The 144,179-nt window shown below is 44.0% G+C and overlaps 2 long non-coding RNA genes across 2 annotated transcripts; one reads left to right on the plus strand and one right to left on the minus strand.

Moving 5' to 3' along the window:
• The first annotated feature begins 56,173 nt into the window (after nucleotides 1-56,173).
• On the plus strand, nucleotides 56,174-117,998 carry LOC142892600 (uncharacterized). The gene is made up of 2 exons (XR_012927469.1): nucleotides 56,174-56,469; nucleotides 116,709-117,998. It is a non-coding gene; the product is annotated as an uncharacterized LOC142892600 (long non-coding RNA).
• On the minus strand, nucleotides 89,542-90,533 carry LOC142892599 (uncharacterized). The gene is made up of 2 exons (XR_012927468.1): nucleotides 90,373-90,533; nucleotides 89,542-89,984 (listed from the first exon to the last, which is right to left on the minus strand). It is a non-coding gene; the product is annotated as an uncharacterized LOC142892599 (long non-coding RNA).
• Nucleotides 117,999-144,179: the final 26,181 nt, after the last annotated feature.

Raw genomic sequence — 144,179 nt, forward strand, 5'->3', positions numbered from 1 at the left:
GCTGGCCAAACCCGGAGTGTGGTTTTCATAGCATCAAGCTCACCATTGGTTGGTTGGATGTTCAAATCAGTAAAAACCCTGCGTTAAAAACTGAAGATTTGATGTGAAATTTCAATACTTAAATTTATACGCGGTGTCTTTGCCAGTAGATGGCGCTAATTTCAGCTGACTTCCCAGGATCCCAGGATGCTTTGCAGCAGCAGCACGCAAAGCATCCTGGGATACAGAAGTAGGGGGAAGGATAGTAGTGGTGTAGCCTTGGTGCTAACAGTAGGGAGCATTTGGAGCGTCGTTCTGACTATTGGGAATTGGGAGGAGCCTTCAGCGCAGTGCGGTGACGCAACTTCCTTTCAAATTGCAGCCTTCCAAGGATGCAGCGCCTGAACTGAGACACAGCCATGGATTGCTGGTGACGTACGGGGTCACGTGACCCGTTCACTGACCAGTGAACATGGCGCGGGGATGTGTGTGAAAAGTACACAATTATTCTTTGGGTTTTGAACTCAACGGTTTGTTGTGTTGTGTAAACCTTGTCAGCAGTGAGTTGTATCAACTATTATCAACTACTACAAATAGATCAATAAATACACACATTTTATGGACTGAAATGTGTTTTTCTGATGTGGGCTGTTTGTCCTGGTGTGTTTCCAGAGGAAGTCCTGGATCCTTGTGGCTGTAGGGGGAGTAGGAGGCTCAACGTTGGCCTTGACAAAGGACAGTAGTGACCTTGTCACTGCTGAGCTCCACTCAGTTTGTTCAAACACTGGGTTTGTTTTTACCTAACCCTGATGGAGCCTTGCTATGAGTGGAACTGTGACACACGAGAAGGCTTTACTAGACAGAGGGGGTGGGGGGTAGCGGAGCAGCAGCAGATGGATGCAGTGTTTTGGTGAGCCACCTCATAGGAGGAGACAATGTATCCTGGGATATCATGGAGAAAACGTGTTGCTGTAATGTCAATGGAACCAAGTCAGTGTCTGTGAAGCCCCACCAGGGTGTTGAGCTACGAGAACAGGGGTGACATGACAGACCTGCATCGAGTCGGCGGGCCACCGAAGTTATGTTGACGGGCGGGGGCAACTCCATTGGGACAGACCTCTACATCGCGGTCGAACGTGATATATGGATAGATGGCGGTCAAAACGCTATTTCGCCGGTGATAGATAGTGTGTGTTGAATACATACATTCGTCACTGTATTTTGATTTACCTTGTATGTATATCTATACTGTTGGAATCATATATTTAGTTTAGATGTTAGTGTTGAATAATATAATTAGTTTAGATGTTTGTTTATAATAACATGATTATTAATATAAAGCTGTTTAATCATTTGGCTGACCTACTCATAGAGAAAAGGCATTGTTGCAGGAGTCACACAAAGAGCTCAAGAAGGAACAAAGGGAAGAACATCCCTCACTAACTGGTGACCCTGGGGGAGCAGAGGGTGACCCTGGAGACCAGAAGGTGACCCTGGGGGACCAGTGGGTGACCAGAGGGTGACCCTGGGGGACCGGATCACCCTGGGGGAGCAGAGGGTGACCATGGGGGACCAGAGGATGGACAGAGAGCTAACTGACTTTGCGACCACCATAAGACTTTATAACCCGGTCATTTACAGGGGGGAGAACTCATGATCCATCGGAGGCACGGGGGGGAGGAGCCTGTGACCTCAGGCATGTTGTGCACTGTATTATTTCAACAGGTCACGCTGGAACCAATGATGGATCATTTGGCTCCCTGCCAAATAAGGACTTGTTTCCTGTTGCACTCAGTAATCAGAGACTTGGATCAAAGGCTGCCCCAACATCCAATGAGGCTTGGGTCTGGAGACCGGGCAGCCAGTCAGAAGAGGACAACACCTGGGAGTGTTTGCATGTTTTCTTTCTGTATAAAAGGACTGGGTCAAGGGACAGAGAGCAGTCAGACTTCATGCCCTGACAATACTTTGGTGTTGCTAGGGTTCTGAACTGGGCCCAGAGCTCTGTATAGTTGTACCCTCAATTGATTTCTTTACTAAAGACATATTTAAATTGGCATTCTTCTCCTGTGACTCTTCATTCAACCAACACGCGGATCAGCAGCACGGCACAAGGAAATCTGATCCAACAATACATAGAGAGAGAGAGAGAGAGAGAGAGAGAATTTTGTGTATACAACATTAATACAAACAAAGTACCGTAAATACACCAGGGATTGACAGAAAAAAAAAAGATAACCTTAATCAACCGATGTAGTTTGGCCTAATAGAGTTGCCGTATGTGATGTCATTGGCAGTCGCCCACCGGACAGAGGCCACTGCCAATGACGTCACATACGGCAACTCTATTAGGACGGGGTTTGCCCATGTCTGTACTAGAACCATCCAGAACCACCAGAGTGTTTAGCTCTTAGAACACCCTAGAAGCTCCTAGAACCATCCAGAACCACCCAGAACCACCAGGGTGTTTAGCTCTTAGAACCCCCTAGAACAATCCAGAACCACCAGGGTGTTTAGCTCTTAGAACCCCCGAGAACAATCTAGAACCACCAGGGTGTTGAGCACTTTATTGCAATGACTCTGCAAACACTGAGACACCTGAGTCAAATGATACAAGTGTTGGTGAAGATGCCACATTTCACAGCACATTGAAGCTACTAACATAGATCTACATACACATTAATCTACCTGAACATGCAAACACAAGCAGGTGGAGATTTAAAGATACTGCTCAAGAAAAAAGGTGCATTAAACATTGATGGACTTATATGGGTACGCATACAAATATATATTTATTAGTGCTGGGACTCCATTAAAGAAAATAATCTAATTAATTATGGTCTTTGTAATTGGTCAAACCTCTGACCTTTGACCTCTATCAGTCATGGTTGACCTCCAGTGCTCACGCAGTGCTTCACTGGAAGGCCAAGAACAATCCAAGAGTCCATATGTGGCACTGCAAGGTCCACCAGTGGCTTCTGGGACGTCTCTCCCAGTAACCACAGCAATGTGTAGGGAGAAGCAGTCTGCCAGCCACCAGGCTCCACTGGGGTCAAAGGTTGTGACACGCAGTTCTGTCAGCCACCACTAGATGGAGCTCTCCTCTTCACTCTCCTCCTCATCCTCCCTCAATACCTCTCCCACCTGCAGCAGAAATAAAGTCTCTTTAGGAGTTACGCAGGAGTTACGCAGTGCAGGTCTCGCGTGATGCTGTGAGATTCTCGGACCGTCGGCGCAATCCAAAATGGCGACACCCTGTCAGTAGTAAACAAACTTTACCTGACTATTTTGCCGAATTACATATATTTATAAAATAGATTAAAAACTATAAGAGACAAGAAGCCTGGAGGACGAGGAGAGCTTAGCCGATCTGGAAAAATATCTGGACGACATCTTCGACCGAAGAGTTATGGGGAAGACGGGCAAGACGCCAACGCCAACGTCAACGCCGTCTTCCAAGCGAAGCCGTCCCGAAGACTCCCCCGGAACAATTTCACCACCCGGCAATTCCTCGATTGACATATTATTGTCGATCGAACAAAGGCTCTCCAGCGTTGATGCCAGGTTAAACTTAATGGAAACACTCCACAAGGAATTCCAGGCGATGCGCGAGTCGCTGGAATTCAGCCAGCAACAGGTTGTCTCACTAGCCGCAGAAAACAAGGAGCTGCGAGGGTCGGTTAAATCTCTCACTGAGGGAATGAGCCAACTCTCTAAAGACAATAAATACTTAAAAGAAACAGTCCTAGACCTCCAGGCGCGCAGCATGAGAGACAACCTGGTGTTCTCAGGGATCCCCGAAAAGGCGGAAGAAGACCCGGAGAAGACGGTAGCGGACTTCTTAACGAAGCATCTGAAGCTTCCTACGGAGACCGTCAAGAACATCACCTTCCACCGGGTACATCGTCTTGGAGGGAAGAAACCTGACAGCCGCCGGCCGAGACCCATCGTGGTAAAATTTGAACATTTCAAGCAAAAAATGCTGGTAAAGAGCCGAGGACGGGAACTTCGCGGAACCGATTTTGGAGTGAACGATCAATTTCCAAAGGAGATTCTGGATCGACGAAGAGTCCTCTTCCCGATCCGGAAAAGGTTCCTCGCTGAAGGCTCTAAAGCGGTTGTCGCGGTAGACAAACTGTTTGTCAACGGTCAGCTCTACCGCGATAGCAAGTCAACTCCGTGGTTGTACTAACCGTTCTCTCCACAGGCTTCAAGACAACAGGTAATATCGTATTAACGCAGCTTATGCCAATATTGTTGTCAATGATAATCACGTAAGCGCCATTTCAGTCAAAGTATGACTTTTCAGCTTCAAACTGACTCTCCCCCCTCAATATCCCTCCCCTCAAACTGCACTAATGTCTCTTCCTCACTTCTTTTCTCTCTGGTAACAATGTTCATCGTGACAGATTGCAACGATGTTTGTTTACATTGGCAGTTGTACGCGCGCACGCACGCACGCACACACACACGTAACACACACACTAACACATACACCACTCTAGGTCTATATAGTAAACATGACCTCCCTTAAGTTCGTCACTTGGAATGTGCGGGGTATAGGTACCAGGGACAAAAAATTTAAAATTCTCAACCATTTGAATTTTCTTGAAGCCGACATTGCCCTACTACAGGAAACTCACTTAACAAACACTACAGCACATAATCTAAAATCGACCCTTTTTCCAAACATCTACTCGGCGAGTTACAACTCGAAGCAGAGAGGTGTGGCTATCTTGATCAATAAGAGACTTAATTTCATTATAAATAGTACAATATCTGACCCTAATGGAAGATATATAATAATCAACACTAACATTGACAATAAAGATTACTGTATTGCTAGTATTTATGGCCCAAATGTGGATGATCCCTCTTTCTACCATGCCTTTTTCTTATCACTCTCTGCACATGTAAACACAACACTCATAGTAGGGGGTGACTTCAACCTAGTGTTAAACTCTGATATTGATAGATCCAACACCTCAGCTAGCCAACGACACTCATTAGCTGCAGACACATTAAAACAGTATATGAGTGATTTTGGTTTATCAGACCCTTGGCGTTCAAACCACCCAACTCACAGAGAGTACACCTTTTTCTCTTCTGTTCACCACTCATACTCACGCTTGGACTACTTTATCACCAGCAACTCACTCTTGGCAGATATCCGGGAAGCCCGGATCCACTCCATCACTATTAGTGATCATGCACCTGCCTCTATCTCCGTCTCTACAAAGGCACCTAGAGCACCGATCTGGAATTGGAGGCTGAACACGTCATTACTCATAGACTCAGATTTTATAAAATACTTTAATAAGGAGTGGACAATATTCCTACAAATTAACGACTTGCATGAAACTCCTGTACATGTTCTATGGGAAACAGCTAAAGCAGTAATGCGGGGCAAAATAATATCTTATTCATGCCACAAAAAAAAAAAAGAATTAGCTCTGGAGTCTGAATTAGTTAATAATATTAAAACATTAGAATCTTCATATGCCATCCAACAGGAAGAAGACGTATGGAAAGAGCTATGCAAACTAAAAACAGAATTAGCCAAACTGACAGATAAAAAAACCAAGTTCCAAATGCAAAGATTACGCCTTGAAAACTTTGAATGCAATAATAACTCTAGCAAATTCTTAGCGAGCCAGCTAAAGTCAAACAGAGAAAAAGCAACAATCTCCTCCATCAAAAACCTGGATGGCAAACTAACCCATAACCCAGAAGAAATTAACCAATGCTTCAGAGATTTCTACAAAAAATTATATTCCTCCGATAATAATCCTTCAGAAGCCTCAATAGATAACTTCCTGAATAGTATTGTGCTCCCTAAATTAAATCAGGAACAGGCTACTACAATGGACGCAGATCTCACTCAGGAGGAATTTGAAGAAGCCTTGGCACAAATGCCAGTAAATAAAGCCCCAGGACCTGATGGCTTCCCAGTAGAATTTTATAAGGCACTTTGGCCTACTATTGGTCCGACCTATAATAGAATGGCTAGAGAGATCCTAAATACTGGACTTCTCCCATCAAACATGAATTCTGCTAACATTAGCCTCATACTCAAACCGGACAAAGACCCATCGCTTCCGACTAGCTACCGACCAATATCATTAATCAATACCGATCTTAAAATTATTTGTAAAGCAATAGCTAGACGACTAGAAAAAATTACTCCATATATAATCCATCCTGACCAAACAGGGTTTATTAAAGGTAGAGATTCAACCTCCAACGTACGTAGATTTATCAATCTGATAGATTATACTAACGCCAACAATCTACAAACAACAATTGTTTCGCTAGATGCAGAAAAAGCATTTGACAGGGTCAATTGGAGTTTCTTATTCTCAACACTACAAAAATTTGGTTTCGGGAATTCATTTATATCCTGGATACGAACATTATACAGCTCTCCGTGCGCCTCAGTCAGAACGAACAGCCAGACCTCTCAAAGGTTTAATCTGCAACGAGGAACCAGACAGGGCTGCCCTCTCTCCCCTTCACTATTTGCAATGTTCATAGAACCTCTGGCAGCTGCAATTCGGCAAAATGATAATATCAAAGGAGTCCAAACTTCAACATCTGACCATAAAATAAGCTTATATGCCGATGACGTATTGTTATTTCTTCAAAATACACAATCCTCACTTACTGAAGTTATCAGCCTTATTGACAATTTCTCTTGTATTTCAGACTATTCAATAAATTGGGCAAAATCCACGGTGCTACCGCTTAATTGTAAATTTAAACGAACCACTCTAGCACCATTGCAAGCCGGTAACATACGATACTTAGGTATCAATTTCTCTCCCAACCTATCAGACTTAATACAACTCAATTTCATCCCGCTATTAAAGAAAATAGAAAATGATCTAATTCGATGGAGAAACTTACCCATATCTCTTTTAGAGAAAGTTGCAACAGTAAAAATGATGGTTTTACCTAAACTAAACTACCTTTTCTCAATGATTCCCTATCAACCTCCTGCTCAGTGGTTTAAAACCCTGAACTCAAACGTCACAATATTTCTATGGAAAAACAAACCACCCCGTATCAGTCTGAAGACGCTTCAAAAAGCGAAAGATGCTGGGGGACTAGAATTGCCAAACTTTTATTACTACTATATTGCCAACAGAATAAAGTATATTCATAAGTGGTTCAACCCTAGCCCACATGATGTATCCTGGCATGTCATAGAACAAGCCTATTGTGGTGATATTCAGTTAGCAGACTTGCCATTTATCAGCACACCAAAACACCACAGCTGCATGAAAAGCGTTAATATAAGTCACTCTCTGATGGCTTGGATGGAATTTCTGAAAATCACAGGTTCTTCCCTTCTCCCGTGCGGTCGTATGCCCATCTGGAACAATCCTGATTTACTACAAAATAAAAAAGCACTTAACTTCACACATTGGGCAGATAAAGGTATAACTCACGTAAAACACATAAGAGAGAATAATAATTTTAGACCATTTCAAGAGCTTGTGACACAGTTTGGAATTAACAGTAGTTGTTACTTAGAATACATGCAAATTAAGTCCATAATTAAGAATAAACTCAAACTTGAACACACAAGTTTGAGAGACATGGAGGTCTCTCCGGCTGTACAGTCGGTCCTTAATTTCTCACCTCCTAAACTACTTTCCAAGATATATAAAATCCTTACAAACACAGATCGCACTATTTCTATCCCCATTGCTAAGTGGGAAAGAGACCTGTCTCTCCAGCCCCACTCTAATTTCTGGAGAACAATCTGCCTGAACACCTTTTCACTGATAAAACAACCTAATCTACAATTAATACATTTTAAAATACTCCACAGGATCCACTACACTGGACAGCGGATGTTTCAGATGGGCATGACCACCACTCAAACCTGCTCACACTGCACAGTTAATGTTCCAGATAATTACTTACACGCTGTATGGCATTGCCCACCAGTAAATAAATTCTGGCACATAGTATGCAATGATCTATCAGCACAGGTCGGTTACACCATCACAGCCACTCCTTCTTTTTGTCTCTTAGGAGACCTTAGTGATATCACCTCAGATAAGGCAGAATCTCGCATGCTGATCACCTCCTTATCTATCGCTAAGAAAACAATCCTCATAAACTGGAAAACAAAGCAACACCTGCACATTGCACAATATAGGAACTTACTGTTAGACCACACCTCCTTGGTAGGAATGTCTGCTTCATCCTATAACTAAGCAATAAACAATCAATAGCTGAGGCTGCTGGTTGATGTGGGCGGCCGTGGTCGTGCTGCCGCGGGCTGGGTGCGGTCTGGGGGGGGGGTGCTGGGCGTGGGGTGCTCGGCTGCCTTGCGGGTTGGTGGGGGGTCGGGGGTTGGGCGCCCCGGCGGGGGATGTCTTCCACGCGGGGGGCTGGGCCTGGTGGTTGGGGGGGGGTGCCACGGGGTGGGGGGCGGCGGCTGGGGTGGGTGGGCGGCGGTCCCTGGCTCTGGGCCGGGGGCCCTCCTGTTGGTGGGGGGACTGATCCGTCCCTGTGTCTGGGAACTGGCGCTGGATCGTACACGGTGGGGTCACATGCCTGGGGTGGGGCTGCGCGGCCGGCGGCTACCGCTCCTGTGTGCCCGGGTGGCGCCTTCTGCCCCACCTTCGCCCTCCGTCTCCCTGGTCGCTGCCGCTGCCCCGGGGCCCTCGGGCGGTGGGGGGTGGCCCCCCTTTGGCTCCTGGATCCCTGTGGTGTCCCCGGCCCCGATGTCGCTGAGGGGGCGTCCTAACCGGGAGTCCCCCCTGGTCACATAATGGGTGTATTTATTTATTTATTTTATTTTATTTTATTTTATTTTATTTTTATTTTTATTTTTATTTATTTATTTATTTATTTATATATTTATTTTTCCTTCTGTTTTGGGGATTTGTGTCTTGGGTGGTCGCTGCCCGGCCTTCTGGCCGGGCACCGCGGGGGACTCGATATGGGCAGCGACCGGGTCCCTGGTGGGCCTCCCCCCGGTGCGGTCTCCTCGCCCTTGCATGGGGCACCGACTGCACCCTCGTTGGCAAGGACCTGGCTCCCACGCAGCCAACGACCCACTGACATTATCACTAGGGCTTTGGATGAGGGTCGGCCACCGCTCCATCCGAGACCCTCTCCAATTTTAATAACATTATAGACACTTAGGGCCTGGGGGGGGGGTTCGTGCACTGCGGCCGCCGCCCTGCTCAGCAGCAGTGTGGTTGCCCCAGGGCCTTACCACCCCTCCATTTTAAACGCACTATAGTCCAACACACCAGCAAGTGCACATATACACACACTGACACTCCTACACACAGTGGGGTCGGCCTGCTAGTGGGGGCCGGACCCGACATCTTTCCCACCCTGGATGGGCCCTGTGCAGTCCGGTGCCCCCGAGGTGCGAGACCGGCTGGGCTTATGGGGACCTTGCCACTTGTGGCGGGGTCCCCCTTCCCCCAATCCCGGGACTGGGCCGCTGCCCGGGTGGTCCCCTTGCGCCGCTCGGGGGCGGGTGGGCGGCGACGACCTGAGACACGGGGGTCTGACAATGGTGGGCGGGGGCCCACGGATTGAATATTTAATTTTATCTTTTTTTTTTTAATTATTTATCTTCTTCTTTTACAGGACACAGGGGGAACCAGGGGGGACTCTCGCTCGGGGGCCCGCTTTGCCGGCGTTGGGGGCGGGGGTACGGCTGTGGCCCCGGGGGCCGGGGGGGGGCTGTCCCCTGGTGCCGGGGGGTCCCGGGGCGGTGGGGGTGGCTGGGGGGTGTGGGGGGTGGAGGGGGCCGGTTGATGTGCCATACTGGGTCCGTAGGGGGGGGGCCTCTGGGTGCCCGGGCCCGCCCTGGGTACCGATCCTCCCGGTGGGTGAAGGGGCTGGGTCCTGTCATGGGGATGGGTCTGGTCTCGCTTGCCCTGGGGGGCCCCCGTCCGGGGGCCGGGCTCTGCTGCCTGTCCGCCCTGGGTGGTGTCCCTTCTCCTTGGGGTATCTGCCTCCCTGTCATCCTGCCCTGGCTCCTCGTGGGGCGGGTGCCCTCCGGCCGGGGGGCCTGCTGCTCCGGGCCTCTTCCTGGCCGGCTTTGCGGTGGGTATGTCGTGTCCGGGGCCCCCCCCCCCGGCTCGTCGCTGGCGTGGGGCGGCTGCGGCCTCGGAGACCGCACTAATTGGCAGCCTACTTCCAGTGACGTACTTAAACACACCCACCCCTACATTCAGGTACACACACCACCACATCCATACACACACCACCACATCCATACACACACACACACACACACACACACACACACACGTATACACAGATGCAAACATGCACATACACACAAGTATACACACATGCAAATATACACATACACCCGCACACACGCACACACACACAAATATTCACAAGCGCGGGTACACTGTTGTACACTATTGCATAGCTTATTGTCTTATTGATCCATGAGTAGATTATTATCATCGTTATTATTACTATCAACATTATTATTATTATTATTATTATTACTATTATTATTATTATTATTACTATTAACGTTGCTATTATTATCATCGCTATTATTATTAACATCACTGAATGAACTCGCATGTATGTTTGTATGGGTATATATGTACTATCTGACAATTAGCTATGCATATTTACGATCTGTTTTGTTCTCTCTTAACACAATTGTATATTGTTGCCAGTTGCCTCCTCTACTCCTCTCTCTCTATCCCCTCATCATCTCATCATCCCCCCTCCCCCTCCCCCCCCACACACTCATTTCCCCTCTACTCACCTCCCTATCTATCCCCCTCAGTCCGGTCATGGCCAGAATGTCACCAAGAACATTATAATAAAACCACTAAAGAGGTAGCTCCTGAAACCACCCACGTGGCTCACACTCTCAAGATCTACCTCTGAGAATAAAATCTGTCAGCCATCATAGACATTCAGAGACACTTCTGCTTGTCATTATGGCCGGACCGGACAAGGGAAAAAAAAAAAAAAAAAAAAAAAAAAAAAAAAGAAATAAAGTCTCTTGAAAAGTATTTTTCACCTCGAAAATGAAGATGTTATAGAAGTCTGAAGTGAGAGCAGAGCAGTGTGTTGTTGATGTGTGGAACCTTCATGCTGAGATGTTCCAGCCGTGGATGATGAGAGCAGAAGCAGTGGTTGTGTTGCTGCTGCCTTCACTGAGCAGCTGCTCCAAGTCCTGCTTCTTCCACTGAGGATTCAGCTCCACCAGTGGCTTCTGGGACGTCTCTCCCAGTAACCACAGCAGCTTGTAGGGAGAAGCAGTCCGCCAGCCACCAGGCTCCACTGGGGTCAAAGATCGTGACACGCAGTTCTGTCAGCCACCACTAGATGGAGCGCTCCTCTTCACTCTCCTCCTCATCCTCCCTCAATACCTCTCCCACCTGCAGAGAGAAGAAGAGACAGCAGGAGTCAGGACTCACAGTCCTTGAACGCATCATCACACAGACGTTGACTGTTGATGGAGATGATGGAGTGACTGGTGAGAAGAAGCAGACTCTCAGTCACATGTCAAGTGTGGAACATATGAAGGTCATGTGACCATGGAGTGTTGGACTGATACTGAGGCCTGATGAAGATGAACTGATCAATAATTGAGGGGTGAACTGAGAGAAGAAGCAGTTTGGCAGCAGATGTTGGATGAATGAGGAGCAGCTGGACGACACCATCCTCCTCTCACACTGTGACTGGGAACACTGGACCTCTGCTGTGGGATCAACTGGCTTTGGTGCTGGAACCATCATCCACTGCTTCCAAACCAGTACTGACCTCACAGTCTGCAGTTGATAGTCTCTGCTGTGGACAAGATCCATCAGTGGCTTCACTGATGAAGCCTTCAGGTTGTTCAACCTCAGGTCCAGGTGTCTGAGGTGGGAGGGGTTGGACTTCAGAGCTGAGAGCAGCCAATCACAACTGACCTCTGACAAACTGCAGTCAATCAACCTGAATAGAGAATAAATGATGGAGAGTTTATAATGATGGAGAGTTTTTCCAGGGTGTCATCACTCTGAAAATCAAAGTGAAATGTCGACTTCAGAATCTGACACTACAGAAAATGTCACCTTGAAATTAAATCCTCAGTCCAAAACTAATGTGTGTTGAAATGATGTTTGGTCACATGACCACTGATGAACAGAATTAAGTTTTCATATTTCTGGATGTCATTTTGATATGAATCAACCTTCAGTTCAATGTTTATTCAACATGTGTGATGAAGTGTGTTTGGTGCTGAAACCATCATCCACTGGTTCCAAACCAGTACTGACCTCAGAACCTCCAGTTTACAGTCTGGACTCTGCAGAAAACCACTCAGCACCTTCACTCCTGAATCCTGCAGCTGGTTCCAACTCAGGTCCAGGAGTCTGAGGTGGGAGGGGTTGGACTTCAGAGCTGAGAGCAGCCAATCACAGCTGAGCTCTGACAAACTGCACAACTCCAACCTGAATAGAGAATAAATGATGGAGTGAGTGGAGTTTTCATCACTATATGAAATTAAAAATATGAATGTCTATAACACTGTAATGTCCATTAAACCAATCAGAAGCACAACAATAATACTGAAATAATGAATCACCACAATAAAATATTTTATATCAACCTGTTTAGTCATGTGACCACTGATCAGCTGTTAACAATGTTGGAATTCATTGATTCATTTTGCCTCAAAGGTTCAGTGTGTAAAATCAGTGCAGATTTATTGCTGAAAGCTTCATATACAACCGTCAATATAGTTTGAAGTCTTTGATTAGTAGAAAATAAAAGTCCTCTGCTTTTCCTGCCATTAGAATGCTTCTTTCTAGAAACAGACAGAAGGTCAAAGGTCGTGGCCATCTTGCACCGCCATGTTTGTAGGCGGCTGGTTGGGAAGATGAGTTTGAGAGACAGTTTCATATTGATGGTTGGAGGCTGGAATCCTCTAATAAAGCAAGTGCTGAGAACAAATGGTTATTAAGTGACTGAAATGCAGTGGAATCTTTTCTGCATCTTGCTCATCAATACTGAACTGACTGAGATGATAGAACCTGCATTGACCCTTGACCTTCTGCTGAGTCCAGCTGGATCTATCTACAGTATCTAAGTGCTCATACAGGTGGCTAATGCTAGCGCTAGCTGAAAATCATGCTAGCACTGGACTGTCTGCTGTGACTATGACTGATTGTGATGCGGACTCTGCAGAAAACCACTCAGCTCCTTCACTCCTGAATCCTGCAGCTGGTTGTCACTCAGGTCCAGGTGTCTGAGGTGGGAGGGGTTGGACTTCAGAGCTGAGAGCAGCCAATCACAGCTGAGCTCTGACAACCTGCACCTCTCCAGCCTGAATGTAGAATAAATGATGGAGAGTTTATAATGATGGAGAGTTTTTCCAGGGTGTCATCACTCTGAAAATCAAAGTGAAATGTCGACTTCAGAATCTGACACTACAGAAAATGTCACCTTGAAATTAAATCCTCAGTCCAAAACTAATGTGTGTTGAAATGATGTTTGGTCACATGACCACTGATGAACAGAATTAAGTTTTCATATTTCTGGATGTCATTTTGATATGAATCAACCTTCAGTTCAATGTTTATTCAACATGTGTGATGAAGTGTGTTTGGTGCTGAAACCATCATCCACTGGTTCCAAACCAGTACTGACCTCAGAACCTCCAGTTTACAGTCTGGACTCTGCAGAAAACCACTCAGCACCTTCACTCCTGAATCCTGCAGCTGGTTCCAACTCAGGTCCAGGAGTCTGAGGTGGGAGGGGTTGGACTTCAGAGCTGAGAGCAGCCAATCACAGCTGAGCTCTGACAAACTGCACAACTCCAACCTGAATAGAGAATAAATGATGGAGTGAGTGGAGTTTTCATCACTATATGAAATTAAAAATATGAATGTCTATAACACTGTAATGTCCATTAAACCAATCAGAAGCACAACAATAATACTGAAATAATGAATCACCACAATAAAATATTTTATATCAACCTGTTTAGTCATGTGACCACTGATCAGCTGTTAACAATGTTGGAATTCATTGATTCATTTTGCCTCAAAGGTTCAGTGTGTAAAATCAGTGCAGATTTATTGCTGAAAGCTTCATATACAACCGTCAATATAGTTTGAAGTCTTTGATTAGTAGAAAATAAAAGTCCTCTGCTTTTCCTGCCATTAGAATGCTTCTTTCTAGAAACAGACAGAAGGTCAAAGGTCGTGGCCATCTTGCACCGCCATGTTTGTAGGCGGCTGGTTGGGAAGATGAGTTTGAGAGACAGTTTCATATTGATGGTTGGAGGCTGGAATCCTCTAATAAAGCAAGTGCTGAGAACAAATGGTTATTAAGTGACTGAAATGCAGTGGAATCTTTTCTGCATCTTGCTCATCAATACTGAACTGACTGAGATGATAGAACCTGCATTGACCCTTGACCTTCTGCTGAGTCCAGCTGGATCTATCTACAGTATCTAAGTGCTCATACAGGTGGCTAATGCTAGCGCTAGCTGAAAATCATGCTAGCACTGGACTGTCTGCTGTGACTATGACTGATTGTGATGCTAATAGATGGTTGTAATATTTGTGTTGATGGAACTTTATCATTATACAGAGAACTAGACACCTTTGCTGTCAACCACATCCTTCATGATGCTGGAAGGCTACCGTAGTTCACTGGCAAGAAGGGGAGAGGGAGCGTCAGCAAGTAAGCACTGCAATCTGATGGCACTAGATGGCAGGATTTTACATACTGGACCTTCAAACCCAGTTTCACTAATTTCAAACACAAACCAGTGACTGGAAATTGAATTTCCAACAGCAGTGAAGTGAAAATCATGACAACAATAACAAGAGTGATAGAAGTTGTAAAGTGAAGAGGGTGAACTGACCTCAGAGTCTCCAGTTTACAGTCTGGACTCTGCAGAAAACCACTCAGCTCCTTCACTGTTGAATCCTGCAGCTGGTTGTCACTCAGGTCCAGGTGTCTGAGGTGGGAGGGGTTGGACTTCAGAGCTGAGAGCAGCCAATCACAGCTGAGCTCTGACAACCTGCACCTCTCCAGCCTGAATGTAGAATAAATGATGGAGAGTTTATAATGATGGAGAGTTTTTCCAGGGTGTCATCACTCTGAAAATCAAAGTGAAATGTCGACTTCAGAATCTGACTCTACAGAATAAAATGGGAGAGGGAGGGTGAGCGAACGAGTGCTGCACTGTGGAGTCCATTACTGGCTCTTGATGATGTTGGTGTCTGGGCCCCCTTGCACCAAAGTAGGATTGCGTCATCCAAGATGAGTCACTAAGCCTTCAGCGTTCAACCAATCCACAACACGTGTGTCCAGGCTTCATGGGTTGCACTAAAAGCCATCCAGGATGAGAAGACACGGATTCATCAAGCCAGGTGAAAGCTATCCTGGATCAGTGCGCCATGCACGCGGCTTCCTTCCATAGACCCCGGTTATGGAGCTGGGATTAACGGATTGGCCATCTTTGACCTCCTCATAAGCCTCCATGAGGATTTGCGCCTGGGACGGGGATTCAGACTCTCGAACTTTCTTTTTTTTTGTAATTTATTGTTTATTTGGAGAAGCAAGTGTACAGACATTTCTCTTGCGTACAATATAAAGTCCACATCAAGTGTGGATATGAAAATATAATTGCTAATAATACTCCATTCCTTTTAACATAAAAAAGAAAGAAAAAAAAAACAAACAAAAAAAAACACAGTAAAATGTGTATCATCTCATGAACCAGTCTAGCAGTGTGTATCATGACAATGATTTTACAGAGCAGTCAAATTCAGTTTACAGAAATGACAGCTTTTATATATTCCGTCCATTTTGTCCATATCCTGAAAAAGGAGTCTCTTTGACCTTTAAGACAGAATGACAATTTCTCTAGAATGTAAATATTCTGAACAATATCAATCCATTCATCAATTGTAGGTGCTTCAGTCCTCAACCATTTTCTCGTGATAGTTTTTTTGCTTGCTGCCAGAAGCATTGCCATGAGTTTTTTATCTGACAAATTCCAGTTATCCCATGAGATGTCTCCTAAGTACAGGACTTCACATTTACAAGGAATTTTCTCAACAAAAATGTTATTTAAGTGTATGCACAGTTGATCCCAGAATGGTTTGATCACCGGACAACCCCAGAAGATATGGTAATGATTTGCCTTGTCTGTCTTACATTGTCTCCAGCAGGTTGCACTGTTGCTGTGATGTTTTTTCTGGGCAGGGGTTACAAAAAACTTAACAATGTTCTTCCAACAGAATTCCCTCCATGAATTGGAGCTTGAGGTCTTCCATTGAAATTTGTGAATCTTTTCCCAGCTTTCAACTGAAATAATTAAATTTCCTTCTTTTTGCCATTTATTCCTTATGTAGTCTGTGTCAACTTGTTTGAACAGCTGAATACCATTGTATAACTTGGAGACAACTTTAGTACAGGAACCTGATTTCAACAATGACAAAAGCACTTCTAAGAATCCTGGTTCAGCTGTTTCCCAAGTTTCTTGTAGATTATGATTATAGTAAGACCTAACCTGCAGATATCTGAAGAAGTCATCCTTCTCCAACCCATTTGACCTTTGAAGTTCTTCAAAACTCTGAAACACCCCCCTCTTGATAAATGTATAATAGGTGGTTAATCCTTTTGAGATCCATCCCTTGAATCTCCCGTCATTCTTGTTTGGTTTAAAAGCCGAGTCAAAAGCGCACCACTTGAACATTTTGATCTGGTTACCTAAATGGCAAATTTTCACTATTCTTCTCCAAGAGTTTAGCATTGTGTATAACATCGAGTCATGCGGTATCATCAAATCATCTTGTAGTTCTTTGTCCATCAACATCGATAAGAGAGGTACACCTTCCACTGAGGAACTCTCTATGTCTTTCCATCCTGCATTGTATTGTGGACAGCATAGATAGATTAATGGTTTCAGTTGAACTGCAAGATAATATTCCTGTAGGTTGGGAAGACCCAACCCCCCTTTCTCTTTCTTCAACTGCAGTGTTCTGTACCTTATTCTGGCCTTTTTCCCTTGCCAGATATATTGTGACATTAATCTGTCCCATTCTGTAAATTGTTTCTCTGGAATCAAGATAGGTAAGCACTGAAATAGATATAACAAGCGTGGACTGACTCAACTCTGGAGTGTAAATTGAAAAAAGGGATCACATTCCATCTCTGTATGTCTATTTTTAGTCTTGATGTTAGGGGGCCATAGTTGGCATCGAAAGTCCTGGAAAATTCTTTTGTTAGAAAACCCCCCAAATATTTTATGGAATCCGCCTCCCAATTCCATCTATACAAACTCTTAATTTTGTTTGGAGGGACATAATTCAGTGTTAAAACCTGAGTCTTGTTGATCTTAATCTTGTAACCCGACAATGAACCATATTCCGCAATCATCTCCATTAATATGGGTATAGTTTTAGTTGGATTTGTTATAGTTAGTATTAAATCATCAGCGAACAGGGATAGCTTTTGTTCACCAGAGGCCATCGCAACTCCTGTTATGTCAGGCCTCTGCCTTATCCTTTGGCTCAAAGGCTCTATAATGTATCTCTAGTGTGTTTAACTCATCCAATTCTCTTTTCACTTCCTTGATTTTAATATTTGTTACCTCCCAGAAGGTTTTAGAATGCTCCTGTTGGAGTTTCCTTAACTCCTCCTCCAGTTTGTATTGTTTTTGTAATCTCATTTTCTTTTCATTTGAGGAGATTGCTATTATTTTACCCCTGATCACCGACTTTAACGCGTCCCAGAGTATACTTGGCCCCACCTCTTCATTGTCGTTTTCATCCAAGTATCTTTTAATTTCATCTTTCAAATTATTTTTTAATAATTTTATTTTTCAGCAAGTTTGTGTTAAACCTCCAGAGAGTGAATCTGTTTTTCTTAGTCAGAAAAAAATACATATAAATTGGACTGTGGTCCGAGTTAGGGCTCTGGCCGATTTCACATTTTTCTATCCTATGAATATCATCTTTGAGCATGAAAAAATAATCTATGCGTGAGTATACTTTGTATGGAGGGGAGTAATGCGTGTAATCCCGACGACATGGATTTTTAACTCTCCATACATCCACCAATCCAGTTTCTTCTAACATGTTTCTGATTCTTTTACTGATAGTTTGTGTATTAGATTTTCCATTAGACAAATCCAAATTCGGGTTTAATCTAACATTAAAGTCCCCGGCATATATCAATACCCCTTGACTTTTTGTTACTGTCATTTCAAATATGTGTCTATAGAAGGTCCAGTCGCTACCAGGTGGAGCATAAACATTAATAAGAGTTATCAGGACGCCATCAATTTTCCCTGTAGTCAAAACAAATCTGCCTTCCTTGTCTTTATGTTCTGCAATATGTTCATAGTGCAGGGTACTTGATATTAAAGTTGCCACCCCTCTTCGCCTCCCCGAAGCATGGGAAGAAAAATACACATATTTATATCCCATCTTATTCAACTTGGCATGTTCAGAATCGTCTAGGTGGGTTTCCTGCAGAAAAGCTATTTGGACCTTTTCTTTCTTTCTCTAGATAAAATCTTCCATCTTTTTATCGGATTATGTATACCATTTATATTGAATGAAACCACCTGCAGTTGTTTTCTTTCCATTTAAGTGATGTCTTCCATTTCACCAATCACATTGGAGAGCCCCCTCAAGCCCACTAGAACTAAAAGAACATGAACAGATAAAGCAAGAATATACATACTCACTGCACAATGAAAAAACAAAAAAACAAAAAACAAAACAAAACAAGCTCGGCTTCCAAACAGGGGTCCATAACCTAGACCCTGTTGAGCTTCTTGGTGACAGCCCGGAAGGGAATGTCCTCCCAAATCTATTGGTGAGGGCCCTTCAGGTGGCAGCAGCACAGTTCCGGATGGACCCTGACGAACCTTTTTGTGAAACTATCATCTTTAACTTAGCCTATGTAGAAATTTCTATCTGAGAAGTGTACCTCAAGAGGAAAAACGTGGTATCCTTCAGTTCTCAAGGAGCTGGTGGTGATGTTCTCCTAAATGCCCGGAGCCTCTCTTTGTAGTTGACTTCTCTTGAAGAGCTGGAGGCGCCTTTCTCTCTTCTCCCTCCTGTCCTAGTCCAGGTCAGCCGCTCGATCTGCTCCTTCAGGGAATCAGGTGAACTGATGACTTTCACTTTGTAACCTCTTTTGACCATGTCCTCCGTAGCCTCCTCTATGTTGTCGTAGGTTCTGGGCCCTTCTTCATATCTCACTCGCAATCTCGCCGGAAAAAGGGTCTGGAACGAGACCCCGTTCTCCTTCAGAGCCCTACGAACCTCCGTATACTCTCGTCGTTTTCTGAGAATGGCTGGTGGGTAGTCGTGGTCGAGATTTATTCGCTTTTCACGCCAAAAGAGTCCCTTTTGTTGCCAAGCCTTGCGCAGTACAGACTCTTTCATTTTGAAGCTCGAAAACCTCACAAGTATTGAACGTGGTGATACATTCTTCGGGGGTTGCGGTCCCAGCGCCCGATGTGCTCTTTTTATCCGCACGTCTGCCGCGTTCTCGACCAGACCGAGCCCCTCTTTCAGTAAGGTCTCCACAAATGTAGTCATCGACTCCGAGTCCTTCTCGGACCCCTCCGGAACACCGTAGATCCTGACATTTTCCCGACGAGATCGACTGTCCAGGTCCGTTAGCTTTTCTTCCAGCTTCACGTGTAACTTTAGCAGCCCGGTTAACACTTCCTCCGTGTTTAGAGTCCTCTCTTCATTTTTCTCCACCCGCTCCTCCACTTCGCTGATTCTTGCATTCGTTTTATTAATTTCCTCCTTGATAGACTTCAGTTGTTTGTTGTTTTCCTGACGGAAACCTCTCAGTTCTTCTAGTAACACTTCTAAGCTAGCCATCTCGCCCTCGCTTCTTCGTTAGCCCGTGGCTTCACGGAGTCAGCTGTAACTACTTCCTTTCTCTTGCCGATTGTTATATAGAAGCAGGGGCTTCGTTTGTCGTCTTACCCCCTCTGTATGTTTACCGTGGTATGTGGAAATTATATTACTCAACTGGATGGGGGTAGGTCTGTGATTTCTTCGGTTCTTTCGGGAGCCATTCTATCGAGCTGCCATCTCCATGAGTCTCCAGACTCTCGAACTTTCAAAGCTCGCGAGCTTGGAAGCCCAGACTCCCAGGTCATAGTCATGCGCACCAAGCATTCAGCCAAAGGGATCTTCCCTTGGCCAAGCAGCCAGGGCGCATGATCAATTGGAGGCATAGTGACAGGACCGTCCACTGTCACAACAACAACCTCATGTTACTCTTTGATGTGTCTTCATCTTTCTATGGGATGTGTATTTTTATATAGGATGCATGGCAAAGTAGAAGTCATGTTAGAAATTATCCAATGATTGCAATATGATCTCAACTCATTTCTTTATCATGATTGAAATGAAATGATTCCAAAGCTTGAAATAATGACAGTGGCTGGAGATGAATGTGATAACAATGTGCAGTGTTGAGTGGAAGAAGCACTGCCTTCCACTGGTGGTGACTGTTGACTGAGACAAGGATGAAATAGATCCTGGAACTCAGCCTGGTCTGGAGCAGCTCACTCCACACAATAAATCTCCACGGTAACTTCTAGCAGAACATATCTCACTTCCACCTATCCCACTGTTGTGCAACCACATCAAACATCAATTGATCCAGGATAACCAAGATATCCCGGCTTAATCCCTCATCCTTGTTTCCTGCAACAGGGCCCAGTCAAGTGAAAATCATGACAACAATAACAAGAGTGATAGAAGTTGTAGAGTGAAGAGGGTGAACTGACCTCAGAGTCTCCAGTTTACAGTCTGGACTCTGCAGAAAACCACTCAGCACCTTCACTCCTGAATCCTGCAGCTGGTTGAGACTCAGGTCCAGGTGTCTGAGGTGGGAGGAGTTGGACTTCAGAGCTGAGAGCAGCCAATCACAGCTGAGCGCTGACAACCTGCAGCTCTCCAACCTGACTGTAGAATAAATGATGGAGAGTTTATAATGATGGAGAGTTTTTCCAGGGTGTCATCACTCTGAACATCAAAGTGAAATGTGGACTTCAGAATCTGACACGACAGAAACAGAGAGGGAGGGAGAGAGGGTGAGTGAGTGAGTGCTGCAATCTGAAATCTGACCACTAGATTGCAGTATTTTACACACTGGACCTTTAAACCCAGTTTCACTCATTTCAAACACAAACCAGTGACTGCAAATTGAATTTCCAACAGCAGTGAAGTGAAAATCATGACAACAATAACAAGAGTGATAGAAGTTGTAGAGTGAAGAGGGTGAACTGACCTCAGAGTCTCCAGTTTACAGTCTGGACTCTGCAGAAAACCACTCAGCTCCTTCACTCCTGAATCCTGCAGCTGGTTGTCACTCACCTCTCCAACCTGAATAAAGAATCAATATTTGATTCCTTCCATGGTGTAAATGTCATATTCAGAGTCATTCCTCCCTGTTGATGATCCAGATGTGCGGCTGTTGGGATCACTGAGTCATTCCCTCAAAGGAGTCATTGTGCCAGTGTGTTGTCAACACAATAACAACAGCAGTGTGTCAGTCAGTGTGCAGCCAATCAGCAGTGAAGATGGAAAATAATCAGTGAGTCCTTTGTGTGCTTGTGGCTGTTTTCAGTCATCAGAGTCTCGTTACAAGTCAAACACATTCAAAGGACAAGATGAAGAAATACTGCTGCACTATTAATCTGCCTCTAATATTTCTTCACAGGATCTTCTGCTCAGTCATGTGACCTTCATCACCAATCAACAACTTCCGCTGAGCTCCAAAGTGACTGGAGACATTTTCCACACTTTCTTCCACCATCCAAAGTCTTTTCTGGCTGCAGATTGTTGACATGAAAATATCAACAACATCCACTTTGTCTAGATGAGTCTTTAATATCTGCTTCAAAGTCTTCACACTGAGCAGCGTTACACACCAGTTGTCATCTGCTGACACACACTGTCCACCAGTAGAAAGCAGGAACTGACCTGAGAACTTCCAGTCTGCAGTTTGGACTCTGCAGTCCAGCACAGAGCAGCTTCACTCCAGGATCCTTCAGGATTGTCCAACTCAGGTCCAGCAGTGTGAGGTGGGAGGGGCTGGACTGCAGAGCTGAAGACACCACTGGCACAGTGAAGATCTGAGAGTTGAACACTGAATGAAGGAGAGCAGAATGAGAAGTTGCTGCTTCCATCATCATCATCATCATCATCATTACCATCATCATCACCACCATAATCATCATCACCATCATCATAATCTTCATCACCATCATCGCCATCACCGTCATCACCACCACCATCATCATCATCATCATCATCATCATCATCATTACCATAATCATCATCACCATTATCATAATCTTCATCACCATCATCGCCATCACCGTCATCACCACCACCATCATCATCATCATCATCATCACCACCACCATCACCACGATCATCACCATCACCATCATCACCATCACCATCATCACCATCACCATCATAACCACCATCACCATCATAACCACCATCATCATCATCATCAACATCATCATCACCTCCATCATCATCATAATCATCATCATCATCAACATCATCAACACCACCATCACCATCATCTTCATCATGAATGATTGAAGAGTTGATTTTGGTTGACAGTGTAAATTCAATCAATCTTGTGCAATCAACTGACAACAATGAAAAAGAAGCTTCCCAAACAAATGTGCACATTATAAAGACTCACAACAACAAAAACATAACAACTGTGTGAAGGAAAAAGCAGCAGGCTGAAGCCCAAGCTGATTCTTGCCTGTCCTATACAGTCCATAAGATTAGCTGGAATAATTAGTTAGACAAAATCAAAAAGGAAAAAAAGAGAAGTGCAACTCAACAAAATATGCTTGACATTATTCTTCATCATTGACTCACAATTCAACACACATACACACACACACACACACACACACACACACACACACACACACACACACACAGTGTTTACATACCTTACTAAATGTATCACAGCCTTCCTGCAGTTCCTCACAGCTGGAATCAGTCTCAATCTTCCCTCCCAGGTTGTGTTGTACTTGCTGGGGTCCAACTCCTCCATAACCTCCTCTGACATCTGCAGCATGTAGGCCAGAGCTGAACACTGGATGGCTGAGAGTCCCTTCTCTGATCTGTTCTCTGACTGCAGGAACTCTTGGACCTCCTGATGCACTGACTGATCCTTCACCTCCAGCAGACAGTGGAAGATGTTGATGCTTCTGTCAGGAGAAACATCACCAGTGTTCAGCTCCTTCAGGTTGTTGATGACCTTCTGTAAGGTTCCTGTATGATTGTTAGTGAGACCCAGCAGGCCTCCTAAGAGTCTATGGTTGGATTCCAGACTGAGTCCATGGAGAAAGCGAACAAACAAGTCCAGGTGACCGTTTGGACTCTGCAGGGATTTCTTCATCATCTTCTGAAGGAACTCATCCAGGGATTCTCCAGAGTGACCATCTTCTGTCCTCTTCCAGTTGGTGTGACAGTGGAAGCTGAAGACTGCAGCCAGAAACTCCTGGACGCTCAGATGAACGAAGCAGTAGACGGTTTTGTGGAAGATCACACTCTCTCTTCTGAAGATCTCTGTACAAACTCCTGAGTACAAAGAGGCATCAGTCACACTGAGACCACACTTCTCCAGGTCTTCACTGTAGAACATGATGTTTCCACTCTCCAGATGTTCAAATGCCAGCTGGCCCAGCTTCAGAAGAAGCTCCCTGTCAGCCTCCGTCAGCTCCTGTGGACCTCCTCCATACTTGTGCTGCTTCCTCTTGGTCTGGACCAGCAGGAAGTGTGAGTACATGTCAGTCAGGGTCTTGGGCAGCTCTCCTCTCTGCTCTGAGCTCAACATGCGCTCCAGAACTGTGGCAGTGATCCAGCAGAAGACCGGGATCTCACACATGATGTGGAGGCTCCTGGAGGCCTTGATGTGGGAAATGATCCTGCTGGACACATCTCCTCTATCTCTGAACCTCCTCCTGAAATACTCCTCCTTCTGGTCATCGGTGAAGCCTCGTACTTCTGTCAGCCAGTCCACACATGACGGAGGGATCTGATTGGCTGCTGCAGGTCTGGAAGTTATGCACAGCAGAGCCGAGGGAAGCAGATCTCCTCTGATCAGGTTTGTTAGCAGGACGCTGACTGACTTCTTCTGAGTGACGTCAGTCACCACCTGGTTCTTCTCAAAGTCCAGAGCCAGTCTGCTTTCATCCAGTCCGTCCAAGATGAAGAGAAGTTTGCAGACATGCAGCTGCTCTGCTGTGAGCTTCTCTAACGTTGGATGAAAAACATGGAGAAGCTCCAGAAGACTGTCGTGCTGCTCTTTGACCAAGTTGAGCTCCCTGAATGAGAGAGGAAGCACCAGATGAAGGTCCTGGTTCTCCAGGCCCTGGGCCCAGTCCAGAGTGAACTTCTGCACTGAGAAGGTTTTTCCAACCCCAGCGACGCCGTTGGTCAGCACCACTCTGACTCTGAGTCCCTGCTGCTCAGGTGAGGCTTCAAAGATCTGGCTGCACCTGATTGGACGGTCGTGGAGGCTCTTCTTGGTCTTCTTGGTCTCCATGGTCTCAGAGGTCTTGGTGGTCCTCTTGGTCTTCTTGGTCTTCTTGGTCTTCTTGGTCTTCTTTGTCTCTGTGGTCTTCTTGGTCTCTGTGGTCTTCTTGGTCTTGTTGGTCTCCAGCTGCCTGACCTCATGCTCTCTGTTGACCTCCTCACTCAGTCCCTCAGTGATGTAGAGGTCAGTGTAGATGCTGTTGAGGAGGGTTTGACTTCCTGCTTCTTCACCTTAGGTCACACGTTCACATCTCCTCTCCAGACTGATCTTCTGCTGCTGTAGAAGCTCCTGCAGACCATCATCAGCCTCTGGAGCAGAGAAAAGGTTGGAGAAGAAAACATCAGTGTGACAGTGTGAGCATCATTTTCTCTCCACAACTTTTCAGCTGCTGTGGTGAAGCTGCTGTGTGACTGTTTGCTCTCAACGTCCCTCAGTGAATCTTCTCACTGGAGGTCCTGACGTGATCTCAGAGGGAGAAGTGAAGGAGGTGCCGGTGGACAGTCTTACTGTGATCAGTCTGGCTGTGACTGGCAGGTTGCAGTGCTGCTCCACACTGAAGACACGAGGACTCACCTGATGGAGCAGGCCGGTCCCAGAATGAGCCAATGAACCTTCTGTATAACGAGGACGTCCAGCTCATCCTGGCCTGCTGCTGCTGCTGCTGCTGCCGCTGTAGAAGCTCCTTCAGCTGCTGCTTCTCACCACCAGGACTCCCCTCCGTCTTCCTGTGGAGACACGAGTCATAGGAAGGTTTGAAGGTTCAAGGCCACATTTGAACACATTGTGTTTCTTATTGACATATTATAGAGTGACCTGTCTGAAATATCTGCCTGTTAATCAATGTGTTATTTTTTCAGCATGTGTTCATTTCTCTGTAAAGTCTGCAGTAGAAGGTAGTTTTGACTCGAGGGCGCCCCCTGGCGGCTCTTTCCAGAACTACAGTTGCCATCACTTGTTGGCAGTCCATGATGACGGTGAGAAAAATGTGATTTCCTCTTTGAAGAGCTGCACCTGTTTCTCCCTGACGTGATGAGACTGGACACTTGTTGAGGGATGTGACACTTCCTGTCAGCTCCTGAGGACAACAAGGAGGCCGAGCCTCTAATGCCCCCTACTGGCTGCACTCTGGAAGAGCCCTCCCCCCATCCTCAGGACCAAGTGATCCTCCCTCAACGTGAACACATCACTTCCATGTGAGGAGAGAAGAAGAGACGGCAGAAGTCAGCACTCACACTTCAGTCCTTGAACGCATCATCAGAGACATTCACTGCTGTTGAGTGAAGATGATGGATTCACTGCTGATGAGAAGCAGACTCTCCGTCACATATGTGCTGTGTCTCAATTCAGGGTGTGCACCCTTCAGTCCAAGTGTCCTCCGTCTGAAGGAAGCGTTCTTCAAGGACCCAGCCTAGAAGGACGGACCAAACCCCGCCTCCCCGGTAACCACTGGGGACGGTCTAGCCTTCAGTGTATTTCCTCGTTGCGTCACCACCGTTCCCTCCGGCTGGCCAACCCCAGAAGTGATGTTTTTATAGTATCAAGCCATTGGTTCGCCATCTAACAATGCTGTTGGATGATCAAATAAGTAAAATCCTACGTTAAAAACTGGATACTTTATGTGAAACTTCAATATTTAAATTTATATGTCGTGTCTTTACCAGTATTGGCAGCGGGACGGCTTGACTGGTGAGAGGGGCATGATGGGAAATGACACTATTGAGCAGATCAGGACTAAAATATTGATCCGTCCAATACGTGGATTCTCAAATCAATACTCCAGTCATCTGAGGCCTTCCATTGTTTCTCTGGGGTACAGCCAGATAGAAATGCTCCAACTCTGAGGTGTGGGCGGGGCCAAGGCTGATGGGACCGACCAATAGCAAGGTGTTGATTTTTCAACATCAGGTGTTGATGATCAAGCAGGTGTTGTCATCAACAGCTCTGATGAGTCAGCGGTTCATCTGTATTTCCGGGACAAAGGCCCCTCCTTCCAAGACTCAAAGGTCCAGATTTTAGACACAGAAGACAGATGGTTTGAGAGAGGAGTGAAAGAAGCCACCTGTGTCCACCTAGAGCGACCCTCTGTGAACAGAGAGGAAGACTCCTGCTGCTGCTGCTGCTGCTGCCTCCAGCCAACATGCAGCCAGACGGAGAAGCACTTGGACTTTGAGGTGCTCTTGGGATATTTTCTGATTCTTAGATTCTCTGATCAGTGTTTCTGCTCCCACTTCCCTGAAATCACATGACGCTGTGATCAAAAGACAAGGGGAGCAAACATTGTGTCAGAAGCAGTGGCAGGAAAACAGTGGCAGAAACTGCACAAGGAGCAGAACACACTGCAGGACAAAGTAGTGATGGACAAATGAAGCTTGTGGGAAACATCCAAGCACTGGAGCCACTGCTTGCAAATGGCTGCAAATGACTGCAAGCTGCAGTAACACTGCCCTCTGCTGGCCACACACACACACACACACACACACACACACACACACACACACACACACACACACACATCTCAATGAGCAGCATTCAGGATGCTGCATTTATTGTAGAGAAGCTTTGATGCTGAAGTATCATTGCTCTGATCACCTTTGACCTTAAAAAGCCTCGACTTGAAATAATCTCTCTCTCTCTCAGGGTCAAAGGTCAAGGGTCAGAGGTCAAGGTAGGTCCATTACTACTGTTATTCTCATTGCTTTGTTAATTAAAAAAAGGTTTCAACAATAAATGTTGTACACATGTGTATTTTTGTAAGCATCTTTCACATGTGTATGTTCTTGAACGTGTATATTTCAATAACATTTTAATAATCCTTTGTGTTTGATCTTCAATGTCTTTTTTCAACACATTCTATCATCTGCATGCTTTACCATCTCTTTGAAACACATTCTAATAAATATTGCAGTGTTTTTCAACATATTTTTCAATGCATTGAAAGCTCCTCCAGTTCTCCAGTCAACTCATGTCTTCATTCTGAGGCTGCTGGTGCAATTCCTCCAATCAAATCATCAACACATCAACTGTAGTCAGAGACTTTCATCATCACTATGGACACTGTTGCTTTTCCCGCCGCTTCATCGTTCAACTTTGGCTTCACTTTCAATAGGATGCCGCACTTTTCACGCTCGCCTCCCCTGCAGTCCTCTGGCGCCCCCCAGTGGAGGCTTTGAAAAGCGCAGGGCCAGAGGGATCAGTGGCACTGTTCAAATCCACATTCACTGACTTTACCTTCCTGTTGTTGAGTTGAAACTCCGCCCACCCTCCCAGTTTCAGGGAGCCTGATTGTAACGGAACAATTGAATCAGGGGTCAGACGGTTGGAACCGGGTCAAAGGTCAAATTCATAGGTCAAAGACGTGTATTTCAGGAACGGAAGGTCATATAAAGATGATTCCTCCTCTGGCCTGTTCAGAAGGGAGGAATTATGTCAGAGGATCCAGGTTTGAAGTCAAACTACGTCCCGGGGGCCATATGCGGCCAATTACACTCTCCAATCCGGCCGACCAAACTTGAAGGAATTATATTAATAGTCATTAAGTCATGAAATAGAAAACAATGAAAACAATTATTTTGTTGTGTTCATTATTTAATTGCCATTAAAGCAACATGTTGTCTACACATCCCCTGATATATGTCTTCCTCCAATGAGAAAGCGGCCCCTCTGTCATATTGTGGAAGCCATTATGGCCCACCAGTCAAACAGATTAGAGGCTCACTTAGTGTTGGAGTTGGGCTTGGTTCAAAGTAGCAAGAGAACAAAAGAGGCTTTGCTTCAGAATTGAACCAACAACCAGGATTGGAACCCTGGTTTTCAGCACCACAGTAAGCAGGCTAACCCACTGAGCTAAGCTGCTAAGCAGGTTCCTGAGGTCTGTGCAGGGATGTCACTATATCAATAGACAGCAGTGACTTGACATTGGTGCGTTTCAACACTGGACTCTGCAGGAGAAACAAACAGCCACAGTCACTTTGTACAAGTGCAACACAACAAGTGGAGCTGAAGCCTTTTAGATACAATGAAGAGGAAAGAAAATTCTCCTCACTCTTTGAAAATGGAATTCAAACAGAGTTTGAAAAGAGGGAAGGGGGAGCTCCGTGTTGGGAGTCAGCATTGGTCCCCACAAGACCGTCTTCAGCGCTGAGAAAGCAAAGAACTACAGAGGCCTCAGTGCTTCACCTGACACACTGACACACACTGACACACACACACTGACACACACTGACAAGCAGCGACACAGACACACAACAAAGGACAACAAGTTGCCAAAACCAAAGATTCTTCAACTCATTTCCTCATCAGTGATGAATAATAGAAGATCATCAGCATCAAATCAATCATATATAGGTCACTATATGATATAATGACACAGTTTATAGTCACGTGTTTACCAGAAGCAGTGGGCTCTATAATAGGATGTATGAACAGGGTGACCAATTGACCTCCACAGTGCTCAGGCTAACAAGGTGGTTAGCTCAGTAGGCTAAATCTCTCGCTGTGGTTGTAGAAGATGTGGCTTCAAATCCCACTTGGTACCACATGACCAGGTTTCTACTGTGTATATTTGTACTTTATACTATAGCATGTGTTTTTTTCTGGTTTTCAGACATGTTGAGATTTTGCTTGGAGTAGCGCCGTCTCGTGCTAAGCTACCACAGGACTTTTTTAATAACTTTTAATGAAAGTATTTAAAATTCTTTGTACTTGGAAAAAAACAACATTGTATGCAGATTTTTTCAACTGTTCAGAGAAGAGCTTCAATCAGTTCTCCAGGAGCTGCATCCCATCAGCCCACAGATGGCTCAGTTAATAAGACAACTAACTGTGAATCACAAGGTTGTTGGTTCGAGTCCCACCATGGACTGAGACTCCAACAGCCCCAAAAGATCAGTAGAAGTGACTTCAGAGTTTTCACGTAGCTCAGCATGAAAAGCAAAATGTCTCTGAATACTGGATGCTTCAATTGAGATGACAAATTGCTCCTCTTGAATTGAAAACACTAGTCCCTACTGAGTGACAAAACCTTTGCCAATACTCTTTCTTTGCACACTTTATGATTCTTCCTACCCTGGCTTGTGATCTTTGATATACAATAAGACTCTGATCATTAAGATTCTGTTTGAAGACTTTCAATGCCTTGTTTCTGCTTTGAATTGCCTCATCACAACCACCTGAGCCTTGGTGGTCAGCTTTTAACTAGCAAGCCCCTCCCTCTGGACCAACCCACAATGAAGTGGCAAATGACAAAAGCAGCCAATAGAAGGCCTTCAGTCAACATTAGAGGCTCCCTACCATCACTCTCACAAGCAAAACAAAAATACACACAATTCCACTGCTTCCCCCTGACAAGTCAACCTCAAAGTCGTAGCACAACACTCCTGATTGGATGATTACTGAAGCACACGTGATGCTCCACTATCAGCAGCAGCCCTGTGCAGATGGCTACTTCCTGTTAGCTCTATCAGCAGCACTTGAGAGCAGCTCTGGTTCCGACCCAGTGACTGTGGAGGAGGGAGACAGCAGTTAACAGAAGCCCTCAGCAAACAATGAAAGGATGAGTGTGTATGAATCAATAACCTGACTGGCCTTAACACACACTGTGTGTGTTCTGCAAATATACTGACTGAAAAAACATCTCCTTATGTTTGAACTGTTCAATGTATTCTATATTGTTGTCTGTTGTTTGAAATGATTCTCTTCCTATGTTGACATTTGACTTTGGATTGATTGTAGATGATGGGAGTAGAACTCTGTTCAAGCCCTTTGGGCTTCGTTCCCTCCTTGTTTTAAATTGTGCTCAATAAATCAATACAAATACAAATATATGTGAGAGTAGGTGATGGTGTCAATGTTCAAATGTTTCTTGACAATGACAGAGGGGAATCTTTTTTTTCCCTTGTCCTGTCTGGCCATCATGAGCAGCAGAAGTGTGTCTGAATGTCTTCATGATGGCTGACAGATTTGATTCTCAAAGGCGGAGCTTGTGAGCCTGTAAGACAGTCAAATCCACATCCTGAAGTGTTTTCTCTAACAATGGAAGTTCTTCAAAGACAGGGGTTACAACTGTATCAATCTCACCTATTGTAATTAACTTACATGATTTACATGTCGCGGGAAAGGAACCCCAGAGGGCCAAAAGGTATCTCCTTGTGTTTGTTGGATTTGCATTCAGGGACTGTCTCTGCCTTTTGTTTAGAACTTTCCTTTGAAATGTTGTGAGTGTCAGTGTGAGAGGTATGAAGGTCTTGGTGATCTATTGTTGCTGTGGAAAATTACCCCTGATGACCAAAAGGTTCCCGAGTAGGAAGAGTAGATTTGATTTGAATCTTTTAAATATGCATTTTAGCAGTGTCTCTGTTCTGGGAGGATATTGAAGGGAAGGAACAAGAATCTGAACTCTCTTCTTTTTTCCTCTCCTTTTCTGGAACCCACTCTCTTTCTTGATTCTCTTTTTCTCTCTCTCTCTCTCTCTCTCTCTCTCTCTCTCTCTCTCTCTCTCTCTCTCTCTGTCTCTCTCTCTCTCTCTCTCTCTTCTTCTTCTTTTTCTTTGACTTCTTGATTTTTTCTACCATCATTTTTACACAACCGGTCTGTTACATTTTTGCTGCATGTTTACTCTGGACATCGCAATAAACTGGTATGTTATCCATTCCCCTTCAATATTAACTTGTTGAGACTTTTGTTTCTATGTGGAGAGCAATCTGACATCAGATATTGATTTAGTCTTCAGTTATATGGTAAATTCATTTGAGTAATGCTTGTACTCTTTACCTCTGAGTTGAATAGAAAAGATTGAGTGTCATGTTTTTCTAACTATTGAGTTGGAAGATATAAACCTCTGAACATCTCAACCTAGATGTCTGGGCTGTTCTTCTATGTTAAGAAGGTCACTGAGTGCTTTGTCTATATCTGCCATCACTGAACTAAGATAGGGATTAATCAGAATCCCAAAGACCTTAGTTATATGGTAAGTTTCACTGGACATTATTCAAACCCTTAACCTCTGAGTTGGTCAGATAAGATTGGGTATCATGTTCAATAACCTCTGAATACTCCAACCCAGACATCAGGCTATTCTTCCATGTTTAATGAACAAACTGAATAGTTTTGTTAATTTATAGAAGCCATCCCTGAACTGAAGACTAATGTCAGATCACGAGAAGTTTATTATTATTGAGTCTATATTCTTAATTGTTAATCAAGTCTTTCTCTCAATCAATGTATAAAAGTAAAGTTATTATTATCAAATGGAGTCAGATTAAATTAATTATTATGTATTTTACTTTGAAATCCTCACCTTGACACCGGAACGACGGAATACGTATTGGGGAGATATTACTATTTGTGTCTAGATATTTCCTCCCCTACAAGCCCAGGGTGTGAATGACACGGGTGGGTTCAGGAAGGACCTGATGACTGCTTTGATTCTATTTTGATGGATGAGTGATATTGTGGCCAGGACTGAGGGAGGGACAGAGAGAGAAAAAGAGAGAAAAAATTGGATGGAAGTGAGGGCTTGGGAGAGCAACTGGCAACAATGTACAGGTATTGTGTCCAAACAACAACAGATATTAGTTTACATAATTAGTGATCCAAAAATGAACTCATTCTAATAGTAAACAGATGAACTCAGAGCCGGTGGGGAAGAGGTCCAGAGCAGTGAGCCCCTCTGGCCAGAGGCCACCAGCCCCCCGAAGAGCCAGGACCAGAGGGCTGGGAGGCAGACACCCCTGGATGGAGGACAGGAAGCACAACCTGGCCCCCGGATGGATGGGGACCCCCAGGACAAGAGAGTACCAGAACCAGGCCCTGGACCAGAACCCAGGCCCTTCACCCACTGGACAAGACAAGGCACGACAGAGAGGCTGGTCACATGGAGCAGCCTCTGAAAGACTGCTTTGACTCCACAGACTGGGACGCATTGCAGGGCTCTCACAACCACAACATGGACCAGATGGTTGACTGCACTACGGACTTTAGAAACTTCTGTATGGACGCTGTTGTTCAAGTTGGATCTGGACGCTGCTTTGCCAACAACAAGCCCTGGAGAACCAGCGACATCAAGGACCTTCTGAACCAGGAGAAGATCTTCAAAGATGCTGAGCGACAGGAGTTCCAGCGGGTCCAGAGGGAACTCAGAGTCCAAGTCAAGGAGGCGAGGGAGCAGCACAGAAGGAAAAATGAAGAAAGGATGCAGAACAACAATATGAGGGAGGTGTGGGAGAGGATGAAGACCATCACTGGCTGCAGCTCAAAGAGAGGTGGCCACTGTCAGAAAGCTCCCACACATGTGTTGTTTAGTGCTCACCACTTGGGGGCGGTGTTGTACCTCTGTTGGCCACCGTCATTCACTCATTTATTACGTCTGTGCCTGACTGCACCTGATAGCGCTGTCAGTCAGTTAGTCATCAGCCTCCCGGCACGTCACTGCCCCCTACCGGTGCGGCGCGGTACTTTCTGCCTGGCCTGGTGTATTTTCACTTCGTTCACACGTATTTTCATGGATCATTAGAAAGAATACACTGGTCACAAACACTCATTGAATGTATTAGACAGCCTGTGGAACTTCAGCAGATGTAGTACATCAGTAATAGTAGTAATCAAGCATGATAGATAGATAGATAGATATTGATACATTTTATTTGTATGGCACATTTTAGAAACCTCAGACACTTTACAAAGTCATTAACATAATAAAATCAATAGTGTAGTGTGTCTGTTGATGAGCACCATGGTCTTGGCCTGGGCTTGAAGAAGCAACCATCTCTTTGAAATGTCCCACTGTGGATCTCCACATGATCTTCTGTGCAACAGTTTGTCCTGTGAGCTCACTGGAAGAGTCTGCAGAGGAAGCAGAAGATGAGGGTGTCTACCTCTCAGCTGCAGCAGCTCACCATCTTCACCACTGTGCTGACTGGTGGAGGCGTCGCCACCATGTACTACCTACAGCAGAGTGAGTTCCATTCACTAACACCATTCACACCTTCACATCTCTGTGTGTAGGAAGAACTCTCTGGAGCTGCTTCAATGGACCACAGTGACAGACAAAACAAAGCATCCCAGCACTGCAGGCCACCAAACTACCAGTGGAGTTAGAATCAGGTTCTTGATGTCTGAAGATTCTGTCTGTCATGAACAGAGTCGGGTCGGAACCGCAGCGGTACCGTCTACACCGTGTGCACAATTATTAGGCAAGTTGTATTTTTGAGGATTAGTTTGCTATTGTACATCTAGAGTGCTTTTGATCCAAAATGTGAACAAACCATCAAACCTGAACATTTAAGTAGTAAAAGTGAAGTTCTGGCTTTCTTATGAGAATATCTTTATGTACACCATTATTCGGAAACTATTAGTGTGCACAATTATTATGCAACTAAATGAAAAACAAAGATTTTCGCATCTCACTTGTTTATTTTTACATGTTAAAGTCAGAATTAACAAATAAACATTTCAGAAATAATAACAATAATAATAATAATAATAATAATAATAATAATAATAATAATAATAATAATAATAATAATAATAATAATGAGAGCAGGCCTTCGCTGAGGCTCAGTCCCGAATATTAATAATAAAAAAATAAAAAAAACAGTCACCAGTATAGCCACCCTTCTTTTCAATAACATTCACAAGCCTTCCATTCGCGGAGTTTAGTCAGTTTCTTGATCTGGTCAGAATCAACTTTTTGTACAGCTGCCGAAACACTGTTCAGAGAGGTGCACTGTTTACCTTTACTCTAAATGTCCTGCTTAAGAACGGCCCAAAAGTTCTCAATAGGGTTTAAGTCAGGTGAAAAGGGGGACCATGTCATTAGTTTTTCATCTTTAAGGCCTTTACTGGCCAGCCACACAGTGGAATACTTTGATGCATGTGATGGAGCATTGTCTTGCATAAAATCAAAGTCCTCTTGAAAGATGCAGACTTTTTCCTGTACCACTGCTTGAAGAAAGTGTCTTCTAAAAATTGGCAGTAGGTCTGAGAGTTGATTTTGAGTCCATATTCAACCCAAAAAGGTCCAACTGCTCATCTTTAACAATACCTGCCCATACCAGTACCCAGAGATGGGGACTCGAGTTAAAGACTCGTACTCGAGTCGTACTCGAGTCGCATTTTTGGAGACTCCAGACTCGACTCGGACTCGACCCTAAAAGACTCGAGAATTGACTCGACTCGAGATCAAAGACTCGTGGGCAATCTTTAATTTAATTTAATTTTTTTGTTGTTTTATTTATTTATTTATTTTTCACAAAACCACCTCCGATGCGCGACGCATCGCGTCACATCCCTCCCTCTCTCCTTCATTATCAGTCATCATGGCAAGTGCAAGTGGAGCAGCTGCTGCTAAAGAAAGTCCACCGCCAGGTTCGCTACCCTTTATATTAACGTACTGCTACACAAACTTCAAACAGAACGGCAGAGACAGAACTGCAAAATGTAAATGCTGCAAAAGGACAATAAAAGAAAAAGGTTCCACAACCAGCAACTTCCTGCGGCACATTGAAAAGGTGCACAAGGAAAGGTAAGTTGTACTCATAGTGTTTTTGCATACATTGTCTAGTTATTGTTTAGCTTAGTGCATTACCAAGAAGAAACGGTCGGGCCGTGGTGTTCAACGAGACCGCAGTGTAACGTTAAACAAACACCACTGCTTGGTTACCGCCGTTTTACAAGCTAGCTTGTTGCGCTAGCTTGTTGCGCTAGCTTATCACACTAGTGTTTAGGGTTGCCACCCGTCTCGATTTTCCCAGAATTGTTCTCTTTTTTCACCACCTGTCCCGGGAAAAATAAAATCTCTCCCGGGACACAATTTGTCCTGCGGGGATGCCTCCGCCTCCCCCCCATGTCCCGGATTTGAAACTCTAGGAGGTGGCAACCCTACTAGTGTTTGTGTTACAAAAATGAGCAACCTCCCATGTTGTTCATCTACAGGTATGCTGAATATAAGGCAGCCAAAAAAGTTTCCTGTGGAGAAGCCCAAGAGGGTCAGACTCAGAGCAGCCTCGATTCCTTTGTGGGACTAAAACAAGGAGTGAAAGACATACCCAGCTTCCAGAACTTCATGTCAGTGGTGGATGAAAAATACTGCCCAGTAAGTCGAAACACCGTTACCAGACGTCTGAGTGATGTAGCATCCGACAAAGAGCACAAGATCAAATCCAAATTACAAAAAGCAGACACTGTGTCTGTGACTGTGGACATTTGGACTGACAGGAGCATGCAAGGCTTTCTAGGTGTAACGGCCCACTTCATGGAAATGGAGAAGAACAGTGTCTCAAGACTGCAGACAGTTCTCTTAAGTTGTGATAGATTCACAGGTTCACACACTGGAATCAGAATCAGTGAACAATTTGAGGAGATATGTGACAAATTTAATGTAAAACACAAATTAGATTACATTATCAGTGATAACGCTTCAAATATGAAGAAGGCCTTTACAGTTTGTTTCCCCTCAACAACTAGAGCTGAGAGGCATGAGTTGGATGACGAGGGTGAAGATGATGATGAGCTAGAAAATGATGACTTATGGGAGGATACAGGTGAAACCCTCCAAGAAGATGTGGACACCATCCAGAGTAGCTGCCGGCAACAGCGGCTGCAGTGCTTTGCCCATTCATTGCAGCTCGTCGTGCGAGATGGACTGAAAGAGACCAAAATTATTAACTGTGCATTGGCAAAGGTGACAAAATTCTGCAGTTTACTTCATACAACTTGTGGACTTAAGGAAGCTTTTAAGAAAACGTATGGAGCCAATCGGAGCATCCCCTCTGCTGTAGCAACTCGTTGGAACTCGACTCTCCGCCTTGTACAGGCAGTCACTGACCTTGATCCCCAAAGCCTTAACACTCTCCTGGAAGATGAAAGACACAAAAGCCTGTGCCTAACAGGCAGAGAGTTGAGCCAGCGGAAAGAGCTTGTGGAAATTCTGGGCCCGTTTCTTCAAGCAACAGATCTCACACAAGCAGAGAAGGTGGTTACTCTCAGTGCGGCTCTCCCTAGCATTCTATCACTCAACAGCCACCTCAACAGTATGCAGAAGAAAGCTCATTACCTCCGCGGTTTAGTGAAAGCCCTACAGCAGTCCCTCCAACGCCGTTTTCAGGTATGATGGTAGCTATAAAAACAAAACATTTTCACCCACTTCTTTACTTCTGTAAACCTGTGATCTGACCGTAAAGCTGAATTTGATGATCTGATTTTGTTTCAGGGGATGTTCGTAAATGTCAGAATGGAGGAGTCGGACAAGCCTGCAGGAGACCTGCCCTTTGGAGAAAAGGTTTACATGATGGCTGCACTACTGGACCCATACTACTGCCTCTTTTGGCTGGAGCATGATGTTCCCATCCCAAATGATGTCAAGAGTGATGTGAAGGAGATGGTAATGGGTAAGTTTACTTGTGATAGATTCCTTAACTTATATATTCCTTAATTTAATCATCACTATTTGTATAACTAAGATCATGATCTGATGAACATAATGTAACTAACCATGTTTTTTGTGGACATTTTTCAGATCATGTCTTGGCTGATGCTTCTCAAGTCACTGTACGTCAAGAGAACAGCAGCGGTGGTGAAGATGACAAGGAGCAGTCACCGACACCTGCCAAAGTTCCTCGCCTGTTCTCAGCCTATCGGAAGAAAAGCAAGAAGAACCCAGACCATGCCTCATCTGTCAGGGCTGAACTCAAGCGCTACATCCAGAATTCGGAGTCCACTGCGGCCGATGAAGAAGAAACGCAAACAGACTGTCTGGAATTCTGGAATCGACATACTAAGGGTTTCCCCAGACTTCATAGGGTGGCTATGAGAGTGCTTAGTGTCCCTGCTACCAGTGCACCAGTAGAGAGGGTATTTATTCACGGAGGTATTAGTATTATAATGCGCCCGCACAGAGCCAGGCTTAGTGCAACAAACCTGTCATGCTTAATTTTTCTGAAATGTAACAAGCATGTTGCATAATTTTTGATGGTCTTTCAGCGACTGAGAGGCAGCCTAATAATTTTTGAAATGTAACTTAAGTTCAGTTGTATCATTTTTCAGTCTTTCAGCCACTGAGAGGCAGCCTAATATTTTTTTTTAAATGTATCTAAGTTCAGTTGCATAATTTTGATGGTCTTTCAGCCACTGAGAGGCAGCCTAATATTTTTTTTAAATGTAACTTAAGTTCAGTTGTATAATTTTTCAGTCTTTCGGCCACTGAGAGGCAGCCTAATGTTTTTTTTTTAAATGTAACTAAGTTCACCTTCTTGGAGGCTTTCTTTCTTTTCTTTTTTCCACACATGGGTTAGTTTAGTAATAGTTAAGGCCCATGGAAAGGACAGACAGTTTTACTACTTTATTTTATCTATTTTATTATTTAATATTATTTATTATTATAAATGCCATCTATTTTTGTTTTTTTTTAAAAAAAAAGTCTGAATAAAAATTTGGATATACTGTATTTCAGCCAGAGGCTATGTCATTTTATATATATGTGTGTGTGTGTGTGTGTGTGTGTGTGTGTGTGTGTGTGTGCGTGTGTGTGTGTGTGTGTGTGTGTGTGTAAAGACTCGTGACTCGACTCGGACTCTAAATCAAAGACTCGCGACTCGACGAGTCTTGCCCCTCAAAGACTCGAGAATTGACTCGACTCGAGGCCGAAGACTCGTGACTCGACTCGGACTCTAAATCAAAGACTCGTGGGCATCTCTGCCAGTACCCCACCGCCATCTTGCTGGCATCTGAGTCGAAGTGGAGCTCTGTAGCCATTACTGATCCAACCACGGGCCCTTCAATCCTTTCCAACAAGAGTCACTCTCATCTCATCAGTCCACAAAACCTTTGAAGAATCTGTCTTCAGATATTTCTTGGCCCATTCTTGATGTTTCAACTTGTGTGTCTTGTTCAGAGGTGGTCGGGTTTCAGCCTTTCTGACCTTGGCCATGTCTCTGAGAACTAAATACCTTGTACTTCTTGACACTCCAGGTAGGTTGCAGTTGTGAAATATTGCAGAACTGGAGGATAATGGGTTCCTGGTGGCTTCAAGTTTGTTTCTTCTCAATTTTTTGCGGTTAAATTGCATCTTTTCTTCTCAACACGTTTCTTGCAACCCTGTTTACCATTTGCTACAAAACGTTTGATGGTTCTGTGATCACGCCCCAATATCTTAGATATTTCAAGTGTGCTGCATCCCTCTGAAAGACCTTTTTACAATTTTTGACTTTTCAGAGTCAGTCAAATCTCTTTTTTGGCCCATTTTTCCCGAGGAGAAGAATCTGCCTAATAATTATGCACACCTTGATATAGGGCGTTGATGTCCTTAGGGCACACCCTCCCTCGTTATACAAATACACATCATCTAATATGCATTATATCCTCTTAGCATTCAAGTTTATACAGCTTGGGGTTGGAAATTAAGGATAAAATGATCATATGGTCAAAATAGTCACTTGCCTAATAATTGTGCACACGGTGTATATATGGATCTATCTACTACTAACTCTCAAAAAACTGACAACCAACAGCAACAAAACCAACCTACTATGCAATTTTTTTTTGAAATTAGCGCCATTAAATAGGGATGCCCTATTTGCATGCAGTCAGCCATGTTTCACCTCCAGTCAACACGCAGTGGTTCACATGAAGGTCCAAGAGGCCTACAGACCTACACTGAGTCTGGACGTGGCAGTACAGTTGGATCATTGTCTTTGTTGTGTTGTTTGGTCATTGTGATCCAATGTAATGTGAGAGAAGGACGAGTGCAGTTATATTGGAGTGAGTTATTTAGAGTGTAATAGAAGTTATAATGCAGAGTCTGTTTTTATGAAATGAAATCACCTGGCATCCATCCATCCATCCATCCATCCATCCATCTTCTACTGCCGTATCTGGAGTCAGGTCTCGGGGGCAGCAGCCTCAGCAGAGACCCCCAGACTTCCCTGGACCCAGTCACCTCCTCCAGCTCCTCCAGTGGGACCCCAAGGCTTCCCAGTCCAGCCCAGAGACCTGGTCCCTCCAGCAGGGTCTCCTCCTGGTAGGACATGCCTGGAACACCTCCCCAGGGAGGCGTCCTAAACAAGACCCCGAGATGCTGGAACTCCTCCCCCTGAGGCAGGGCCTCCCCACCGACCCAGAGAGGGCAAACCACCTCATATCCAGCATTGATTTATCTGTTGGTGATTAATTATAATGTATCATTTATTTTATTTAAATTATATTTGAACTGAATTGGATTTGTTTGTAAAAGTGAGATTTATTTTCATTGATTCATGTGGTTTATGTTGAGACCGAGTGGAGAAGTGGGTATGGCCTACAGAAGGTTTGAGTACACAAGTTATTCAGATATGGAGAATCCCCATGGTAGGACTTCAGGAGATATATAATCAAAGTGTTAAAGCAGCAGAAATGAAACGTCAGTTGAGGTCAAGGTTACACAGGTCAGAGGTTGTGATGGCTTTTATTGTCAGAATATTGAATCATTGAAATATAATGTTTGAGCTAGTAACAAAGTTAGGATGATATAACATAATCACATAAAATAAATGATCTGGTTTCCTTCTGATTCATTGACGTCCTTCTGAAATCTCCACACAAACATCTGGCAAGCATCAAAACCATGAATTATTTTGAGGGAAACTTCTTTTGTCTTACTTATGATTCAATTATGATTTGAGTTCCCATCACAGGTGTTGTGAATCACTTTATCTTTTCCACATGATTTCCTTATTTAAGATCATGAAGCAGAAATAAAGTCTCTTGAAAAGTATTTTTCACCTCCAAAATGAAGATGTTATAGAAGTCTGAAGTGAGAGCAGAGCAGTGTGTTGTTGATGTGTGGAACCTTCATGCTGAGATGTTCCAGCCGTGGATGATGAGAGCAGAAGCAGTGGTTGTGTTGCTGCTGCCTTCACTGAGCAGCTGCTCCAAGTCCTGCTTCTTCCACTGAGGATTCAGCTCCACCAGTGGCTTCTGGGACGTCTCTCCCAGTAGAAGCAGTCCGCCAGCCACCAGGCTGCACTGGGGTCAAAGGTCGTGACACACCCACACAGTGTGCGTGCAGCTTGCTGTTTGGCTCCACTGGTTGTAGTTCTGTCAGCCACCAGTAGATGGAGCGCTCCTCTTCACTCTCCTCATCCTCACCACCACCTGCAAAGATAAGAAGAGACAGCAGGAGTCAGGACTCAGGGTCCTTGAACGCATCATCACAGAGACGTTGACTGTTGATGGAGATGATGGAGTGACTGGTGAGAAGAAGCAGACTCTCAGTCACATGTCAAGTGTGGAACATCAGAAGGTCATGTGACCATGGAGTGTTGGACTGATACTGAGGCCTGATGAAGATGAACTGATCAATAATTGGGTGGGGAATTGAGAGAAGAAGCAGTTTGGCAGCAGATGTTGGATGAATGAGGAGCAGCTGGACGTCACCATCCTCCTCTCACACTGTGACTGGGAACACTGGACCTCTGCTGTGGGATCAACTGGCTTTGGTGCTGGAACCATCATCCACTGCTTCCAAACCAGTACTAACCTCACACTCTCCAGTTGATGGTCACTGCTGTAGACAAGATCCATCAGTGGCTCCTTCACTGATGACTCCTTCAGGGGGTTCATATTCAGGTCCAGCTCTCTGAGGTGGGAGGGGTTGGACTTCAGAGCTGAGAGCAGCCAATCACAGCTGAGCTCTGACAAATTGCAGCCCCACAACCTGAACAGAGAATAAATGATGGAGTTTATAATGATAGAGAGTTTTTCCTGGGTGTCATCACTCTGAAAATCAAAGTGAAATGTCCACTTCAGCATCTGCAATCTGCAATCTGACCACTAGATGGGAGGATTTTACCCACTGTACCTTCAAGCACAGTTTCATTCATTACTATCACAAACCAGTGTCTGCAAATTGAATCTCCAACAGCAGTGAAGTGAAAATCATGACGACAACAACAATGTGATATCACAATAACTAATATCACAAGAGTGATAGAAGTTGTAGAGTGAAGAGGGTGAACTGACCTCAGAGTCTCCAGTTTACAGTCTGGACTCTGCAGAAAACCACTCAGCTCCTTCACTGATGAATCCTTAAGGTGGTTCCAACTCAGGTTCAGCTCTCTGAGGTGGGAGGGGTTGGACTTCAGAGCTGAGAGCAGCCAATCACAGCTGAGCTTTGTCAACCAGCAGTTCTCCAGCCTGAATAAAGAATCAATATTTGATTTCTTCCATGGTGTAAATGTCATATTCAGAGTCATTTCTCCCTGTTGATGATCCAGATGTGCAGCTGTTGGGATCACTGAGTCATTCCCTCAAAGGAGTCATTGTGCCAGTGGGTTGTCAACACAATAACAACAGCAGTGTGTCAGTCAGTGTGCAGCCAATCAGCAGTGAAGATGGAAAATCAGTGAGTCCTTTGTGTGCTTGTGGCTGTTTTCACTCATCAGAGACTCGTTACAAGTCAAACACATTCAAAGGACAAGATGAAGAAATACTGCTGCACTATTAATCTGCCTCTAATATTTCTTCACACGATCTTCTGCTCAGTCATGTGACCTTCATCACCAATCAACAACTTCCATTGAGCTCCAAAGTGACTGGAGACATTTTCCACACTTTCTTCCACCATCCAAAGTCTTTTCTGGCTGCAGATTGTTGACATGAAAATATCAACAACATCCACTTTGTCTAGATGAGTCTTTAATATCTGCTTCAAAGTCTTCACACTGAGCAGCGTTACACACCAGTTGTCATCTGCTGACACACACTGTCCACCAGTAGAAAGCAGGAACTGACCTGAGAACTTCCAGTCTGCAGTTTGGACTCTGCAGTCCAGCACAGAGCAGCTTCACTCCAGGATCCCTCAGGAAGTTCTCACTCAGGTCCAGCAGTGTGAGGTGGGAGGGGCTGGACTGCAGAGCTGAAGACACCACTGGCACAGTGAAGATCTGAGAGTTCACTGGATGAAGGAGAGCAGAGAGAGAAGTTGTGGTCGACATGTGAGATTCTAAAGACAGTGAAAGTGAATCAAGACTCATTAATGTCTGATCATCATCATCATCATCATCATCATCATCATCATCATCATCATCATCATCACCATCATCATGTAAATGGAGGGAAGTCCCGCGGTGGTGCAGCATGTGTTTACATCTGTGGTGCGTGGTGCTGGGACACTGCAGTGGTATACAAACACTGTTCACCACTGGCACAGTTGATGATCATAAAGTGCAGTCCATTCTATCTGCCCTGGCAGTTTACTGCCATTTTGCTAGTTGCAGTTTACATCCCTCCCACCAACAACAGCAGTGAGAGGAACGCTGCACTCAATGAACTGTACCAGGCCATCAGTGATCAACAGACAGCAAACCCAAAAGCTTTACCATCCTCACTGGAGATTTTAGTCATGCTGACCTCAAGACTGTCCTTCCAAAAGTCCACCAGCATGTTGGATTTCCAACAAGGGGGGACAACGCTTTGTATGTGGAGGTGTTCCGAGGGAGGAGCAGGGCTCGTGCTCATGTGCGATCAATTCCACGAGGATTGGGACTCTCAAAGGAAATGGGTGTGCGTTTGTGCGTTCGCAACATTTTGAACATCCAGATTTTTTTGTTTCAGGATGAAATCCATGTACGTTTTTGTAAATGAAGCCCCAGGTCCTCAGTGTCTCCACTACAGTGTCCTCAGTGCAGCTTCACACTCCAGTGTGTTCCAGCCACTGAGTGTCAACACGTCCTGTTGTGACTGACAGTGTTGCTCTGATCTGCTGCTTCAACTCAACATGATGCTCAGTTGTGTGTAAAGTCACTGCAGCTTGGAGCTCCACTGGATCAGAGATCCTTCACTGGCGTCTCTTCGGACTCCACTGCATCTTTGATCCAACTGCTGTTTTATTGTCTGCTGCCAAATGAAGGAAGGATGTGATGTGATGTGTTTGTGTGTTCAATGTGTTGATTGTGTTGATTGACTGTGTAGTTCCACAGTTTTCATTCATGTAGCCACTCTTTACCTTTGACGCTCAGGTGTCTTCAATGTCCGTCCGTCATACCAGCAACACTACATCATTCATAAATTGATGAGACGTGGGTTCCATTTAACTCGTTTATTTTCCTTCTTGAGTTTTTGGTTCGAGGCAACACAGACAACGTGAGGTCAAAAGAATTTTTGGCTCACCAACCACTCCGGCTTGACCCGCTTTCCATCAAACAAACATTTCGGCCATTTTTTTTTCTCGACCTAAAATAGCTGCGGGTCACCTTTCAAAATAAAATAACGGCTTCAGCATCAGAATCGGATGGTCTTGGTTCCCTTTCTTGAAGAACTTGGCAGTTGTCAGCCGGAAGGCATCTTGCACTGTACCCCTGACGACGCCATTAACTTCGTCCAGCAGTGCAACGTAGGGCTCTTTCATCAGACGTTGACTGATACATGACTGAACGAATGGCTCGCGGCTTAGCGCATCAGCGACAACGTTCTTAACGCCAGGGACATACTTTAGATCGAAATCGAATGCGGCAAGCTTAGCAACCCATCTTTGTTCACATGCGTCCAAACATGGCTTTGTTAAGATGTAGGACAATGGGCAATGACAATGACCAAACTTGTCACAAATGGCCCATTTTAACGCCAGGAATTCCAACCTGTGCGCTGGATAGTTAATTTGTGATCGGGACAGTGTCTTGCTGGCGAAAGCGACAGGTCGAGCAACAGTCTCACCTGGTGGCACTTGAGACAGGACTGCGCCAATGCCATCAAACGACGCATCAACAGCGAGAACGAAGGGCTCACTGAAGTTGGGGTGGGATAAGGTGACATTGCAAGCTAATTCATTCTTCAGGGTCTGGAACGATTCTTTGCATGCAGCAGTCCAGTCGCTCGCCATAAGCGCTGGTGGAGCAGATGATCGCTTTTTCACCTTCCTGCCTCTCATGGCCTTATGCTGCACCTGCCTTCCAGAGAGGACTCTGAACAAGGGTTTTGCTTTAGCAGAGCCGTCAGCTATGAAGTGCTGATAGTAGAAGATTAGGCCCAGGAAAGAATTAATCTTCCTCCAGGAAGGGGTCACACCATCACTCTCCATCAGGTCCGCCTCTCCCACATCCATGATGGCTTTCATCTTGTCAGGGTCCTTCATCACCCCGTCCCCACGAATGACATGTCCAAGGAACCTTACTGACCTCCGCAAGAGATGACACTTCTTGGGGGCCAGTTTGAGTTTGTGACTTTTCAGACGGGAGAACACCATCTCTAGACGCTCAAGCGCCTGCTGTTCAGTTGGGGCAAAGACCATCAGGTCATCAAGATAGCAGAGCAGACTAGTGAAGTTTTCATCCCCGAAGACTGACATCATCATTCGCATGAATGTTGCAGGACTGTTGGACAGACCTTGTGGCATTCTGTTGTACTAGTGGAGGCCAAAAGGTGAAGAGAAAGCTGTGTATTTTTTGTGCTCTTCATGGAGTGGCACATTGTAGAAGCCAGACGTCAAGTCCATGGTGGAGAAGAAGACATTTCCTCCAAGTGCAACCCACCGATCCTGGGGTGCCTTGGGCCAGGCCGTCGAGTCGGACCATGAACAGGACTGTTTGAAGCTGGGGAAGATCTTTGCAGGAGCACCTTCTCCAGCATGTTAATAAGGCGGTTCAGGGCATCAGGGTCAGTGGCCTGTGGCTGCAGTGGGCTCTGTTCTTCAGCAGGTGGTGCAGGTGGCGAGACAGCAGCAAGAGCATTCACTGACACCCTTTCTCTGGAAGTTCTGTTCACTGATATCATTTCAGAATGATATTCGTTCAGAATGTCTTGGACTTCACGAGCAGTCCACTTGTCTATCGTCTTCGACCTGAAGGTCATGGCGAGCTCAGTAGAAGGGCAGTTCTTTATGAACATTCGAGTCACCTCAGTGCTGGGGCTGTCCAGTGACTTTCTTTGCTCCTTCAGACGTTCAATGGCCAAGTCAACAGCGCGGTTCAGTCTAAGCCAGTAGTCAAAGGCATCCTCACCCTTCCCAGGAAGAGTGGTGTAAAAGTCTGCTAATGGGAGTGGTGAACACGGAACAGAATCAAAGTGCTTCCGCAAGAGACCATAAATGGCATCGGGGTTACAGGTGATGTTAATACCACTGTTCCTGGTCCCAAACCTGACAACATCCTTTGCTTTGCCACCAAGATGAACAAGGATCTCCTCCGCTTGTTCCTCAGGTTGCAGATTCCCCCTCTTAATGAAACTCCTCATGAGCTCCTCCCACTCCTGGACGGAAACAGAGTCTGAGTTGTCTCCTCTGAAGCAGGGGGGCTCCTTCAGCTTTCGATGAGGGACATATTGCAAATGGGACACGTCAAAAGCATTTGTGGCAGACACATTTGCATGGCTAGGTCGAGGGGTAGCACTATGTAAAGGGGAACTGGCTAGCATATCAGCATGGGCAGGTGAAGGGGCAGCACTGAGTAAAGGGGTAGTGACAGATGCACTGAGGTGAGAGATAATGTCCTGTGCCACCCGCTCGCTGACCTGTTGAATCAATGCATCACCCATCTGACCTACAATACTAGCAGCAATAACATCAGGGGTAGGTGCAGGGGAACACATGCTGTGCCTGTCCGGGACAGGGGAATGCGTGCCCTGGCTAGCAAGGGCATGAGGGTTTGCATCTGAGTTGGGGGGAGGGATAACACCAGTACTGAGCAAGGGGCGCCCAGGTGTACACTGATTACCCAACACTACACCACCCCCCTGAACAGGACTCTCAAACAGTAAACTTGAAGGATGCATAAAACCCCTCCCTCTGCCAGCACCAAAAGGAGTTACAAAAACATTACCCTGAGGATTACTCATCTTTCCAAAAAGTTAACAAAACACAATACCACAAAACAAAAGGATGAAACCACAAAAGGCCTAGACTGGAAACTGAAAAAAATAAATAAATAAAAAAATCAAATAAAAGTACATAAACCCTCTATCTGATGTCTAACACTGCACAAAAGCAACACATCTGACCGACTTCAGTGACTGCAGATGAACAGCAGCAGCAGAACAGTCCCCGGGTCGCTCTGCAGCATCGGTAGCACAACAAAAGAGTCTCGAGTCACGGCACCAATGTGACCTCTCCTATTCTGTCCTGCTTGCTGTATAATGAAGACTTGCAGAAGTCAGGTGTGGAGCAGCAGTTTATTCTCTGAAACAGAATGGGACACAACCATAACTTGCTCCGTGAAACTTGGTCACCTCCTGCTTCATGGGCTTCCTCTGTACTGAAGTAGTGATCATATAGTTGTTGTTTCTACAATACAAATAATATTAAAAATAAAATACATTTTTCTACAAAATACAAAAAAATGACATTCGCAATTTCAATAATTCGCTCCCTAAAGCTCCATTTTTATACACTGTAACATTCTTCCAGTTACACACACATACCTGAAACAGAATGGGACACAACCATAAGTTGCTCCGTGAAAATTGGTCACCTCCTGCAGAGACAACGTGCTCCGTATGAGAGCTGTGTCCTGCTAATGGACATGCTAGCATGCTAATCGTTTTTAATAGCAATAAAAAAAACGAACTTTGCTAAAAAAAAATTAAAAAATAAATAAAATTAAATAAAAAAAATTAAATGAAAGACACCAGCACACATTTAAACACTGAAACACAGTTAGATGAAGCATAGCTCAACTTATTGCATTAATTTCTGTCTCAGCAGGGAGGAGACCGTCTCACCTGCTTCATGGGCTTCCTCTGTACTGAGGATCGCCCAGAATGCAAAGCGCTAACTTCAAAATAAAATACAAAATAAAATAAAAATAAAATATAAAGAGCCATGGCTGTGCCCCAACCAAGTTTAACATGATTGAACACAATTTATTTTGTGTGTGTGTGAGAGAGAGAGTGGATGACGCCTTGCAGGTGCGGTCCTGGATGTCGGCTGCTGATTGGACGCGCCACGGCTGAGAAGGAGGAGCAGTCGAGCCAGCCTGACTGTCATCCCTCCTCCGCTCCCAAGTCTGCTGTTAGACACTTCTGAAATGGTGTTAGAGCACGCAGCCGTAGGTAGTGATGGCTGATCGAGGCTTTGTTGAAGCTTCGACACTTGTTTCAAAAAATGGTTCATTACTCGAGGCTTCAATGACACAGTGCTCGAGGAGGTCATCTAGTGCTCAATAAAATGAAGTGCAATAGAAACGTGTTCATTGTTTCATAGGTTGTTTGGGATTTGATTCGCCATGCATTCTTGTTGGACAACACTACATGGTTGTACAGTTCAATGCTGACACAATAAAATAAAAATGACAAATAAAGACAATGTCTCTTTTTTGGCACGACTGATTGTAGTAGACTATAGCTCTATACTTAGCCTGACAGTTTGTGCAATGAATTATATTATATCCTAAAACAAGACTAAATAGCCCATAGTTTAAAAATATGTTCAATAGTAAGTGTTCAGTGGGTCAGATGTCAAATGTGATCTATTTAAAATGTAGAATAGATGAGCTAAATAACACATATATAATACACGTTGATGGGAATTGAACCGTCGCCTCAGTCTTGCAAGTCCAAGATTGTCATAATGTACCACAAACCCAAATCACACTCCCTTTTTTCATCGAAGCTGTTTGAGTAGCGTTAGCACACCGTGATTCCTCATCAACTACAGGCCTACACTTCAAATAATTATGAGAAAAACCCAACGTAAAGAGAGCACTTCCATTAGGAAATAGTCAACATGAAATTTCGTCTTCTACTGACACCTGCTGGTCAAATTGAATAGTTGCAAATATTGTGAAGAAGTTGTCATCTAATTCTAATCCTAAACAATATGGCCATTCCAAGTGAAGTATTAAGACAATTAATCAGGTTTGTACTGCTTGATTAAACACATTCATCCCGTTCCAGTGCACTAAAACCCACTTCCCTTCAGGACCGTGTCAGCGAAGCCAAAACTTCCTTGAGTGACGCTTTTTCCCAGCATGCAATGCGAGCTAGCGATTCACAATACTATTTCATCACAAACATGGATGTAAAAAATAAAAAGGGACGAAAAATGAAACTTCAGGAACACCAACCATTGCAATACAAGCAGAACTGGGCCGAAGTTTTATATTATGTACACCATAATACAGCCTTCTGTTGGACAAGCCATACTATTTAATCCGTGTCCTCCTATGGCACTTCCGTGGGAGGAAGCTCGTCGTAGAGGTCACGTGCTGGTTGCTCGTCACTCCACAGATCACCTCGGGAAGGTCCTTGCCCTTGCAGGGTACCTGGTTCAGGTGAGTATATGGAAAATATGGGTCAATGTGGTCAGTCGTAACAAGAGAAGCTTGCTGGCAAAAGTAATGCACTACAAGTGGATGTGACACTTTTTTCTTGTTTTGTATGAGCATTTAAAAAAAACAACAACATAATAATATGGATTTTGACCATGTATGTTTTGGAGTTCATTGAAAGAGGTTAATATATATATATATATATATATATGTATATATATATATATATATATACATATATATATATATATATATATATATATATATATATATATATATATATATGTATATATATGTGTGCGTGTGTGTGTGTGTAACTTTAACTAACTTATCTATTTCTATCCATCTATCAAACTTACTATCTAGGGATCTATCTACTACTAACTCTCAAAAAACTAACGGACAACCAAGAGCAACAAAACCAACCTACTGCAATTCGTATATTTTAGTGTGTGTGTGTGTGTGTGTGTGTGTGTGGGGGGGGGGGGGGGGGAGGGTTAAAATGAGCACAGTGATTGTTCCGCAGCATAAAGTGTATCTTCAGTCGTCGATTGTATGTGTGGGAGTCCCTCAGGTTCAGCCCAGCTGATTTAGTGTTCGGTGAGAGGACCCTCGCGTCTGTTAAGGGGTAAGTGGCTTTCCGATGTTAAATGAGTAGAGAATAATGTGTTAGATTACGTCATTTTTTTTCCGTGAACGCTTGCATCGTGCTTGTGAAACTGCTCACCAAACTCTTGTCGCCAGCCAGTCTAAAATGAAGCGGCAGTTTGACAAGAAAGCTGTGGCTCGAGTTTTTGAGACAGGCGACCGAGTGTTGGTATTGTTGCCGTTACCCGGTTCCCGTTTGCAGGCTGGTTTTTCTGGTCCGTATGTCGTGGAGCGCAAACTTTCCGATACAGATTATGTAGTGCACACTCCTGATAGAAAACGATCGTCCCGCGTCTGCCACGTCAAAATGTTGAAAAGTTACGCCCGGTTCACACAGGACGCGGAAGCGCCGCAAAGCGAAGCGCCGCGAAGTGAAGCGCTGCGAATCGCCGAGCGCTTCCATCAGCGCCCATGTTAATCAATCAGTGCGTTTACATGCAGAGCTTAATCGGACTAAGCAATCATTCGGTTTTCTCGTCCAATCGGAGTTCTCACCTTGGTCCCCGTATACATGCAGCTGAGAAATTCAAATTATTGACGGGTCCTCCTCCCAACACTAGGGGGTGGAGTGAGTCTTTTCAGCCGGTCAGCTGCTTTCGGTTGACATATTAAATCTATTATGATATGGAACGATAGTTCATAATGTACGTGTTACTTGCTTTGCAGATAAGGTGTACCCTATTTCTTGTGCTCCTGGTTATTTTAAAAGGCAGACAAGAACGTTGTTTGCTGTTGGAGGGCTACAACAACACTTCGATGCTATGCTTTGTGCCGTCGCTACGGACCCCAAACTCTCGTTCTTGTTGGATTCGGGTTCGGAGCAGACTGGTGGGAGAGTTTGTGTACAGGTTTTGCAAAGGAACGGTGTCTTCAGTTATACACACGCTCATTAAAGTGCCGACCGTGGAAGAAGCTGGTGCCGCTGCACGCCGTTTCCAGCAGAATAACAGCGAAATTACCCAAATAAAAACAAATCAGGAAAACATCTCTTTGCTGTGCTTTTATTTACAAAGTTAAAATTCTTCTAACTTACAAAAAATGTGAACGAAAAGGTAGAAATATAAATACGAAGGAATACGTATTTGTTCAGGGGTGCGCAAAGCCGGAGCCCTGCATTTGCTGCGCTACCCTTTTTAAAAAGGTCTCCGTTGCGCGTTATTTTAATATGTCCATCTCTTTTAGAAGAGAAAGCATCGCCCCGGTCTCATCCTCTCTCCAAATGTCAACATTCTTATTCGCGTTTGCCAGGTTGTTTCGCGCCGTCTGTTTTGTTAGACGACGTAGTTGTGCGGTCATGAGTCGCGAGAGCGAGGCGTGGCGCATGCGCACTCGCATTGTCCAGTTAATAGTCCGATTAAGGCGTATACATGGCAGAGAAATTCGAATTCCAATCGCATTATCTGGGTGTCTCAATCGGAGTTCTCCGATTCCAATCGGAGTTCTCAAACTCCAATCATAATCGGAGTAAGGTGTTTACACGCACGTGAGTTCTCCAATCATAATCGGACTAAGGCAATAATTCGATTTTCTCTAGTGCCATGTAAACGAACTGAATGTAGTGGTTCAGACCAGACGCGAACAGGCGCGCGGCTCGTGCCATTCATTTCAATGGAAGTGGAAGCGCCGCGCCAACGAATTTCGCGAGCGAGGCTCCAACTGGTTCACACCAGACGCGAACAGCTCCGCGACGGTCGACAAGCGCTTCTGCTCAGCTGCACTCTTTTTTTCACTCCCACTTTTTCACTTCTTTTTTTTTTCTTTAAAAAAAATAAAATAAAATAAATCATTTTCGTCATCGCCCCCCCTCGCCCCGTAGCCAGCCCGCTCCATAGCTCACTTTTGTGCGTGTGTGTGTAAATAAATAGAAACACGCACTCAGGTGTCCATCTCAAGACAAGACCTCTTTCACAATGATCATTGACCGGCATCTCTAGGATCAAACAGACGTATTTTGATCAAGTCTTCCTCTGTGTGTGTGTGTGTGTGTGTGTGTGTGTGTGTTTAATCTCTCTCGCACTCTGATACAATGTACTGACAAATATAACATACAAATATGATATATGATCAAATTTGTCATTGGGTTTTTATTTTGAAATTAGTTTATTTTGAAAATTCACCGAATTTTCTCGTTTTTATTGAGCGACTTCCTGTACTATTGACGAGGACCGCTCGCGGCTCGCGCACGAAATAGAGCAGACGCCGAAACAACAAATGCATGCCGCGAGCCGCGCAACCACCACATTGATTAACGTGGGCGCCGAATGGAAGCGCTCGGCAGCGCTTCGCGTCCACGTCCAGTGAACTGACGTTAAATGCATGGCGCGATCTGCGAGGGGAGCCGCGCGCATGTTCGCGTCTGGTGTGAACTACTACATTGCTTAACATGGGCGCCGAATGGAAGCGCTCGGCACTTTGCGGCGCTTTGTGGCGCTTCCGCGTCCAGTGTGAACCGGGCGTTACGTCGCTCGGAAAAATGTGTCGCCTGAGCCTCCGCCCCCTCCGTGCCCATTGGCGGAGGGAGGGCTCATGAAAAAAAAAAAAAAAAAAAATCGGTGTTCATTCGGCGCGCCTGGGAAACTCTGAAATTATGAATAACTTAAGCTTATTTTTGTCCCATTTGCCTGCAATAGCCCGTCATGATATTGTTAAATTAATTGAGAGCCACCCACTATTGTTTTCTGACCACCCCCGCCATACGTCAGTTTTGCACCATGACATAGAAGTAGAGGGACATGCCACAAGTAAGCAGCACGCACATCCATTCTGGGAAGATAAGAAAGAAGCTTTGGCTCTCCTTCTGACAATGCCCATCTTGATGTTAATTTGGGGTCAGGTTTTTACAGACTATAATGCCCTCGTGGTCCTGAATAGGATGCGCAATCAAACCAGCCGTACATGCGGTGGTCTCTGCTCCTGCAAGACTTCAATCTCCAGATTTGCCACAGGAAGGGGGGTTGATAAATTGTGTTGGCAGATGCGTTATCACGTGTACATGTGGACTAGCTGCGGAATTCTTATTTCAGGGGAACTGAGGTTTTTCTTGTTTAGTTTTGTTTGCAGGTATGTTAATAGGGTTTAGTTCTTAAGAGAGGGGGTGTTATGACCCACAGGTGGGTCTAGGTGCCTCTATCTAAATAACTATTACCAATTTTAAACGTTTAGTTTTTTACTACTACACAAATGTAAAGTCAAACAACATACGCTTACAGAAACTCACACAACAAAATATAAATTAAAATGTGTAAAACAAAAAGAAAAAAAAAATCAGCATTCAGATAACAGTTTTGTCCTTTAGTGAAGATTGACAATGAGAAAAACCAAGAGCCTCATCTTTGTGCGGCTGATCCTGTTTCTTCTCTCTGTAAATATCTGCCCTGTTTTGGAGAAGATTCTCTCTGAGGGGACTGATGTTGCTACAATGCACAGTCTCCATGCCATCACATGTGTAAGGCGTCGGTAAATTGAAGCCTGCAGTTTGCAGTTGCAGCTGTTGCACGACAAAACGGGTCAACCAACCCGACAAACGACCCGGGTGATAATCGGCTCCGATCGGCTTGCGATGGAATTGGGACACCCAGGACAACACCACCTTTTTTTTTACCTGCCGCACGGAATGACGTTGAGCGTAACGTACGCTAAATCATAATATCGCGCCAGTCAAGGTCATATCGCGGGCCTGTCCCGCTCACCAGATATCCAAGAAGGTTGGTGAGGGCTGAGCGGGCAAAACCTTTGGTGACTAAGTACCGAAGGGGTGAATTTTTTCTCGACCTTTTTGCGCCTGATTAAAAAAAGGGGGCACAGGGACGCCTGTGCAGCTACAAGTAATAAGTCTAGACAGGGATGGGGAAGAACCAGAGCAAAGTGGCTGCTGCAGTTCCCCAGGGGGGACAAATTGTGGACGACATGCGGAAAAAATACGGTCCAGATTGTCTTGATATGTTGGATGTTTGGGTTGAAAAGTATGGTTTCCCAGAGGGAGAAAAGGGGGCGTGCCACATCTGCGGCCGCATGGGTCACTGGGCCAGAGAATGCCCTGACAAAGGAAGACACCGCGGGCAGAACCATGCCCACCGCAGCCAAGAGAGTGATCGCGAGGACCGGAAAAGAGGATCCAGAGGGGACCAGGACGTGTTTATGTAGCATAATTGTGGCAAAGCACTGTTCCTGCTTTTGTTGTGGTTTGTGGCGTGTGTGAGAGTGATCAGTGAGCAGGGTGCAGTTACCCACTTCTACCAGTGGAGGTCGTGTTCGCCCCGGGGAATAACGCTAGAGAGGTCTCTCAAGTGGCTCGTGAGACCTATGTGGAGCGAACCGTCGTAGCGGACGTTAACGTGTGTGTTATCTGTTGTGCTTCCACAGGTGAGAAGGGGAAATGGTTGAAAATAAGAGCAAATGTATGTGTGGCTGTTTCGTAATTGAAGTCTGAGATCGAGGGTATGTGAGTTAAATTTACGTTTTGAATGTATCGTCTCCGAGTGATTACCTAGCGAAGAGGAAACAACGGCTAGAACGTTACTAGGTTACCAGGAGGCGGGGTTGACGCTCGGTTACGTTAGTGTTCGTTTAACGTTATGGGATGTTTATTCAGTAGAAATGTGAATATTTAAATGTATATGAGTAAGATTGAATGTGGGAAACGACATGATTAATAAGTTCAAGTCGAAGTCGGGTATGGATCTGTGTTTTGAAATGTAAAAAGTAGATAACGCTCGAGAGGAAGTCTCTCAAGTGGCTCGTGAGACCTATATGGAGCGAACCGTAGTAGCGGACGTTAACATGTGTGTTGTCTGTTGTGCTTCCACAGAAAACCAAAATAAAAGCTTCTAAAGAAACAAAGAAAAACAAAAATAAATGTGTCTTCGCAACATTACCACGCTACATTTACGTTTGACTATCTGCTTTAATATAAAACCGCAAAAAATGTGTTTTATAATTTTCTTTATATAATCTACAAACGTATTTGTATGATCCAGGGAAAATTCCATGTTTGTTTGCGAAACTCATTGGAAGAATGAAGAAAATCTGTTTGATTGTTATTGTCATGAACATGAATCACAAAACATAAATATAAAAATATATATATATATATATATATATTTTTTTTTTTCCTGTGTCACTTTAACAGAGACAACACCATCTGTAATTACTATGTTTGGTTGCATTTCCCTGGCAGGCAAAGATAGATGGAAGAGACATCCTTCTGGGTGGAAAATGGGACTGGCTTGTCTGTGGATGGTGGAGGCTCGCTGGGCTCATCAATCCGTCCATCCATTCACCTTGTTCGTCTCATCCTGACTGCAGCACGCCACTGTGGAGGCTTGACATAACACACATTAGATTAATAACAGAAAAGCAAAATGTGACTGATGGTGTATTATTTAGTGTGCTTCAGTTATAATTCTCATAATAATGACTGTTTTGCTGGCTTCACACAATATATATAATTGGCCTGTCTTAGTTAAAAGCCCACTCACCACCACAAGGTGCAGGCCAAGAGTGGGAACACAAACACAGACCAGAAACGAACAGGACAAATTCAGACAAGACTACAAAAAACACAAACACAAATAACACTAATATCACTTTGACCACTATCTTTTTTCACAATAACTTTTATTTCTTTACAAATTGAACCTTAGATTGTGTCACAACAAACTAAATAAACCCTTGAAACAGCCAACAAAACATGAAATAACACTTCATCAATATTATAATGAGTATCCTCATAAATGATTTCAAGATAACTTTCAACACTTTCTTACAATTTTTTTTTTACGTCTGCCGTAATGATTTTCAAGTTTTTTTCATGTGAATATTTTAACATTGAACATGTTAACTGAACAGTCAATGTAAAATCCCTTCATTGTTGCTCTGACCTCTTCATCATTTGTGACCTCTTCATCATTGGTGATCTGTACATCATTTGTGACCTCTACATCTACATGAGACACAGTATGGCTGTCACATGGTTCCTGAATCACGAGAAAACTGTCTTCTTCCAAGATCTCTGACACCTCTTTACATTTTTTAGAATATGTGTGGTCAAAGATTTGATCAAAATCACGTGTGTGTGTGTGGGTGTGTGTGTGACTCACTTACCTTTTGTTTGGTAGACATGCTCTTACCTGATTTGAAGAAACTAAAAATGGTTGGGACAGCTGTTGAAGTTAGGCACTTTCTCTCACCACGCAAAATGAAAGATTTCTCCTCAAAGTGAAGAGCACACAGCCTGGAGTTGTCATTGGGTGTCCAGTTTTTTCTTCTCACATTTTCCACCCATTTGTGCAACCTTTTTCTGTTCCCAAAAGGAAAGCTGTAAAAAGCAAAACATTCCAAAAATAAATGTACAATATTTTTTTTGTGTAATTTTACTTAAAATTGGGTATGCAAACATATTTAACTAATTTAAACTTAAACACAATGCAGACAGTTGTGCAGAAAGTTTAGTGTTAGCTAAAATATCGGGCACACAGACGTACTTATTATGTATACATTTCTTTCCATTGTAACAGGTCACTACCAGATCTGCAATCCATTACCTAGAATTGGTTTTCCTTAAACTGATGTACAGGATTACTAATCTGACTTTGATGGGCAAATTTGACAACAGAATACAATTATGAAGCACTAAAACACAGGACCACAAAACAATTAAATGCATGATGAAATAATGATATGCTTTGTTAAATGAAATAAAAGCGCTGCCGCCTCACAGCAAGAAGGTCGTGGGTTCGATTCCGGGGCCCGGACCTGGGACCTTTCTGTGTGGAGTTTGCATGTTCTCCCTGTGTCTGCGTGGGTTCTCTCCGGGTTCTCCGGCTTCCTCCCACACTCCAAAAACATGCATGTGAGGTCAATTGAACGTTCTAAATTGTCCGTAGGTGTGCATGTGAGTGTGAATGGTTGTTTGTCTCTATGTGGCCCTGCGATGAACTGGCGACTTGTCCAGGGTGTCACCCTGCCTTCGCCCTAAGACAGCTGGGATAGGCTCCAGCAGACCCCCGTGACCCTGAATAGGAATAAGCGGGTATAGAAGATGAATGAATGAATGAATGAAATCTTTATTGAATGAATGACACATTTTATTTCACTCGTCGTTTATGTAATTATTATTTTTTGCTCCATAGCTTTCATGATTCAGCATTACATGTTAAGAGTGATGAATTGCATGAAAAGAGAGAGCACTCACTGATAAATTAACATGGTATACTGTTTAATTCCATGAGGACGACAAAATATTTGCAAATTTGTGTTAGCTACACACATCGACAGGTGCAAGAGAAAGGGAGGAACTTTCAAGATCGTTGAGTTTTTATTTTTTATTTTTTTAGTTCTGATGAAATAAATAGACCAATCATTTTATTACTTTGTCTGCTTTCCAAAGAGGTTATTAATTAAAAAAATATGTGTGGCAGTGCTGTTATGGTCCATAGAGAGTTGCTTCAAAGAATTATCATTTATTATTCAGTGGCACATTGCTCACTTGTTTAATACACAAATAATAGTATATTATTATAATAATACTATTTTATTAATATAATAATAATAATAATAATAATAATAATAATAATAATAATAATAATAATAATAATAATAATAATCATTATTATTGATAAAATTTTGAAACAACAATCGTCAGTATTGTACTGAATTTTGTACGGTTCGTGAGCGCGCACGTCTGTCAGTGACGATCTCCACACTGACACAACTGCGCATGCTCTATTATCCCATCAATGCGAAAGTCAAAAGGTTTTTGGGAGCCATGCGCTGGGTGAGCAACTTCATTGAAAGGAATGGGACGCCATCTTGGACTCTGGGGGCTTGCCGCACTGTCACGCAGGTTGTGACGTAGCGGGCCGGCGACGCCGACAGGTATGATGTGCATGATTGATAGTTACCATTCGTTCCCGTTAGCGAGAGGATTAAAAACAAACAGACACCATAATGGCATCAAAATGGACTTATCCCAGCGGTGTGGAAAAATGGAAGGAAAAGAAAACTGATCAAGAAAAACTTGCAAAGGGGAAAGGTAAGTTATTTGTTTGTGATGTGGGCTGGAGAGGTGGAGGTGAAACGCTGTTGTCTCCCCCCCCCAAGTTTGTTTATTTGTCCTGCTAGCCAGCTAGCTAGCGTCGAATAAATGTTAGCTGGCTGGCTAATATTTGTTCGTCATGAATCAGCGTTTTTGTTGACCCCTGTCGACGCCCGCAATTGACCCCCGTCCTCTGCCGACGCCCGGCGACATCTGCTGAAGGAAGTCTATGCAAATGATGCAGATTTCTCACCTCCATTTTTTTTTTTGGAGGATGCTGTCAAATGTAAAATATTGGCCTTGATGAGACAAACACGTAGGTATTTGAATGACGTCTGTAGCACTTTTCTAAAGGAAACTGCAGGCATTTGTGTGTTGACAAAGAGGGAGAAGAGGTCTAATCATCATATGCCTGTGTATGCAAATGATGCATATTTTTGACCTGCATTTTTTTTTAAGTGGCTGTCAAATGTAAAATATAGGTCTTGATGAGACAAACACATGGATGTTTGAATGACGTCTGTAGCACTTTTGTAAAGGAAACTGCAGCCATTTACAGTATAGTGTGTGTGTGTGTGTGGAAGTAGGGATGTGCGATACCACTATTTTTCCTTTCGATACGATACCAGGTGATACCAAGGCTAGTATCCCGATACCAATACAGATACCGATACTTTTAGATGTCCAACTTGTGTATATGAAAATGATGACTTTTACAACGAAAACTCGTGAATGTTATTATAAAAAATGTATTTTATACCTATGTATAAGAATTAAACAAGCTGCCAAATATCAGACTTTGTTTTAATTTTAATCAGAGAAATCAAATCAACAGGTCAACTGAAAATCTGAGCAAATCTCTCTCAAAAAAGAGAAAATAAGAACAGCTGCTCTCAATTCAATATAATTCTTTTTGGACCAGACAGAGTGGTCTTCAGGTTAGAACTTGACAGAATATGTCTCTCTTTGGGAGTCATCTATGAAAAATTTAAAGATTCTTGATGTAAAAGGAAGTCTTTTTATGGGAAGTATAACTCACATACCACCACAAATAGACTAAATCGCAACTGTTTTACTTGAAATGTGCCATTTAAGTAATTTAATTATTATGCTTTTCCAACTTAAAAGTGACACTGAATTGTGTTAAGATGATGGCAGGAATGTGAGTTAAATGAACAAATACATATTGTGCTGGGAGGAAACATTTTTATCTAACTAAATAAATAAAATATGTTTTAATGAAAAATTGACAAACATTCTGGTATTTTATGTAAATTTATCTTATCTACGTCTATATGCCTGTGATGGTGGGCACTGGGATGTATTTTCACTCCACCTGGATATTGCCTTTCTCTCTGCAGTGCTGGTTGGAAATTGCGCTAACGTTGACGGGGGAGGGAAGCACGCTATCGCTGTCGCGCTACGCTAACGTGTCGGCAAAGTTAACGTGCCAAGTTTCTTTGCGGGGGGCGGGGGGGACTGGACTCCAAGATGCTCCTGCTGATCACTGCTATGCTGGAGCTGGAGATGTGGCCTGTGATGTCTGCACTGGGAGGAAACTGAAGGCCCTCAAGTCCTGTCTGGTCTGTCGGGCCTCCTACTGTGACTCTCACCTCCAGCCTCATCGTGATGCTGCTCCCCTACAGAGACACAAGCTGGTGGAACCCAGCCAGCAGCTCCAGGAGAACATTTGCCCTCGTCATGATGAGGTGATGAAGATGTTCTGCCGCACTGATCAGAAGATCATCTGTGCTTTATGCTGTATGGATGAACATAAAGGTCATCAGACAGTGTCAGCAGCAGTACAGAGGCCTGGGAGGCAGAGAGAGCTGGAGGAGACCAGGCAGAAGATCCAGCACACAGAGGAAGACCTGAAGGGGGTGGAGTCCATCAACGGCTATGCTGATAAAGCAGTGAAGGACAGCGAGAAGATCCTCACCCAGATGATCCGTCTGCTGGAGAAAAGACGCTCTGAGGTGCAGCAGCAGGTCAGATCCACACAGGGGGCAGCAGTGAGTGGAGTCAAAGAGCTTGAGAAGAAGCTGGAGCAGGAGATGATGGAGCTGAAGAGGAGAGACGCTGAGCTGGAGAAGATCTCACACACACTGGACCACAGCCAGTTTCTCCACAGGTTCTCCTCACTGCCAGCACTCAGTCCGTCTCCAGACTCCTCCAGCCTGGAGATCCGTCCTCTGAGATACTTTGAGGACGTGGCAGCAGCTGGACCAAGCTGAGAGATGAAATACAGCAAGTTCTGCACAGTGCACAAACGTCTGTTATTATCTGAGGAGAACAGAAAAGTGACATTCATGGAGGAAGTTCAGTCTTATTGTGATCATCCAGACAGATTCACTGACAAGAAGCAGGTCCTGAGTAGAGAAGGTCTGACTGGACGATGTTACTGGGAGGTTGAGTGGAGAAGGGGGAGGGACTTCTGTGGTTTATTTTAGGGGGTTGGTGTAGCAGTGGCCTACAGGAACATTGGCAGAGCAGGAAGGTCAGAGGAAAGTAGATTTGGATTCAATTGCTGTGTCTCAATTCAGGTTCTGCATCCTTGAAGTGCGCATTTTGAAAGGAAGTTGCGTCATCGCACTGCGCGAAGGCTTGTCCCAATTCCCGAGGGTGTTTAGGACGCTCAAAATGCGCACTCGTAAATACGCACTCGTTTTAGCCGATTCCAAGGATACACCGCTACTATCCTTTGCGTACTTGGGTATCCCATGATGCTTTGCGTGCTGCTGCAAAGCATCGTGGGATCCTGGGAAGTCAGCTGAAATTAGCGGCATGTACTGGTTAAGACACGACATATAAATCTATATATTGATGTTTCACATAAAGTATCCAGTTTTTAACGTAGGATTTTATTTATTTGAACATTCAACGGCATCGTTAGATGGCAAACCAATGGTTAGCGTGATCCTATAGAAACGTCACTTCCGGGGTTGGCCAGCCAGAGGGAACGGCGGTGACGAAACGAGGAAATACGCCGAAGGCTAGACCGTCCCGAGTGGTTACCGGGGAGGCGGGGTTTGGTCCGTCCTTCTAGGCTGGGAACTCTAAGAACGCTTCCTTCAGACGGAGGACACTCGGCCTCAAGGGTGCAGAACCTGAATTGAGACACAGCAAATGACAAATCCTGGAGTTTATATTGTTACCCAGGTGAATATTGGTTTCGTCACAACAACATGAGTACTCGTGTCTCAGGTCCTCGGTCCTCCAGAGTGCGAGTGTACCTGGACCACAGAGCAGGTCTTCTGTCCTTCTACAGCGTCTCTGGAACCATGGAGCTCCTCCACAGAGTCCAGACCTCCTTCACTCAGCCGCTACATGTTGGACTTTATGTTCCTTCAGGTTCTTCAGCTGAGTTGATGAAAGTGTGACTGAAGTCGTCAGAGAGACTCTGAGCTGAATTCTCACCTTTGATTCTTCTTCTGTCTTCACGTTTGTTACCCAGTGTCTCCGGCTGTCAATCACAGGGTGGGCGGGGCCTGGGCGCCACTTCCTGTTGGTGCTCCTGGTGACTGTTGTCCACCTGCTGGATGTTTGTGCCACGTTGTTTCTCTTCCTCTGCAGCCCATTCATCCCGCAGATTAATAATGTGTCATTAGTCCACATGACAACTTTATTACTGTGGAAACACAGCTGAGGTCTGTTTCCACTCTGGACCTTTCCGCCCTGACCTTTGACCTTTCAACAACTCATCCATCTGATCAACCTTCTGACTGTTGATCCGTTTGTCAACAATCAGATGAATGCATGTAAATATTGTGAGAGAATTTTGTCTTTTGATTCTGCTTGTTGGCTCAATGTGACAACAGTCAATCAATAAGTCATGAAATATACCATCAGTCTATACTGCATAACAATGTCAAGTCAATGATCAACTGTTGAATTGAAGCAATAAAGCAACAAGACAATCCAGATAAAGTCTCTGCTTGTTAGTAGATTTCTCTTCTGTCAAGATCTCCATGTATTCACCACAGACATTTAGAAAGTCAACACCATGAAGACAAGATCAAAGTTTCAAAAGCACATCAGTCAATGTGGGAAACAGCTGATATTTATCTGGCACACACACACACACACACACACACACACACACACACACACACACACACACACCACTATTTTACAGAACAAGTAGAGAACGGGTACTTTACTGACTCATAGTGTATTTACTTTATTGCATCATAAACAATGTTCCCTCTAAGCTGCTTGCTTGCGCAATCGCGCACTACTTGCACATTCTCAGCGCACAAGGAAATCTATGTAGCACATAAAATAAAATTAATCAGAAACGTATTAATTAATAATTTTAGAGCTTTTATTAGGCGGCGCACCGCTACGCCTTCAGAATGATGATTTTTTTTTTTTTTTTCTTCCAGCTGCACCGTATGAGTCCAAAAGGCAGAGAAAGTTTCCAGGCTTTAACAGCCAAGCGGTGAACGCACAACCATCACGCACACACAGCACCACCTGCCGATGAACGGGCACCCGCAACCAGGGTTCTTCCTCCAGCTGCGCTAATGTCCAAGCCCAGTGCACCCGCTTTAAACCCCACCACCACGCGCCAGAAGCTTTTTAAAACATTCAGCAATCAATCAATCAATCAATCAAATTTTATTTATATAGCACCTTTCACACAAAGGCTTGCAACTCAAGGTGCTTAACAGAAATTAAAATCAAATATTAGTGAAGATAAAAGAAAAATAGAGCAAATACCATCCACCCATGTCCTCCCAAATCACATACAGGTTACCACCCACACACACACACACACACGCGCACATACAAACACACACAAAACATCCCAGAGAACAGTTTAAAAATAAGTAAGTAAATACATAAAAAATGTCAGTCAATCAGCACAATAAAAATTGAAATGGCAAGGCACTGAGACCTGTAGTAGGAAACAGCCACCCACGGGGATCATCCATACCGAGAGGGTCCCTAGAACGATGAGACCCCTCCCAGTGAGCAGGCCCCCTACAAGGAAACACTGGAGCTAAAAACAATGCAGGAAAAGGAAGTTAAAACAATAATAATGGTAACAATAATGAAAATAAATAAAAAATAAAATAAATAATATAAACTAAACTAAATTAAAAAACTATAAGATTGTAAAAAGTAAAAAGATATACAGGAAATAAGATAGTAAAGATAAAAATAAGATAAAATATTCAATAATCCTAAAAGCTTTAAAGCTAAAAAGCAAGACAAGTAAAATACAAATTAAATAAATCACTTAAAAGCCAAACTAAAAAGGTGAGTCTTAAGCCTCCCCTTAAAAACATCAACAGTCTCTGCAGTCCTGATTCCCTCTGGCAGGCTGTTCCAAAGTTTCGGACCGTAGTGGCTGAACGCAGCCTCTCCATGGGTTCTGGTCCGAACACTTGGAACAATTAATAGGCCGGTTCCAGAGGACCTCAAGATCCGCGAGGGCTGATAAGATAAAAGCATATCTGATAAATAAGATGGTCCAAGACCGTTAAGACACTTGAAAACTAATAAAAGCACTTTAAAGTCGATCCTGAATCGCACAGGGAGCCAATGCAGTGATTTTAAAACTGGAGTAATGTGATCCCGCCCCCTGGTCCTAGTAAGCACACGAGCGGCTGAGTTCTGAAGTACCTGTAAGTTACAGATAGTTTTTTTCGGTAGACCAGAGAGCAGGGCATTGCAGTAGTCTATCCGACAAGAAATAAAAGCATGCATCAGCACCTCTGTGTCTGCCTGGGAGAGAAACGGGCGGACTCTAGCTATGTTCTTAAGATGATAAAAACCCGTCCTTGTGACGTTTTTAATATGCGCAATAAAACTAAGCTCAGAGTCAAAAATGACGCCCAGGTTCTTTACAGATTGTGTTGGTTTAAAATGATGAAGTTTTGGTAAAAGTTTCTCTCTCTTGCCTTCAGGACCAATAACTAAAACCTCTGTTTTGTCCTGGTTGAGCTGTAGGAAGTTCGCTGCCACCCATGACTTAATATCTAAAATACATTTTAAAAGGGTATCAATAGGCCCTGTGTCATCAGGAGACACAGCAATGTAAAGCTGTGTATCATCAGCATAAGAGTGGAAGGTGACGCTGTGTCTCCTGATGACATCCCCAAGGGGAAGCATGTAAAGATTAAAAAGTACTGGACCTAAAATTGACCCTTGGGGAACCCCACACTTAATTTTATGTTTTCCGGAGGAACACGCATCCAAACTTACGAAGAAATAGCGATCTGTGAGGTAAGAACAAAACCAGTTAAGAACAGCACCAGAGAGGCCCACCAGGTTTCTGAGTCTGTTTAATAAAATGTGGTGATCTACTGTATCGAAGGCAGCGCTTAGATCCAGTAGCACCAGGACTGTGAGTTTATTTGAGTCCGCATTACACCTCATATCATTTAAAATCTTTACAAGGGCTGTCTCGGTGCTGTGGTTCATCCTAAATCCAGACTGATATTTCTCTAAGATGTTGTTTGTACTTAAAAAATAATTTAATTGGTTAAAAACAAATTTTTCTAAAATCTTACTTAAAAATGGCAAGTTGGATACAGGTCTGTAATTGTCAAGAATAGTTTGGTCTAAATTGCTCTTCTTCAGAAGGGGCCTCACCACTGCCGTTTTAAAGGCAGCAGGGAAGACACCCGTCTGAAGAGAGCAATTTACGATGTATAAAATCTGTTCCTCAAAGAATCCATAAAATGTCTTTAAAAGTGATGTGGGAATTGGATCTAAAAGGCAGGTTGTTGGGTTTACCTGGGAGAAAACTCGACCAAGTGTCCTTGCATCAACCAGGGCAAAACTCTCCAGTGTTTCCTTGGATAAAAATGACAGTCCAGATGTATTAAAAGATACATTTTGATGCGCTAAAAGACTGGACCTGATGCCATCGATTTTACCTCTGAAGTGGCCTGCAAAGTTCTCGCAGAGAGCGTCAGACGGCATCTCAGGGTTTTTTTTAAGATTATTATTAGTTAAAAGGTTGAAGGTGGAGAAAAGATACTTTGAATTATTTTTGTTTTCTATGATAAGTTTTGAAAAATGGGAGATTCTTGCCTGTTTGATTGTATTATTGTGACATTTTAGTTGTTCATGAAGAACTTCATAATGAACGGTGAGTTTGCTTTTTCTCCACCTTCTCTCTGCACTCCTGCATTGTCTTTTTGATTTTAAAATTTCTGGTTTATGTCTCCACGGGGATAAAAGCTGCTTTGGTTTAACAGTTTTTGTTAAAAGTGGAGCCACAGAGTCTAATGTGGATTTAAGTTTGCTATTAAAATTTTCAACAATAAAATCACAGGGTGCAGGTAAAATTTCAGCAGGAGTGCATTTTAAAACCTCAATAAAATTTGCATCCACCTCAGAGGTAAGGCAGCGTTTCCTCACTGTTCTCACCGGGGCTTCCTGTTGGTTAAAACTGGCAATGTTAAAATACACACAATAATGGTCGGACACGGCCAGATCAACAACAGAGGACACACCAGTGGACAAGCCATAGGTTATGACTAGGTCCAGGGTGTGTCCCCTGTTGTGAGTAGGCCGTGTGACGTGCTAGTTAAAATTCATGCAGTTTAAAAGGTGTAAAAACTCTCTTGACAGTGGGTCAGAGTTGTTGTCGATGTGCAAGTTAAAATCGCCAGTTATTAAAATTCTATCATAAGTTGTCAGTGTGATTGATAAAAGGTCGGAGAGCTCACTGATAAAAGCAGTTGAGTAATGCGGGGGTCTGTATACATTAATGCAAATAATTGGTGGACTGCTAAAAACAAAAGCGTGGTACTCAAATGATGAGTAACTGTTAAAAGAAACTTCCTTTGACATTAAATTGTTTTTAAAAATTGATGCAGTTCCACCTCCTTGCCAACCTGCCATCTTGTCAACCTAGTCCTGATCCAATGAATGCGCATTGCCCACCTCTGGGAATGCGAGCCGAAATGCCAAGAACTGCGGAGGACAGAGTTCTCAGCGTGGACACTGGGGTTGCCGGAGCGGCGGAGTGGAGACAAAGTCAAGTGCGTCATGTCTCAGTTCATTACGGGACAGCTTTTTTAGTTGCCAAATACGGGACAATCGCGTATTTGAGCACGGAAACGACGCAAAGTCACAAACACAAATACAAGTTTAAAACGGTACAAAAAAAGGATTGTGGTGCAAACGCAAAAAAACAAAACAAAAAAACAACACGCTGCAGGACATAAAAACATTCACTTCATCAGAGGAGCGATGCAAAGCAAGAAAACGCTGCATAACGCATTCCCTACACCGGAAGTGGAGTTGCTCCACGAGGAGCGCTCCCCTACAGCGAAGAACAGTCCCGACACTTCCAGTGAGAGTCGCCGCCTCCTACAGTTTCAACACCGGGACATCTCCCGGGGGTGGAGGACCTCCACCTGAATGTGGGAGTGGGTGTGTTTCCACAAAATATGTGTCTTCATGGTATTTAGCTTTTTAATGAAAGGACTCTTAAAACACTGAAAAATAAATGCAATATAGCTATTTTATGACTTACTGTAAATGTACAGGTAGGAGACATTTCCTGCTTGGCATTGCTGCCTGTCGCACTTCTTTCGGTGCCCACGGGTCAGTTGCAGGGTCATCAACCATGAACTACCATTCATTGACGTTTCGCCCCTTGTGGCGGGACAGTGACAGGGACGTTTGCCTCGTTGATTCTGTGGTTGTTGATGGGGTGAGGTGTTCTTTCCCCAACTCCTGTCCTTGTTTCGTTCTTTCTTTTATACAGTCAGGCAATCTTTGTAGATACGCTACTTTTATTGTATGGCCGCGAGTTATAACAGTGCTCATCAGGTAAAACACCGGGAAGCCAACGTCATCAACTCGCACCAGATGTCTCTGCATATTGCATGGAACTTGGCTGCCATCTAGTGGTTAACTTTCGTAACATCTCCTTTAACATATGGAAAGAAAGCAGTTGAAAATGGACAATAGTGACCGGATGAGAGTTACGTCGCCAGCAACAACAATAGCTGGCTACAGGTTAAACAGAAATGATTTGATAAAAATTGTTCGGCGGCACGATTTCAAAATGCTCCCAGACTTGAGATCTCTTCCTGGTTGGTTCCGTTGCAGAGCAATAAGAAAGCAAACCGAAAGCAATACGAAAGCTGATCAAATCAATCCAAAAGGTATCGACCAGATAGGCAACGCATTGCGCCGTTTCATCCATTTTAAACTCAACTGAGACCTGCCAGTCTTTCAAAGCCTTGCCCACTGAACCAAACCAGCCAGCTGATTCAGTCTGAATGAAGCAGTGAAGTGGTTCAAACGTCATCAGTCACGTGATTTGAAGCAAGCTCCGGAGCAGTGCTTCAGAAACAAACCCTACCGAGTTGTGGGGTGTGGTTCGAAGCCCCGTGTCAGAGAGAACATCACTAGTTGTGTCTGAAAGTTCATCTAGTTCCCAGTAGTCAGAGTAGTAGAAAGGTCGCAGTTCTGGAGCTACTGCTTGTGTAGCTGTGGGCCACCCTTTCAATATGTAAGTCTGCAGTGCACAACATAGTGGATCTTTGATTGTGGCAGTTCTAATGGACTCCAGTGTAGCTGTTGAAATATTCGTGTCTGCGAGGTGGTCGACTTGTTGTAGGTCTTCGGTGGTGAGGCCCATGGCATAGATGGTGGCAGGTGTTTGCATGTGGGCATGCTGTGTGTTTGGCTGTTAAGTCCTCGACAGAAAATCTGCCACATGAAGATCCTTCCCTTGCTTGTACACCACCTTTGCGCATATCTCTGTTCAGTAGGCGAATGCAACAGGTTGCCCATTCTGGAGAAGAGCTGCACCTAGGCCTGTCTCGCTGGCGTCACACTGTAGTGTTACTTCTTCCTGCAGGTTGTAGTACTTGAGTACTGGGTGGCATGTGATTAATTGCTTCACAGTGTCAACGGCAGATTCATGTTGTGATAGCCATGTCCACTCCACGTCCTTATCTGTCAGGCGTTGGAGAGGCTCGCACACATCTGAGAGATGAGGAAGAAATTTGGCAAGATAATTTACAAACCCCAGGAATCTCTGTAGCGATTTAACATCAGTGGGTGTTTGCATGTGTTGAAACGCTGCCACCTTCTCTGGGTCAGGGCGAAGGCCCTCTGTGGTGAGAAGATGTCCCATGTATTGGACACTGGATAGTTTTAGTTTCAGCTTCTTTTTATTTAGCTTTAGATTGACCTGCCTGGCCCTCTGCAGCAAGGCAGTCAGGTTTCTGTCATGGTCAGTTAGTGCCTCTTCTGAAGTGTCTCCACAGCCGTAGAGAAGAATGTCGTCTGCAATGACACTTACACCGGTCAGGCCTTGCAACACCTCATGTTGCCTGCGTTGATATTCTTCTGCAGCTGGTTTTATGCCGAAAGGCATCCTTAGCCACCCGAATCTGCCAAGCGGGGTCCAAAAGGTGGTCAGATAACTGCTCTCTTCTTCAAGTTTGACTTGCCAGTAGCCATCTTTGGCATCAAGCACGGAGAATACTTTTGCTTTTGCAATGTCTGGGAGTATCTCCTCTATTGTTGGCATCTGGTAGTGTGACCGCCGTGGAGCTTTATTGAGTGCGCTGGGATCAATGCAGGTGCGCAACTTTCCTGGCTTTTCTATGACAACCATGTTGCTGATCCATTGTGTTGGCTCTGTGACTCTTTTGATGATGCCATTCTTCTCCATGGATCGTATGGCTTCAGTGACTTTGTGTTTGAGCGGAATGGGAATTCGTCGTGGCACCTGATGCACAGGCCTAATGTCGGGGTCCACATCGAGGTGTAGTTCACCAGGAAGACAGCCAAGGCCTTTAAACACGTTGTTGTATTTTGAGATGATGTCCTCTGTGGTGGTTGTGAAATGCATATCTGTCCCTGTTGTGCTGCGTGAGACCGCTGTAGATGACATATCTGTGTGGTGTATGAAATAGCAAGTTGAGTCTTGAGCAGAAAGCAGAGGCATTTGTGACGTGTGTATAACTTGAAACTTCAGGCCGTGTGTTTGTCCATCATGGTCAGCTTTGAGGTGACACAACCCAGCTAGTTTCACTTGTGACCCATCATACAGTTTAATGGTGGCTTTGCTGGCTGGTATGTCTGGATTACCATCTTGTGTGATGAGCTGTAGATCTCTGAAGCTTATGGCGTTGGTTGTGGCTCCTGTGTCCAATTGACATGTGATTGTATGGCTAGGGTCATATGATACTGGTTCAGTCATGTACGGTGTTACTTTGAGGTTGACAAGCCATTTCTCGTTTTCCTGTTCCATAGCGTTTATGTTTGATAGGAACCACACCTCTTCCATTTCTTCTTCCTCCTCTACTCTGTCTTCTCCAAGAAAGTTCACCCGTGTCTTGCGCTGGGCTTGTTTGCACACTCTTGCAGTGGCAAGTGGTTTTTCTTTCCACAGGCTTTGCAGATGACGCCAAATGCAGGGCATTTCATTCTGTCATGCACTGCTCCACAGTAACGACAGAGGTTATTATTTGGGCGTTTATCTTTGTTTGCATGTCCCATATGCTCTTTGTAATTATGCTGAGGTGCAAATGAGGGGCGCATCTCTGAGCGTTTGTCATGTGCAAAGTGTACATTCTCCTGTTCCACACCAGTTATTATCTTATTTTGAATTTGTGCTAGTTCGCTGACTCTAAACATGTCTATTGCTTTGGCAAGTGTGAGTTCTGATTCACGTAACATGAGTGCTTGTGTACTTGCATTTTTAGTCACAAGCACTAATCTGTCACGGATCAATTCATCTCGCAGTGGACCAAATTCACATTTGTCTGCTAGCTTTCTCAGGTTTGCAACATATTGCTCTGTTGACTCATGTTGACTCTGCTGTGCAGTGTTAAATACGTAGCACTCGTAGATTACATTTCTGGAAGGTTCAAAGTGTTTTTGTAGTGCATCCAGATTCTTCTGTGGATTGTCTCTGTCCTCCGCTGACATGTGAAGATGTCTTTGTATTATGTGACATTCTTTGCCCATTACTGTAAGCAGGGTGGCTACTCTTACTTTTGCTTCTTTTTTGTCCAGTTCCGTTGTTATCTCATAGTTTTCCCATTGTGCTCTAAAGAATGTCCAGTTGTTATATACGTCGCCCTTCATGTCCATTGCGTCTGGTACAGGAATCGAAAAAGCCATGGTTCGTCAGGTATTAGCTTAGCAGTTTAGCTCCATTGAAGAAACGTCCAGCCTTTATAGCGCCTTGTTGTTCTGTCTTCAGCCGCGGCGTTAAGTTTCCGCTTCTGACACCATGTTTCGTTCTTTCTTTTATACAGTCATGCAATCTTTGTAGATACGCTACTTTTATTGTATGGCCGCTAGTTATAACCATAGATATATACAGAAGGCTAGATGTCTCACGGCGCAGAATCCAACGTCCGCACTGGCCGCCATCTTTCCACAGTCAGGCAGTCACGGTCTGATGTAGTGAATGTGAGGGAACGTGAGTGATCTGAACAAACATTAACACTCTGATCTCGCTGAAAACTTGACGGCTTTGCACACGGTTTGCTTTCTTACAAACGTTCATAACGTAGCAATAATTCTGGATGGTTGAACATGTTGAGAGTGCAGCTTTCTATTAGAAAAAAAAACACAATGGTGCTATGGCAGCCTATCTGCACAAGTTAATACGACTGAGACCACTAAGATTTTCATTTCTTAAGTTAAGTTTAGCCAACAGCTATTTCAGGACAAACTAGTATTTTGTTCACATACAATATTTGTGGTGTCGGTTGTAGTTATTCGCTGAGGTGCGTTTCCTATAACGTTGCTGCTGCATGAACGCAGTCTCATCAGTTCATGCAGCAGAGACACGGTGATCAATGAACTAGAGCTGCTGATATCTCATCCCCCACCTGTTTGATTCAGAGTCGAACAGTGACAACCTGAGATTACAGTCCGTCTTTTTTCTTGTTGTGATAAAAGGGATTAGGATTGGTAGGTGTAAATAAAACAAGCAATTTGACATATGGAGAGACAGAATAGCTTTTTTTCTATATCATTTAACTTAATTCGCAAATGATTTACAATTGGATTGCTTTGCTACAGCATCATGCATTATGGTTTCTACAGGAAATCGGTGACTGAAAAAATGCCGAACTTCTGTGCCGCTTATGGTTGCAGCAATCGTCGCTGTCCACAAACAAAAGCTTGTAGGATCACATTTCATCTGTAAGATATTGTTGGAGCTGTTTGATTAATGTTACGATTTAGTGCTGGTTTGTTTAGTTTAGCGTTTAGCATATATGTTTTTATTAAATACGGGTGTGTGCGTGTTTTTGCTATTTTCACATGAAAGCCGATGGTTATAAATCATTAATAAGTATGCAGTATCATAACTATGCTTATAACCTTTGTAACAAACCAAACCGCTCGAAATTCGGTTGAAAATAGAGCAATTTAGGGCTATTTAAAAGAACATGCACAAGAAGAATACATAGTTATGAGTGAGAGGGGCGGAGCGAGGTGACTGTGGCAAGATGGCCGCCAGTGCGGACGTTCGATTCCATTGGCCAGCAGCGCGGATAAGACATCTCGCCTTCTGTATATATCTATGGTTAGAACAGTGCTCATCAGGTAAAACACCCGGAAGCCAACGTCATCAACTCGCACTAGATGTCTCTGCATATTGCATGGAACTTGGCTGCCATCTAGTGGTTAACTCTCGTAACACTGTCCATTATGAAACATTTCGTCATCTACTCAAATCTTACAATAAAACTGTCAAACAGGCAAGAATAACCCATTTCTCCAACCTCATCACAAACAATAGCAAAAACCCTTGATTTCTTTTCTCTACCTTCAATCTTTTAACCAATACAAATTTTAATCAGGACGTACAGACACCAACAGATGCCCTCTGTGAGGATTTTGCAGACCACTTTGTAAGTAAAATTGATGTCATTAGGTCCAGTATTTTAATTAATCAAAATCAATTTTTGTATACATCTGGACAACCACTTTTATCTGAGGAAACACTGGAGAGTTTTGCTCTAGTTGATGCAAGGACACTTGGTCGAGTTTTCTCCCAAGTAAAGCCCACAGCCTGCCTTTTAGACCCAATTCCCACGTCACTCTTAAAGTCACTTTATGGGTTCTTTGAGGAGCAGATTTTATATATTGTCAATTGCTCTCTTCAGACGGGTGTTTTCCCTGCTGCCTCTAGAACGGCGGTGGTGAGGCCCCTTTTGAAGAGGAGCAACTTGGATCCAAACATTTTTAATAACTACCGACCTGTATCCAACTTACCATTTTTAAGTAAGATTTTAGAAAAACTGTTTTTTAACCAAGTAAATTACTTTTTAAATACAAACAATATTTTAGAGAATTATCAATCTGGTTTTAGAAAGAACCACAGTCCTGAGACAGCCCTTTAAAGATCGTCAATGATTTCAGGTGTAACGCAGACTCTCAGAAGCTGACAGTCTTGGTGCTACTGGATCAAAGCGCTGCTTTTGATACAGTAGATCACCATATTTTATTAAATAGACTCAGAAACCTGGTGGGCCTGTCAGGTACTGTTTTTAACTGGTTTCGTTCTTATCTCACAGATCGATGTTTCTTTGTAAGTATGGATACGTGCTCCTCCAGAATGCATGAAATTAGATGTGGGGTGCCCCAAGGGTCAATTTTAGGTCCGGTTCTTTTTAATCTGTACATGCTTCCCTTGGGGGACGTCGTAAGGAAACACGGCATCAGCTTCCACAGCTATGCTGATGATACACAAATGTACATTGCCGTGTCTCCTGATGACACAGTGCCAATTGATGCCCTTTTAAACTGTATTTTAGATATCAAATCATGGATGGCAGAGAATTTCCTACAGCTTAACCAGGACAAAACTGAGGTTTTAGTTATTGGTCCTGAAGGCCGGAGAGAGGAACTTTTACCAAAACGTCGGGATTTTAAACCCTCGCAATTTGTAAAGAATCTGGGCGTTGTTTTTGATTCTGAGCTCACCTTTGTTCCACATATAAAAAATATTACAAAGATAGGTTTTTATCATCTAAAGAAAATAGCCAGAATCCGCCCGTTCCTCTCTCAGGCCAACACGGAGGTGCTAATGCATGCTTTTATTTCTTGTAGACTAGATTATTGCAATGCCCTGCTCTCTGGTCTTCCCAAAAAGAGTGTTTACAGTCTACAAATACTACAAAACTCAGTCGCACGTGTGCTGACTAGGACCAGAGGAAGGGAACACATTACACCGCTTTTAAAGTCGCTGCTTTGGCTCCCCGTCCGCTTCAGGATTGATTTTAAGGTTCTCTTATTAGTTTTTAAATGTCTCAACGGTCTTGGCCCATCTTATCTAACTGACCTGCTTTCATCATATCCTAGGTCTTCTGGCACTGGCCTGTTAACTGTTCCCCGAGTCAAAAAAAAAAAACCATGGTGAGGCTGCTTTCAGCCATTACGGCCCTACTCGGTGGAACAGCCTGCCAGAGAGCCTCAGGGCCACAGAGACTGTTGATATTTTTAAGGGGAGGCTCAAGACGTACCTTTTTAACCTGCCGTTTAACTGACTTCTTTTACTCTTCTCTCTCTTACTCCACTAATTTTATGCCGTTTTACTATTTTTATGCCTTTTATTACCTTCAATTGATTTTTATACTTTTATAATGGTTACCCATTTTTATGCCACTGTTTCACACTTTATTTTTATGTATTTGGTTTATTTCTCATTATGATTATTCTCCCTTTTATACTTTTAGTGCCAGTGTTTCCTCATGGGGGGCCCTCCACAGTGGGAGCTACGCCTGGTCTGCCCATAGGGGCGCTGCAGGCCATGGTGCCCCCTTGTGTGGACGGCTCCCCATAGTGGCCTTTCCTCATCAGATTCTTCAGTGCCAAGCCGTGTTATCTAATGTCTGTGTGAATATGGGGGTGGGCGTTTGTCTGTGTGCGTTGGTGGGGAGGGGTGGGTCCGTATGGGGTGGGGGGAGGGGCAGTGGAGCTTTTTATTTTTTCTCATTGTTATTATTATGATTGTTGTTCTTCTTCTTATTATTACCTTTCTTTGTTTTGTTTTGTTTTATTTTGTTAAGCACTGTGGGTTGCACATGTTGTGTATGAGCAGTGCTATATAAATAAAGTTTATTGTTATTATTATTATTGTTATTATAGAAACATGAAGACACATCAAAGAGTAACATGAGGTTGTTGTTGTGACACTGGACGGTAGAGAGTCTGAATCCCCGTCCCAGGCGCAAATCCTCATGGAGGCTTCTGAGGAGGTCAAAGATGGCCAATCCGTCAATCCCAGCTCCATAACGGGGGTCTATGGAAGGAAGCCGCGAGCATTGCGCACTGATCCAGGATAGCTTTCACCTGGCTTGATGAATCCGTGTCTTCTCATCCTGGATGGCTTTTAGTGCGACCCATGAAGCCTGGACACACGTGTTGTGGATTGGTTGAACGCTGAAGGCTTAGTGACTCATCTTGGATGACGCAATCCTACTTAGGTGCAAGGGGGCCCAGACAGCAACATCATCAAGAGCCAGTAATGGACTCCACAGTGCAGCACTCGTTCGCTCGCCCTCCCTCTCCCATTTTATTCTGTAGTGTCAGATTCTGAAGTCGACGTTTCACTTTGATTTTCAGAGTGATGACACCCTGGAAAAACTCTCCATCATTATAAACTCTCCATCATTTATTCTCTATTCAGGTTGATTGACTGCAGTTTGTCAGAGCTCAGCTGTGATTGGCTGCTCTCAGCTCTGAAGTCCAACCCCTCCCACCTCAGAGAGCTGCACCTGAGTTGGAACCAGCTGCAGGATTCATCAGTGAAGGAACTGAGTGGTTTTCTGCAGAGTCCAGACTGTAAACTGTAAACTCTGAGGTCAGTACTGGTTTGGAACCAGTGGATGATGGTTTCAGCATCAAACACAGTTCATCACACATGTTGAATAAACATTGAACTGAAGGTTGATTCATCTCAAAATGACATCCAGAATATGAAAACTTCATTCTGTTCATGTTTGAAGTAAAAAAAAAAAAAAAAGAAAAAAAGAAAAAGGAAAAGGAAAAACAGGTCATCAGTGGTCATGTGACCAAACATCATTTCAACACACATTAGTTTTGGACTGAGGATTTAATTTCAAGGTGACATTTTCTGTAGTGTCAGATTCTGAAGTCGACGTTTCACTTTGATTTTCAGAGTGATGACACCCTGGAAAAACGCTCCATCATTATAAACTCTCCATCATTTATTCTCTATTCAGGTTGATTGACTGCAGTTTGTCAGAGCTCAGCTGTGATTGGCTGCTCTCAGCTCTGAAGTCCAACCCCTCCCACCTCAGAGAGCTGGACCTGAATATGAACCCCCTGAAGGAGTCATCAGTGAAGCCACTGATGGATCTTGTCTACAGCAGTGACCATCAACTGGAGAGTGTGAGGTTAGTACTGGTTTGGAAGCAGTGGATGATGGTTCCAGCACCAAAGCCAGTTGATCCCACAGCAGAGGTCCAGTGTTCCCAGTCACAGTGTGAGAGGAGGATGGTGACGTCCAGCTGCTCCTCATTCATCCAACATCTGCTGCCAAACTGCTTCTTCTCTCAGTTCACCAATCAATTATTGATCAGTTTATCTTCATCAGGCCTCAGTATCAGTCCAACACTCCATGGTCACATGACCTTCTGATGTTCCACACTTGACATGTGACTGAGAGTCTGCTTCTTCTCACCAGTCACTCCATCATCTTCATCAACAGTCAACGTCTCTGTGATGATGCGTTCAAGGACCGTGAGTCCTGACTCCTGCTGTCTCTTCTTATCTTTGCAGGTGGTGGTGAGGATGAGGAGAGTGAAGAGGAGCGCTCCATCTACTGGTGGCTGACAGAACTACAACCAGTGGAGCCAAACAGCAAGCTGCATGCACCAACACTGTGTGGGTGTGTCACGACCTTTGACCCCAGTGCAGCCTGGTGGCTGGCGGACTGCTTCTCCCTACAAGCTGCTGTGGTTACTGGGAGAGACGTCCCAGAAGCCACTGCTGGAGCTGAATCCTCAGTGGAAGAAGCAGGACTTGGAGCAGCTGCTCAGTGAAGGCAGCAGCAACACAACCACTGCTTCTGCTCTCATCATCCACGGCTGGAACATCTCAGCATGAAGGTTCCACACATCAACAACACACTGCTCTGCTCTCACTTCAGACTTCTATAACATCTTCATTTTGGAGGTGAAAAATACTTTTCAAGAGACTTTATTTCTGCTTCATGATCTTAAATGAGGAAATCATGTGGAAAAGATAAAGTGATTCACAACACCTGTGATGGGAACTCAAATCATTATTGAATTATAAGTAAGACAAAAGAAGTTTCCCTCAAAATAATTCATGGTTTTGATGCTTGCCAGATGTTTGTGTGGAGATTTCAGAAGGACGTCAATGAATCAGAAGGAAACCAGATCATTTATTTTATGTGATTATGTTATATCATCCAAACTTTGTTACAAGCTCAAACTATAATTATATTTCAATGATTCAATATTCTGACAATAAAAGCCATCACAACCTCTGACCTGTGTAACCTTGACCTCAACTGGCGTTTCATTTCTGCTGCTTTAACACTTTGATTATATATCTCCTGAAGTCCTGCCATGGGGATTCTCCGTATCTGAATAACTTGTGTACTCAAACCTTCTGTAGGCCATACCCACTTCTCCACTAGGTCTCAACATAAACCACATGAATCAATGAAAATAAATCTCACTTTTACAAACAAATCCAATTCAGTTCAAATATAATTTAAATAAAATAAATGTTACTTTATAATTAATCACCAACAGATAAATCAATGCTGGATATGAGGTGGTTTGCCCTCTCTGGGTCGGTGGGGAGGCCCTGCCTCAGGGGGAGGAGTTCCAGCATCTCGGGGTCTTGTTTAGGACGCCTCCCTGGGGAGGTGTTCCAGGCATGTCCCACCAGGAGGAGACCCTGCTGGAGGGACCAGGTCTCTGGGCTGGACTGGGAAGCCTTGGGGTCCCACTGGAGGAGCTGGAGGAGGTGACTGGGTCCAGGGAAGTCTAGGGGTCTCTGCTGAGGCTGCTGCCCCCGAGACCTGACTCCAGATACGGCAGTAGAAGATGGATGGATGGATGGATGGATGGATGGATGGATGGATGGATGGATGCCAGGTGATAGAACATTTCATAAAAACAGACTCTGCATTATAACTTCTATTACACTCTAAATAACTCACTCCAATATAACTGCACTCGTCCTTCTCTCACATTACATTGGATCACAATGACCAAACAACACAACAAAGACAATGATCCAACTGTACTGCCACTTCCAGACTCAGTGTAGGTCTGTAGGCCTCTTGGACCTTCATGTGAACCACTGCGTGTTGACTGGAGGTGAAACATGACTGACTGCTGTCCTCCTACCTGGACAATGCAATCTCACTTTCAATCTCACAGCCACTAAAAAACCTGATTGTGATTGAGAGGTCCTCAGCAGCCAATCACTGTTGGGAGTCCAGCCTTCAAACACTCCTCCTGAATCCACAGTCACATCTGTGAGCATCTGGAACTTTGGCCCTGATCCTCCACACCACACAACTTGGGATGACAGCGCCACCTACCTGGATCCTTTCAGCAGCCAGTCCATGCTCTGACCCGTTTCCACTGTGGCCTGTTGGCTCATCTGGACCGGAGTCTGGATCATCAGTGTTCAGGTTCATGGAATCTGTCAGAGTGCCGCCCTCCTGTGATGTAATGATAGAGAATCACTCTATTTATACTAATGTGCAGAACCACTAGAGTGTCATTTCTTCACTGCTGTCAGCAACAAGCATTTGGTGTCACACTGGTGTACAAAACTTATGGGCTAATTAATAAGAAATGACATATTTATGAATCACCCGCAATGCCCAGATTGTTGCTGCTTATCTGCTGATATGAGCCATCAACTGTTGCTATATAGAACCACGGGCAGGAAATTACAATTAGTGTAGAGTGTATTATAATTTAAAAGTTTACTAACGGTAGTTCTTTAAAGAATTTAGCAGGAATGGAACAGGCTAACGTGATGACGTCACCTGTAACACGGTAGGAGCTCAACCTGCTGTCACAGTGAAAACTCCGTGTTACGTCCCGTCTCGGGGGACCGAGACGCAACATGTGGGACACCTTCCCCCACTCCCAAGCCTCATTAATTTCTCACGGCAGTTGGCGGTTTTCAACAAAAACATTTATGAATCAGTAAATGAAAGAAACAAAACAACTTAACCGGTGGGCAGCAAAGGCTTCAGGGTGGGCCCAGGCCAAAATAATAAACCAAACTCCAACTAGCTCGCCTTAAGAACTAACTAAAGAAAGAAAGAGAAGCCAAATACAGAAAGGCTAACCTCCCTACATACTTAATAAACAGGAGAAAAGAGGGGACAAAGAAAATGGCAGCCCACCCCTACGGCTGCGTGCTCTAACACCATTTCAGAAGTGACTAACTGCAGACTTGGGAGCGGAGGAGGGATGACCGTCAGGCTGGCTCGACTGCTCCTCCTTCTCAGCCTTGGCGCGTCCAATCAGCAGCCGACATCCAGGGCCGCACCTGCAAGGCGTCATCCACTCTCACACACACACACACAGACACAAACATAGAGGCACCTAGACCCACCCGTGGGTCATAACACCCCCTCCCTTAAGAACCAAACCCTATTAACATACCGACAAACAAAACTAAACAAGAAAACCCTCAGTTCCCCCGAAATAAGAATTTCGCAGCTAGTCCACATGTACACGTGATAATGCATCTGCCAACACAATATCAAGATCCCTAGATAGTAAGTTTGATAGATGGATAGAAATAGATAAATTAGTTAAAGTTACACACACACACACACACACACACACACATATATGTACATATATATATATATACATATATATATATATATATACATATATATATATATATATATATATATATATATATATATATATATATATATATATATATATATATACATATATATATATATATATATATGCATTATATATTTTTTTATTAACCTCTTTCAATGAACTCCAAAACATACATGGTCAAAATCCATATTATTATTATGTTGTTGTTTTTTTTAAATGCTCATACAAAACAAAAAAAGTGGAGGGTGAGTAGTCTGAATTGGGTTCAGTGAAACTCACTCACTCACTCACTCACTCACTCACTCAATCGGCTTAGACCTTCCCCGAGGTGATTGGTGGAGTGACGCGGAACCAGCACGTGACCTCTACGATGAGCTTCCTCCCACTGAAATGCTAGAGGAGGACACGGATTAAATAGTATGGCTTGTCCACCAGAAGGCTGTATTATGGTGTACATAATATAAAACTTCGGCTCAGTTCTGCTTGTATTGCATTGTATTGGTTGGTGTTCCTGAAGTTTCATTTATCGTCCCTTTTTATTTTTTACATCCATGTTTGTGATGAAATAGTATTGTGAATCGCTAGCTCGCATTGCATGCTGGGAAACAGCGTCACTCAAGGAAGTTTTGGCTTCGCTGACACGGTCCTGAAGGGAAGTGGGTTTTAGTGCACTGGAACGGGATGAATGTGTTTAATCAAGCAGTACAAACCTGATTAATTGTCTTAATACTTCACTTCGAATGGCCATATTGTTTAGGATTAGAATTAGATGACAACTTCTTCACAATATTTGCAACTATTCAATTTGACCAGCAGGTGTCAGTAGAAGACGAAATTTCATGTTGACTATTTCCTAATGGAAGTGCTCTCTTTACGTTGGATTTTTCTCTTAATTATTTGAAGTGTAGGCCTGTATCTGCACACAATTTGCAATTCGTCCCAGCGCCCTGAGCTGTAAATTTGGACGGTGTAAAAGGAAAATGGCCAGCTGCAGCAGAAAAGTGGACCCATATATATATATGTGTGTGTGTATATATATATATATATATATACATATATATATATATATATGTATATATATATATATATATATATATATATATATATATATATATATATATATATGCCTTTGTTTGATTTTATCAGTAAAAGTGTGTTTACGTTAAGATGTTTTGCTGTATAGTTTTGTGTTTTCCAGCGCATAGGTTAGGGATAATTGGTGTGTGTGTGTGTGTGATGCAGACGTTTTGCCAGCAGCATCTCCCAGGATCTCCGGCGCGTCTGCAGTGCGTGCGCACTTTGAAGCGCATTTTCCGAGCGAGGCGTCTCCATCAGTTTACGCCAGGATTGCAAGCTCACGCGACAACCCCGGTAGTTTTGCGTGTAAAACAACAGCGAAACTCTTTTTCCTGTCCCTGTCTGGTCTTTATTTGATCTGAATGGTGCCGAAGCCGATACGTCACATTTACGTTTCACTGTAAAGCACAGCACATATAAGAACAAAATCCAGCACATCGTACATTATGATCAAAATCAACCAGATCCACCGTGTTTTCTAATCCTGCCTGAACGATTCTACCTGCTGTAATTGACCGGATCTCTCTCTCTCTCTCTCTCTCTCTCTCTCACACTCACTCTCTCTCTCCCTCTCTCTAATATATATATCTGCAATTTATATTTTAACGGTTTATATAGACCCCTCAGGCTCCATTCAAAATGGGGGTTATTGTAGGAGAGTTGCAGTCAATTGAGATTTGGAGAGAGTTTGGATAACTAGATTTTGGATAGTGTTTATAGTTTTGAGTGTTTGACACTAGATAGCGTTTAGTTTGGAGATAGTTTTGAGAGCTTAGGGAGAGAGTGAGGAGAGGAGAGGTGATAGGATGGAGCCCCCTGTCCTGTACATCAATGTCCATGTTACACAAGCATCTATGCCAGGGGTGCCCATTACGTCCATCGCGATCTACTGGTCAATTGCGAAGGGAGTTTGGGTCGATCGCATGGAGAGAGAGAGGGAGAGAGAGAGTGAGTGTGTGTGAGAGAGAGAGAGAGAGAGAGAGAGGGAGAGAAAGAGAGAGAGAGAGAGAGAGAGAGAGAGTGAGTGAGAGAGAGAGAGAGAGAGAGAGATCCGCGTCAATTACAGCAGGTAGAATCGTTCAGACTACTCACCCTCCACTTTTTTTGTTTTGTATGAGCATTTAAAAAAAACAACAACATAATAATAATATGGATTTTGACCATGTATGTTTTGGAGTTCATTGAAAGAGGTTAATAAAAAAATATATAATGCAGATATATATATATATATATATATATATATATATATATATGTACATATATGTGCGTGTGTGTGTGTGTGTGTGTGTAACTTTAACTAATTTATCTATTTCTATCCATCTATCAAACTTACTATCTAATCTATCTATTGATATTGTGTTGGCAGATGCATTATCACGTGTACATGTGGACTAGCTGCGAAATTCTTATTTCGGGGGAACTGAGGGTTTTCTTGTTGAGTTTTGTTTGTCGGTATGTTAATAGGGTTTGGTTCTTAAGGGAGGGGGTGTTATGACCCACAGGTGGGTCTAGGTGCCTCTATGTTTCTGTCTGTGTGTGTGTGTGAGAGTGGATGACGCCTTGCAGGTGCGGTCCTGGATGTCGGCTGCTGATTGGACACGCCAAGGCTGAGAAGGAGGAGCAGTCGAGCCAGCCTGACGGTCATCCCTCCTCCGCTCCCAAGTCTACAGTTAGTCACTTCTGAAATGGTGTTAGAGCACGCAGCCGTAGGGGTGGGCTGCCATTTTCTTTGTCCCCTCTTTTCTCCTGTTTATTAAGTATGTAGGGAGGTTAGCCTTTCTGTATTTGGCTTCTCTTTCTTTCTTTAGTTAGTTCTTAAGGCGAGCTAGTTGGAGTTTGGTTTATTATTTTGGCCTGGGCCCACCCTGAAGCCTTTGCTGCCCACCGGTTAAGTTGTTTTGTTTCTTTCATTTACTGATTCATAAATGTTTTTGTTGAAAACCGCCAACTGCCGTGAGAAATTAATGAGGCTTGGGAGTGGGGGAAGGTGTCCCACATGTTGCGTCTCGGTCCCCCGAGACGGGACGTAACACGGAGTTTTCACTGTGACAGCAGGTTGAGCTCCTACCGTGTTACAGGTGACGTCATCACGTTAGCCTGTTCCATTCCTGCTAAATTCTTTAAAGAACTACCGTTAGTAAACTTTTAAATTATAATACACTCTACACTAATTGTAATTTCCTGCCCGTGGTTCTATATAGCAACAGCTGATGGCTCATATCAGCAGATAAGCAGCAACAATCTGGGCATTGCGGGTGATTCATAAATATGTCATTTCTTATTAATTAGCCCATAAGTTTTGTACACCAGTGTGACACCAAATGCTTGTTGCTGACAGCAGTGAAGAAATGACACTCTAGTGGTTCTGCACATTAGTATAAATAGAGTGATTCTCTATCATTACATCACAGGAGGGCGGCACTCTGACAGATTCCATGAACCTGAACACTGATGATCCAGACTCCGGTCCAGATGAGCCAACAGGCCACAGTGGAAACGGGTCAGAGCATGGACTGGCTGCTGAAAGGATCCAGGTAGGTGGCGCTGTCATCCCAAGTTGTGTGGTGTGGAGGATCAGGGCCAAAGTTCCAGATGCTCACAGATGTGACTGTGGATTCAGGAGGAGTGTTTGAAGGCTGGACTCCCAACAGTGATTGGCTGCTGAGGACCTCTCAATCACAATCAGGTTTTTTAGTGGCTGTGAGATTGAAAGTGAGATTGCATTGTCCAGGTAGGAGGACAGCAGTCAGTCATGTTTCACCTCCAGTCAACACGCAGTGGTTCACATGAAGGTCCAAGAGGCCTACAGACCTACACTGAGTCTGGAAGTGGCAGTACAGTTGGATCATTGTCTTTGTTGTGTTGTTTGGTCATTGTGATCCAATGTAATGTGAGAGAAGGACGAGTGCAGTTATATTGGAGTGAGTTATTTAGAGTGTAATAGAAGTTATAATGCAGAGTCTGTTTTTATGAAATGTTCTATCACCTGGCATCCATCCATCCATCCATCCATCCATCCATCCATCCATCCATCCATCTTCTACTGCCGTATCTGGAGTCAGGTCTCGGGGGCAGCAGCCTCAGCAGAGACCCCTAGACTTCCCTGGACCCAGTCACCTCCTCCAGCTCCTCCAGTGGGACCCCAAGGCTTCCCAGTCCAGCCCAGAGACCTGGTCCCTCCAGCAGGGTCTCCTCCTGGTGGGACATGCCTGGAACACCTCCCCAGGGAGGCGTCCTAAACAAGACCCCGAGATGCTGGAACTCCTCCCCCTGAGGCAGGGCCTCCCCACCGACCCAGAGAGGGCAAACCACCTCATATCCAGCATTGATTTATCTGTTGGTGATTAATTATAATGTAACATTTATTTTATTTAAATTATATTTGAACTGAATTGGATTTGTTTGTAAAAGTGAGATTTATTTTCATTGATTCATGTGGTTTATGTTGAGACCGAGTGGAGAAGTGGGTATGGCCTACAGAAGGTTTGAGTACACAAGTTATTCAGATATGGAAAATCCCCATGGCAGGACTTCAGGAGATATATAATCAAAGTGTTAAAGCAACAGAAATGAAATGTCAGTTGAGGTCAAGGTTACACAGGTCAGAGGTTGTGATGGCTTTTATTGTAAGAATATTGAATCCTTGAAATATAATGTTTGAGCTCGTAACAAAGTTAGGATGATATAACATAATCACATAAAATAAATGATCTGGTTTCCTTCTGATTCATTGATGTCCTTCTGAAATCTCCACACAAACATCTGGCAAGCATCAAAACCATGAATTATTTTGAGGGAAATTTCTTTTGTCTTACTTATGATTCAATAATGATTTGAGTTCCCATCACAGGTGTTGTGAATCACTTTATCTTTTCCACATGATTTCCTCATTTAAGATCATGAAGCAGAAATAAAGTCTCTTGAAAAGTATTTTTCACCTCCAAAATGAAGATGCTATAGAACTCTGAAGTGAGAGCAGAGCAGTGTGTTGTTGATGTGTGGAACCTTCATGCTGAGATGTTCCAGCCGTGGATGATGAGAGCAGAAGCAGTGGTTGTGTTGCTGCTGCCTTCACTGAGCAGCTGCTCCAAGTCCTGCTTCTTCCACTGAGGATTCAACTCCAGCAGTGGCTTCTGGGACGTCTCTCCCAGTAACCACAGCAGCTTGTAGGGAGAAGCAGTCCGCCAGCCACCAGGCTCCACAGGGGTCAAAGGTCGTGCCAGCTTGCTGGTTAGCTCCACTGGTTGTAGTTCTGTCAACCACCACTAGATGGAGCGCTCCTCTTCACTCTCCTCCTCACTCCCCGTCACAAAGGTCTCCCAGCTGCAGAGAGAAGAAGAGACAGCAACAGTCAGGACTCACGGTCCTTGAACGCATCATCACAGAGACGTTGACTGTTGATGGAGATGATGGAGTGACTGGTGAGAAGAATCTGACTCTCAGTCACATGTCAAGTGTGGAACATATGAAGGTCATGTGACCATGGAGTGTTGGACTGATACTGAGGCCTGATGAAGATGAACTGATCAATAATTGAGTGGTGAACTGAGAGAAGAAGCAGTTTGGCAGCAGATGTTGGATGAATGAGGAGCAGTTGATCAATGTTGACATAGTTTTTCTATTGGTTGGAAATGTCTTGTTGGCAGGGCAGAAAGATCAACTCCCCAGTATGATACAACTGATGCTTGCATTGTGGCTACGAACAAAACCAAACAAGCAAAAACTGGTCAAACAGCGCCCCTCAGTGCTAGAACTGGGAGCTGCGAGGACCGACACGTCATAGGAAGGTTTGAAGGTTCAAGGCCACATTTGAACACTTTGTTTCTTATTTACATATTATAGAGTGACCTGTCTGAAATATCTGCCTGTTAATCAATGTGTTATTTTTTCAGCATGTGTTCATTTCTCTGTACAGTCTGCAGTAGAAGGTAGTTCTGACTCGAGGGCGCCCCCTGGCGGCTCTTTACAAAACTACAGTTGCCATCACTTGTTGGCAGTCCATGATGACGGTGAGAAAAATGTGATTTCCTCTTTGAAGAGCTGCACCTGTTTCTCCCTGACGTGATGAGACTGGACACTTGTTTAGGGCAGTGGCGGCTGCTGGTCTTTCAAGGAGGGGAAGCTCATTTTCTGCCTGCGTCATAAAATCCATTTGTTTATTTATACGTAAATTATGCCATCAATGTCTTTCAATAAAAATTATCAGTGACCCTGTTGTAGCAGCTAGCTGCCTGCCTGCCACTTCACACCAGTCTGTTGCACAAACTGTCCACTGCCTGGCCGCATCTGGAGCACAAGCTAGAAATCATCTTTGCACTTCCTGCTGCTGCACAGTGTTCTTCTGTCTGATCAGCCTTTCTCCCCCTCAGGCTGCAGCTGCACTGGTGAGTTCCAGCTGACATTATATCTTCATATATTCTTATTAACGGCTGACTGTGTATAATGGAGATACTGTTTATATATACAGTATGTATGCATTGTAGTTGTACCCATATTTTATTTATTTATACACAGCCTTGACAACATCTATTGTATTTATGGACCTATAATTATATAATTATATCTGTTAAAGCTTTCGGGATACATATATATGTATATATATATATATATATGTATATATATATATTAAGGGTGTCAAAGTTAACGCGTTATTAACGCGTTAACTCAACGCCGCTTTATCGCCGAAAAGTTTTTTTATCGCGCAATTAACGCACACGATGCTTTTTGAGCCTTTGGCCGCTCCGTAGATTGTGGAAACTGGAAATGAATTGACTCACAGCACACAGTCACACGCTTGCAGCCGGTGTACCAGCTTGTAAACACAACAAAAAAAACGAGCGCTTCCATTCGGCGCCCATGTTCATCAATGTAGTAGTTCACACCCGACGCGAACAGGCGCGCGGCTCCCCTCGCGGATCGCACCATGCATTTAACGTCAGTTCACTGGACGTGGAAGCGAAGCACCGAGCGCTTCCATTCGGCGCCCACGTTATTCAATGTGGTGGTTCACACTAGACGCAAACAGGCGCGCGGCTCGCGCCATGCAGTTGTCGCTTCGGCGTCTGCTCTATTTTGTGCGCGAGCCGTGAGCGATCCTCGTCAATAGTACAGGAAGTCGCTAAAAAAAACAACAACGAGAAAAGAAGCCACCAACGTCTTCCTCCTGAACCTGGTCCTGTCCAATGTCCTCTTCACCTCCAGTCTCCCCTTCTGGGCCACCTACCACCTCTCGGAGTGGATCTTCGGCGAGGCGCTGTGCAAGCTGGTCAGCGGCGCCTACTCTGTTGGCTTCTGCTACCTGACCGTGGTGCACGCGGTCCCGGCCGCCAAGAGCAGGAGGAGGACGAACGCCGTGGCGGGAACGCTGACGGTCTGGCTGGTCAGCGTGGCGGCCAGCGCCAAGGAGTTTGTCCTGCAGACGGTGTGGGAGAGTCCGTTCGACGGGCTGATGTGCGAGGAGGCCGGGTAACCCGAGAGCACCGTGCTACCAGCAGTTCCTGCTCTTCTTCCTGCTCCCGCTCTTCATGGTGATGTACTGCTACACCGGCATCACCGTCCGCGTCCTGTCCACTCGGCTGAAGAACAAGTGCCGCACCGTCAAGCTCATCTTTGTCACCGTTTTCACCTTTTTCCTCTGCTGGACGTCCTACAACGTGATAGTCTTCCTGCGCGCCCTCGAGCTCTCCGGCCCCAGCCGGGGGGGGGCGGCTCATCGTGTGCCGCCTCGGAGGCCACGGACTATGCGCTGTACGTGACGCAGAACGTGGCCTACGTGTACTGTTGCGTCAGTCCCGTGTTTTACACGTTTGTGGGCAAGAAGTTCCAGAGCCACTTGAGAAAGCTGCTGGCCAGGAAGCTGCCGTGCCTCCACAAGCACATGAGCCTCAGCAGCCAGAGCAGCAGGACCACGTCCCAGAGGACTGCACACTCTGTCTACTAGTGCCAGTCTCACACACACACACACACACACACACACACACACACACACACACAGCCAGTTGTTCCCACCTAGACAGTTAGCGCTGTATATCTAGAAAAACATACTAGCAGTTCATGGACTAAGTCTCAATCCAGGGTCTGCATCCTTGGAAGGAAGCCTCCATTGTCTGAAGGAAGCGTCCTCCGTCCGAAGGAAGCGTCCTCCGTCCGAAGGATGCGTCCTCCGTCTGAAGGAAGCGTCCTCCGTCTGAAGGAAGCGTCCTCCCAAGGACCCGGCCCAGAAGGACCGACCCAAACCCCGCCTCCCCGGTAACCTCACGGGACGGTCTAGCCTTGGGCGTACTTCCTGGTTGCGTCACCGCCGTTCCCTCCTGCTGGCCAACCCCGGAAATGTGGTTTTCATAGCATCAAGCTCACCATTGGTTGGTTGGATGTTCAAATCAGTAAAAACCCTGCGTTAAAAACTGAAGATTTGATGTGAAATTTCAATACTTAAATTTATACGCGGTATCTTTGCCAGTAGATGGCGCTAATTTCAGCTGACTTCCCAGGATCCCAGGATGCTTTGCAGCAGCAGCACGCAAAGCAATCTGGGATACAGAAGGAGGTGAAGGATAGTAGTGGTGTAGCCTTGGTGCTAACAGTAGGGAGCATTTGGAGCGTCGTTCTGACTATTAGGAATTGGGAGGAGCCTTCAGCGCAGTGCGGTGACGCAACTTCCTTTCAAATTGCAGCCTTCCAAGGATGCAGCGCCTGAACTGAGACACAGCCATGGATTGCTGGTGACGTACGGGGTCACGTGACCCGTTCACTGACCAGTGAACATGGCGCGGGGATGTGTGTGAAAAGTACACAATTATTCTTTGGGTTTTGAACTCAACGGTTTGTTGTGTTGTGTAAACCTTGTCAGCAGTGAGTTGTACCAACTATTATCGACTACTACAAATAGATCAATAAATACACACATTTTATGGACTGAAATGTGTTTTTCTGATGTGGGCTGTTTGTCCTGGTGTGTTTCCAGAGGAAGTCCTGGATCCTTGTGGCTGTAGGGGGAGTAGGAGGCTCAACGTTGGCCTTGACAAAGGACAGTAGTGACCTTGTCACTGCTGAGCTCCACTCAGTTTGTTCAAACACTGGGTTTGTTTTTACCTAACCCTGATGGAGCCTTGCTATGAGTGGAACTGTGACACACGAGAAGGCTTTACTAGACAGAGGGGGTGGGGGGTAGCGGAGCAGCAGCAGATGGATGCAGTGTTTTGGTGAGCCACCTCATAGGAGGAGACAATGTATCCTGGGATATCATGGAGAAAACGTGTTGCTGTAATGTCAATGGAACCAAGTCAGTGTCTGTGAAGCCCCACCAGGGTGTTGAGCTACTAGAACAGGGGTGACATGACAGAACTGCATCGAGTCGGCGGGCCACCGAAGTTATGTTGACGGGGGGGGGGCAACTCCATTGGGGCAGACCTCTACATCGCGGTCGAACGTGATATATGGATAGATGGTGGTCAAAATGCTATTTCGCCGGTGATAGATAGTGTGTGTTGAATACATACATTCGTCACTGTATTTTGATTTACCTTGTATGTATATCTATACTGTTGGAATCATATATTTAGTTTAGATGTTAGTGTTGAATAATATAATTAGTTTAGATGTTTGTTTATAATAACATGATTATTAATATAAAGCTGTTTAATCATTTGGCTGACCTACTCATAGAGAAAAGGCATTGTTGCAGGAGTCACACAAAGAGCTCAAGAAGGAACAAAGGGAAGAACATCCCTCACTAACTGGTGACCCTGGGGGAGCAGAGGGTGACCCTGGAGACCAGAGGGTGACCCTGGGGGACCAGTGGGTGACCAGAGGGTGACCCTGGGGGACCGGATCACCCTGGGGGAGCAGAGGGTGACCATGGGGGACCAGAGGATGGACAGAGAGCTAACTGACTTTGCGACCACCATAAGACTTTATAACCCGGTCATTTACAGGGGGGAGAACTCATGATCCATCGGAGGCACGGGGGGGAGGAGCCTGTGACCTCAGGCATGTTGTGCACTGTATTATTTCAACAGGTCACGCTGGAACCAATGATGGATCATTTGGCTCCCTGCCAAATAAGGACTTGTTTCCTGTTGCACTCAGTAATCAGAGACTTGGATCAAAGGCTGCCCCAACATCCAATGAGGCTTGGGTCTGGAGACCGGGCAGCCAGTCAGAAGAGGATAACACCTGGGAGTGTTTGCATGTTTTCTTTCTGTATAAAAGGACTGGGTCAAGGGACAGAGAGCAGTCAGACTTCATGCCCTGACAATACTTTGGTGTTGCTAGGGTTCTGAACTGGGCCCAGAGCTCTGTATAGTTGTACCCTCAATTGATTTCTTTACTAAAGACATATTTAAATTGGCATTCTTCTCCTGTGACTCTTCATTCAACCAACACGCGGATCAGCAGCACGGCACAAGGAAATCTGATCCAACAATACATAGAGAGAGAGAGAGAGAGAGAGAGAGAGAATTTTGTGTATACAACATTAATACAAACAAAGTACCGTAAATACGCCAGGGATTGACAGAAAAAAAAAAGATAACCTTAATCAACCGATGTAGTTTGGCCTAATAGAGTTGCTGTATGTGATGTCATTGGCAGTCGCCCACCGGACAGAGGCGACTGCCAATGACGTCACATACGGCAACTCTATTAGGACGGGGTTTGCCCATGTCTGTACTAGAACCACCCAGAACCACCAGGGTGTTTAGCTCTTAGAACCCCCTAGAACCTCCTAGAACCATCCAGAACCACCAGGGTGTTTAGCTCTTAGAACACCCTAGAAGCTCCTAGAACCATCCAGAACCACCCAGAACCACCAAGGTGTTTAGCTCTTAGAACCCCCTAGAACAATCCAGAACCACCAGGGTGTTTAGCTCTTAGAACCCCCTAGAACCTCCTAGAACCATCCAGAACCACCAGGGTGTTTAGCTCTTGGACCCCCCGAGAACAATCCAGAACCACCAGGGTGTTTAGCTCTTAGAACCCCCGAGAACAATCCAGAACCACCAGGGTGTTGAGCGCTTTATTGCAATGACTCTGCAAACACTCAGACACCTGAGTCAAATGATACAAGTGTTGGTGAAGATGCCACATTTCACAGCACATTGAAGCTACTAACATAGATCTACATACACATTAATCTACCTGAACATGCAAACACAAGCAGGTGGAGATTTAAAGATACTGCTCAAGAAAAAAGGTGCATTAAACATTGATGGACTTATATGGGTACGCATACAAATATATATTTATTAGTGCTGGGACTCCATTAAAGAAAATAATCTAATTAATTATGGTCTTTGTAATTGGTCAAACCTCTGACCTTTGACCTCTATCAGTCATGGTTGACCTCCAGTGCTCACGCAGTGCTTCACTGGAAGGCCAAGAACAATCCAAGAGTCCATATGTGGCACTGCAAGGTCCACCAGTGGCTTCTTGGGACGTCTCTCCCAGTAACCACAGCAGCGTGTAGGGAGAAGCAGTCCGCCAGCCACCAGGCTCCACTGGGGTCAAAGGTTGTGACACGCAGTTCTGTCAGCCACCACTAGATGGAGCTCTCCTCTTCACTCTCCTCCTCATCCTCCCTCAATACCTCTCCCACCTGCAGAGAGAAGAAGAGACAGCAGGAGTCAGGACTCACAGTCCTTGAACGCATCATCACACAGACGTTGACTGTTGATGGAGATGATGGAGTGACTGGTGAGAAGAAGCAGACTCTCAGTCACATGTCAAGTGTGGAACATATGAAGGTCATGTGACCATGGAGTGTTGGACTGATACTGAGGCCTGATGAAGATGAACTGATCAATAATTGAGTGGTGAACTGAGAGAAGAAGCAGTTTGGCAGCAGATGTTGGATGAATGAGGAGCAGCTGGACAACACCATCCTCCTCTCACACTGTGACTGGGAACACTGGACCTCTGCTGTGGGATCAACTGGCTTTGGTGCTGGAACCATCATCCACTGCTTCCAAACCAGTACTGACCTCACAGTCTGCAGTTGATAGTCTCTGCTGTGGACAAGATCCATCAGTGGCTTCACTGATGAAGCCTTCAGGTTGTTCAACCTCAGGTCCAGCTCTCTGAGGTGGGAGGGGTTGGACTTCAGAGCCGAGAGCAGCCAATCACAACTGACCTCTGACAAACTGCAGTCAATCAACCTGAATAGAGAATAAATGATGGAGAGTTTATAATGATGGAGCGTTTTTCCAGGGTGTCATCACTCTGAAAATCAAAGTGAAATGTCGACTTCAGAATCTGACACTACAGAAAATGTCACCTTGAAATTAAATCCTCAGTCCAAAACTAATGTGTGTTGAAGTGATGTTTGGTCACATGACCACTGATGAACAGAATGAAGTTTTCATATTTCTGGATGTCATTTTGATATGAATCAACCTTCAGTTCAATGTTTATTCAACATGTGTGATGAAGTGTGTTTGGTGCTGAAACCATCATCCACTGGTTCCAAACCAGTACTGACCTCAGAACCTCCAGTTTACAGTCTGGACTCTGCAGAAAACCACTCAGCACCTTCACTCCTGAATCCTGCAGCTGGTTCTCACTCAGGTCCAGGAGTCTGAGGTGGGAGGGGTTGGACTTCAGAGCTGAGAGCAGCCAATCACAGCTGAGCTCTGACAAACTGCACAACTCCAACCTGAATAGAGAATAAATGATGGAGTGAGTGGAGTTTTCATCACTATATGAAATTAAAAATATGAATGTCTATAACACTGTAATGTCCATTAAACCAATCAGAAGCACAACAATAATACTGAAATAATGAATCACCACAATAAAATATTTTATATCAACCTGTTTAGTCATGTGACCACTGATCAGCTGTTAACAATGTTGGAATTCATTGATTCATTTTGCCTCAAAGGTTCAGTGTGTAAAATCAGTGCAGATATATTGCTGAAAGCTTCATATACAACCGTCAATATAGTTTGAAGTCTTTGATTAGTAGAAAATAAAAGTCCTCTGCTTTTCCTGCCATTAGAATGCTTCTTTCTAGAAACAGACAGAAGGTCAAAGGTCGTGGCCATCTTGCACCGCCATGTTTGTAGGCGGCTGGTTGGGAAGATGAGTTTGAGAAACAGTTTCATATTGATGGTTGGAGGCTGGAATCCTCTAATAAAGCAAATGCTGAGAACAAATGGTTATTAAGTGACTGAAATGCAGTGGAATCTTTTCTGCATCTTGCTCATCAATACTGAACTGACTGAGATGATAGAATCTGCATTGACCCTTGACCTTCTGCTGAGTCCAGCTGGATCTATCTACAGTATCTAAGTGCTCATACAGGTGGCTAATGCTAGCGCTAGCTGAAAATCATGCTAGCACTGGACTGTCTGCTGTGACTATGACTGATTGTGATGCTAATAGATGGTTGTAATATTTGTGTTGATGGAACTTTATCATTATACAGAGAACTAGACACCTTTGCTGTCAACCACATCCTTTATGATGCTGGAAGGCCACCGTAGTTCACTGGCAAGAAGGGGAGAGGGAGCGTCAGCAAGTAAGCACTGCAATCTGATGGCACTAGATGGCAGGATTTTACATACTGGACCTTCAAACCCAGTTTCACTCATTTCAAACACAAACCAGTGACTGCAAATTGAATTTCCAACAGCAGTGAAGTGAAAATCATGACAACAATAACAAGAGTGATAGAAGTTGTAAAGTGAAGAGGGTGAACTGACCTCAGAGTCTCCAGTTTACAGTCTGGACTCTGCAGAAAACCACTCAGCTCCTTCACTCCTGAATCCTGCAGCTGGTTGTCACTCAGGTCCAGGTGTCAGAGGTGGGAGGGGTTGGACTTCAGAGCTGAGAGCAGCCAATCACAGCTGAGCTCTGACAACCTGCACCTCTCCAGCCTGAATGTAGAATAAATGATGGAGAGTTTATAATGATGGAGAGTTTTTCCAGGGTGTCATCACTCTGAAAATCAAAGTGAAATGTCGACTTCAGAATCTGACACTACAGAATAAAATGGGAGAGGGAGGGTGAGCGAACGAGTGCTGCACTGTGGAGTCCATTACTGGCTCTTGATGATGTTGGTGTCTGGGCCCCCTTGCACCAAAGTAGGATTGCGTCATCCAAGATGAGTCACTAAGCCTTCAGCGTTCAACCAATCCACAACACGTGTGTCCAGGCTTTATGGGTTGCACTAAAAGCCATCCAGGATGAGAAGACACGGATTCATCAAGCCAGGTGAAAGCTATCCTGGATCAGTGCGCCATGCACGCGGCTTCCTTCCATAGACCCCGGTTATGGAGCTGGGATTAACGGATTGGCCATCTTTGACCTCCTCATAAGCCTCCATGAGGATTTGCGCCTGGGACGGAGATTCAGACTCTCGAACTTTCTTTTTTTTTGTAATTTATTGTTTATTTGGAGAAGCAAGTGTACAGACATTTCTCTTGCGTACAATATAAAGTCCACATCAAGTGTGGATATGAAAATATAATTGCTAATCCAGTATTTTTTTAACAACAATAACCATAACAGAACGGAACAAGTGAGCAAGTGAGAGGGTCTACTCCATTCCTTTTAACATAAAAAAGAAAGAAGAAAAAAAAAAAACACAGTAAAATGTGTATCATCTCATGAACCAGTCTAGCAGTGTGTATCATGACAATGATTTTACAGAGCAGTCAAATTCAGTTTACAGAAATTACAGCTTTTATATATTCCGTCCATTTTGTCCATATCCTGAAAAAGGAGTCTCTTTGACCTTTAAGACAGAATGACAATTTCTCTAGAATGTAAATATTCTGAACAATATCAATCCATTCATCAATTGTAGGTGCTTCAGTCCTCAACCATTTTCTCGTGATAGTTTTTTTGCTTGCTGCCAGAAGCGTTGCCATGAGTTTTTTATCTGACAAATTCCAGTTATCCCATGAGATGTCTCCTAAGTACAGGACTTCACATTTACAAGGAATTTTCTCAACAAAAATGTTATTTAAGTGCATGCACAGTTGATCCCAGAATGGTTTGATCACCGGACAACCCCAGAAGATATGGTAATGATTTGCCTTGTCTGTCTTACATTGTCTCCAGCAGGTAGCACTGTTGCTGTGATGTTTTTTCTGGGCAGGGGTTACAAAAAACCGAACAATGTTCTTCCAACAGAATTCCCTCCATGAATTGGAGCTTGAGGTCGTCCATTGAAATTTGTGAATCTTTTCCCAGCTTTCAACTGAAATAATTAAATTTCCTTCTTTTTGCCATTTATTCCTTATGTAGTCTGTGTCAACTTGTTTGAACAGCTGAATACCATTGTATAACTTGGAGACAACTTTAGTACAGGAACCTGATTTCAACAATGACAAAAGCACTTCTAAGAATCCTGGTCCAGCTGTTTCCCAAGTTTCTTGTAGATTATGATTATAGTAAGACCTAACCTGCAGATATCTGAAGAAGTCATCCTTCTCCAACCCATTTGACCTTTGAAGTTCTTCAAAACTCTGAAACACCCCCCTCTTGATAAATGTATAATAGGTGGTTAATCCTTTTGAGATCCATCCCTTGAATCTCCCGTCATTCTTGTTTGGTTTAAAAGCCGAGTCAAAAGCGCACCACTTGAACATTTTGATCTGGTTACCTAAATGGCAAATTTTCACTATTCTTCTCCAAGAGTTTAGCATTGTGTATAACATCGAGTCATGCGGTATCATCAAAATATTCTTGTAGTTCTTTGTCCATCAACATCGATAAGAGAGGTACACCTTCCACTGAGGAACTCTCTATGTCTTTCCATCCTGCATTGTATTGTGGACAGCATAGATAGATTAATGGTTTCAGTTGAGCTGCAAGATAATATTCCTGTAGGTTGGGAAGACCCAACCCCCCTTTCTCTTTCTTCAACTGCAGTGTTCTGTACCTTATTCTGGCCTTTTTCCCTTGCCAGATATATTGTGATATTAATCTGTCCCATTCTGTAAATTGTTTCTCTGGAATCAAGATAGGTAAGCACTGAAATAGATATAACAAGCGTGGACTGACTCAACTCTGGAGTGTAAATTGAAAAAAGGGATCACATTCCATCTCTGTATGTCTATTTTTAGTCTTGATGTTAGGGGGCCATAGTTGGCATCGAAAGTCCTGGAAAATTCTTTTGTTAGAAAACCCCCCAAATATTTTATGGAATCCGCCTCCCAATTCCATCTATACAAACTCTTAATTTTGTTTGGAGGGACATAATTCAGTGTTAAAACCTGAGTCTTGTTGATCTTAATCTTGTAACCCGACAATGAACCATATTCCGCAATCATCTCCATTAATATGGGTATAGTTTTAGTTGGATTTGTTATAGTTAGTATTAAATCATCAGCGAACAGGGATAGCTTTTGTTCACCAGAGGCCATCGCAACTCCTGTTATGTCAGGCCTCTGCCTTATCCTTTGGCTCAAAGGCTCTATAAAAAGGGCGAAGAGGAGAGGTGAAATACAACACCCCTGCCTCGTACCTCTTTCCAAAATAAATGATTCCGATAGATCTCCGTTAATTTTTATCTTAGCTGATGGTTTCTCGTACAATGCCGCCAATACATCAATTAAGGACTGGTGGAATCCAAATTTATGCAACACTTTATACAGAAATGACCATCTGACCGAGTCAAATGCCTTTTCTGCGTCCAAACTCAGCATTGCAGTTTCTATTTTGTTTTGTTCTACGTGATTCAAGATGTGAAATGTTTTTCTGATGTTGTCCTGAGTCATTCTGTGTTTGATAAAACCCGTCTGGTCCTTATGTATTATGTCGGGTAAAATTTTTTCAAGCCTCTGTGAAAATATGGCAGTAAATAATTTATATCAATATTTAACACACTCACTGGACGGTAGTTACCACAATCCAATTTATCCTTCCCCTCCTTAGGAATTACTGATATTATTGCGTCTCTCCATGAAGGAGGGATTATTTTCTCTTTCAAAACGCAGTTAAACGCTCTCAATAAAGTAGGGATTAACTGATCTTGCATTTCTTTATACCACTCGGAGGTAAAACCATCCATTCCTGGGGATTTTCAGTGAGAGAGTCAGGTGGGAAAGAAAGATGTCTATCTGATGATCGTTGTTTAATTTGGGTTGGGAATATAAGGTCTGATAAAAGTTTTTAAAACATTTATGAATATTTCCCAGTCCTGCCTCAACACCATTTGTATTTGTGTTTCGTATTTTATAAATAGTTCTATCTGACTGTTGTTTTCGTAATTTAAATGCTAAGAGCTTGAGCGATTTCTCCCCCCCTTCATAATATTTTTGTCTTGTAAGGAGAAGTTTCTTTTGTATCTCTAGTGTGTTTAACTCATCCAATTCTCTTTTCACGTCCTTGATTTTAATATTTGTTACCTCCCGGAAGGTTTTAGAATGCTCCTGTTGGAGTTTCCTTAACTCCTCCTCCAGTTTGTATTGTTTTTGTAATCTCATTTTCTTTTCGTTTGAGGAGATCGCTATTATTTTACCCCTGATCACCGACTTTAACGCGTCCCAGAGTATAATTGGCCCCACCTCTTCATTGTCGTTTTCATCCAAGTATCTTTTAATTTCATCTTTCAAATTATTTTTAATAATTTTATTTTTCAGCAAGTTTGTGTTAAACCTCCAGAGAGTGAATCTGTTTTTCTTAGTCAGAAAAAAATACATATAAATTGGACTGTGGTCCGAGTTAGGGCTCTGGCCGATTTCACATTTTTCTATCCTATGAATATCATCTTTGAGCATGAAAAAATAATCTATGCGTGAGTATACTTTGTATGGAGGGGAGTAATGCGTGTAATCCCGACGACATGGATTTTTAACTCTCCATACATCCACCAATCCAGTTTCTTCTAACATGTTTCTGATTCTTTTACTGATAGTTTGTGTATTAGATTTTCCATTAGACAAATCCAAATTCGGGTTTAATCTAACATTTAAAGTCCCCGGCATATATCAATACCCCTTGACGTTTTGTTACTGTCATTTCAAATATGTGTCTATAGAAGGTCCAGTCGCTACCAGGTGGAGCATAAACATTAATAAGAGTTATCAGGACGCCATCAATTTTCCCTGTAGTCAAAACAAATCTGCCTTCCTTGTCTTTATGTTCTGCAATATGTTCATAGTGCAGGGTACTTGATATTAAAGTTGGCACCCCTCTTCGCCTCCCCGAAGCATGGGAAGAAAAATACACATATTTATATCCCATCTTATTCAACTTGGCATGTTCGGAATCGTCTAGGTGGGTTTCCTGCAGAAAAGCTATTTGGACCTTTTCTTTCTTTCTCTAGATAAAATTTTCCATCTTTTTATCGGATTATGCATCCCATTTATATTGAATGAAACCACCTTCAGTTGTTTTCTTTCCATTTAAGTGATGTCTTCCATTTCACCAATCACATTGGAGAGCCCCCTCAAGCCCACTAGAACTAAAAGAACATGAACAGATAAAGCAAGAACATACATACTCACTGCACAATGAAAAAACAAAAAAACAAAAAACAAAACAAAACAAGCTCGGCTTCCAAACAGGGGTCCATAACCTAGACCCTGTTGAGCTTCTTGGTGACAGCCCGGAAGGGAATGTCCTCCCAAATCTATTGGTGAGGGCCCTTCAGGTGGCAGCAGCACAGTTCCGGATGGACCCTGACGAACCTTTTTGTGAAACTATCATCTTTAACTTAGCCTATGTAGAAATTTCTATCTGAGAAATGTACCTCAAGAGGAAAAACGTGGTATCCTTCAGTTCTCAAGGAGCTGGTGGTGATGTTCTCCTAAATGCCCGGAGCCTCTCTTTGTAGTTGACTTCTCTTGAAGAGCTGGAGGCGCCTTTCTCTCTTCTCCCTCCTGTCCTAGTCCAGGTCAGCCGCTCGATCTGCTCCTTCAGGGAATCAGGTGAAATGATGACTTTCACTTTGTAAACTCTTTTGACCATGTCCTCCGTAGCCTCCTCTATGTTGTCGTAGGTTCTGGGCCCTTCTTCATATCTCACTCGCAATCTCGCCGGAAAAAGGGTCTGGAACGAGACCCCGTTCTCCTTCAGAGCCCTACGAACCTCCGTATACTCTCGTCGTTTTCTGAGAATGGCTGGTGGGTAGTCGTGGTCGAGATTTATTCGCTTTTCACGCCAAAAGAGTCCCTTTTGTTGCCAAGCCTTGCGCAGTACAGACTCTTTCATTTTGAAGCTCGAAAACCTCACAAGTATTGAACGTGGTGATACATTCTTCGGGGGTTGCGGTCCCAGCGCCCGATGTGCTCTTTCTATCCGCACGTCTGCCGCGTTCTCGACCAGACCGAGCCCCTCTTTCAGTAAGGTCTCCACAAATGTAGTCATCGACTCCGAGTCCTTCTCGGACTCCTCCGGAACACCGTAGATCCTGACATTTTCCCGACGAGATCGACTGTCCAGGTCCGTTAGCTTTTCTTCCAGCTTCACGTGTAACTTTAGCAGCCCGGTTAACACTTCCTCCGTGTTTAGAGTCCTCTCTTCATTTTTCTCCACCCGCTCCTCCACTTCGCTGATTCTTGCATTCGTTTTATTAATTTCCTCCTTGATAGACTTCAGTTGTTTGTTGTTTTCCTGACGGAAACCTCTCAGTTCTTCTAGTAACACTTCTAAGCTAGCCATCTCGTCCTCGCTTCTTCGTTAGCCCGTGGCTTCACGGAGTTAGCTGTAACTACTTCCTTTCTCTTGCTGATTGTTATATAGAAGCAGGGGCTTCGTTTGTCGTCTTAACCCCTCTGTACGTTTACCGTGGTATGTGGAAATTATATTACTCAACTGGATGGGGGTAGGTCTGTGATTTCTTCGGTTCTTTCGGGAGCCGTTCTATCGAGCTGCCATCTCCATGAGTCTCCAGACTCTCGAACTTTCAAAGCTCGCGAGCTTGGAAGCCCAGACTCCCAGGTCATAGTCATGCGCACCAAGCATTCAGCCAAAGGGATCTTCCCTTGGCCAAGCAGCCAGGGCGCATGATCAATTGGAGGCATAGTGACAGGACCGTCCACTGTCACAAAAACAAGCTCATGTTACTCTTTGATGTGTCTTCATCTTTCTATGGGATGTGTATTTTTATATAGGATGCATGGCAACGTAGAAGTCATGTTAGAAATTATCCAATGATTGCAATATGATCTCAACTCATTTCTTTATCATGATTGAAATGAAATGATTCCAAAGCTTGAAATAATGACAGTGGCTGGAGGTGAATGTGATAACAATGTGCAGTGTTGAGTGGAAGAAGCACTGCCTTCCACTGGTGGTGACTGTTGACTGAGACAAGGATGAAATAGATCCTGGAACTCAGCCTGGTCTGGAGCAGCTCACTCCACACAATAAATCTCCACGGTAACTTCTAGCAGAACATATCTCACTTCCACCTATCCCACTGTTGTGCAACCACATCAAACATCAATTGATCCAGGATAACCAAGATATCCCGGCTTAATCCCTCATCCTAGTTTCCTGCAACAGGGCCCAGTCAAGTGAAAATCATGACAACAATAACAAGAGTGATAGAAGTTGTAGAGTGAAGAGGGTGAACTGACCTCAGAGTCTCCAGTTTACAGTCTGGACTCTGCAGAAAACCACTCAGCACCTTCACTCCTGAATCCTGCAGCTGGTTGAGACTCAGGTCCAGGTGTCTGAGGTGGGAGGAGTTGGACTTCAGAGCTGAGAGCAGCCAATCACAGCTGAGCTCTGACAACCTGCAGCTCTCCAACCTGAATGTAGAATAAATGATGGAGAGTTTATAATGATGGAGAGTTTTTCCAGGGTGTCATCACTCTGAACATCAAAGTGAAATGTGGACTTCAGAATCTGACACGACAGAAACAGAGAGGGAGGGAGAGAGGGTGAGTGAGTGAGCGCTGCAATCTGAAATCTGACCATTAGATTGCAGTATTTTACACACTGGACCTTTAAACCCAGTTTCACTCATTTCAAACACAAACCAGTGACTGCAAATTGAATTTCCAACAGCAGTGAAGTGAAAATCATGACAACAATAACAAGAGTGATAGAAGTTGTAGAGTGAAGAGGGTGAACTGACCTCAGAGTCTCCAGTTTACATTCTGGACTCTGCAGAAAACCACTCAGCTCCTTCACTCCTGAATCCTGCAGCTGGTTGTCACTCACCTCTCCAACCTGAATAAAGAATGAATATTTGATTCCTTCCATGGTGTAAATGTCATATTCAGAGTCATTCCTCCCTGTTGATGATCCAGATGTGCAGCTGTTGGGATCACTGAGTCATTCCCTCAAAGGAGTCATTGTGCCAGTGTGTTGTCAACACAATAACAACAGCAGTGTGTCAGTCAGTGTGCAGCCAATCAGCAGTGAAGATGGAAAATAATCAGTGAGTCCTTTGTGTGCTTGTGGCTGTTTTCAGTCATCAGAGTCTCGTTACAAGTCAAACACATTCAAAGGACAAGATGAAGAAATACTGCTGCACTATTAATCTGCCTCTAATATTTCTTCACAGGATCTTCTGCTCAGTCATGTGACCTTCATCACCAATCAACAACTTCCGTTGAGCTCTCAAGTGACTGGAGACATTTTCCACACTTTCTTCCACCATCCAAAGTCTTTTCTGGCTGCAGATTGTTGACATGAAAATATCAACAACATCCACTTTGTCTAGATGAGTCTTTAATATCTGCTTCAAAGTCTTCACACTGAGCAGCGTTACACACCAGTTGTCATCTGCTGACACACACTGTCCACCAGTAGAAAGCAAGAACTGACCTGAGAACTTCCAGTCTGCAGTTTGGACTCTGCAGTCCAGCACAGAGCAGCTTCACTCCAGGATCCTTCAGGATTGTCCAACTCAGGTCCAGCAGTGTGAGGTGGGAGGGGCTGGACTGCAGAGCTGAAGACACCACTGGCACAGTGAAGATCTGAGAGTTGAACACTGAATGAAGGAGAGCAGAATGAGAAGTTGCTGCTTCCATCATCATCATCATCATCATCATTACCATCATCATCACCACCATAATCATCATCACCATCATCATAATCTTCATCACCATCATCGCCATCACCGTCATCACCACCACCATCATCATCATCATCATCACCACCACCATCACCACGATCATCACCATCACCATCATCACCATCACCATCATCACCATCACCATCATAACCACCATCACCATCATAACCACCATCATCATCATCATCATCATCAACATCATCATCACCTCCATCATCATCATAATCATCATCATCATCAACATCATCAACACCACCATCACCATCATCTTCATCATGAATGATTGAAGAGTTGATTTTGGTTGACAGTGTAAATTCAATCAATCTTGTGCAATCAACTGACAACAATGAAAAAGAAGCTTCCAAAACAAATGTGCACATTATAAAGACTCACAACAACAAAAACATAACAACTGTGTGAAGGAAAAAGCAGCAGGCTGAAGCCCAAGCTGATTCTTGCCTGTCCTATACAGTCCATAAGATTAGCTGGAATAATTAGTCAGACAAAATCAAAAAGGAAAAAAAGAGAAGTGCAACTCAACAAAATATGCTTGACATTATTCTTCATCATTGACTCACAATTCAACACACACACACACACACACACACACACACACACACACACACACACACACACACACACACACACACACACACATTTTACATGTTTACATACCTTACTAAACGTATCACAGCCTTCCTGCAGTTCCTCACAGCTGGAATCAGTCTCAATCTTCCCTCCCAGGTTGTGTTGTACTTGCTGGGGTCCAACTCCTCCATAACCTCCTCTGACATCTGCAGCATGTAGGCCAGAGCTGAACACTGGATGGCTGAGAGTCCCTTCTCTGATCTGTTCTCTGACTGCAGGAACTCTTGGACCTCCTGATGCACTGACTGATCCTTCACCTCCAGCAGACAGTGGAAGATGTTGATGCTTCTGTCAGGAGAAACATCACCAGTGTTCAGCTCCTTCAGGTTGTTGATGACCTTCTGTAAGGTTCCTGTATGATTGTCAGTGAGACCCAGCAGGCCTCCTAAGAGTCTATGGTTGGATTCCAGACTGAGTCCATGGAGAAAGCGAACAAACAAGTCCAGGTGACCGTTTGGACTCTGCAGGGATTTCTTCATCATCTTCTGAAGGAACTCATCCAGGGATTCTCCAGAGTGACCATCTTCTGTCCTCTTCCAGTTGGTGTGACAGTGGAAGCTGAAGACTGCAGCCAGAAACTCCTGGATGCTCAGATGAACGAAGCAGTAGACGGTTTTGTGGAAGATCACACTCTCTCTTCTGAAGATCTCTGTACAAACTCCTGAGTACAAAGAGGCTTCAGTCACACTGAGACCACACTTCTCCAGGTCTTCACTGTAGAACATGATGTTTCCACTCTCCAGATGTTCAAATGCCAGCTGGCCCAGCTTCAGAAGAAGCTCCCTGTCAGCCTCCGTCAGCTCCTGTGGACCTCCTCCATACTTGTGCTGCTTCCTCTTGGTCTGGACCAGCAGGAAGTGTGAGTACATGTCAGTCAGGGTCTTGGGCAGCTCTCCTCTCTGCTCTGAGCTCAACATGCTCTCCAGAACTGTGGCAGTGATCCAGCAGAAGACCGGGATCTCACACATGATGTGGAGGTTCCTGGAGGCCTTGATGTGGGAAATGATCCTGCTGGACACATCTCCTCTATCTCTGAACCTCCTCCTGAAATACTCCTTCTGGTCATCGGTGAAGCCTCGTACTTCTGTCAGCCTGTCCACACATGACGGAGGGATCTGATTGGCTGCTGCAGGTCTGGAAGTTATCCACAGCAGAGCCAAGGGAAGCAGATCTCCTCTGATCAGGTTTGTGAGCAGGACGCTGACTGACTTCTTCTGAGTGACGTCAGTCACCACCTGGTTCTTCTCAAAGTCCAGAGCCAGTCTGCTTTCATCCAGGCCGTCCAAGATGAAGAGAAGTTTGCAGACATGCAGCTGCTCTGCTGTGCATTGGTCAGCACCACTCTGACTCTGAGTCCCTGCTGCTCAGGTGAGGCTTCAAAGATCTGGCTGCACCTGATTGGACGGTCGTGGAGGCTCTTCTTGGTCTTCTTGGTCTCCATGGTCTCAGAGGTCTTGGTGGTCCTCTTAGTCTTCTTGGTCTTCTTGGTCTTCTTTGTCTCTGTGGTCTTCTTGGTCTCTGTGGTCTTCTTGGTCTTGTTGGTCTCCAGCTGCCTGACCTCATGCTCTCTGTTGACCTCCTCACTCAGTCCCTCAGTGATGTAGAGGTCAGTGTAGATGCTGTTGAGGAGGGTTTGACTTCCTGCTTCTTCACCTTCAGTCGCACGTTCACATCTCCTCTCCAGACTGATCTTCTGCTGCTGTAGAAGCTCCTGCAGACCATCATCAGCCTCTGGAGCAGAGAAAAGGTTGGAGAAGAAAACATCAGTGTGACAGTGTGAGCATCATTTTCTCTCCACAACTTTTCAGCTGCTGTGGTGAAGCTGCTGTGTGACTGTTTGCTCTCAACGTCCCTCAGTGAATCTTCTCACTGGAGGTCCTGACGTGATCTCAGAGGGAGAAGTGAAGGAGGTGCCGGTGGACAGTCTTACTGTGATCAGTCTGGCTGTGACTGGCAGGTTGCAGTGCTGCTCCACACTGAAGACACAAGGACTCACCTGATGGAGCAGACCGGTCCCAGAATGAGCCAATGAACCTTCTGTATAACGAGGACGTCCAGCTCATCCTGGCCTGCTGCTGCTGCTGCTGCTGCTGCTGCTGCTGCTGCTGCCGCTGTAGAAGCTCCTTCAGCTGCTGCTTCTCACCACCAGGACTCCCCTCCGTCTTCCTGTGGAGACACTTTGGCTTTGAGTGAGTGGATCAGTTGTTGGTGTCCATCACTTGTCAGCTGTTTTTCTGACTCCATCATTAGTTGGATGGAATCATTGTCTCCATCAACACTAACTGACAGCCTGCTGGCCTCCTAGTGGGCTCTTCACAAATCACTTCTTGTCTTTTGCTCTCTTTTCTAAATTCAATCCCTTCATGCAACTTCACAATCAAAGAATTTGAGCCACAAAGAATGGAGCGCAGCCGTTAATGACGGCGTCTTTTAGCCACCACGTTGCGCCCGTCATGGATTTGTAGCTGTTTTCTAGGCTGGTCTTGTCACATCATCTAATATATTATTAGATGACATATTCATCTATCAAATGTATATTTTCTATCTGGTGTGGTTGACACCTGGTGGGCTCTGGTTGAGCAGTGGCTCTGTGGAACTGGCCCTTTGTTTCTCAGCAGACAGAGACAGTGGAGTCACTGACAGAGTGGGTGGGAGAGAGGGGGGGGGCAGAGAGAGAGAGGATTGATTGATTTTCAGCAGTATTATTATGTTGACATAGTTTTTCTATTGGCTGGAAATGTCTTGTTGCCAGGCAGAAAGATCAACTCCCCAGTATGATACAACTGATGCTTGCATTGTGGCTACAAACAAAACCAAACAAGCAAAAACTGGTCAAACAGCGCCCCTCAGTGGCAGAACTGGGAGCTGCGAGGACCGACGCGTCATAGGAAGGTTTGAAGGTTCAAGGCCACATTTGAACACATTGTGTTTCTTATTGACATATTATAGAGTGACCTGTCTGAAATATCTGCCTGTTAATCAATGTGTTATTTTTTCAGCATGTGTTCATTTCTCTGTAAAGTCTGCAGTAGAAGGTAGTTTTGACTCGAGGACGCCCCCTGGCAGCTCTTTCCAGAACTACAGTTGCCATCACTTGTTGGCAGTCCATGATGACGGTGAGAAAAATGTGATTTCCTCTTTGAAGAGCTGCACCTGTTTCTCCCTGACGTGATGAGACTGGACACTTGTTGAGGGATGTGACACTTCCTGTCAGCTCCTGAGGACAACAAGGAGGCCGAGCCTCTAATGCCCCCTACTGGCTACACTCTGGAAGAGCCCTCCCCCCATCCTCAGGACCAAGTGATCCTCCCTCAACGTGAACACATCACTTCCATGTGAGGAGAGAAGAAGAGACGGCAGAAGTCAGCACTCACACTTCAGTCCTTGAACGCATCATCAGAGACATTCACTGTTGTTGAGTGAAGATGATGGATTCACTGCTGATGAGAAGCAGACTCTCCGTCACATATGTGCTGTGTCTCAATTCAGGTTCTGCACCCTTCAGTCCAAGTGTCCTCCGTCTGAAGGAAGCGTTCTTCGAGGACCCAGCCTAGAAGGACGGACCAAACCCCGCCTCCCCGGTAACCACTGGGGACGGTCTAGCCTTCAGTGTATTTCCTCGTTGCGTCACCACCGTTCCCTCCGGCTGGCCAACCCCGGAAGTGACGTTTTTATAGTATCAAGCCATTGGTTCGCCATCTAACAATGCTGTTGGATGATCAAATAAGTAAAATCCTACGTTAAAAACTGGATACTTTATGTGAAACTTCAATATTTAAATTTATATGTCGTGTCTTTACCAGTATTGGCAGCGGGACGGCTTGACTGGTGAGAGGGGCATGATGGGAAATGACACGATTGAGCAGATCAGGACTAAAATATTGATCCGTCCAATACGTGGATTCTCAAATCAATACTCCAGTCATCTGAGGCCTTCCATTGTTTCTCTGGGGTACAGCCAGATAGAAATGCTCCAACTCTGAATGACTGCTGCCTGCCTGCCTGAAGGGCCTCTGCTAAAATGATACAAATTGGTTATTTGACCAATGTTAAAGTTTTGCTCATTTCCTTCCTGAAATTCACCTTGAAATCCCACCCCCAGTTGGGATCAGGATAATACAGTTCTTTTTGGATCAAAGTTCTCCACATCCTACTGAAATGTTTTCAACAACACAAACTGAAGCTTTGATCCAGATTAAAATTAGGATTGGATTACATCATCTAATCCCATTTCGGAATCCTTCTTTCCCTTTTCAACCCGTTTCCAAGATTCCATCCAATCCCAGAACCAACATCCAATCAGATTACCAGTGAAGGTGTGGGCGGGGCCAAGGCTGATGGGACCGACCAATAGCAAGGTGTTGATTTTTCAACATGAGGTGTTGATGATCAAGCAGGTGTTGTCATCAACAGCTCTGTTGAGTCAGCGGTTCATCTGTATTTCCGGGACAAAGGCTGCTCCTTCCAAGACTCAAAGGTCCAGATTTTAGACACAGAAGACAGATGGTTTGAGAGAGGAGTGAAAGAAGCCACCTGTGTCCACCTAGAGCGACCCTCTGTGAACAGAGAGGAGGACTCCTGCTGCTGCTGCTGCTGCTGCCTCCAGCCAACATGCAGCCAGACGGAGAAGCACTTGGACTTTGAGGTGCTCTTGGGATATTTTCTGATTCTTAGATTCTCTGATCAGTGTTTCTGCTCCCACTTCCCTGAAATCACATGACGCTGTGTTGAGCTGAAGTGCAGCCACGCCCCTCTCTCTCTGCCAGGGTGCATCCAGTGTGGCTGTGGCTCCCAGGAGCAGTTGGAGTGCAAGAGGTGAAGATGGTCTGGTCCTCAAGGAGCTGCTCACTCCATCAAAAGACAAGGGCAGCAAACATTGTGTCAGAAGCAGTGGCAGGAAAACAGTGGCAGAAACTGCACAATGAGCAGAACACACTGCAGGACAAAGCAGTGATGGACAAATGAAGCTTGTGGGAAACATCCAAGCACTGGAGCCACTGCTTGAAAATGGCTGCAAATGACTGCAAGCTGCAGTAACACTGCCCTCTGCTGGCCACACACACACACACACACACACACACACACACACACACACACACACACACACACACACACACACACACACATCTCAATGAGCAGCATTCAGGATGCTGCATTTATTGTAGAGAAGCTTTGATGCTGAAGTATCATTGCTCTGATCACCTTTGACCTTAAAAAGCCTTGACTTGAAATAATCTCTCTCTCAGGGTCAAAGGTCAAGGGTCAGAGGTCAAGGTAGGTCCATTACTACTGTTATTCTCATTGCTTTGTTAATTAAAAAAAGGTTTCAACAATAAATGTTGTACACATGTGTATTTTTGTAAGCATCTTTCACATGTGTATGTTCTTGAACGTGTATATTTCAATAACATTTTAATAATCCTTTGTGTTTGATCTTCAATGTCTTTTTTCAACACATTCTATCATCTGCATGCTTTACCATCTCTTTGAAACACATTCTAATAAATATTGCAGTGTTTTTCAACATATTTTTCAATGCATTGAAAGCTCCTCCAGTTCTCCAGTCAACTCATGTCTTCATTCTGAGGCTGCTGGTGCAATTCCTCCAATCAAATCATCAACACATCAACTGTAGTCAGAGACTTTCATCATCACTATGGACACTGTTGCTTTTCCCGCCGCTTCATCGTTCAACTTTGGCTTCACTTTCAATAGGATGCCGCACTTTTCACGCTCGCCTCCCCTGCAGTCCTCTGGCGCCCCCCAGTGGAGGCTTTGAAAAGCGCAGGGCCAGAGGGATCAGTGGCACTGTTCAAATCCACATTCACTGACTTTACCTTCCTGTTGTTGAGTTGAAACTCCGCCCACCCTCCCAGTTTCAGGGAGCCTGATTGTAACGGAACAATTGAATCAGGGGTCAGACGGTTGGAACCGGGTCAAAGGTCAAATTCATAGGTCAAAGACGTGTATTTCAGGAACGGAAGGTCATATAAAGATGATTCCACCTCTGGCCTGTTCAGAAAGGAGGAATTATGTCAGAGAATCCAGGTTTGAAGTCAAACTACGTCCCGGGGGCCATATGCGGCCAATTACACTCTCCAATCCGGCCGACCAAACTTGAAGGAATTATATTAATAGTCATTAAGTCATGAAATAGAAAACAATGAAAACAATTATTTTGTTGTGTTCATTATTTAATTGCCATTAAAGCAACATGTTGTCTACACATCCCCTGATATATGTCTTCCTCCAATGAGAAAGCGGCCCCTCTGTCATATTGTGGAAGCCATTATGGCCCACCAGTCAAACAGATTAGAGGCTCACTTAGTGTTGGAGTTGGGCTTGGTTCAAAGTAGCAAGAGAACAAAAGAGGATTTGCTTCAGAATTGAACCAACAACCAGGATTGGAACCCTGGTTTTCAGCACCACAGTAAGCAGGCTAACCCACTGAGCTAAGCTGCTAAGCAGGTTCCTGAGGTCTGTGCAGGGATGTCACTATATCAATAGACAGCAGTGACTTGACATTGGTGCGTTTCAACACTGGACTCTGCAGGAGAAACAAACAGCCACAGTCACTTTGTACAAGTGCAACACAACAAGTGGAGCTGAAGCCTTTTAGATACAATGAAGAGGAAAGAAAATTCTCCTCACTCTTTGAAAATGTAATTCAAACAGAGTTTGAAAAGAGGGAAGGGGGAGCTCCGTGTTGGGAGTCAGCATTGGGCCCCACAAGACCGTCTTCAGCGCTGAGAAAGCAAAGAACTACAGAGGCCTTAGTGCTTCACCTGACACACTGACACACACTGACACACACACACTGACACACACTGACAAGCAGCGACACAGACACACAACAAAGGACAACAAGTTGCCAAAACCAAAGATTCTTCAACTCATTTCCTCATCAGTGATGAATAATAGAAGATCATCAGCATCAAATCAATCATATATAGGTCACTGTATGATATAATGACACAGTTTATAGTCACGTGTTTACCAGAAGCAGTGGGCTGTATAATAGGATGTATGAACAGGGTGACCGATTGACCTCCACAGTGCTCAGGCTAACAAGGTGGTTAGCTCAGTAGGCTAAATCTCTTGCTGTGGTTGTAGAAGATGTGGCTTCAAATCCCACTTGGTACCACATGACCAGGCTTATACTGTGTATATTTGTACTTTATACTATAGCATGTGTTTTTTCTGGTTTTCAGACATGTTGAGATTTTGCTTGGAGTAGCGCCGTCTCGTGCTAAGCTACCACAGGACTTTTTTAATAACTTTTAATGAAAGTATTTAAAATTCTTTGTACTTGGAAAAAAACAACATTGTATGCAGATTTTTTCAACTGTTCAGAGAAGAGCTTCAATCAGTTCTCCAGGAGCTGCATCCCATCAGCCCACAGATGGCTCAGTTAATAAGACAACTAACTGTGAATCACAAGGTTGTTGGTTGGAGTCCCACCATGGACTGAGACTCCAACGGCCCCAAAAGATCAGTAGAAGTGACTTCAGAGTTTTCACGTAGCTCAGCATGAAAAGCAAAATGTCTCTGAATACTGGATGCTTCAATTGAGATGACAAATTGCTCCTCTTGAATTGAAAACACTAGTCCCTACTGAGTGCCAAAACCTTTGCCAATACTCTTTCTTTGCACACTTTATGATTCTTCCTACCCTGGCTTGTGATCTTTGATATACAATAAGACTCTGATCATTAAGATTCTGTTTGAAGACTTTCAATGCCTTGTTTCTGCTTTGAATTGCCTCATCACAACCACCTGAGCCTTGGTGGTCAGCTTTTAACTAGCAAGCCCCTCCCTCTGGACCAACCCACAATGAAGTGGCAAATGACAAAAGCAGCCAATAGAAGGCCTTCAGTCAACATTAGAGGCTCCCTACCATCACTCTCACAAGCAAAACAAAAATACACACAATTCACTGCTTCCCCCTGACAAGTCAACCTCAAAGTCGTAGCACAACACTCCTGATTGGATGATTACTGAAGCACACGTGATGCTCCACTATCAGCAGCAGCCCTGTGCAGATGGCTACTTCCTGTTAGCTCTATCAGCAGCACTTGAGAGCAGCTCTTGTTCCGACCCAGTGACTGTGGAGGAGGGAGACAGCAGTTAACAGAAGCCCTCAGCAAAAAATGAAAGGATGAGTGTGTATGAATCAATAACCTGACTGCTAAAGAAAGTCCACCGCCAGGTTCGCTACCCTTTATATTAACGCACTGCTACACAAACTTCAAACAGAACGGCAGAGACAGAACTGCAAAATGTAAATGCTGCAAAAGGACAATAAAAGAAAAAGGTTCCACAACCAGCAACTTCCTGCGGCACATTGAAAAGGTGCACAAGGAAAGGTAAGTTGTACTCATAGTGTTTTTGCATACATTGTCTAGTTATTGTTTAGCTTAGTGCATTACCAAGAAGAAACGGTCGGGCCGTGGTGTTTAACGAGACCGCAGTGTAACATTAAACAAACACCACGGCTTGGTTACCGCCGTTTTACAAGCTAGCTTGTTGCGCTAGCTTGTTGTGCTAGCTTATCACACTAGTGTTTAGGGTTGCCACCCGTCTCGTTTTTCCCAGAATTGTTCTCTTTTTTCACCACCTGTCCCGGGAAAAATAAAATCTCTCCCGGGACACAATTTGTCCCGTTGTTTAGGGAAAATGACAAAACCTCATTTGATTTCCGTCTGTGGTCTAGATAGGGTTGCCAACCCTCCCGTAAATATACGCACTTCACTTTTTACCCGTATATTTCGGGGATGCCTCCACCTCCCCCCCATGTCCCGGATTTGAAACTCTAGGAGGTGGCAACCCTACTAGTGTTTGTGTTACAAAAATGAGCAACCTCCCATGTTGTTCATCTACAGGTATGCTGAATATAAGGCAGCCAAAAAAGTTTCCTGTGGAGAAGCCCAAGAGGGTCAGACTCAGAGCAGCCTCGATTCCTTTGTGGGACTAAAACAAGGAGTGAAAACATACAGCCAGGGCCATCCCCGACAGAAGACCATTACTGACTCCATAATTCATGACCTCATCATCTCATACAACCTTCCTCTGTCCTTGGTTGACATACCCAGCTTCCAGAACTTCATGTCAGTGGTGGATGAAAAATACTGCCCAGTAAGTCGAAACACCGTTACCAGATGTCTGAGTGATCTAGCATCCGACAAAGAGTACAAGATCAAATCCAAATTACAAAAAGCAGACACTGTGTCTGTGACTGTGGACATTTGGACTGACAGGAGCATGCGAGGCTTTCTAGGTGTAACGGCCCACTTCATGGAAATGGAGAAGAACAGTGTCTCAAGAGCAAGCAACTGCTTCCTAGTTATAGATGGCAAAAGTATGGATTTGTATGTAGAAAAATAGTCTGGTAAACGTAAAAGTACTGATTCAACTCCTTTACTTAAGTAAAGAAACAAAAGTAAAAGCTCTGAAATGTACTTAAATTAAAAAGTTCTCTTTTTTTTCATTGCCTTTAATGAAAAAATACATTTGCAATTAGTTTTTGCAAAAAGGACAAAGTTGTAGCAGAATCATCTGGACTGAACTGACCAGAGGTGTTGCATTAGCACCTGGATCATTTTTTGGTTCTCTTGATACTATAGTTTCTTTTTGTTTTTCAACGGCAGCACAACCAAACTGTAATCACTAATGCTTACAACCAAGGAGTCATTATTGAATGCTTACACTTTTAATAACAATAACCAATGTCATTTTCTCCATGCTTATTTTTGTCTGTACTGAAAACTGAACTTTTACCCCAAAAGATGAAGGAACTCTAAATAATCCCCCTCTGAAATATCATCTATCTTTATATTTAACTACACAACAGCATAGTTCAAATAGCTCCACTCCAAGAAATAGAACTGAAATAACGATAGGGTAATGACTTTGCAGAGAATTTGTATCTTTTAAATACAAAAGCAACAAGCATGTTTTTTTGTTATTTCCCATCTTTGTTCCCAGTTTCTTTATAACTCAATGTAAAGTGAATCCCAAGACTTCTTTTAATATGATAAAAACCACCGCGTATACACAAAAGTTTCTCCAAGTTTCTTCAGCAGCAGCTCAGCTCACAGTCAATTCCTGTTTTCCTCCATCTTCTACTGGGACTGGGCCAGCTTGCGGCAGCTGCTACCCGATTATAGCAAAATGTTAAAGAGGCTGATTGGTCAGGGTATGCTGAGACTGACTGAAAATGCTTTTTTATTGCAAGTTGGCAAGGTGGTCCACCCCTTCTGCAAGGTTTACATTTTCGGAGAACATGCAGTTCTTTTTTGAATTTGAAAGAATCAAAGAAAACACTATAAAAAAACATTTTATTTAACGGCCAATGGCTCACATTTTGGTTTGCAACCATTTCAAATTAAGACACTCTAAATAAATGTTTATTTGTTTTTGTAGGGGCCCATATCTGGAGCAGAGGGGGCGAGAGGAGCTGAAACAGGAGTGGTTTACCAAGTACTTCTCCTTCTGAGTACAAAAAAATGATGAAATCTTTGCTCCGAACTCATCCCACTACTACTCAAAGGCCAGTGGACATTTCTTAAAAAAACATCTTCCAAGTGTCTTTTTTTCAATACGGAAGCATTCGACGTATTCAAGCCGAGACCTTTGTCGGAACGGATAAAACACACAACTTCTCACACCAAAATGAAGCTTGTTTTAATACAAAAATGTACGATAAAGATATTGAATAGAATATTTTGTTTTTGTACATGCTTCCATTTGTGTGCAATGGCTTAACTGAACTTGTGGGGGTGGGGGTGGGGTCTCTCCTCTTGAACTGTCGCTGGATTCCATAATTGAAATAATAATAAAAAGTTTTATTCTTTTTCAACATCATAAGGAAAAACTGTAAATGGCAGTGATTTTATTTTAAAGTGTTGTTGTGTTACCGTTTTTCGTTTGTGCCTTTATTTTGAAAACCGCCTATTTCCTTTTTGCCGAAGAAAGTTTGCTCCTGCCTCGGAAAGCAACATGCTCCATCTCACTTCAGAGTCGGTAAAACATGTAAAATCTACTTCTAACGTAATGTGTTAATCTTGTGAAAGTTTGTGTCACTGTGGCTTGCCTTATGTTTTTCTTTGTTGGTTATCTTATGTAAGGAGCATCATCACGAAGTGTCGAAGCTAAAGGTTTAGCAGACTGAGTTCAAGTTTATCACCCTTGGAAAGCGGAAGGAGGTAGGCAAAGTTTATTGATGTATTTAATGTGAAATATTGAGTTTATGGTGGATAATTGTTGATTGATTCAAAAGATGTAAATATGATTTGTATTGTTTGCTGAAGCATGACACCACGTCATTGTATTTTGTTTTGTTGTTTTGTTTATTTATTAGTTTTCACTGTGTCAAACGTGAAGGATTAGGAGGAGGAGAAGAATAAAAGAACACCCGTAAAAACCCTCTGCGTTTGCGAGTAATTCCAAGTGGGCTGCTACAGTGAAAACTCCCCCGACGACGATCAGCGAAAGCCCCAGCTGCAACGGATCCCTGCAGAGAGGTTGGCGCCATCCGGTTCTAGATTCATCTGCCGACCTGCTACAAGCCAGACGACTTCGCTCTTCTCATGATGCTCAGGCAAGATTAAAACGACAATATACTAATGGTACAACTACAGAAGGTAAAGAAAGAGACATTGAGTGTGAAGGAGCCAAAGAGACTTTATCCACATAAGTTCACAATGCAACTAAAGTGTCTTGAACATATTCTGAGGTCAAATAAATTGAAAAAGTGAACTGATATTGACGATATTTCATGGTGTGTGTCAAACGTGTCAATGGAATAATAATTCATGTTTATGAAAGGGTCTATATATCTTCATGGTCTGTGAATGCATGACATATTGTTACTCTGTGGTGAAGATAGCTACACCTTATAAGTAAAGATTTAGGCATAGTAGACAGTTGAACTAAAACAGTTGCAAGGCAAGAAAAATGTCACTCCCAACGGAAAAAATAGACAATCCTGTGGACACCCCACTCGAGTCTAGCTCACGTCAGAGAAAACGAACAGAGAAAGGTCAAGAAATGCATCATGAAAATGCCAAAAAACGTGAAAAAACATTTCACAAGGCTTATAACTCTTGGAAAGTTACAGCAAGGGAGGCAAGGACAAAACTAAAAACCCTGTGCTTCTTAGAAGACCTAAATGACTTACAGAAAGATATTGAAACAAGGCATGAAACCGTAAAACAGCAATATGAACCAATTCTACGTAACAGCGACACTACACCTGAGATTGTGAACAAAATGGACGCCTGTGGTACACTAACAAAGGAAATCTGTGAACTTGTAAGCAACCGCATAGAAACCATTGATAAAGAATATAATAATCAACTTGAAAAGGAAAGAGTTAGAGAAATTTTAAACAAAAGGGAATATGGGTCTGTCTTTGGTCACACCGAAACTGAAACCACAAGCCCATCAGAGCAATTAAGCAATCACTCTGGCTCAAGCAGTACTCACAGCAGCATAGTTAATGCAAAGGCAGAGCTCGCTGTTAAAATGGAGCAATCCAAGGCCATCGAAGAAATTCAAGCAGAGCAAGCACATGTCCACAATTTAGAAAGTGAATGGAAACTTAAAGAAGCAAAACTGTTGTCAGAAATGAAACAAAGAGAGGTGGAAATGCAACAACAGTTGGAACAAGAGAGAGCAAAGCTGCAGCAGTTACAAGCAGAAAAGGAGGTTGCTATAGCAGCAGCCCCTGTCAGAGCCTATGAAAGTTTTGAGGACCATAATGAAGGAATTGACACTCAAATTGGTTCTGCTTGCTACAGAAGACAGAAAAAAGAAGCTCCTTTAAATCCAGATATCGCATCATTCCAACCTAGCCAAGCAGCTTCTGCAAGAACACTGAACCAAGAGTCTGCCAATCTAGCACAAGCAATTGCTAGTTCATTGAGTATGAATCGCTTGCCAGTCGCTGAACCCACCACATTCAGTGGCGACCCTTTAAGATTCACAGATTGGAAGATGTCATTCATTACTCTTATTGACAAAAAGCCCCTACCAGTGAGTGAGAAGATGTTTTATCTCAAAAATTATCTTGCCGGAGAGGCGCGCAAAGCTGTCTTTTATCGAGATTCAGAGAACGCATACAACGGAGCGTGGAAAGTTCTACAGGACAGGTATGGAAATCCGTTCATCATATAAAAGGCTTTCCGTTATAAGTTCATGAAATGGCCAAAGATCAGCACAAATGACCCACTAGCACTACGAGAGTTTTCTGATTTCCTCCGAAGCTGCACTGAAGCAATTCCACACGTTCAAGCACTGGCTATCCTTAATGATTGTGAGGAAAACCACAAATTGCTCAAAAAACTGCCAGAATGGATTATGAGAAAGTGGAGTAGAGTTGTCGTAGATGAACTCGACACATCAGTCAGCTATCCAGATTTTGCACGTTTCACAGAGTTCTTGAGTAGAGAAGCAAGAAAAGCCTGTAACCCTGTCGCTTCTCCACTGATGATAAATTTTAAAACTAAAGGTGATAGAATCCCAAAGAGAGCTAAGGCCTTCAACACAAACACACAAACAAAGAGTTTCCCCCAAGAAAGACAAGAAGCATTCAGCAGTAACCAAAATGGCCTTGCTTTGTCTATAAAAATTAAACTCATGGCATCACAAGGTGTCCCACTTTCACAGCTAAGGTCGTTTACCCACTAGCCCTGTGCGGCTAGTGCCAGCCTTTCACGGTACGGGACAGCTCGGTTGAAATGTATTTCCATAAGCCTGACTAGTACCTGAGCGTGGACGGAGTCACGGTTGCAAGGCGAACCAAAGGTTTTTTTGTGCCTCCCGTGTCCCGGAAACCATAGGGTTCACTTTTTGTATTAACCGTGGTTTTGTTTTGTTTTGTGCGAGACATTTTCGTAGGTCTTAGAATGATTTTGTTTCATACTGTTGACTTGTATCAAAACACTTTCCTAGAAGAGAAAACGTAGACGCTGAAACGATCACCTGAGTCTCACAGTCGTTTATTATTAGACAAGAATATCCGCACAACTTAAGTCCACACAAAGCACAAAACAGCAACAACTCTATTCGACCGGCGTTAACAAGCGAGCAGCGTTTAAAAATCGCTATAGGGAGTGAAACTTAGGAAACTTGCGAGCCAGAATCGCCACTTTCGCTGCCAGCAAACACAACACAAGCAGAGCACGGAGTTAGCGGTGGTGGCTAGCGGTTTATCGACACGATTCAACGGCTCTACTTTGCAAATAGCCTTCAAACTAAAGTTGCTTGATGTTACAAAACACATTTACAGTCCTCAAGCATGTTTTCAAATAGCGTTGTGGCCGACTATTCTCTCGTCGTCCACCAGGGGGCCGAGTCGAGCCCGTCTCACTCCCGTTGGACACCGCGGCGGTGTTCCATCGCATCCGAATTAGGCTGAACAAACCTCCAACATTTTCTCTGTTCGTTCCACTCCGACTGTTGTAGTCCTTGGTGCGTCGGTAGTCGCTCGGCATTTTTATTTTTTTGTTTCTCCGGACGCTGTTTTGCTGTACAGCGACGGCCACCGGCTGCGAAACCAGGAAGGCTTTTCATTGCGTGTTGGAAGTTACAAAAGTGCTTTGCCAGAAAAGATCTTTGCACAGCAGAACAGTGAAAGTATTCTTGTTTAAAAAGTAATGTTCAGGATTTGATGCCACAAAGAGTGATTTGCTAAAGTTGTTTATTTGAACAACATAAATGATTTCATAAATGAAGAGAAAAGTGAACTGAATGTGAAATGAATGTTAATGATAAAAAAAGAATGTTGGTTTTGATGTCACAAAAAGTGTCAAAGGTCAAACATTATTTGCACAGCAGAAATGCGTAAAGCTGGTGAGAGGAATGTTCATCTTTTATGTTGTTTCAGTCAATTTGAAAAAAAAAATTTTGCCACGATTTTGTCTGGGGGGGCATGAAAACTTTCCTTCCTCCAAGGTGGGGGGTGACAGAGAAAAGTTTGAGAACCACTGGTCTAAAGGCACAGTGTGTAAAATCCTGCCATCCAGTGGTCAGATTTCAGATTGCAGCGCTCATTCACTCACCCTCTCTCCCTCCCTCTCTGTTTCTGTAGTGTCAGATTCTGAAGTCGACATTTCACTTTGATTTTCAGAGTGATGACACCCTGGAAAAACTCTCCATCATTTATTCTCTATTCAGGTTGAGTTGCTGCAGTTTGTCAGAGCTCAGCTGTGATTGGCTGCTCTCAGCTCTGAAGTCCAACCCCTCCCACCTCAGACTCCTGGACCTGGGTGGGAACCAGCTGCAGGATTCAACAGTGAAGGTGCTGAGTGGTTTTCTGCAGAGTCCAGACTGGAAACTGGAGACTCTGAGGTCAGTACTGGTTTGGAACCAGTGCATGATGGTTTCAGCACCAAACACAGTTCATCACACATGTTGAATAAACATTGAACTGAAGGTTGATTCATATCAAAATGACATCCAGAAATATGAAAACTTCATTCAGTGTCTAAATTAAAAAGAAAGGAAAAGGTAATCAGTGGTCATGTGACCAAACATCATTTCAACACACATTAGTTTTGGACCGAGGACTTAATTTCAAGATGACATTTTCTGTAGTGTCAGATTCTGAAGTCGACATTTCACTTTGATTTTCAGAGTGATGACACCCTGGAAAAACTCTCCATCATTTATTCTCTATTCAGGTTGAGGAGCTGCAGTTTGCCAGAGCTCAGCTGTGATTGGCTGCTCTCAGCTCTGAAGTCCAACCCCTCCCACCTCAGAGAGCTGGACCTGGGTTGGAATCAGCTGAAGGAATCATCAGTGAAGCCACTGATGGATCTTGTCCACAGCAGTGACCATCAACTGGAGAGTGTGAGGTCAGTACTGGTTTGGAAGCAGTGGATGATGGTTCCAGCACCAAAGCCAGTTGATCCCACAGCAGAGGTCCAGTGTTCCCAGTCACAGTGTGAGAGGAGGATGGTGACGTCCAGCTGCTCCTCATTCATCCAACATCTGCTGCCAAACTGCTTCTTCTCTCAGTTCACCACTCAATTATTGATCAGTTCGTCTTCATCAGGCCTCAGTATCAGTCCAACACTCCATGGTCACATGACTTTCATATGTTCCACACTTGACATGTGACTGAGAGTCTGCTTCTTCTCACCAGTCACTCCATCATCTCCATCAACAGTCAACATCTCTGTGATGATGCGTTCAAGGACCGTGAGTCCTGACTCCTGCTGTCTCTTCTTCTCTCGACAGCTGGAGGTGAGGGAGGATGAGGAGGAGAGTGAAGAGGAGAGCTTCATCTAGTGGTGGCTGACAGAACTACAACCAGTGGAGCTAAACAGCAAGCTGCACACACACACAGTGTGTGGGCGTGTCACGATCTTTGACCCCAGTGGAGCCTGGTGGCTGGCGGACTGCTTCTCCCTACAAGCTGCTGTGGTTACTGGGAGAGACGTCCCAGAAGCCACTGGTGGAGCTGAATCCTCAGTGGAAGAAGCAGGACTTGGAGATGGAGGCCGGAGCAGATGGTTCTCAGCATGAAGCCTCCTTTTCACTTTGGATCAAAGGTTCTGGTTGTGTGCCACCACTTTTAATGTTGCTCCTGAGCTCATTGGTTGTTCCTGGTTGGTTGAAGAATTTTCTGAATAAAGTTTTTGACAAATGTATTCCTTGTGTTGTTTTTACTCCCTTCAGTCTCCAGCAGGCCTCCTCGGTCAAAAGAACCGAATAAATCCACTAAACGTCGACCGTCCAATCACAGTTCAGCATGAGACGGAGTGGTAGAAAGCGAAATCTCATCATGTCTGAAACAACTGGAAAAAACCCAACAGACTCTGAACACAGTGTGTTGTGTTTTTGCTGGGACAGAATCAGTCTCTGTGGCCAGTGGCATGTGAGACTGGATCAGTCACGTGAAGAAGGTTCATTAACACACAGTGCATCTGAAAATATAGATGAGGAAATAAATGGATTTCAACAGACAATGTCAACTTCCTGCTCCGTCACTTCCTGTCATCTTTCACCAGACCACAGAGACTCTTTCCACTCACTGATACAATACACACATAGAAAATATACACAACATAGAATGTTGATTTTTTTTTTTCCCCCTAATGTCCAAAAAAACCCAAAACTTGAATTTGCTGGGATTTCCAAGCAAAATCCAAAGAAGAAGCATTTATTAATCCCACATTGGGGAAATTTGCAATTTGTCTTTTTTTTCTGGGACATTTTTTTCCTCAAAGTCCTTGAATGAGGCTGAAACTGAGGTCAATGAGTGTCCTGTCATGGTTGAGACAGAGTGGAAGGATGCAAACCAAGACTTCCAAAGGACCAGTGAACCATCAGAAGGTTTGAAGAGCGGCCAGGTAGCTCACTGCATCATAGGAAGAGCTTTGAATGTCAAGGTTGCTGGTTCAAGACCCGGCACAGGCACACTGGTGTTTTGAATTCAAGAGGAGCAATTTGTCATCACAATTGAACAAAGAATTTTAAATACTTTAATAAAAGTTATTAAAAAGTCCTGTGGTACCTTAGCACAAGATGGCGCTACTCTAAGCAAAATCTCAACATTTCTGAAAACCAGAAAAAAACACATATAACACATATAACCTCCTGTGTGACAGCGCGTCACACATGAGGCGACAGCACAGCCGGCCAGCCAGCCACGCCGCTCCTGAGCTTGAGCTCTGACTGAGCGAACCACTGGACTGTTTTCTCTCAAAAGGTGATCGTTCTCCAAATTATTTAGTATCTTCTCAATACACCTATCTCTATCTGTTTGCATAAGCACAGTCGAAGCCATGGCTTCTCCCTCTCACCTCTCCTCTGTCCCTCCTCTCTCTCCTCCCGTCTTTTCTTGCTCACACTGCCAGATGCTTAGCTTTAGCTCGTCCTCAATTACTGAGCACAAATACCATCCAGAGTTTTTACCAGAGACTAATATAACAGAGCACCAACAGTTGCTCACATTCTGTTCCACTCCTGGACACCGGAGTATCTGCAGATACCTGGCAAAGTTTTATCCAGGATACGTTTTCACCTCAACGGGCCCAGAGATGGGCCCGCGCTGGTAAGTTTCGCTGTTTGCCGGACCTAAACCCACTCTGATCTAAGACAACAAAACGCAGCAGACTCCTCTTTGGCGCGTGTAAGTTTTCCACTGCAGCCCACAGCCATAAACACCAGTAAAAGAGCTACGAGCTACGCCGTTTTGCACTACACTGTTGCTGCCGGAGTTTCTTTTCTGGTTTCCAGATTGTCCCGCCTGCCCCTCGCATGGCTCCACTTACCTCCCCACACGAGTGTGACAGCTGTATCCACAAATCGCAGAAGATCGCGGAGCTGGAGCAGCGTATCTCCAACCTCTACTGGATCAGGGATGAAGAGATGAGGCTGGATTCTGTTGTTAGCCTGGGTCCTACTGGTCCCGATTCAGTCGGACTCGCAGATCTGGATTCAACCATCCCGATGCTCGGTCCCGGTTCCATGGACACAGATCCCGGGCTCACTGGCTCAGCTCCGGCTGAGGGATCGGCCCTAGCTCCCCAGCTCCGCGCCGACGAACCGCCTGCCGCAACGACACCTGGGCTAGCGTCTTCAATTCCACCACTTAATTCCATCCGGGAGGATACGTGGCTGGTGCAGGGGGCTAAGCCTAAATGGCTGAGCGGCAGTGCGAGGGCAGCTTTCACTTTTAGCCCCAATCCGAGGCTCCTTCTAACAGCTCCACTCCCAACCAACAGCCCTGGTCCACAGTGCTGGGAGGGCGGCGGACGCGACCCAGTCCGTTACCTGCTCCGCCTTGTGAGCTTCAGATGGACAACAAATATGACATCTTGAGTGTTGAGGACTTCCCTCCCCTCCAAAATGACCATCTCGCCTCCTCTCTGACTGGTCCACTGCCAGCGGCCCGGGCTGTTGGGTCGTCTGCGCTGGAACCTCCAGTCAGGTCCGCAACCTCCACCTCTCGGCGCAGGTTGGTGAAGGAGGCTGCTCTCAGGGCGCGACGACGTTCTGGTGGCGCTCTGGGTCTTGTAGAGTCGTGCGGGACCCCAGCCTCCGCCGATGATGTGACACTGTGGCACCAGCGCTCGGCCCCTCGTCCTCAGCCACTGTTTGCCCCAACCACCGCCATCATTGGTAGCTCCATAATTAGAAACGTCCGTTTCTTCAATGCCACCACTCATTGTTTTCCAGGAGCCACCATCAATGACATTAAAAACAAACTCCCGGACTTGTTGCAGTCGTTCCCACACTCCATTAAACGTTTGGTCCTGCACGTTGGAGCCAATGATGTGCGTCGTCGGGAATCCGAGCTGCTAAAGTGTCACTTTAACGATCTGTTTGTGGCCCTGAAGAATTGCGGGATGTCAATCTTCATCAGCGGTCCTCTCCCGACACTTGGCCTCGGAGCAGAGCGGTTCAGTCGACTCCTGCAACTTCATTCCTGGCTCCGCGCCGCCTGCACCACCATTGGTTTTAACTTCATTGACAATTTTAATTTATTCTGGAATCGCCCGTCGTTTTACCGTCATGATGGACTTCACCCAAACAAATTAGGTAGCCGCACGTTAACCTCAAACATCCACTACACCATACAATCAGCGTCTCTCACACCTGCGTGACTGTCTTCGCGTCACACCCCCTGCTCAGTGCCGACCACTTCCTCTACGGAGCACCCTGTGGACATTGCCTCCTGCAGCGCCTCCCACAGTGCACGCTTCCCTAGTGCTGATAGGACTGAGCTTGCTACTGCTGTTCCACCAACACCTGTTCCCATACCTGTAATAATGAATCATCGACCATATAAACGCAACAAACACATAACCCACAACCGCACAACCCACGCTACAGGCAGACTTTCCCCCGAGACATACAGACAATTTGGTTTTAACAGAAGCAATCTTTTATATCCACACATTTTATCTCCCCGTGGTCACGCGCGTGCGCACGTCTGGCACGACCATTAACCTGGCCGTGCTGAACGTGCGCTCCCTTTTAAACAAATCTTTTATCATAAATAAATTGATTTTAGATAATAAGTTAGATTGTATGCTTTTAACAGAGACATGGCTTGGCACAGAGGCTCCAGCTGTCCTCACCGAGGCTTGCCCACCAAATTTTAGCTTTTTATTTTCTATCAGGGGATGTAAGAGAGGAGGTGGAACTGCATCAATTTTTAAAAACAATTTAATGTCAAAGGAAGTTTCTTTTAACAGTTACTCATCATTTGAGTACCATGCTTTTGTTTTTAGCAGTCCACCAATTATTTGCATTAATGTATACAGACCCCCGCATTACTCAACTGCTTTTATCAGTGAGCTCTCCGACCTTTTATCAATCACACTGACAACTTATGATAGAATTTTAATAACTGGCGATTTTAACTTGCACATCGACAACAACTCTGACCCACTGTCAAGAGAGTTTTTACACCTTTTAAACTGCATGAATTTTAACCAGCACGTCACACGGCCTACTCACAACAGGGGACACACCCTGGACCTAGTCATAACCTATGGCTTGTCCACTGGTGTGTCCTCTGTTGTTGATCTGGCCGTGTCCGACCATTATTGTGTGTATTTTAACATTGCCAGTTTTAACCAACAGGAAGCCCCGGTGAGAACAGTGAGGAAACGCTGCCTTACCTCTGAGGTGGCTGCAAATTTTATTGAGGTTTTAAATGCACTCCTGCTGAAATTTTACCTGCACCCTGTGATTTTATTGTTGAAAATTTTAATAGCAAACTTAAATCCACATTAGACTCTGTGGCTCCACTTTTAACAAAAACTGTTAAACCAAAGCAGCTTTTATCCCCGTGGAGACATAAACCAGAGATTTTAAAATCAAAAAGACAATGCAGGAGTGCAGAGAGAAGGTGGAGAAAAAGCAAACTCACCGTACATTATGAAGTTCTTCGTGAACAACTAAAATGTCACAATAATACAATCAAACAGGCAAGAATCTCCCATTTTTCAAATCTTATCATAGAAAACAAAAATAATTCAAAGTATCTTTTCTCCACCTTCAACCTTTTAACTAATAATAATCTTAAAAAATCCCCAGAGATGCCGTCTGACGCTCTCTGCGAGAACTTTGCAGGCCACTTCAGAGGTAAAATCGATGGCATCAGGTCCAGTCTTTTAGCGCATCAGAATGTATCTTTTAATACATCTGGACTGTCATTTTTATCCAAGGAAACACTGGAGAGTTTTGCCCTGGTTGATGCAAGGACACTTGGTCGAGTTTTCTCCCAGGTAAACCCAACAACCTGCCTTTTAGATCCAATTCCCACATCACTTTTAAAGACATTTTATGGATTCTTTGAGGAACAGATTTTATACATCGTAAATTGCTCTCTTCAGACGGGTGTCTTCCCTGCTGCCTTTAAAACGGCAGTGGTGAGGCCCCTTCTGAAGAAGAGCAATTTAGACCAAACTATTCTTGACAATTACAGACCTGTATCCAACTTGCCATTTTTAAGTAAGATTTTAGAAAAAATTGCTTTTAACCAATTAAATTATTTTTTAAGTACAAACAACATCTTAGAGAAATATCAGTCTGGATTTAGGATGAACCACAGCACCGAGTCAGCCCTCGTAAAGATTTTAAATGATATCAGGTGTAATGCGGACTCAAATAAACTCACAGTCCTGGTGCTACTGGATCTAAGCGCTGCCTTCGATACAGTAGATCACCACATTTTATTAAACAGACTCAGAAACCTGGTGGGCCTCTCTGGTGCTGTTCTTAACTGGTTTTGTTCTTACCTCACAGATTGCTATTTCTTCGTAAGTTTGGATGCGTGTTCCTCCGGAAAACATAAAATTAAGTGTGGGGTTCCCCAAGGGTCAATTTTAGGTCCAGTACTTTTTAATCTTTACATGCTTCCCCTTGGGGATGTCATCAGGAGACACAGCGTCACCTTCCACTCTTATGCTGATGATACACAGCTTTACATTGCTGTGTCTCCTGATGACACAGGGCCTATTGATACCCTTTTAAAATGTATTTTAGATATTAAGTCATGGATGGCAGCGAACTTCCTACAGCTCAACCAGGACAAAACAGAGGTTTTAGTTATTGGTCCTGAAGGCAAGAGAGAGAAACTTTTACCAAAACTTCATCATTTTAAACCAACACAATCTGTAAAGAACCTGGGCGTCATTTTTGACTCTGAGCTTAGTTTTATTGCGCATATTAAAAACGTCACAAGGACGGGTTTTTATCATCTTAAGAACATAGCTAGAGTCCGCCCGTTTCTCACCCAGGCAGACACAGAGGTGCTGATGCATGCTTTTATTTCTTGAGGGATAGACTACTGCAATGCCCTGCTCTCTGGTCTACCGAAAAAAAACTATCTGTAACTTACAGGTACTTCAGAACTCAGCCGCTCGTGTGCTTACTAGGACCAGGGGGCGGGATCACATTACTCCAGTTTTAAAATCACTGCATTGGCTCCCTGTGCGATTCAGGATCGACTTTAAAGTGCTTTTATTAGTTTTCAAGTGTCTTAACGGTCTTGGACCATCTTATTTATCAGATATGCTTTTATCTTATCAGCCCTCGCGGATCTTGAGGTCCTCTGGAACCGGCCTATTAATTGTTCCAAGTGTTCGGACCAGAACCCATGGAGAGGCTGCGTTCAGCCACTACGGTCCGAAACTTTGGAACAGCCTGCCAGAGGGAATCAGGACTGCAGAGACTGTTGATGTTTTTAAGGGGAGGCTTAAGACTCACCTTTTTAGTTTGGCTTTTAAGTGATTTATTTAATTTGTATTTTACTAGTCTTGCTTTTTAGCTTTAAAGCTTTTAGGATTATTGAATATTTTATCTTATTTTTATCTTTACTATCTTATTTCCTGTATATCTTTTTACTTTTTACAATCTTATAATTTTTTAATTTAGTTTAGTTTATATTATTTATTTTATTTTTTATTTATTTTCATGATTGTTACTATTATTATTCTTTTAACTTCCTTTTCCTGTATTGTTTTTAGCTCCAGTGTTTCCTTGTAGGGGGCCTGCTCACTGGGAGGGGTCTCATCGTTCTAGGGACCCTCTCGGTATGGATGATCCCCGTGGGTGGCTGTTTCCTACTACAGGTCTCTCAGTGCCTTGCCATTTCAATTTTTATTGTGCTGATTGACTGACATTTTTTATGTATTTACTTACTTATTTTTAAACTGTTCTCTGGGATGTTTTGTGTGTGTTTGTATGTGCGCGTGTGTGTGTGTGTGTGGGGGGGTGGTAACCTGTATGTGATTTGGGAGGACATGGGTGGATGGTATTTGCTCTATTTTTCTTTTATCTTCACTAATATTTGATTTTAATTTCTGTTAAGCACCTTGAGTTACAAGCCTTTGTATGAAAGGTGCTATATAAATAAAATTTGATTGATTGATTGATTGATTGATTGATTGCTGAATGTTTTAAAAAGCTTCTGGCGCGTGGTGGTGGGGTTTAAAGCGGGTGCACTGGGCTTGGACATTAGCGCAGCCGGAGGAAGAACCCTGGTTGCGGGTGCCCGTTCATCGGCAGGTGGTGCTGTGTGTGCGTGATGGTTGTGCGTTCACCGCTTGGCTGTTAAAGCCTGGAAACTTTCTCTGCCTTTTGGACTCATACGGTGCAGCTGGAAGAAAAAAAAAAATCATCATTCTGAAGGCGTAGCGGTGCGCCGCCTAATAAAAGCTCTAAAATTATTAATTAATACGTTTCTGTTGAATTTTATTTTATGTGCTACATAGATTTCCTTGTGTGCTGAGAATGTGCAAGTAGTGCACGATTGCGCAAGCAAGCAGCTTAGAGGGAACATTGGTTATGATGCAATAAAGTAAATACACTATGAGTCAGTAAAGTACCCGTTCTCTACTTGTTCTGTAAAATAGTGGTGTGTGTGTGTGTGTGTGTGTGTGTGTGTGTGAGTGTGTGTGTGTGTGTGTGTGTGTGCCAGATAAATATCAGCTGTTTCCCACATTGACTGATGTGCTTTTGAAACTTTGATCTTGTCTTCATGGTGTTGACTTTCTAAATGTCTGTGGTGAATACATGGAGATCTTGACAGAAGAGAAATCTACCAACAAGCAGAGACTTTATCTGGATTGTCTTGTTGCTTTATTGCTTCAATTCAACACTTGATCATTGACTTGACATTGTTATGCAGTATAGACTGATGGTATATTTCATGACTTATTGATTGACTGTTGTCACATTGAGCCAACAAGCAGAATCAAAAGACAAAATTCTCTCACAATATTTACATGCATTCATCTGATTGTTGACAAACGGATCAACAGTCAGAAGGTTGATCAGATGGATGAGTTGTTGAAAGGTCAAAGGTCAGGGTGGAAAGGTCCAGAGTGGAAACAGACCTCAGCTGTGTTTCCACAGTAATAAAGTTGTCATGTGGACTAATGACACATTATTAATCTGCGGGATGAATGGGCTGCAGAGGAAGAGAAAGAACGTGGCACAAACATCCAGCAGGTGGACAACAGTCACCAGGAGCACCAACAGGAAGTGGCGTCCAGGCCCCGCCCACCCTGTGATTGACAGCCGGAGACACTGGGTAACAAACGTGAAGACAGAAGAAGAATCAAAGGTGAGAATTCAGCTCAGAGTCTCTCTGACGACTTCAGTCACACTTTCATCAACTCAGCTGAAGAACCTGAAGGAACATAAAGTCCAACATGTAGCGGCTGAGTGAAGGAGGTCTGGACTCTGTGGAGGAGCTCCATGGTTCCAGAGACGCTGTAGAAGGACAGAAGACCTGCTCTGTGGTCCAGGTACACTCGCACTCTGGAGGACCGAGGACATGAGACACGAGTACTCATGTTGTTGTGACGAAACCAATATTCACCTGGGTAACAATATAAACTCCAGGATTTGTCATTTGCTGTGTCTCAATTCAGGTTCTGCACCCTTGAGGCCGAGTGTCCTCCGTCTGAAGGAAGCGTTCTTAGAGTTCCCAGCCTAGAAGGACGGACCAAACCCCGCCTCCCCGGTAACCACTCGGGACGGTCTAGCCTTCGGCGTATTTCCTCGTTTCGTCACCGCCGTTCCCTCTGGCTGGCCAACCCCGGAAGTGACGTTTCTATAGTATCACGCTAACCATTGGTTTGCCATCTAACGATGCCGTTGAATGTTCAAATAAATAAAATCCTACGTTAAAAACTGGATACTTTATGTGAAACGTCAATATTTAGATTTATATGTCGTGTCTTAACCAGTACATGCCGCTAATTTCAGCTGACTTCCCAGGATCCCACGATGCTTTGCAGCAGCACGCAAAGCATCATGGGATACCCAAGTACGCAAAGGATAGTAGCAGTGTATCCTTGGAATCGGCTAAAACGATGGGTATTTACGAGTGCGCATTTTGAGCGTCCTAAACACCCTCGGGAATTGGGACAAGCCTTCGCGCAGTGCGATGACGCAACTTCCTTTCAAAATGCGCACTTCAAGGATGCAGAACCTGAATTGAGACACAGCAATTGAATCCAAATCTACTTTCCTCTGACCTTCCTGCTCTGCCGATGTTCCTGTAGGCCACTGCTACACCAACCCCCTAAAATAAACCACAGAAGTCCCTCCCCCTTCTCCACTCAACCTCCCAGTAACATCGTCCAGTCAGATCTTCTCTACTCAGGACCTGCTTCTTGTCAGTGAATCTGTCTGGATGATCACAATAAGACTGAACTTCCTCCATGAATGTCACTTTTCTGTTCTCCTCAGATAATAACAGACGTTTGTGCACTGTGCAGAACTTGCTGTATTTCATCTCTCAGCTTGGTCCAGCTGCTGCCACGTCCTCAAAGTATCTCAGAGGACGGATCTCCAGGCTGGAGGAGTCTGGAGACGGACTGAGTGCTGGCAGTGAGGAGAACCTGTGGAGAAACTGGCTGTGGTCCAGTGTGTGTGAGATCTTCTCCAGCTCAGCGTCTCTCCTCTTCAGCTCCATCATCTCCTGCTCCAGCTTCTTCTCAAGCTCTTTGACTCCACTCACTGCTGCCCCCTGTGTGGATCTGACCTGCTGCTGCACCTCAGAGTGTCTTTTCTCCAGCAGACGGATCATCTGGGTGAGGATCTTCTCGCTGTCCTTCACTGCTTTATCAGCAGAGCCGTTGATAGACTCCACCCCCTTCAGGTCTTCCTCTGTGTGCTGGATCTTCTGCTGGATCTTCTGCCTGGTCTCCTCCAGCTCTCTCTGCCTCCCAGGCCTCTGTACTGCTGCTGACACTGTCTGATGACCTTTATGTTCATCCATACAGCATAAAGCACAGATGATCTTCTGATCAGTGCGGCAGAACATCTTCATCACCTCATCATGACGAGGGCAGATGTTCTCCTGGAGCTGCTGGCTGGGTTCCACCAGCTTGTGTCTCTGTAGGGGAGCAGCATCACGATGAGGCTGGAGGTGAGAGTCACAGTAGGAGGCCCGACAGACCAGACAGGACTTGAGGGCCTTCAGTTTCCTCCCAGTGCAGACATCACAGGCCACATCTCCAGCTCCAGCATAGCAGTGATCAGCAGGAGCATCTTGGAGTCCAGTCCCCCCCCTCGCAAAGAAACTTGGCACGTTAACTTTGCCGACACGTTAGCGTAGCGCGACAGCGATAGCGTGCTTCCCCCGCCCCGTCAACGTTAGCGCAATTTCCAACCAGCACTGCAGAGAGAAAGGCAATATCCAGGTGGAGTGAAAATACATCCCAGTGCCCACCATCACAGGCATATAGACGTAGATAAGATAAATTTACATAAAATACCAGAATGTTTGTCAATTTTTCATTAAAACATATTTTATTTATTTAGTTAGATAAAAATGTTTCCTCCCAGCACAATATGTATTTGTTAATTTAACTCACATTCCTGCCATCATCTTAACACAATTCAGTGTCACTTTTAAGTTGGAAAAGCATAATAATTAAATTACTTAAATGGCACATTTCAAGTAAAACAGTTGCTATTTAGTCTATTTGTGGTGGTATGTGAGTTATACTTCCCATAAAAAGACTTCCTTTTACATCAAGAATATTTAAATTTTTCATAGATGACTCCCAAAGAGACAGACATATTCTGTCAAGTTCTAACCTGAAGACCACTCTGTCTGGTCCAAAAAGAATTATATTGAATTGAGAGCAGCTGTTCTTATTTTCTCTTTTTTGAGAGAGATTTGCTCAGATTTTCAGTTGACCTGTTGATTTGATTTCTCCGATTAAAATTAAAACAAAGTCTGGTATTTGGCAGCTCGTTTAATTCTTATACATAGGTATAAAATACATTTTTTATAATAACATTCACGAGTTTTCGTTGTAAAAGTCATCATTTTCATATACACAAGTTGGACATCTAAAAGTATCGGTATCTGTATTGGCATCGGGATACTAGCCTTGGTATCACCTGGTATCATATCGAAAAGAAAAATAGTGGTATCGCACATCCCTACTTCCACACACACACACACTATACTGTAAATGGCTGCAGTTTCCTTTACAAAAGTGCTACAGACGTCATTCAAACATCCATGTGTTTGTCTCATCAAGACCTATATTTTACATAAAATATTTCTTTGAATTATAAAACAGTAGCACATTTCTAATTAAGGGCCTACAAAATACAAACTAAGCTTAGTAAATTCATCCTAAGTTAAGGCTAAAATAACATTAAGAGTCAAATATGTGAGAGACAACTTCCACTGAACAATAACAGGGGACTGACTACAACAACAACTACAACATGCCCTCCCTCGCTCCCTCCCTGTTAGAATGTGAATGAACGGGTGTGGAGTCAATCAGTCATTCCCATGGCAGGATAGGCCAACTTGACAGGATATGGTCAACTTTCATAAAACAAACAAAAACGCTGATTCATGACGAACAAATATTAGCCAGCCAGCTAACATTTATCCGACGCTAGCTAGCTGGCTAGCAGGACAAATAAACAAACTTGGGGGGGGGGGGGGACAACAGCGTTTCACCTCCACCTCTCCAGCCCACATCACAAACAAATAACTTACCTTTCCCCTTTGCAAGTTTTTCTTGATCAGTTTTCTTTTCCTTCCGTTTTTCCGCACCGCTGGGATAAGTCCATTTTGATGCCATTATGGTGTCTGTTTGTTTTTAATCCTCTCGCTAACGGGAACGAATGGTAGCTATCAATCATTCACATCATACCTGTCGGCGTCGCCGGCCCGCTACGTCACAACCTGCGTGACAGTGCGGCAAGCCCCCAGAGTCCAAGATGGTGTCCCATTCCTTTCAATGAAGTTGCTCACCCAGCGCATGGCTCCCAAAAACCTTTTGACTTCCGCATTGATGGGATAATAAAGCATGCGCAGTTGTGTCAGTGTGGAGATCGTCACTGACAGACGTGCGCGCTCACGAACCGTACAAAATTCAACATGGAAATGAATGTATTTTTTACGGAACAACTGACGATTGTTGTTTCAAAATTTTATCAATAATAATGATTATTATTATTATTATTATTATTATTATTATTATTATTATTATTATCATTATTATTATTATTATTATTATTATTACATTAATAAAATAGTATTATTATAATAATATACTATTATTTGTGTATTAAACAAGTGAGCAATGTGCCACTGAATAATAAATGATAATTCTTTGAAGCAACTCAATGAAAGCACTGCCACACATATTTTTTTAATTAATAACCTCTTTGGAAAGCAGACAAAGTAATAAAATGATTGGTCTATTTATTTCATTAGAACTAAAAAAATAAAAAATAAAAACTCAACGATCTTGAAAGTTCCTCCCTTCCTCTTGCACCTGTCGATGTGTGTAGCTAACACAAACTTGCAAATATTTTGTCGTCCTCATGGAATTAAACAGCACACCATGTTAATTTATCAGCGAGTGCTCTCTCTTTTCATGCAATTCATCATGCTTAACATGTAATGCTGAATCATGAAAGCTATGGAGCAAAAAAATAATAATTACATAAACGACAAGTGAAATAAAATGTGTCATTCATTCAATAAAGATTTCATTCATTCATTCATTCATCTTCTATACCCGCTTATTCCTATTCAGGGTCACGGGGGTCTGCTGGAGCCTATCCCAGCTGTCTTAGGGCGAAGGCAGGGTGACACCCTGGACAAGTCGCCAGTTCATCGCAGGGCCACATAGAGACAAACAACCATTCACACTCACATGCACACCTACGGACAATTTAGAACGTTCAATTGACCTCACATGCATGTTTTTGGAGTGTGGGAGGAAGCCGGAGAACCCGGAGAGAACCCACGCAGACACAGGGAGAACATGCAAACTCCACACAGAAAGGTCCCAGGTCCGGGCCCCGGAATCGAACCCACGACCTTCTTGCTGTGAGGCGGCAGCGATTTTATTTCATTTAACAAAGCATATCATTATTTCATCATGCATTTAATTGTTTTGTGGTCCTGTGTTTTAGTGCTTCATAATTGTATTCTGTTGTCAAATTTGCCCATCAAAGTCCGATTAGTAATCCTGTACATCAGTTTAAGGAAAACCAATTCTAGGTAATGGATTGCAGATCTGGTAGTGACCTGTTACAATGGAAAGAAATGTATACATAATAAGTACGTCTGTGTGCCCGATATTTTAGCTAACACTAAACTTTCTGCACAACTGTCTGCATTGTGTTTAAGTTTAAATTAGTTAAATATGTTTGCATACCCAATTTTAAGTAAAATTACACAAAAAAAATATTGTACATTTATTTTTGGAATGTTTTGTTTTTTACAGCTTTCCTTTTGGGGACAGAAAAAGGTTGCACAAATGGGTGGAAAATGTGAGAAGAAAAAACTGGACACCCAATGACAACTCCAGGCTGTGTGCTCTTCACTTTGAGGAGAAATCTTTCATTTTGCGTGGTGAGAGAAAGTGCCTAACTTCAACAGCTGTCCCAACCATTTTTAGTTTCTTCAAATCAGGTAAGAGCATGTCTACCAAACAAAAGGTAAGTGAGTCACACACACACCCACACACACACACACGTGATTTTGATCAAATCTTTGACCACACATATTCTAAAAAATGTAAAGAGGTGTCAGAGATCTTGGAAGAAGACAGTTTTCTCGTGATTCAGGAACCATGTGACAGCCATACTGTGTCTGATGTAGATGTAGAGGTCACAAATGATGTACAGATCACCAATGATGAAGAGGTCACAAATGATGAAGAGGTCAGAGCAACAATGAAGGGATTTTACATTGACTGTTCAGTTAACATGTTCAATGTTAAAATATTCACATGAAAAAAACTTGAAAATCATTACGGCAGACGTAAAAAAAAAATTGTAAGAAAGTGTTGAAAGTTATCTTGAAATCATTTATGAGGATACTCATTATAATATTGATGAAGTGTTATTTCATGTTTTGTTGGCTGTTTCAAGGGTTTATTTAGTTTGTTGTGACACAATCTAAGGTTCAATTTGTAAAGAAATAAAAGTTCTTGTGAAAAAAGATAGTGGTCAAAGTGATATTAGTGTTATTTGTGTTTGTGTTTTTTGTAGTCTTGTCTGGATTTGTCCTGTTCGTTTCTGGTCTGTGTTTGTGTTCCCACTCTTGGCCTTCACCTTGTCGTGGTGAGTGGGCTTTTAACTAAGACAGGCCAATTATATATATTGTGTGAAGCCAGCAAAACAGTCATTATTATGAGAATTATAACTGAAGCACTAAATAATACACCATCAGTCACATTTTGCTTTTCTGTTATTAATCTAATGTGTGTTATGTCAAGCCTCCACAGTGGCGTGCTGCAGTCAGGATGAGACGACCAAGGTGAATGGATGGATGGATTGATGAGCCCAGCGAGCCTCCACCATCCACAGACAAGCCAGTCCCATTTTCCACCCAGAAGGATGTCTCTTCCATATCTTTGCCTGCCAGGGAAATGCAACCAAACATAGTAATTACAGATGGTGTTGTCTCTGTTAAAGTGACACATGAAAAAAACAAAAAAAATATATATATATATTTGTTTTGTGATTCATGTTCATGACAATAACAATCGAACAGATTTTCTTCATTCTTCCATTGAGTTTCGCAAACAAACATGGAATTTTCCCTGGATCATACATACGTTTGTAGATTATATAAAGAAAATTATAAAACACATTTTTTGTGGTTTTATATTAAAGCAGATAGTCAAACGTAAATGTAGTGGTAATGTTGCGAAGACACATTTATTTTTGTTTTTCTTTGTTTCTTTAGAAGCTTTTATTTTGGTTTTCTGTGGAATCACAACAGACAACACACATGTTAACGTCCGCTACTACGGTTCGCTCCATATAGGTCTCACGAGCCACTTGAGAGACTTCCTCTCGAGCGTTATCTACTTTTTACATTTCAAAACACAGATCCATACCCGACTTCGACTTGAACTTATTAATCATGTCGTTTCCCACATTCAATCTTACTCGTATACATTTAAATATTCACATTTCTACTGAATAAACATCCCATAACGTTAAACGAACACTAACGTAACCGAGCGTCAACCCCGCCTCCTGGTAACCTAGCAACGGGCTAGCCGTTGTTTCCTCTTCGCTAGGTAATCACTCGGAGACAATACATTCAAAACGTAAATTTAACTCACATACCCTCGATCTCAGACTTCAATTACGAAACAGCCACACATACATTTGCTCTTATTTTCAACCATTTCCCCTTCTCACCTGTGGAAGCACAACAGATAACACACACGTTAACGTCCGCTACGACGGTTCGCTCCACATAGGTCTCACGAGCCACTTGAGAGACCTCTCTAACGTTATTCCCCGGGACGAACACGACCTCCACTGGTAGAAGTGGGTAACTGCACCCTGCTCACTGATCACTCTCACACACGCCACAAACCACAACAAAAGCAGGAACAGTGCTTTGCCACAATTATGCTACATAAACACGTCCTGGTCCCCTCTGGATCCTCTTTTCCGGTCCTCGCGATCACTCTCTTGGCTGCGGTGGGCATGGTTCTGCCCGCGGTGTCTTCCTTTGTCAGGGCATTCTCTGGCCCAGTGACCCATGCGGCCGCAGATGTGGCACGCCCCCTTTTCGCCTCTGTCTCCGCTAGTCGCCCTTCGTCGGTTGTCGTTGTTCCTGTAGGGCCGTCTCGCCGTGTCACTGAGGTGCTTCATCATGGTGAGGGAGGCACGCTTTATCTTCTTGTCCTCTGCATCGCTGGCCTCCTGCAGAAGCCTCTCAGCGTGCACTGCATGACGTCGGACCTCTGTCAGCCGGGCATCTTCAATCCCCACGCAGCAGCTTCTGTTAACTGCTTTGGCGATCTGGGGGAGCAGCCCTTGTCTGAAAGCAGTGATGAGGCTGGCCGTTTGGTTGACGGCAGTCCTGATGAACGTGGCGACGCTGCGGCGTCGATGCTGGAGTGCGCAGGGTTGTACGGTGGTAGCTTTGTTGGATGAGGGCAGGCGGGAGGAGGGAAGACAGGCATGTCCAGGAGAGGGTCCCTCGGGCCTGTAAGAGAAGGATACAGACATTTGGTGCATTTGAATGCTCATGTGTGAGTGGCTCCTTTTCTCCCTCCTCTGGGGAGTGTGTGTGAGTGTGTGCACCCTCTGCCGTTATCTCTGTCACCCCTGTGCTCCAGCGCCCAGCGCTGTTCACACGTTTCTTTACTTGTTTCCTGTCCCTGACCTCTGCTTCAGGTTTCCAGAATGAAAAACACCTTTCATGATCTTTGATGATTTGAATCTCCCACCTGTTTGGGTTTTTCTTTTTTGTAACCTTTCCCTCAGCTATATTCAGTTTATCCCGGAGGTTTCTCAATTCCTCCATACTCAGTGATCCTCCCTCTGGGAAACCATACTTTTCAACCCAAACATCCGACATATCAAGACAATCTGGACCGTATTTTTTCCGCATGTCGTCCACAATTTGTCCCCCCTGGGGAACTGCAGCAGCCACTTTGCTCTGGTTCTTCCCCATCCCTGTCTAGACTTATTACTTGTAGCTGCACAGGCGTCCCTGTGCCCCCTTTTTTTACTCAGGCGCAAAAAGGTAGAGAAAAAATTCACCCCTTCGGTACTTAGTCACCAAAGGTTTTGCCCGCTCAGCCCTCACCAACCTTCTTGGATATCTGGTGAGCGGGACAGGCCCGCGATATGACCTTGACTGGCGCGATATTATGATTTAGCGTACGTTACGCTCAACGTCATTCCGTGCGGCAGGTAAAAAAAAAGGTGGTGTTGTCCCGGGTGTCCCAATTCCATCGCAAGCCGTTCGGAGCCGATTATCACCCGGCTCGTTTGTCGGGTTGGTTGACCCGTTTTGTCGTGCAACAGCTGCAACTGCAAACTGCAGGCTTCAATTTACCGACGCCTTACACATGTGATGGCATGGAGACTGTGCATTGTAGCAACATCAGTCCCCTCAGAGAGAATCTTCTCCAAAACAGGGCAGATATTTACAGAGAGAAGAAACAGGATCAGCCGCACAAAGATGAGGCTCTTGGTTTTTCTCATTGTCAATCTTCACTAAAGGACAAAACTGTTATCTGAATGCTGATTTTTTTTTTCTTTTTGTTTTACACATTTTAATTTATATTTTGTTGTGTGAGTTTCTGTAAGCGTATGTTGTTTGACTTTACATTTGTGTAATAGTAAAAAACTAAACGTTTAAAATTGGTAATAGTTATTTAGATAGAGGCACCCTCCTGTGGGTCATAACACCCCCTCTCTTAAGAACTAAACCCTATTAACATACCTACAAACAAAACTAAACAAGAAAAACCTCAGTTCCCCTGAAATAAGAATTCCGCAGCTAGTCCACATGTACACGTGATAACGCATCTGCCAACACATTATCAACCCCCCTTCCTGTGGCAAATCTGGAGATTGAAGTCTTGCAGGAGCAGAGACCACCGCATGTACGGCTGGTTTGATTGCGCATCCTATCCAGGACCACGAGGGCATCATAGTCTGTAAAAACCTGACCCCAAATTAACATCAAGATGGGCACTGTCAGAAGGAGAACCAAAGCTTCTTTCTTAACTTCCCAGAATTGACTCTGTGTGCGTGCTGCTTAGTTGTGGCATGTCCCTCTACTTCTATGTCATGGTGCAAAACTGACGTACGGCGGGGGTGGTCAGAAAACAATAGTGGGTGGCTCTCAATTAATTTAACAATATCATGACGGGCTGATGCAGGCAAATGGGACAAAAACAAGCTTAAGTTATTCATAATTTCAGAGTTTCCCAGGCGCGCCGAATGAACACCGATTTTTTTTTTTTTTTTTTTTTCATGGGCCCTCCCTCCGCCAATGGGCACGGAGGGGGCGGAGGCTCAGGCGACACATTTTTCCTAGCGACGTAACGCCCGGTTCACACTGGACGCGGAAGCGCCACAAAGCGCCGCAAAGTGCCGAGCGCTTCCATTCGGCGCCCATGTTAAGCAATGTGGTGGTTGCGCGGCTCGCGGCATGCATTTGTTATTTCGGCGTCTGCTCTATTTCGTGCGCGAGCCGCGAGCGGTCCTCGTCAATAGTACAGGAAGTCGCTCAATAAAAACGAGAAAATCCGGTGAATTTTCAAAATAAACTAATTTCAAAATAAAAACCCAATGACAAATTCGATCATATATCATATTTGTATGTTATATTTGTCAGTACATTGTATCAGAGTGCGAGAGAGATTAAACACACACACACACACACACACACAGAGGAAGACTTGATCAAAATACGTCTGTTTGATCCTAGAGATGCCGGTCAATGATCATTAAGAAAGAGATCTTGTCTTGAGATGGACACCTGAGTGCGTGTTTCTATTTATTTACACACACACACACAAAAGTGAGCTATGGAGCGGGCTGGCTATGGGGCGAGGGGGGGCGATGACGAAAATGATTTATTTTATTTATTTTTTTTTAAAGAAAAAAAAAAGAAGTGAAAAAGTGGGAGTGAAAAAAAGAGTGCAGCTGAGCAGAAGCGCTTGTCGACCGTCGCGGAGCTGTTCGCGTCTGGTGTGAACCAGTTGGAGCCTCGCTCGCGAAATTCGTTGGCGCGGCGCTTCCGCTTCCATTGAAATGAATGGCACGAGCCGCGCGCCTGTTCGCGTCTGGTCTGAACCACTACATTCAGTGTGTTTACATGGCACTAGAGAAAATCGAATTATTGCCTTAGTCCGATTATGATCGGAGAACTCACGTGCATGTAAACACCTTACTCCGATTATGATTGGAGTTTGAGAACTCCGATTGGAATCGGAGAACTCCGATTGAGACACCCAGATAATGCGATTGGAATTCGAATTTCTCTGCCATGTATACGCCTTAATCGGACTATTAACTGGACAATGCGAGTGCGCATGCGCCACGCCTCGCTCTCGTGACTCATGACCGCATAACTACGTCGTCTAACAAAACAGACGGCGCGAAAAACAACCTGGCAAACGCGAATAAGAATGTTGACATTTGGAGAGAGGATGAGACCGGGGCGATGCTTTCTCTTCTAAAAGAGATGGACATATTAAAATAACGCGCAACGGAGACCTTTTTAGAAAGGGTAGCGCAGCAAATGCAGGGCTCCGGCTTTGCGCACCCCTGAACAAATACGTATTCCTTCGTATTTATATTTCTACCTTTTCGTTCACATTTTTTGTAAGTTAGAAGAATTTCAACTTTGTAAATAAAAGCACAGCAAAGAGATGTTTTCCTGATTTGTTTTTATTTGGGTAATTTTGCTGTTATTCTGCTGGAAACGGCGTGCAGCGGCACCAGCTTCCTCCACGGTCGGCACTTTAATGAGCGTGTGTATAACTGAAGACACCGTTCCTTTGCAAAACCTGTACACAAACTCTCCCACCAGTCTGCTCCGAACCCGAATCCAACAAGAACGAGAGTTTGGGGTCCGTAGCGACGGCACAAAGCGTAGCATCGAAGTGTTGTTGTAGCCCTCCAACAGCAAACAACGTTCTTGTCTGCCTTTTAAAATAACCAGGAGCACAAGAAATAGGGTACACCTTATCTGCAAAGCAAGTAACACGTACATTATGAACTATCGTTCCATATCATAATAGATTTAATATGTCAACCGAAAGCAGCTGACCGGCTGAAAAGACTCACTCCACCCCCTAGTGTTGGGAGGAGGACCCGTCAATAATTTGAATTTCTCAGTTGCATGTATATGGGGACCAAGGTGAGAACTCCGATTGGACGAGAAAACCGAATGATTGCTTAGTCCGATTAAGCTCTGCATGTAAACGCACTGATTGATTAACATGGGCGCTGAATGGAAGCGCTCGGTGATTCGCAGCGTTTCACTTCGCAGCGGTTCACTTTGCGGCGCTTCCGCGTCCTGTGTGAACCGGGCGTAACTTTTCAACATTTTGACGTGGCAGACGCGGGATGATCGTTTTCTATCAGGAGTGTGCACTACATAATCTGTATCGGAAACTTTGCGCTCCACGACATACGGACCAGAAAAACCAGCCTGCAAACCGGAACCGGGTAACGGCAACAATACCAACACTCGGTCGCCTGTCTCAAAAACTCGAGCCACAGCTTTCTTGTCAAACTGCCGCTTCATTTTAGACTGGCTGGCGACAAGAGTTTGGTGAGCAGTTTCACAAGCACGATGCAAGCGTTCACGGAAAAAAATTACGTAATCTAACACATTATTCTCTACTCGCTTAACATCGGAAAGCCACTTACCCCTTAACAGACGCGAGGGTCCTCTCACCGAACACTAAATCAGCTGCGCTGAACCTGAGGGACTCCCACACATACAATCGACGACTGAAGATACACTTTATGCTGCGGAACCATCACTGTGCTCATTACTAAAATATACGAATTGCAGTAGGTTGGTTTTGTTGCTCTTGGTTGTCCGTTAGTTTTTTGAGAGTTAGTAGTAGATAGATCCCTAGATAGTAAGTTTGATAGATGGATAGAAATAGATAAGTTAGTTAAAGTTACACACACGCACATATATATATATATATATATATGTACATATATATATATATATATATATATATATATATATATATATATATATATATATATATATATATATATATATATATATACATTAACCTCTTTCAATGAACTCCAAAACATACATGGTCAAAATCCATATTATTATTATGTTGTTGTTTTTTTTAAATGCTCATACAAAACAAAAAATAAGTGTGACATCCACTTGTAGTGCATTATTTTTGCCAGCAAGCTTCTCTTGTTACAACTGACCACATTGACCCATATTTTCCATATACTCACCTGAATCAGGTACCCTGCAAGGGCAACGACCTTCCCCGAGGTGATCGCTGGAGTGACGCGCAACCAGCATGTGACCTCTACGACGAACTTCCACCCACGGAAGTGCCATAGGAGGACACGGATTAAATAGTATGGCTTGTCCACTAGAAGGCTGTATTATGGTGTACATAATATAAAACTTCTGCCCAGTTCTGCTTGTATTGCAATGGTTGGTGTTCCTGAAGTTTCATTTTTCGTCCCTTTTTATTTTTTACATCCATGTTTGTGATGAAATAGTATTGTGAATCGCTAGCTCGCATTGCATGCTGGGAAACAGCGTCACTCAAGGAAGTTTTGGCTTCGCTGACACGGTCCTGAAGGGAAGTGGGTTTTATTGCACTGGAACGGGATGAATGTGTTTAATCAAGCAGTACAAACCTGATTAATTGTCTTAATACTTCACTTCGAATGGCCATATTTTTCCTAATGGAAGTGCTCTCTTTACGTTGGATTTTTCTCATAATTATTTGAAGTGTAGGCCTGTAGTTGATGAGGAATCACGGTGTGCTAACGCTACTCAAACAGCTTCGATGAAAAAAGGGAGTGTGATTTGGGTTTGTGGTACATTATGACAATCTTGGACTTGCAAGACTGAGGCGACGGTTCAATTCCCATCAACGTGTATTATATATGTGTTATTTAGCTCATCTATTCTACATTTTGAATAGATCACATTTGACATCTGACCCACTGAACACTTACTATTGAACATATTTTTAAACTATGGGCTATTTAGTCTTGTTTTAGGATATAATATAATTCATTGCACAAACTGTCAGGCTAAGTATAGAGCTATAGTCTACTACAATCAGTCGTGCCAAAAAAGAGACATTGTCTTTATTTTTCATTTTTATTTTATTGTGTCAGCATTGAACTGTACAACCATGTAGTGTTGTCCAACAAGAATGCATGGCGAATCAAATCCCAAACAACCTATGAAACAATGAACACGTTTCTATTGCACTTCATTTTATTGAGCACTAGATGACCTCCTCGAGCACTGTGTCATTGAAGCCTCGAGTAATGAACCATTTTTTGAAACAAGTGTCGAAGCTTCAACAAAGCCTCCATCGGCCATCACTACCTTCGGCTGCGTGCTCTAACACCATTTCAGAAGTGACTAACAGCAGACTTGGGAGCGGAGGAGGGATGACATTCAGGCTGGCTCGACTGCTCCTCCTTCTCAGACGTGGCGCGTCCAATCAGCAGCCGACATCCAGGACCGCACCTGCAAGGCGTCATCCACTCTCTCTCTCACACACAGACACACACAAAATAAATTGTGTTCAATCATGTTAAACTTGGTTGGGGCACAGCCATGGCTCTTTATATTTTATTTTTATTTTATTTTGTATTTTATTTTGAAGTTAGCGCTTTGCATTCTGGGCGATCCTCAGTACAGAGGAAGCTCATGAAGCAGGTGAGACGGTCTCCTCCCTGCTGAGACAGAAATTAATGCAATAAGTTGAGCTATGCTTCATCTAACTGTGTTTCAGTGTTTAAATGTGTGCTGGTGTCTTTCATTTAATTTTTTTGTTTGTTTGTTTGTTTGTTTGTTTTTAGCAAAGTTCGTTTTTTCTTATTGCTATTAAAAACGATTAGCATGCTAGCATGTCCATTAGCAGGACACAGCTCTCATACGGAGCACGTTGTCTCTGCAGGAGGTGACCAAGTTTCACGGAGCAAGTTATGGTTGTGTCCCATTCTGTTTCAGGTATGTGTGTGTAACTGGAAGAATGTTACAGTGTATAAAAATGGAGCTTTAGGGAGCGAATTATTGAAATTGCGAATGTCATTTTTTTGTATTTTGTAGAAAAATGTATTTTATTTTTAATATTATTTGTATTGTAGAAACAACAACTATACGATCACTACTTCAGTACAGAGGAAGCCCATGAAGCAGGAGGTGACCAAGTTTCACGCAGCAAGTTATGGTTGTGTCCCATTCTGTTTCAGAGAATAAACTGCTGCTCCACACCTGACTTCTGCAAGTCTTCATTATACAGCAAGCAGGACAGAATAGGAGAGGTCACATTGGTGCCGTGACTCGAGACTCTTTTGTTGTGCTACCGATGCTGCAGAGCGACCCGGGGACTGTTCTGCTGCTGCTGTTCATCTGCGGTCACTGAAGTCGGTCAGACGTGTTGCTTTTGTGCAGTGTTAGACATCAGATAGAGGGTTTATGTACTTTTATTTGATTTTTTTTTTTTTTTTTTTTTTTTTTTTTTTTTCAGTTTCCAGTCTAGGCCTTTTGTGGTTTCATCCTTTTGTTTTGTGGTATTGTGTTTTGTTAACTTTTTGGAAAGATGAGTAATCCTCAGGGTAATGTTTTTGTAACTCCTTTTGGTGCTGGCAGAGGGAGGGGTTTTATGCATCCTTCAAGTTTACTGTTTGAGAGTCCTGTTCAGGGGGGGGGGGGGGGTGTAGTGTTGGGTAATCAGTGTACACCTGGGCGCCCCTTGCTCAGTACTGGTGTTATCCCTCCCCCCAACTCAGATGCAAACCCTCATGCCCTTGCTAGCCAGGGCACGCATTCCCCTGTCCCGGACAGGCACAGCATGTGTTCCCCTGCACCTACCCCTGATGTTATTGCTGCTAGTATTGTAGGTCAGATGGGTGATGCATTGATTCAACAGGTCAGCCAGCGGGTGGCACAGGACATTATCTCTCACCTCAGTGCATCTGTCACTACCCCTTTACTCAGTGCTGCCCCTTCACCTGCCCATGCTGATATGCTAGCCAGTTCCCCTTTACATAGTGCTACCCCTCGACCTAGCCATGCAAATGTGTCTGCCACAAATGCTTTTGACGTGTCCCATTTGCAATATGTCCCTCATCGAAAGCTGAAGGAGCCCCCCTGCTTCAGAGGAGACAACTCAGACTCTGTTTCCGTCCAGGAGTGGGAGGAGCTCATGAGGAGTTTCATTAAGAGGGGGAATCTGTAACCTGAGGAACAAGCGGAGGAGATCCTTGTTCATCTTGGTGGCAAAGCAAAGGATGTTGTCAGGTTTGGGACCAGGAACAGTGGTATTAACATCACCTGTAACCCCGATGCCATTTATGGTCTCTTGCGGAAGCACTTTGATTCTGTTCCGTGTTCACCACTCCCATTAGCAGACTTTTACACCACTCTTCCTGGGAAGGGTGAGGATGCCTTTGACTACTGGCTTAGACTTAACCGCGCTGTTGACTTGGCCATTGAACGTCTGAAGGAGCAAGGAAAGTCACTGAATGACTCAGTGATCCCAACAGCTGCACATCTGGATCATCAACAGGGAGAAATGACTCTGAATATGACATTTACACCATGGAAGAAATCAAATATTGATTCTTTATTCAGGCTGGAGAACTGCTGGTTGACAAAGCTCAGCTGTGATTGGCTGCTCTCAGCTCTGAAGTCCAACCCCTCCCACCTCAGAGAGCTGAACCTGAGTTGGAACCACCTTAAGGATTAGTCAGTGAAGGAGCTGAGTGGAGGTCAGTTCACCCTCTTCACTCTCCAACTTCTATCACTCTTGTTGTTGTCGTCATGATTTTCACTTGACTGCTGTTGGAAATTCAATTTGCAGTCACTGGTTTGTGTTTGAAATGAGTGGAACTGGGTTTGGTTTCTGGGGTGTCCATTAGGTCAATCGTGTGGAGTCCTCGTCACTTCCAGCAGGTAGAATGGTTCAGGCAGGAACTCAGTGATCTTGGTCATAATGTACGATGTGCTGGATTTTGTTTTTATATGTGCTGGATTTTACAGTCAAAGGTAAATGAGACGAATCGGCTTCTGCACCGCTCAGATCAAATAAAGGAGACATAAAGCAGATTTCATTTTAAATCTGAAACTATAATAATTATTAAAATCAATGTATACTTCAGATACCTGCATTCTGTATGAGAGCAGACAGGGACAGCAAAAAGAGTTTAGCTGTTGTTTTCTTTAAATACACGCCAAACTACCGGGGTTGTTGCGTGAGCTTGCAATCCTGGCGTAAACTGACGGAGACGCCTCGCTCACAAAATACGCTTCAAAGTCACGCACAGCAGAAGCACCGGAGATCCTGGGAGATGCTGCTAGCAAAACATCTGCGTTCCACACACACACACACACACACACACACACACACACACACACCGATTGTATAGTAGGTAGATCTTTTTGACTTGGCCATTTTAAAAGTAGCTTGCATGTTGAAAAAGTGTGAGCACCCCTGGTTTAAAGGTACAGAGTGTAAAATCCTGCCATCTGGTGGTCAGATTTCAGATTGCAGCGCTCATTCACTCACCCTCTCTCCTTTGTTGAGTGTCAGATTCTAAAGTCGACTTTTGACTTTGATTCTAAACTCTCCATCATTTCTTCTCTATTCAGGTTGGAGGGCTGCAGGTTGTCAGAGCTCAGCTGTGATTGGCTGCTCTCAGCTCTGAAGTCCAACGACTCCCACCTCAGACACCTGGACCTGGGTCAGAACCAACTGCAGGATTCAACAGTGAAGGTGCTGAGTGGTTTTCTGCAGAGTCCAGAATGTAAACTGGAGACTCTCAGGTCAGTTCACCCTCTTCACTCTACAACTTCTATCACTCTTGTTATTGTTGTCATGATTTTCACTTGACTGCTGTTGGAAATTCAATTTGCAGTCACTGGTTTGTGTTTGAAATGAATGAAACTGGGTTTAAAGGTACAGTGTGTAAAATCCTCCCATCTAGTGGTCAGCTTGCAGATTGCAGATTCTGAAGTGGACATTTCACTTTGATGTTCAGAGTGATGACACCCTGGAAAAACTCTCCATCATTATAAACTCTCCATCATTTATTCTCTATTCAGGTTGTGGTGCTGCAGTTTGTCAGAGCTCAGCTGTGATTGGCTGCTCTCAGCTCTGAAGTCCAACCCCTCCCACCTCAGACACCTGGACCTGGATGGGAACCAGCTGCAGGATTCAGGAGTGAAGCCACTAATGGATCTTGTCCACAGCAGAGACTATCAACTGGAGAGTGTGAGGTCAGTACAGGTGGAGGTGAGGGAGGATGAGGAGGAGACTGAAGAGGAGCGCTCCATCTAGTGGTGGCTGACAGAACTACAACAAGTGGAGCCAAACAGCAAGCTGTGTGTCACGACTAGTGATGGTGAGGTGAAGCCTCATGAGGCATTGAACCACTTGAGCCAACTGGTTCGAGAAACGGTTCATTTCTCGAAGCTTCATGTGCACACAAAACCACCTACTGGCCAAATGTACAATCACAGGCAAGCTGTGTCTCAACCACGTGTGATGCATTGAATTTTTGTGTCTGTTATGTCTGTTGGGAATGACTATGAATTGCAAGAAATGAATGACCAAATAATTTCTGTACATAAATTATATTTTTTGTTTTGGGTTTTTTTTCTCACTTATTTATGATTATTTTTATGGGTACTGATGCCAGTGGTTATGGGGATGCTCCAAACAAATTTTGTTGTTAACTTTGTTCAACAATGACAATAAATAAATAACTTGACTTGATAACTATGTGTATGATACATTTTTTGAATGTATTCTGTTTGTGCAATTTTTTTCTGAAAATGGCATGGGTGTAATCAGGCAGATGATAGTGAAAGTGATTGTGGGACTTGGAAAAGGGCATAGATCAGGGGTGCTCACACTTTTTCAACATGCAAGCTACTTTTAAAATGAGCAAGTCAAAAAGATCCACCTCCTATAAAACAGGAAAAGTCATTCAGAAATATATTTGTAGTCCAATGATAAAGAAAGAAAGGATTAAATGGGTCAACATGTTCCCATGTGCATTTATGCTCATCATTGCACAGAAAACTCATGGTTTAAAATTGTTTAGGTTATATCTGCCTATGTTTGATTTTATCAATAAAAGTGTGTTTACGTTAAGATGTTTTG

This window comes from Nelusetta ayraudi, unplaced genomic scaffold (genome assembly GCF_046127955.1).
Source record: "Nelusetta ayraudi isolate G7.1 ecotype Tasmania unplaced genomic scaffold, CSIRO-AGI_Nayr_v1 ptg000038l, whole genome shotgun sequence".
Lineage (NCBI taxonomy): Eukaryota > Metazoa > Chordata > Actinopteri > Tetraodontiformes > Monacanthidae > Nelusetta > Nelusetta ayraudi.